This window comes from Sturnira hondurensis, unplaced genomic scaffold, assembly GCF_014824575.4.
Source record: "Sturnira hondurensis isolate 20B ecotype Veracruz unplaced genomic scaffold, ASM1482457v3 Scaffold0010128, whole genome shotgun sequence".
Lineage (NCBI taxonomy): Eukaryota > Metazoa > Chordata > Mammalia > Chiroptera > Phyllostomidae > Sturnira > Sturnira hondurensis.
The window spans coordinates 40,107,061-40,251,239 of record NW_028082759.1 but is presented as its reverse complement, the minus strand read 5'-3'; the positions used below and the strand labels follow the sequence as shown (position 1 = coordinate 40,251,239).

At 41.3% G+C, this 144,179-nt stretch overlaps 1 protein-coding gene across 1 annotated transcript; it reads left to right on the top strand.

Moving 5' to 3' along the window:
* Positions 1 to 25,742: 25,742 nt before the first annotated feature.
* CDH17 (cadherin 17) lies at positions 25,743 to 112,040 on the top strand. Its single transcript, XM_037058738.1, has 18 exons — positions 25,743 to 25,899; positions 61,218 to 61,289; positions 68,468 to 68,566; positions 73,479 to 73,613; positions 74,463 to 74,601; positions 77,787 to 77,945; positions 78,051 to 78,250; positions 80,551 to 80,682; positions 80,997 to 81,147; positions 83,527 to 83,742; positions 87,205 to 87,281; positions 89,134 to 89,325; positions 97,897 to 98,141; positions 101,409 to 101,539; positions 103,721 to 103,960; positions 105,759 to 105,875; positions 105,995 to 106,108; positions 111,138 to 112,040. Exons 2-18 carry the CDS (start codon positions 61,242 to 61,244, stop codon positions 111,233 to 111,235), a joined length of 2,493 nt encoding a protein of 830 aa, XP_036914633.1. The 5' UTR covers positions 25,743 to 25,899; positions 61,218 to 61,241; the 3' UTR covers positions 111,236 to 112,040.
* Positions 112,041 to 144,179: the final 32,139 nt, after the last annotated feature.

The window sequence follows — 144,179 nt, the reverse complement described above, 5'->3', positions numbered from 1 at the left end:
GGCTCATGGTGATTGTCATGTGTGAATTATCTGAGTCACAGCCAAGACTCTTGTCCATAAGTATGGCAGTAGCTCATTGTTAAGGATATAGTTAAATGAATATTTGTTAAGTGAATACGGGGTGTGGGATGGTGAGTGAATTCAAAAAGGACAGCGAGAGAAACTGCAATAGAGAGGTTTATCATTCATGGGTGCTGGAGAAAGTACAGCACACACTTTGAGAGACCACATGGGGAGGTCAAGGCAAGGTGCAGAGACAGAGGCAGGACCTGGGGCACATGCCTTTATTAGGGTCCTGGGTGGAGTGCTTTGGGGTTTTTTGGCTAAGACAGGATTTGTCAATTCAAACCAAAAAGAGCAGTGGTTTTGGTAAACTGTGAGAGGGTGTTATCTAAGGGGCAGGATGGTAAGCGGGCTGGGAAAGACTGTTGTGCACAAAGGCTGCTGGGGAAATTATATTAGGAACTTCTATTTGCTTGTGAGACTCCATGGGCTGTTAACCCAAGGCATGCTCTTGCATTAGGGGGCTAATGTCAGTTTAAGGCCCCCAGCTGGTCATTTGGCCAAACAAAATGGATGGAGTGGCTTAGCCAAACTCTCGACAATAATGTTAGTTGGTTATTCTTGGTCCCACAGCAGCACATGCAAACCAATTCACTCCAAAAGATGACAAATTTGGAGCTTCTGAGGACCTGGAATACCAGGCCTCTTTCTCCTTTTTTTGCACAGAGAAATTGAGACCCCAGGTTTTGCTCAGGGTGACTTAGTGATCCAGTTGAGTTGGAACCCAGGCCTCCAGGTCCCAGTTCAATGAATTTCCGAGAGAGCACATGCTATGCACCTGTGCCCACCACAGGAGTCAGGCAGCTGCCTGTCTTCCCGGCTCTGAGAGGAGCTCTATCACCCTGCCTGGGCCTTGCTTCTTCCTGAGGCCATTCTCCAGACTTGGCCATTCTCAGAACACTATCAAAACTTCCTTGTCTTGGGCTCAGGCTTCTGCCAGGTGAGAGAATTGTGGAAGAGGTGTTGATAACTGCAATTATCTTAACATGCAGAGAACACTGGGCTTGGAGTTCAAAGCCTTAGATACTAGTCCTGCCTTTGTTAATCGCTAGTGAACTTTAAAGTCCTCACATATAAAATAAGAAAACTGATGTCAACCCCACAGTGTGTTTAAGATGACAGGATGAGACAAGTAAGTGCTTGGTCATCTCTAAAGAGTATTCAAGTCTCTACAGGGTTATTAATGGGCTATGCATGTATGAGGGGGTATTAATAATCCCACATGATGTATATGGGATTGTTGGATCACAGGGAGGTTCTATTTTGAATATTTTGGGGTAGCTTCCAGACTGTATGGCCACTGTGGCCACACTAGTGGCCACTGGTGTGGCCACACCAGTTTGCATTCCTACCAACAGTGTACAGTGTTCCCTTTTCTCTATATCCTTGCCAACACTTGCTATTTCCCATCTTTTTTTAATTTGTCTATTACAGATGACATTCAATATTATTTACATTAGTTTCAGGTGTGCAGCATAGTATTAGACATTTATGTAATTTATGAAGTGACGCCCTGATAATTCTAGTACCCATCTGACACCATACATAGTTATTACAATATCACTGACTACGTTCCCTATGCTGTACTTTACATCCTTGTAACTATTTTGTAACTACCAATTAGTACTTCTTAATCCCTTCCCTTTTTTCGGACAGCCTCCCAAGTCCCTTCTCATCTGACAACCATCAGTTTATTCTCTGAATCTATGAATCTGTTTATGTTTTCTTTGTAGTTTTTTTCAGTTCCTTTTATTTTTTATTTATTTATTTTTTAAAAAATATATTTTATTGATTATACCATTACAGTTGTTCTATTCCCCCCTTCATTCTCCTCCACCTGCACACTCCCTCCCTCACCATTCTCCCCCCTTAGTTTATAACCATGTGTCTCAAGTTCTTTAGATTCTATATTTCCCATACTATTCTTGCCCTCCCCCCTATTTTCTACCTACCTTCTATGCTATTTTCTGTGCCTTCTCCCTTCTCCTCCTCCCACTCCCCTGTTGCTAACCCTTCATGTGTTCTTCATTTCTATGGTTCCACTCCTGATCTAGCTGTCCTCTTGGTTTGCTTTTGTTTTAGGTGTGGTTGTTAATAACTGTGAGTTTGCTGTCCTTTCACTGCTAATATTTTTCATCTTCTTTTTCTTATATAAGTCCCTTTAGCATTTCATACAATAAGGGCTTGGTGATGATGAACTCCTTGAACTTGACCTTATCTGAGAAGCAATTCATCTGTCCTTCCATTCTAAATGAAAGTTTTGCTGGATAAAGCAATCTTGACTGTAGGTCTTTGGATTTCATGACTTGGAATACTTCTTTCCAGCCCCTTCTTGCCTGGAAGGTCTCTTTTGAGAAATCCGCTGTCTGATGGGTACTCCTTTGTAGGTGACTGTCCCCTTATCTCTTGCTGCTTCTAGAATTCTCTCCTTCATTTTAACCTTAGCTAATTTAATTATGATGTGCCTTGGTGTGTTCCTTCTTGGGTCCAACTTGTTTGGCACTCTCTGAGCTTCCTGGATTTCCTGGAAGTCTATTTCCTTTGCCAGACTGGGGAAGTTCTCCTTTATTATTTGTTCAAATATGTTTTCCACTTGTGGCTGTTTCTTTCCCCCTTCTGGTACCCCTATAATCCGGATGTTGGAACATTTAAAGATGTCCTGGAAGTTCCTAAGCCTCTCCTCATTTTTTTGCATTCTTATTTTTTCATTCCTTTCTGGTTGGATGTTTTGTTCTTCTGGTCCATTCCATTGATTTGAGTCCCAGTTTCCTTTCCATCGTTATTGGTTTCCTGGACATCTCCCTTCATTTCAATTAGTTTAGCCTTCATAGGTTCCTCTAATTTGTGACTATAATCAATAGTCACAAATTATGTGACTGTTCTTTGAGCATCCTGATAAACAGTGTCTTGAATTGTGCTTCTGAGAGGCTGGCAATTTCTCGGTCGCTGAGAGTTATGGGCTCTGGGACTTTGAGTTCTTCTTACGCCATCTTTTGGGCTGTTTGTGCCTGTTACATAGCAGGATCCGAGCCCTGGGTGTTCACTAGAGCAGGGCAACTAAGTCGCTGGGTTGTGACGTTGTATGTGGGGGCGGGGTCAAAGAGGAACAATGGCGTCCCGTCTGCCATCAGCCGCCAGCCGCCTGCCGCAGCTGCCACTGTCACCGGGCCCACGCGTTTCGTCCCACTGCATGCCAGTGTGCCACTGCTGTCAGCCCTCGCCCCCTGGGGCCTGCGTGGTCCGTCTCGCTGTGCGCGAATGTGTGACCGCAGTCAGTCTGCCCCACACCCTGACTGGGTCCGGGCCACTTGTGCGCCTAGGTCATGGGATCTGTCCTGCCCGACCCTGCTCCGCTCGATGCTGACTCTGCCCCTCTTACCGTCCAGTTGAACGGTTAGTGGTTGTCGGACTTCCGTATAATTCAATTTTCTGTCCTTTGGCTGTGTCTTTGTTCTCCAACCCTTTGTTGTATTCAAACTTGGTTGTGGGAGAAGGCACAGTGTTTCCACCTATCCCTCCATCTTGGCGGAAGTCTCCTGTTGTTTTTAGATTGTATGCGCAAGTTAAATTTTATGGTATTTGTCTATCTCTGACTTATTTCACTTAGCATAAAATACTCTGGGTCCATTAAATTGTGGCAAATGGTAAGATTACATTCTTTTTTATGGCTGAGTAATATTCTATTGTAAATATGTGCCACAGCTTTCTCATCCAATTTCCTATTGAGTACTCTATTGAGCACTATTGAGTACTCAACATATTCTATTGAGTGTATATTGTTTCCATATCTTGGCTATTGTAAATAATGTTGCAATGAACACAGGGGTGTGTATGCCTCTTCTAATTTGTGTTTTTGATTTCTTCAGGTAAATACACAGAAGTAGAATTGCTGGGTCATAAAATAGCTCTGTTTTAATTTTTTGAGGAACCTCCATACTTTTTTCCAAAGTGACTGCATCACTTTGCAATCTATCCAGACATGGAGGTTTCTTTTTCGCCAAATCCTCACCAACAGGTGTTGTTTGTTGAGTCACTGATGACAGTCATTCTGACAGGTGTGAAATGGGTCTCCTAATGGTTTTAATTTGCATCTGTCTGATGGTTAGTGACATTAAGCATGTTTTCACATGTCTGTTTGCCATCTGTATGGCCTCTTTGGAGAAATGTCTATTCAGATCTCTGCCCACTTTTCAATTGGATTCTTTGTTTTATTGGTGTTGAGTTGCATGGGTTCTTTATAAATTTTGGTTATTAACCTCTTATTGGATGTATCATCGGAAAATATCTTCTTCCATTTAGTAGGCTGTCTTTTCATTTTGTTAATGGTTTCCTTTGTGCACAAAAACTTTTACTTTGATAAAACTTCGCTTATTTGTTCTTCTGTTTCCATTGCCTAAGGAGATAGAAAAAAATATTACTAAGAGAAACATCATGAAGTTTACTGCCTATGTTTTCTTTTAGAAATTTTATGGTTTGGGGTCTTATATTTAAGTGTTTAATTCATTCTGAGTTTATTCTTGTATACAATGTAAGGTGATCTAGTTTTGTTTTTCACATGTATCTGTCTAGTTTTCCCAACACCATTTATTGAACAATCTTTACCCCATTGTATATTCTTGCCTCCTGTGTAATAGATTAATTGCTCATATAGGCTTGAGTTTATTTTTGTCCTCTATTCTGTTTTATGGATCTATGTGCCTGTTCTTATGCTTAACTATGCTGTTTTAATTACTATAATGTTGTAGTATAGGTTGCTATCAGGTAGCTTTGTTTTTCTTAAGATTGTTGTTGTCTTTTTATTTTAATGCTGTTTTCTTTAGCTGCACAGAAGCTTTTTATTTTCATGAGATCCCATTTGTTTGTTCTTTCCTTTATATTTCTTGCTCTAGGGGACATATCATTAAAAATGTTGCTGCGTGAAATATCTGAGATTTTCCTGCCAATGTTCTCCTCTAGGACTTTAATGATGTCACAGCTTATAATTAAGTCTTTTATCCACCTTGAATTTATTTTGGTGTATGGTGTAAGTTGGTGCTTGAGTTTCATTTTTTTGCATGTAGCTGTCCAGTTCTCCCAACACCATTTGTTGAAGAGGCTATCTTTACCCCATTTTAATTTTATGTTACTGCCCCCTTTGTCAAATATTAATTGACTGTAGAGAGTTGGGTTTACTTCTAGGTTCTCTATTCTGTTCCATTGGTCATTCCACTGCCAGGATTGTATCCTAAGAACCCTAAAACACCAATCCCAAAGAACATATGCACCCCAATGTTCATAGCAGCACAATTTACAATAGCCAAGAGTTGGAAGCAACCTAGGTGCCCGTCAGTAAATGAATGGATCAAAAAACTATGGTACATATACACAATGGAATTTTATGCTGCAGAAAGAAAGAAGGAGCTCCTACCTTTTGCAACATCATCAATGGAACTGGGAAGCATTATGCTGAGTGAAATAAGTCAGGTGTTAAAGGACAAAATGATCTCACCTTTAACAGGAAGCTAAACAACAAAACAAACAAGCAAGCAAAATATAACCAAAGACACTGAAATAGAGAACAGGCTGACAGTGACCAGAGGGGAGAGGGGAGGGAATTTCAGGGGAAATAGGGGAGGGATTTAGAGGAACATATATAAAGGATACATGGACAACAACTGAGAAGGGTGGAAATGGGAGGGAGGGGGGAGCATGGGGGTGGGATGGGATGTGAGTAATATACAGAAAACTGTACTTGAAAAATAATTAAATAAAAAAATTGGGGAAAAAAAGATTGTTGTGACTATTTGGAGTTTTTCATGGTTCCATATAAATTTTAGGATTATTTTCTCTAGTTCTGTAAATAAAAGTGCCATTGGTATTTTGATAGGATTACACCGAATCTATATGTTGTTTTGGATAGTATGAACATTTTAATGATGCTAATTCTTCCTATCCTTGATCATAGTGTATGCTATTATTCATTTATTTGTATTTTTTCAATTTTTATCTTCAATGTCTTATGATTTTCAGAGTACAGGTATTTTACCTCCTTTGTTAAATTTATTCCTAGGTATTTTTTTGATGCAATTGGAAAAGTGGGATTGTTTTCTTGATTTCTCTTTCTGAGAGTTTGTTATTTCTGTATAAAAATGCAACTAATTTCTAAATATTAAATTTGTATCCTGTTACTTTGCTGCATTCATTTGTTAGTACTAATAGGTTTTTTGGTGCTTCCTTAGCTTTATGCCATCTTCAAATAATGACAGTTTTACTTCTTTCCAATTTATATGCCTTTTATTTATTTTTCTTGTCTAATTGCTGTGGCTGGGACTTCCTATTTACTATGTTGAATGACAGTGGTAAAAATGGACAACCTTGTCTTGTTTCTGATCTAAAAAAATGCTTTCAGCCTTTCCCCATTAGGTATGATGTTAGCTGTGGGTTTGTCACATATGGCCTTTATTATGTTGAGGTATGTTCCCTCTATTTCCACTTTGCTGAGAGTTTTTGTCATAAATGGACATTGGATTTTGTCAAATGCTTTTTCTGTATGTACTGAAATAATTAAATGATTTTATCCTTTATTTTGTTTACATGGTGTATTACATTAATTTATTTGCAGATATTGAACCAAACTTGAATCCCCAGAGTAAATGCCACTTGATAATGGTGTATGATGTTTTTAATGTATAGCTGAATTTGGTTTGTTAGTATTTTGTTGAGGGTTTTTGCATCTACATTCATCAGAGATACTGGCCCATAATTTTCTTTTTCTTTGTGTAACGTATGTGTCTGGTTCTGGAATTAGGGGATTGCTGGCCTTGTGAAATGCATTTAAGAGCCTTCCCTCCTCTTGAATTTTTTGGAATAGTTGGAGAAAGATAAGCATTAATTCTTCTTTGAATGTTTGTTAAAATTCAACTGTGAAGCCATCTGATCCTGAACTATTGTTACCTGGGAGTTTTTTTTAAAAAAATTACTATTACTATATATTTTGTTAGTAGTAATTTTTCTGTTGGGATTTTGTGTTTCCCTTTGATCCAGACTTTATGCTTGGTGTGGTGCTCTCAGTTTGGCTTCCTAAATCTCTTAGCATCCACTCTTGCCAAACCCAAACTGAAGTTCTCTTGCCTATGGGTGGCATGGTGGAAGCCTGTGATAGCCCTGGAGAAGCCCCATCCCCTTCCCAGGCTCTGGGACTACAACCACATTTGGCATCGAGTCATTCCCATTTCTTATCTCAGTGCATCAACGCCCCCATCTCCTTCTCCTCTGGTATTTAGTGATCCAGCACCAACACCTGGGGTAAGGGCAGAGCAGACCAGTCATCAAACTTCAGTTTCATGGGGAAGAGGGGTTGAAGAACCGAGGGCCCTGTCCCCAGAGGTTCTGATTCAGCAGCAGAGTGGTGTCCAGAACAAGCTTCCTGGGGGTGTGACACTGTCAGTTCTGGCTATGCTCAAAGCCAGGTGAGTATAGCCTGAGACAAAGGCCTGATAAGGCTCCCTGGGGTAGAAAGAGCTCAGTCTTTTGAAAAGCTAGCCTCTCAGCTTCTGAAAATGGACAGTGTTTTTCTAAAGTAGCAACAACATAGAACATATGTGGTTCAATTTTCATATCTTGATTAAATTTGTCACGACTCACCATGCAGAGCTGTGTTTTAGAGTCCCTTTGAACAGGAAGGACAGAGTTTGGCCATTGTGGCCTGGCAGGTATTGCCATGATTTTGGCCAGGTGCCTGGTGTGTTAACTCTTGGTACCTGAAGGCTTCTGGCTTGAAATGGTTGGGAGCAGAAAGACATGGGGACTGGGCAAGGGCCTGTGTTCGTGGGGACGGCTTATCTTCCTTAGGGTGTAGTTATAAATCTGTCATTGATTTGAGGGTCTTTTGTGACTTTCAAAATGAGTGTTTTTTCATTTTCTGTTGCCAGCTGCCCTCTCTTCCTGCTTCTCCAAATTCCATGCAGGCAACCGTATTTCTTATCATTTCAAATCCTAGTGCCTGAGAAATGAATGGCTGCCCGCCAGGACCATAGCAAACCCATCGACTCCAGGCAAGGTGGAATGACCACTGTTGAACTTGGCAGGCTGATCTGGGGCTCTCTGAATACTGGTTTGGGGAGGGCTCTGACTAGCCTTGGGTCAGACTTTGGGACGGAATGACCCGTGTGCTGAAGGCCACAAGCTGGGACACTGAGAATGAATGGGCTGTGGTGATGCTCCTGTTACTGATGATGTTTTCTAGAATGAAGCAGGAGGCAAGAAACTGGAGACCAGGGACCAGCCTCTCCTCTTCCACAAATGTCACCACTACGCTTCAGGATTGTTTCCTGTGCACACTGCAGAGGGTTGGGCTCAAACTATTAATTCAAAAATAAACATTCACCGAGCTTTGGTTATGTAGCAGGGTCAATGGGAGAGGGATGTGATGTTAAATAAAGCATATGCATGACCTTGTGAAGATGATTTCCAAGGTTGCTTGCCACTCACACATTCTGTGAGGCTGTAAAATGAGGCCTGACTTACAGCAGCTTCTGACCACTGTGCTTTCTTTCGCATGAGTTACTCCTACTGCACTGCGAGAGATGTTGTCCTTCCCACTGTGTGGGGGCCTGCTGTTGGATTGAAGGCCCAAGGTTGGGCCTTCATGTGGAAATATGGCAGACTTCCAAGTCCCAGAGACATCCTAGGTCCCTTAGACCCAGGGCCCCCAATAGGAGTCAGTTTAAAGGCAGGAGCCTCCTGTTATTTTCAAGAAGAGATGCTGCTGACTGGCTGGCGTGGCTGCTCTGGAGGTTGAGGCCCTGCCTTTCCCCTGTGCCTGCTGCTCTCCTGGGCTCCTTCCTGCCACAGACCCCACAAAGGCCTTTCTTCCTAACGCCTGTCTGTGCTGCTCCCTTTACTCAGCACTTGGAGGCTCTGAGAACAATTAACCTCTTGACTAGGAAATGCTCCCACCTCAGGGATTCTGTTTAGCCTCATGCCACGTGGGAAGGCTGAAAATGGTGGGGTGTGTCCCTGCCACGCAGATGGGGAGTGTCGGTCTAAAGGTGATAGAACTAGCTCTCCTAACTAACCACTGACAGAGGAAGTTGAGCCTGAAGCCCAACCTTAGTTCCAGAGAGCAGGGTGCAGAGCTGGCCCAGCAACATGGGGTAAGCATTACTCACACCTGCAGTTTGTTTTAGGCACTTTATCTACAACAACCCCATGAAGCAGGCAGTAGGATCTCTATTGTACAAATGAGGACAGGTTAGGTAACTAGCTCAAAGCCACTAACCTTCTGGATCCCTCCAGTGTGTCCACTGACCCTTCTTCCCTTACTCTCACTCTGTGATTTTCCAGACTTGTAAAGTTCAAAGTCAGGTTAACAGTTCACTGGATGTGAGTGAAGCTCAGATGGTTCTTCATGGTGAGTGGCTGGTAATTGGGGCCATAATTGCCCTTGGAAAGTTGACCCTCCAGGCCCTGGGTTTTAATTATCTTGCAAGCAGCCATGAAAAGCTTAGACTCAGCTGTTAGCAACAGGAAGTGTGTGGGATGTGCAGAGGCCCTGAAGGGACCTTTTAAGGTAGTCAACAGCTGGGAAACAGTTACAGGCAGAGTAAGCAGAGCAGCCCCGACATACATCTACAAGCTGTGGGACCCCAGAAGAGGTAGCTTTGACAGTTGGTGAGGTCACCTTCGGGTGACAGAGGCTCATGGATGAAGGTCACGGCCTCCATGGAGATGGGCGTAAGGCATATGTCTGTGAGTCACCGTGGGAGAGACTGGTGGGCATGCTCCCAACCCAGGAACCTGAACCAAGCTGTCTCTGTAACCACCCTTCCATAAAATACGTGATCAGTTATGATAAAAGCTTCTCACAAATGGGAAGCTCCAAACTGGGTTTGCAATTAGCATGAAGTGAAGGTGCTTCACATTCAGCTCATTGTTATCTGGCCTGCCTGATCTCCTAAGGCAAATCTCTGCTCCAGCTATAAGGATTAAACTCTCTGCCAGGGCCAGAGGGAACTGAAGCTCAGGATCCTTCCACTGGACACTGTATCCGTGAGGGCTGCAAGCCAAGCAGATGGGAAAATAATGAGCTTAATTGCCCTCCTTGTATGCCCTGGAGACCTGGGAAGGTAAAATCAAGCTTAGCCTATTCTTTTGGCATTTGAAAGAAAAATCAGGTGGCACTGTTTGTTTTTTTCCTCAAGGGAGCATACTTTTTAAGGAGGAAATTTCCAGTGTACACAGATGATGTGGACCCTGCATGGGTGGAGAGAGAGAGGCTGAGGATTTGGCTCCCCTGGGTTCTTGTGGACTGGGCTCCCCTGTGACCTCTGGCCTTAACAAATCATGTCTTGATTTTCCCATCTGGCACACACAGAGGAACATGCTGGAGTGTGTGAAGCTTGCTTTGAGCTTCCCAGCCAAGTATAGGCTCTGGGGAGAGAGGCACCACATCTTGGGGTGGGATTTGATCACTGGAGCAGTTCTGGGCTGGTCCTGGCTCCTGATTTGAGTGCCCAGTCCCATCAGATGGGGGAGGGCAGGGAGGCCACAGGAACGATATGGCACTGGCTCTCGTTGAGAACAGGTGTACGGGGTGGGGGAAGTCAAGGGGACTGGTCACTGGAGTGAACAATCACTGGGTGGTTGGTTGGGATGGCAGTTAGATGGGATGGGAGGATTCGAATCTGGGGACTTGCAGTCACTCTATTCAGCCTTCAAATAAGGACAGGATTCAGTGAAATGCCACCGCCCAGGAGGCCTGAGACCTTGGAGTTCTGGCCACCTAATCAGATTCACTCAGCTGGAGTCAGACAAATCCAGTTCTACCTCTTCCCTGTTGAGTCATCTTGAGGCGGATATTGAACCTTTAGATTAGAATGGTTTCTCATTTATAATATGAGGGTAATAAATATCTCACTGTTAGGGCTGACGTGAGGATCAAGTGAAATAATGCCAGCATGTCAGGGCTCCGCTGCAGGTGTCTTCCTGAGCCCTCCAGCCTGATGGAATCACCTTTTCTTTTCAATTCCTGATGAACCCATCCGAGATCTATTACATACATTGTGGCTTGTCCCCTTTCCCCTCCTTTATAGCTCTCTGAATTTTGTGGGGGAATCTTTTTCTTCCTGATAATCTCTCATTCTGATTTCTTGCCTCTGCAGAATTTTTAAGTTTTCTCTTTGTTTTTTTCTTAATCCCCACGGAGGACATACTAATTAATTTTAGAGAGGGGAAGGGAGAGAGAGGGAGAGAAACATCTGTGTGAGAGGGAAACATCGATCAGTTGCCTCACATGTGCGGCACCCTGACCGGGCTACTGAACCTATAATGGAAGCATGTGCCCTGAGCAGGAATCAAACTTGCGGCATTTTAGTTTGTGGGATGATGTTCCAACCAACTGAGTCATACCGGCCAGGGTTCAAATCCCCTCTTCATCTCTCCTGCTATGACTGCCCTCACTGTCCCCCAGCCCCTTTATTCACTAGGAAAAAAATCATTGACCAAGGTGGTTGCATTTCTTGGAGATGTGGGCCTAGTTGGGGTGGTTCAAGAGGGTTTAAGGCATGGACCAGACAACAACCTAGAACTTAGTGTTTGGTGTTACCCTTCTAATGTCTCTCAGTCATTCCATAGGCCGCCTCACTAGTCATTTGTATCAGTTAGGTATTGCTACATAACAAGTCATCCCAAATCTAGTGGTCACAATTCTGTTCATTAACAATGGAGGATCAGCTATGCAGTTCTTCCGGTTTCAGCTGGACTCTCACAGGGATCTTCAGTGAGCTGTGGGTCAGTTTGCCGATCTTGGCTGAACTCTCACATGTCTGGGGGCTTGCTGGGAAGCATAAGCTCTATTTTGTGTGTTCTTTCATCTCACAGGAGATTAGTGCAGGCTTGTTCACATGGCCAGTGCCTGGAAGTATGCAGGGCACAAACCTCTGAAAATCAAGGCTAATCTGAAAAACAATGCAAAGGCAGTCAGTCCTGAACCAAGGCAGCTGTGTGCTAGTGGTAAATTATTGCTGACGAGAGGTAACCTTGATAGTCCAATTTTCTGAGACCTAGGCCTAGAACTGGCACTCTGTCACTTCTACTACGTTCTGTTGGTGAAAGCAAGTCACAGGGTTAGCCCAAATTCAAGAGGAGGGGAAAGGATCCTCCTCCGGAAGAGAGGAGCTGCAAAGCTATTTTGCAACGGGTGTGCACACAGAGACGAGTGAAGTAGTGTGTTCGTGTTTGTAACCTACTATATATACCGTCTTTTCCCCGCAGGGTCTTGCCTGGTGTCCTGTTGTTGGGTCTTTAATCTCTTCTCCTGGACTGTCTATATCGATTTCCAGATAGTTTCTCCCTATTCTAGCTAACCCCCAGCTCCAGCTCTTCTTCCTATTGGAGAAGTTTCCAAATTCTCCCAACTTTATTATGCAGAATGTTTATTTTTCTTTTTTGACATTTTTTTTCTTTCAAATCATGTTTACACCAAAAACGGTACTAAGTGTGTTGATCAAAGTAAACCAGTGGTTCTCAGCCTGCTGGGCATCAGAGTCACCTGCAAAGCTTACTGACGTCTGAGACACAGCCCCAGGTCTGGGGTAGGTTTTAGATATTAACATCTCAAAAAAACCCTCCTTAGGTGGTTTTAATATGTAGCTAGAATTGAAAAGCCACTGAACTAAATAAAAGCATCATGTCTCTCTGAGAAGAATTTCACCCCTTCCTTAAAATACAGCTATCTTAGAAGCTAATGTTTTAATTTCATGAGCAAATTTCTTCTTCATATTACGTTTGTAATATGTCCAGTGCATTGCAGGTACTCATGATGTGTAAACTATCATCCTGGTGCTGTCCGTGGGCGATGTGGCGGTAAGGAACGTGGACTCGGAAGTCAGACCAACTCACCTTTCTCTGTCTTAATTTTCTTATCTGTAACATGAAGATAAATAAAACTTTTATGACATGAGTATCTGCCTATGTCACAGGCTTAGTGTGAAGAGTAAATGTCTTAATCGTACTTAGACACAAAGTAACTGCAGTCAACGGTGAGTGGTATGTAATTCCTGTTTTATTCATTCAGCAGCACTTAGTTTACCAGGCTCTCCCTCAGTTTGCCTTAAAACATGTGGCGACAACGGAGATAGAAAGGCGGGAGTGCAGTTCCACAGGAGCACACGCTAAGGCAGGAAGAATGCCGAAGAGACATTCCTGCTGCTGGGGAGAGGCCGCAGCTCCGCCAACTCCAGATTATTAGAAGCATTAAGAAAATTCTCTGGCAAACTTGGGTATCTTTTTTCTTTTCCAAATTGAGTTTTCTTCAGCCCAAACATCATTTTAATGGAGGCAGCCTCAGACTTGTGCAATTACTTGAGTAGCGCATAATTGGCACGTAGCTCTGTTCAGATGTCCTGGAGATAATAGATGCGAGAAGGATGCAAAAATCTGGCAAGATCCTGAGTTGGGTCCAAGTGCCAGTCTAGGGTGGGGGCAGACAGCACACTGAGTTGGGGTGGATGAGAGAGAGGACATCTTGGAATCATAGAGTCAAAGTCAACAAGACCCTTTGATACCTAGACTCACATACAAGGAAACCTTTAAGAGGTTATGATGTCACACAGTTAAGTGAAGAGTTAGGCCAGAGCACAGCCATGACACCACAAGGACTTTTTAAGGCATTGGAATGACATTTTTAAAAACTTTGTAAAATTTCTATTTCCCTCAAAACACATTGCTCACCTATCGGCAGATGCTGAATAAAATGATCTCAATGGTGTACGAGTTTAGGAAGATGCTGAATGAAAAAATAGATATCCTTTACAAAAAATAAAAACCAGAAAATCCAAATTTGAGATGTTAAACTAGAGCTCAATTTAAGGTTTTAATTTCTGAAAAAATGGAATCATTCTTGAAAGAAGCTAAAACTTAACATGACCCAAAAGAAGAAACAACGTAGTATAAATGGGAATGAGCAATGTGATACCATATTTTAAACAACCAATTTGGGTTAAAACTTGGGCATCTCAGCAAAAGTCACATATATGGGGAATTCCGGAGGTAAGACATGGCCAAGATCTCATTTGGTGAAAAACAGCATTGAAAGGATAAAATACAGCAGTTCCCCTTTATCCACAGTTTTGCTTTCCATAGTTTTGGTTACTTATGGCCAACTGCAGTCTGAAAATATATTAGATGGAAAATTCCAGAAATAAACGATTCATAAATTTCAAATTGTGCACTCTCCTGAGTAGCATGATGAAATCACGTGGCATCCCACCCCATTCTGCCTGGGATGTGAATCATCCCTTTGGCCAGTGTATGCACACTCTGCAGGGCTCCCTGCGTGCTAGTCACGTAGTAGCCCTCTCGGGTATCAGACGGGCTGTTGCAATAGTGTAGTGCTTGTGCTCGGGTGATCCTTGTTTTACTTAACAATGGTCCCAAAGTACAAAAACAGTGATGCTGGCAATCTGGATACACCAAAGAGAAGCTGTAAAGTGCTTCCTCTAAGTGAAAAGGTGAGTACAGTACAGGAAGATATTTTGAGAGAAAACATTTACATAACTTTTATTATAGTATATTATCATTATTCTATTTTATTGCTAGTTATAGTTAATCTCCTAATGTGTCTAATTGATTCTTTATTTTAGGTATGCGTGTATGGGAAAAGAACACAGTATCCATCGGGCTCAGTACTACCTGCAGTTTTGGGTGTCCCTGCAGGTCTTGGAATCCCTGCCCTGTGGCTAAGGGGGAAGTATAGCAAGTATACAATTTTATTATTGTCTCTAGTATAATGTGTATGATATTATGAAAAATATCATGGGGGAATAAAAAATGATGAATTTCAACAGCCCAAATAAGCCTCATAAGCATTAAGAACTTATAAAATTAGAATGCAGTCTAGTAGAGTGGTTAAGTTTTTAGACTTGAGAGTCAAACTTCCTAGTTTTAAATTCTGGTAGAACCACTTTACTAGGTGTTCTGCTTTGTGCAAATGTACTTATTTCCTTATCTAGAAAATAGCAATAGTGCTATTATGTATATATCTCATTGTGCCATTTGGGGATCTGAATGAGTCAGTACATTGGGTTGGCCAAAAAGTTCATTTGGTTTTTCCTGTCAGATGGCTCTAGTAGTGCTCAGTTGTCTTTAACTTCATTCTAAACAATTTTGTTAGATTGTGTTGTGACAGCTGTCATATCAGCATGCATTTAAAAAAACTTATCAAAATTGGTGAATTTTTCTGTAGCCATTTTAATATTGAAGATGGAAGATATACATGACTTTTTTGGCATATTATGCTTTATTATTTCAAGAAATAAAGAAAGGTAAAAATGTAACTGAAACACACAAAAAAGATTCATGCAGGGTATGGAGAAGGTGCTGTGACTGATCAAATCTGTCAAAAGGGGTTTGTGAAGTTTCATGCTAGAGATTTCTCTCTAGACAATGCTCCATGGTCCAGTGACCAGTTGAAGTTGACAGCGATTAAACCAAGACTTTGATTGAGAACAATTAATGTTATAACACATGGGAGATAGCTGACATACTCAAAATATCCAAATTAATAAAGTTATTGGTGAAAATGACAAAATGTATCTTTTATTTTATGGAAAAAACTAAGTGGACTTCTTGGCCACCCCAATATTATTATCTTCTTCCCAGTGCAGGACTATTTTATTAGGCATCCTCTTCTGGACACTGCCCTATTGCTAGCAGTGTGCTTTTTGAATTAAGACGACCACTTTTCCGGTTTCTGGTCATTATCTTTGCATTGGACTCCCAAGGTTACCTCTCGTCAGCAATAATTTACCACTAGCACACAGCTGCCTTGGTTTAGGACTGACTGCCTTTGCATTGTTTTTCAGATTAGCCTTGGTTTTCAGAGGTTTGGCTAATGTGCAAACAGTGGGCCACTGTTTGCAGCAAGAGGCACTGCAGAGGGGAAGACAGATGCTCCTGTGTGAAGACAGAAGGTGGCCGTGCCGGATCCAGCTTGCTCTGGACGTGCCTCTTGGGTCATGCCCCATGGGCTGGTTTGTGATTTTCATGTCTGCATCTGGCATGTCGTGGCTCTGCCAGTCTGGAGATTAGGCACCAGACAAAAGCAGGACTAAGGTTGTCTGGGGGGCATGGGGAAAAGAAAGAGGTAGGTTGCTCTTGCAGCCCAAATACCAACAGAAACTTGAAAAGCAAACAGCACAAGTGATTCTATCATAACCCCTGTGTTATGTTTTTCCAGTTCAGTGTTTCCTCCCCAGGACACCAAGCCATAAATAAGGGTGGTCCGGAGCAAGAGCCAAAAGACATGGTTTCCTAAGGGGAATGCTGGTGTGGGTCTCCCAAGGTGCTAGAAGGGGCCAGTTACAGATCAAAAAGTAGCCTGGCTGTTGGCTCCTTGCCTCTCAGTGGCTCTTTGGAACAGCTCTGCCACAAGCTACATCCAACCGTCAGTCACAGTTGGGGGCTGGCAGAGATAAGATACAAGGTCATCTGCTCGGGCGAGAGCCCTGCGGGGGGGTGGGGGGGGGTCTCAGTAAAAATCCCTGACAAGTGATGATTGTTAAGAGGGTGTGGTGGGTTGTGACGGAAAAGCACCACTGAGTCTCTTTAGAAGAGGAGGCATGGTTTGCAGTCAACAGGCTTGGGTATATATTGGCATGAGTACTTTTCCTCATGATTCCCCTAACTAGAGATTATATCATGCAACAGCATGTAATACTACACACTTACCATCACAGGTTCCTTCTGGTAGAGAAGAAAGCATTTTTCCGATTTTTTCCCCCTTACCTCCGGGGCAGCATGAAAAGAAATCACAAGTGATATGGACTCTGAGGAACTGTGATCAAATTTAGATTCTTCTATCTACTAGCTGATATGTGCTAGGGCAAGTCACTTAACTGAAAGAGAGATTAAACTAAGGGAGAGAGATTGTGATGGTTAGTTTTATTTGTTAACTTGGCTGGGCCAGGGAGCCCAGATATGTGCTCAAACATTGTTCTGGATATTTCTGTAAGGCTGTTTTTAGACACACTTAACATTTAAATTGTGTAAAGCAGATCGACCTCCCTAATGTGGGTGGGCCTCATCCAGTCACTGAAGGCCTGCATAGAACAAAAGATTGCTCTCCCCTGAGGGAAAATAAATTCTGTCAGCAGGTGGCCTTGGACTTGAACTGCAACATCGTCTCTTCCTGGTTCTTCAGTCTGCTGGCCCACCCTGCAGATTTTGGACTTGCATGCCTCCGTGATTGCATAAGCCAATTCCTTAAAAGACATCTCTTTTCATATAGATACACATACTATTGGTTTTGCTTCTCTGGGGAACCCCAACTGACCCCGTGATGGAGAGACAATGAGATCATCAGTATTCTTTGCTTCCTTATGTCAGCTGAGAGATTTCACTTGACAACAGTGCTCAGTCACATTTTCTACTTTAGAAATAGTCTTTTTTCTTGTGATGGCTTTTCATTTATTTGCTTACTTAGGATGAATTAAAAGGATAAAACAGGGAATAGCATGGTGATTATTAGATTGCACTATGTTCATGTGAATCTTGAACTAAGACCAAAGGCCCACACCCACTCATAAAGACAAAATAGAAGACAACACAAGCCAGTTTCCACCAATATGATTCTATTATAAAGACCTGCAAGGCAAGGATCATGCTGTTAGTAATTATAATAGGATAATAGTAACAATAGCTGCCATTTTGAGTTTTAAACAATTATTGGGCATATACAGGGTTTTACCTATATTATTTCCTTCAGGTTTAGGAGCCCTTCCCAATGTGTTAGGTAATCGCTGTAGGCTCCCACGCTGTAGTGTTAAATTTCTCCCTAGAAATGACCTACTTTGAAAGGGCTGTCTCCACATAATTTCAACCACATTCTTTCTGGTTCAGTTTTAAAAAGCTTGTCTTCTCCAAAACCTTCATGTGATGGAATAAATATGTATATGACAGAGGTCCTATTTATCGGGATTCAATGGCAGCAAAGCCAGTAAGGTAGGGAATGTATTATTCTGGTTAATCAAATACTCTGTTTATATAGATTTCTTATAACCATATGCAGCTGAGCCATTGCCAGATAAATTTAATTCAATAAGACGTATTTAACACTCTGCCTCTCTGGAATATAATTGCATTTTGATGAGTCATAAGCCTCTTTCAGATATCTCAGTGCCCTCAGGTCATCTTTACAGTCATCAATTCTCATTGGAATGGATCACTACTTTCTAATCAATAGGATGCTAAATAAATGAGCTTTTCTTACATTACTTGCCACAAGGGGAATAGGGGTTGCATTTGTCTCTAAAAATATTCTCAATGTATTTCAAAGTGATGTAAGGCTGATAGCTTTGAGCATGGCGGGGTAGGTTGTTGGAGGGGAATTGAGCAATAAAGGAAAAGGACTCATGGACACAGACAACAGCGTGGTGATTGTTGAGGGGAGGGGTGGTGGGTGGAGGTGGAAGAGGGTATAATGGGGGCTAAATGGTGATGGAAAAATACAATAGAAAATGAAGTATTAAAAAATTAAGAGTAATGTAAAGTGATGGGGAAAAAAGGATCTGTGTAATACATTCCCTCCTTACGAATTACCCACCAGCACCTGCCAGGCTTTGAGTGCTGTTGTTGCCCTGGATTTGCTGCCACAGAACCGAGTGAAGCGTGAATTACCTCTGGCCTCCCTTGCCTTCAGTGACAAGGTCTTCATTCTTCCCCGGATAGTGCTGTTGCCCTTATTTCAGGGGTTAGGATTTTCACTCGGGAAATGCTCTGTGTATCACCCCTGCAGTAACATCGGCTGCTGGTGTCCACGAAGTGCTGCCCAGTGGCCTGCCAAGCCAAGACAGTGGAGAAAGGATTTCGCACTTCCCTAGTTAGAGGGCAAACTAAGACGTTCACCACCTATGCGGCCCTGAGAAAATTGCTCCACCTCTCTGAACCTCCTTTTTCTTTTCTGTAAAAGTGTAGTGTTAACGCCTCTCTCATGGGGGGAGAGGTTGTGAAGATTCAGTGAGGTAATTAATGTAAAATGCTTACTACATGGTTTGGAATGAGAATGCACAAATGGCAATTAGTATAATTGCTTATAGTCCCACCGTCAGCTCAGATTTCCCTGGTCATTAGAAATTTAGAACCTCAAATCAAGCTGTGAAAGGCCAAAGACATGCCCACAGTACCTGCAAATTCCTGAGGCCTCTGCTCAAGCAGACAGTAGGATCCTTTCCCTCCACAGGCCCCCTTTCTCCTGGGTCGTGGGCTCTTGTGTCTGCACGGGTGTTTTTGTTTCACTCGGTGCCCAGGTGGCCACAAATCCCAGCTCAGCCGTTACATTATTTAGATGCTGGCAAAGACGAGTTCTTATATTTCACTATGAATATTTGAATACCTTGACCTCCAAATTCACCTTCTATTCAGGAGTCTTCATTTGAATTTTCTGAAAGCCCAAATCCAGAAGGTGAAATAAGAGGACTCAGCCCATGATGTCCTGGTAGAGTAGTCTCTTCTCAGGCAGCTTTCTAAATCCAACATGCTCCCTAATGTTTTAAAGAAGTAAATGCTTTGATTGTTTAAACCACTGATTTTCAACTGATGGACCTCAGCACACTGATGCGCTGCAAGAATTTTTAATACATGCAGTACCCGACTATTTGGTTAGAGGCACTACCTCTTTTCCCTGAGATTGTCAAATAAAAAAATGACAACAGCCAACACAACAATAGCCATCTGGTGTGAATGAATCTGAACGACAGCTTTTATTTTTTCAGATCGGCAAACAGTGAAATGTATTTTTTGGTTTGCTGCAGAATTTCAGTCATTGGTTTCTGTGTGCCATGAGATGAAAAAGGGTGAAAATCGCTGGATGAAACAAAGATGCACCACTCAGCCATCATTGACCCAGATCCTCTGCTCAAAAACAGGAGCAGAAAGGTGGGGGAAGCTGGGATGTATGTGTGTGTGTGTGTGTGTGTGTGTGTGTGACTTGAATTTTCTCATGCTAACATTTTGTAATAGAAAATTTCAAACACAAATAAAAGTGAAGAGACCCAGGTGATGACCCTCATGTACTCTCACCAAGCTTTGGCCATGAGGTTCGATTGATTCAGGTACATTTTTAAAAAAAATTTATTTATCTTTAGAGGGGAAGGAAGGAGGGAGAGAAACATCAATGTATGGTTGCCTTTTGTGCATCCCCTGCTGGGAGTTGGCCTGCAGGGAACTGGCCTGCAACCCAGGCATGTGCCCTGACTGGGAATTGTCAGGTACATTTTTTTAATCAAGAATTCTTTGTTGGTGGTATTGCACAGAATGAATAACTGTCTATTTGTTGTAGTTCATCACCTTGGTCTAGATCCATTATTTCAGTAGAGGTTTGAAAATGTTAACATTCTTTTTTAAAAAGATTTTTATTTATTTATCTTTAGAGGGGAAGGGGAGGGAAGGGAAGGAGAGAGGAAGAGAAATATCAATGTATGGTTGCCTCTTGTGTGTCCCTTGCTGGGAACTGGCCGGCAACCCAGGCATGTGCCCTGACTAGGAATTGAAACACGACCCTCTGGTTCACAGGCCTGTGCTCAACCCACTGAGCTACACCAGCCAGGGCAATGTTAACATTCTAATTCTAACATTCCTTCATTTATTAGCTGGGAGATTTCTACAAAGAGAAAGCTTCTGCCGTGAGCAGCACGTGCCCAATCTCATTTTGGCTGTGCTTCCCTGTGCCATAGGCTGCCCCTGGCCCAAATGGATTCTTTGGAAGCAAATCCAAGACAGAAAACCACTTCATTTATAATTATTTCTATTTGTATCTCTAAGTGGGAAATCCTCTTTGAAAACAGAAACCACATAACCATGATCACACCTTAAAAAAAAGGAACATTGGAATTTCTCTGATTGTATCATCTTTTCCTTTTTTAAAGAATTGTTTGTTTTAATCAGATTAAAATAAGTTCCAAACATTCTCTTAAACATCCTTTAATCAATAGGCTTCTTCTGTCTTTTTTTTAATGAACACATGAGAGAGTCTTTTGTGTTGCAGTTTCTGACATTTTGTTTTTTGCAACTCTGAGCCATAGTTGTATCTGCACCCTGTTATTCTGACAGCGTTTTCTGTCAAGTAGTGGCTACACCTGTACCCTAAAATTGGAGGTGCGATTGATTCAAGCACATTTTTTTAACCAAGAATTCTTTGTAAGTGGTATTGCACAGAATGAATAGCTGTTTATTTGTTGTAGTTCATCACCTTGGTCTAGAGCCATTATTTTAGTAGGGGTTTCAAAATAGTAACATTCTAATTCTAACATTCCTTCATTTATTAGCTGGGAGATTTCTATAAGAGAAAGTTTTCCTTAAAAACTATGTGGTTCCTGGCTGGTGTAGCTCAGCGGATTGAGCACAGGCTGCAAACCAAAGGGTTGCCAGTTCAATTCCCAGTCAGGGTGCATGCCTGGGTTGAGGGCCAAGTTGCCAGTGGGGGCCATGTGAGAGGCAACCACATATTGATATTTCTCTCTCTTCCCCTCTCTAAAAATAAATAAATAAACAAAATCTTTAAAAAGAAACAACCCTATTTGGTTACCCTGAAACAGAGTTTGTATAGCAAGGGCAGATTAAATCCTTGATTCTTGCCTTATCTTTACATGCTTTTCAGAATAATGAATCTATCCCCTAGTATCCTCCAAAGGTGATCAATAAATTTTTGTTGTTGAGTATAATTATGACCTCATGGATTTTTAAACATATTTGATACATTTCAATTCATTGCAGTCATTTTTCTTATTAGTTCTCAAAATTTTCTGTCTTTTGCTAGTGAGAGCATCTTCCTCTTGGCTTCTGAATCCTTTGATATAACCCTGGTGATGTAAGTTCCTTGCTGCCTGGTGTGATAAATGTTCTAGGCACATGTTATCCATTTCCTGTGCCAGAACTAGAATCAGCAATTTCTCCAACTAGACTTAGTTCCTTTTGTGAAAAATGATATTTAAAGATTACAAGGTGGCTTTAGGGCTGCCTATTGCTTAAGAGTTGTTTCTGGGCTGTTTCAGTGGATGGACTGATAAATATGTAGGAGAAAATATATCATGAGTTTCTGCTAATATTTTGAATTTGAACTTAGTGTTGCAGGTTTTTCAAATCTAACTTCTTTGATTTTGAATTTGTATATCTTCTTGATTCCAGACAATTACTTTTTGTTTTATTATTTCTTGGTTGTTGAAATATTCTATCATTCTAATTATCAATCTACTGTTTGCTTCCTTTTTTAACAATAGCTAGTGCTACAATAAATAACCTTATATATACATTTTGGGTCATTTTTCCAGAGTATCTATGGTATATACTCTTAGAAGTCAGGTTCCTAAAACAAAGGGGAAACATAATTTTGCTAATATTGCCACATTTCCATCCATGGGATTGTATCACTTTTTGTTCCCAGCAGGAATGTGCGAGAATAATTATTTCCTCATGGCCTCTTCAACAGGATGTGTAGTTTGGGTTTTGTTAATCTGGCAGGTAAGGAACAATTTTTAACTTACGTTTTTCATATTTATAGTGAGATAAAGTGTTTTATTTTCATATCTTTTAGGTCCATTTGCATTTCTTTTCTATGAACTGTTTATACTTCTTGTCCATTTGTGTCCTTTAATTATTTGCTCTTTTTGTTTCTATTTTAAGAAGCTTATACACATTAAATATATCACTCTTGTTTCTGTTATATGTTGCCTTTATTTTTTCTAGTCTATCAATTGTTTTTACTTTGCCCCCAGCAAAGTTGACCAGAGAGCCGCTTCCAGACAAGACCACCATGTTTTTCTCCCTAAAAAGCCAACGCAGATGCTCTGAGGGAAGGGGGTCGTGTGTGCAAGTGGAACATAGACAAAACCAGGTTGGGCATGAGCTGATAATTGTGGAAGCTGGGTGATGGTACATGAGGGCCATTACATGATTCTACTTCTTGTTTGTGTTTGAAAAATTTTCTATTGCAAAATGTTGAAATGAGAAAATTCAAGTTTCATACACAACCTGAAGCATTTGGTATCCGACTATAGATAGTCTTTGCACCTTCTACAACTATTCTTGAATCAAATTAATTACCAGCAGAAAGCTATGGACTGACCATGTTAACTTAAACCCCTGTAGAAAAGTCTTGACTAAGTGAGATTTCATCAATGATGGATGTAAAAAATGTCCTATAGGGAATGTTCTGCCATCCTCTGTAAAATCATTGCAGAGAGACTGTCTCTTACATTGTGAGATCCACCCTCTTAGAATCAGAGGTTGGACCTGATTCGGGTACAATACTTTTCAACAAAAACCCTGTAGAAGTAGTACTGCATTCTTTCATCAGCGGGCATATTGTGACCAGTGTCTATTTGTGATGTGACCTCCATTGATGACCTTTGCCCAGACTCATTTCAGTGAGGGTTTGCAAAATGTTAATATTTATTTTCTTTTAATTTAATCTTCACTGTATTTTTTCCACTACCATTTAGTCCCCTTAGATCCCCCAACCACCCCCCCTGCCGTCCACACACCGTTGTCCACGTCCATGAGTCCTTTTTCCTTTTTGCTCAGTCCCTCTACCCCTTTCCCTGTCCCAGCTGGTAATATTTGAATTTTACCATTCTCACTTCATTTACTTACCGAAAACCTTTTTTCGGAGAAACTTTCTTGTGACCCTAGTGCACCTCCACACAGCTCTGCAGACATAAGTTAAAATTAGAAAATGCTAAGAGGAGCAACCCCCAGGTGTCTTCCTCAAGCTCGAAAGAGCCCACTGAGCCCAGGAAGCTTCTGAAATGGAGAGCCCTGCATTTGGACAGAGACGTCGAGTGAATTTATATGACTGTGTCTGGAGGGTATATAGGAGCATATGAAAAGTAGAGCTCATTTAACATTGCCTACCTGAACAGTAGAGAGCATGCCCAAAGCAATGTTTTCAGTTTTGGCATAAATTCTCAGAGCTTTGTAAAAACTGTTGTAAAACAGAGTTGGTTGTATATTAAGGCCTCTTTGGTTGGTGGCAGTAAAGCTACCACTCTCTCTTATCAGAGAAAGGGTGCGGCTCTGGTGTCCAGGGAAGGAGCTGTGACTAGGACATCCCTATAAACCAGGAGCTGTGTACACAGTGGCAAAGATCTTGAGTCAGCATACCTGTGTTCAAATGCTGGCTCTGTAATCCACCAACTTTGTGACCTTGAGCTAGATCTTTGACTTCTCTGGGCCTCAGTTCCTCAACTTTAAACGGGGGTTGGAGATTGTTACCTACCTTTCGGACTTGTGCACATGAGAGGTAACAGAAGCCAAGGACTTTCCCCAGGGCCTGGCACGAAATACACATTCACTAAGTAGAGATCATCAGGGTGACTGTGGAATTATCTGAGAAAATAGGCAAGGGTTGGGGCCTGTCCCTAAATTTAGTAGATGAGCACTTCAGGTGGCAGAATAACTTCTGGAGCAATTAGATAGGCTATATCTGAAAAATGTGCAAGGTTTCTGCTCGGGAGAGTTGCAGGCTCCACAAAATAGGAAGACATAGCTACAGGGCTACAAAGTCAGGGCAACTATCTAGTCAGCTACCAATAGAAATCAGACTACCAGAAGTTATTTGATGAGAAATGATGTGTTCCAATCGTGTTCACTATGATGTCGATGACTTATCTCAAGCTTTCTCACTGATGTTCCCTGTATTTTAGCTTTTTAAATAGAAATTTATACAAGGATTGGAGCTTAAGTTTCTGTGGCTTTCTTTGTGTTTGGTTTGGTGTGTAAATGATACCAGGTTTTAATTTTAGTTTTCTAGTAACCTTGTTAATGACATGAAATAGGGTGCCCAGCTTCCTCATTGCTTAGGTTTGGGACACATGAGTCCAACTGCTGTTTGTTTTTGGTCTGAATGTGGCTGGGAGGCACATAGGAAAATGCTCTTAAGGCAGGTAGAGTTGAAAGGCTCTTTGGAAAAAGTGATTAATGGGAAATGTTGTGATCTCCAGTTTCCACCTTCAGTTTAATATCTTGGTACCATTTTTTTGACAGAGTTCAGAGCTCCCTAACAAAGATTCCTATTTTATCTGTTTTTTTACTCCTTGATTAGGCTATTGCAATCATGAGCACAGAGTAGGGTGTGTAATACTGAAGGTCTAGTCAAAGATTTCCAAATCTATGTTGGTGAGACACAGGAAAGTCAAAGAAAAGCACTGTCCCAATTTTCCAGTCTCCAAAGTCTGTGGTTTTGAACACTCTGCCTTAAAGAACAGTACGTGATTTACTAGGGATCTGAGTGAAGATGGGAGAAGTGACTGGGCTCCCTGGTAATTCTCCCTACATTCCTTTGCTTCATGACCAAAAAAGAAAAGAACCAAAGAGCTCTATATTTCAAAGAGAGAAGAAAATTAATGTTCAAGGTTCAAGGTCCCTATAGACCAATGCATGTTAAATTCCAGAGCAAATGTCAACAATTCAGCATTGATGGAATGGGAATCACATAATACCCCAGCAATAGACAAAATGCTCCATCATGGAGACGGTCCATTTTAGAAAGTCCATTGAGTCAGGAACAATTCAGTTACTGCTGGGGGCAAGGTGCACTTGGTGTTGTTTGCAACACTTTGAATAAGATTGGTCGATAGTGTCAGCTTGTCTGAGCTGAGCTACAGTAAAGCTAACCACTTCCTCCTCATGAGCTCTGAGTTGTACTACAAAACAGCTAACCACTTCCCCATTAACTCCTCCAGACCAGCTGAAAGAGAGTGACTGGATCTTTGTCAGCCAAGGGATACTACTGCTGATAACGAAGAAGGTTGGGGGAAATCTAAGAGGGTATCAGCTGGAGAGGAGATTTGTCCCCAGGACCAAGTGGTTGGTGTTTTCTGTTCATAGAAATGATCCCTGGGCAGGTTTATCGGTGGGGACAGGATTCCCAGTGATGGAATTGTCAGAAAAAGTGGAATGGGAGGGACAGCTGGGGGGGATGTTATTGGGGTGGAAGTACTGATGTTGGGGCTGTGGATTTGTGAGCTGATCAGTCTGCGTATGGGACTCGAGCTGGCCCTGGCTGATCGCTGCTCCTCGTGGGTAAGTAGAATGGCGCCGGAGAAGGGATTGGAATGCCCCTACGGGAACTCAGCTGAGGGGAGCTGTGAAGTGCTTTGCTTTAAAAAAAAAATCGGGCGTAGATTCGAACCTTGACGGATCTATTTTTACTCTCTTTTTTCCTCAGTTTCCTTGTTTGTAGGATAATATTAATAACACCTACACCCCCGGGTTATAGTGAAGATTAAATGAGATACTATGGGGAGTGCCTGGCAAAGGGTTGACTTTAACCTGGAGGTTCTCAACCTCAGCTGTTGGCCACGAGGAGAAGTTTAAAAACGTTGTCAGGTTTCACCGAAGACCAATCAAATCATAATCCCTTTGATTCATGCAGCCGGGATTGAGAGCTCTGATACTCCAAATTGATTATTTGTAGTCAGAAACTCAGGGGATTGAAAAGAGTAGTGGATTTTTGTTAACTTTTAGTCGAGTCCTGTGTTTTTAACTGCTATTGGTTTTCTTTTATAAAGTGGTAATTCGAAGAAGGTAAACCTGCCTGTCGTGTAAATTTATCTGCATATAATCCTGGTTCTAGGCAATTCCCCTGGTTTAACTCATGTTCAGGGAGTGGAATTGGGAAGATCAGGAAGTAACCCTAACCCTCCCCCAAACAAAAAACCCAAAAGAGTCCCTCTGGGATCTGCCTTTCTGAGACACTGGTCAGTCAAATTAGGTTCAAACCAAGGGCAGGCGAGGTAAATGGGGCCCCACTGATTTAACTAAGGTTGCTCTGCTGGGCCTGCTCCAGGCCCGGTTACAGGGAGGGTGGTGGCGTGTAAGCATTCACTGGGAAGCTGGGCCTTCCTTCGCCCTCCTCAGCACCGTGGGCTCCGCTGAGGACAGGTGCAGGCAGTGAAATTGAGTGAATCACATATGTGAAATTTCAGTTTCTGTGTTTTGTCGTGTAGCAAGGGGGGAAATTTGGGCTGAAGATAACAGGACTTTTCCAGAAATTCTCCTAGATTGTTACTGGGACTAGGCTTAATGTTATCCGGAGTGGAAGGACCTAAGGAAGCACAGTTTGGCTCCCATCTCTCAGGTGATTAGGCTTCGTCATGTAGAAAAATAGTCTTCTTTTTGGAAGAGGCAGTGGGCTGAAAGTTCATCTAGTGTTGAACTTCCTGAGCTGAGATTCACATACCATGACATCTATGCATTTAAAGTGAATTAGTTTTTTTAGTATAATCACAGTTATGCAACAATCACTGCAAACAATTGTAGAACATTTATTTCATCACCCCCAAAAGAAACCCCATATTCTTCAGCTACCACCCACAAACCACATTCCTTGACCATAGGCAGTCATTAATCTACTTCCTGTCTCTGTGAACTTGCCTATTCTCGATGTTTCATATGAATAGAATCATATAGTATTTGGTCTTTTCCGTGTGGCTTTTACCTTGCTCCGTGTTTTTGGTGTTTGTGTTATAGCATGTACCAGCACTTCATTCTTTTTTGTGGCTGATGATTATTATATTGTACAGATATAATACATTGCATTTTATTCATTCATCATTTGATGAACATTTAGGTTGTTTTCATTTTTGTCTCATGAATAATGCTGCCATGAACATTCATGTACTAGTTTTTGTGTAGAAATATGTTTTCATGTCTCTTGGGTGTAAACTTGGAAGTAAAATTGCTGGGTCAAATAGTAACTAATTTCCTCAGGTTTTGAGGACATTTTCAGACTGTTTTCCAAAGTGGCTGAACCATTGTACATTCACATCAGAAGTGTATAAGGATTCTGATTCCTCTATATCTTTTCAGATACTTGTTATTATCCTTTTATTAAGGCTACCCTAGTGGGTGTATCTTAATAGGTGCGAAGTCTTACCTTAATGTGATTTTGATTTGCATTTTGCTTATGCCTAATGATGTATCTTTTTTATGTGTTTGTTAGTTATTTGTATACTTGATTTTAAAAATGTCTGTTCAGATCATTTGTCCATTTTTCACTGGGATTTGTCTATTTATCATGGAACTGTAGGATTTCTTTATATATTCTAGATACAATTCTCTTCTCAGATATGTGATTTGCAATATCTGTGTGTTGTCTTTTCATCTTCTTTTTTATCCTGACAGCATAAAAACTCATTTTATTTTATTTTTTAGTTACAGTTAGTATTTAATATTATTTTACATTAGTTTCAGGTATACAGTGCAGTAGACACTTATGTAACTCTTAAAGTGACTCCCCTGATAATTCAAGCACCCATCTTGCATGCATAGTTATTATAATATTCCCTATGCTGGACTTCTGGCCAAGATGGAGGCGTAGGTAGGCACACTGTGCCTCCTCACACAACCAAGAGAAGGACAACAACAGACTCTAAAACAAAAATCAACCAGAACTGACAGAAAATCAACCTGTATGGAAGTCCAACAACCAAGGAGTTAAAGAAGACACATTCATCCAGACTGGTAGGAGGGGCAGAGACAGGCAGCTGGGCAGAGAGGATTCAGGGCAAAGCAGCGGCTGGTGGACCCAGCAAGGTGGCAGACTGTGGTGGGGTGTGGCACCCAAGGTGGCTGGTGGAGTGGGCGATACCACATTCACACACAGATAAACAACTGGGGAGTGGGACAGACTGTGCAGCCCAGGGCCCCAGCATGGGGAAATAAAGCCTCAAACCACAGATTGAAAACACTGGTGGGGGTTGAGGCAGCAGTGGGAGAGACTCCCAGCCTCACAGGAGAGTTCATTGGAGAGACCCACAGGGTTCCAGGACACACACAAACCCACTCACATGGGAATCAGCACCAGAAGGGCCCAGTTTGCTTGTGGGAAGTGGGGGAAGTGACTGAAATCCGGCAGAAGGTGGAGCAAGTGTGATTGTTCCCTCTCTGACCTCTTACCCCCACACAGCATCACAACTCAGCGACGTGGGTTACCCCACCTCGGTGAACACCTAAGGCTCCGCCCCTTACTATATAACAGGTGTACTGTGAAAAAAATGGCCCAAATAAAAGAACACATCAAAACTCCAGAAAAAATACAAATAAGCGATGAAGAGATAGCCAATTTATCAGATGCACAGTTCAAAACACTGATAATCAGGATGCTCACAGAATTGGTTGAATTTGGTCACAAAGTAGATGAAAAAATGAAGGCTATGCTAAGTGAAATAAAGGAAAATGTATGGGGAACCAATAGTGATGGGAAGGAAACTGGGACTCAAATCAAGGGAGTGGACCAGAAGGAAGAAATAAACAACCAACCAGAACGGAGTGAAGAAACGAGAATTCAAAAAAATGAGGAAAGGCTTAGGAACCTCCAGGACATCTTGAAACATTCCAACATCTGAATTATAGGGGTGCCAGAGGAGAAGAGGAAGAGCAACAAGTGGAAAAGTTATCTGAACAAGTAATAAAGGAGAACTTTCCCAATCTGGCAAAGGAAATAGGCTTCCAGGAAGTCCAGGAAGCTCAGAGAGTCCCAAAGAAGTTGGACCTGAGGAGAAACACACCAAGGCACATCATAATTACATTAGCCAAGATTAACATGAAGGAGAGAATCCTAGAAGCAGCAAGAGATAAGGGGACAGTTACCTACAAAGGAGTTCCCATCAGACTGTCGGCTCATTTCTCAAAAGAGACCTTATAGGCAAGAAGGGGCTGGAAAGAAGTATTCCAAGTCATGAAAGGTAAGGACCTACATCCAAGATTGCTCTATCCAGCAAAGCTTTCATTTAGAATGGAAGGGCAGATAAAGTGCTTTTCAGATAAACTCAAGTTAAAGGAGTTCATCATCACGAAGCCCTTATTTTATGAAATGTTAAAGGGACTTATCTAAGAAAAAGAATATAAAAAATATGAACAGTAAAATGACAGCAAACTCACAATCACTAACAACCACAGTTAAAACAAAAACAAAAGCAAACAACTAGAACAGGAACAGAACCACAGAAATGGAGATCACATGGAGGGTTAGCAAGAAGGGAGTGGGAAGGGGAGAAAGGGGAAAAAGGTACAGGGAATAAGAAGCATAGACGGTATAGGTAGAAAATAGGGAGAGGGCAGGGATAATATAGAGAATGTAGAAGCTGAAGAACTTATATGTATGACCCATGGACATGAACTAAAGAGGGGGAAAGTGGGTGGGAGGGGGTGTCCAGGGTGGAGGGGAGTGAAGGGAGGAAAATGGGACAACTATAACAGCATAATTAATAAAATATGCTTAAAAAGTATTCTCTATGCTATACTTTGCATCCCCATGAACCTTGTAATTACCAATTAGTACTTCTTAATCCTTTCCTGTTTCTCACCTAGCCCTCAACTTCCCTCCCATCTGGCAACTATCAGTTTCTGTATTGATGAATCAGTTTGTGTTTTGTTTGTTTATTTTGTCCTTTATATTCTATATATAAGTGAAATCATGTAGTATTTGTCTTTCTCTGACTTATTTCATTTAGCATAATGCTCTTTAGGTTTATCCATGTTGTTGCAAGTGATAAGATTTCATTCTTTTTACGGCTGAGTCATATTCCAATGTATATATGTACCACATCTTCTTTATCCACTTGTCTATTGATGATTACTTAGCTTGCTTCTATATCTTGTCTATTGTAAATAACATATAAGTGTATATATCTTTTTGATTTATGGATTTTTTCAAATGTATACCCAAAAGTGAAATTTCTGGGTCATAATGTAGTTTCATTTTTAATTTTTTGAGAACCTCCATACTGTTTACCATAGTGGCTGCACCAATTTATAATTCTACCAGTAATGCATGAGGGTCCCTTATTCTCTGCATCCTCACCAATACTAGTTGTTTATTGCTTTATTGATGATAGCCATTCTAGCAGGTGTGAGGTGATGTCTTTGTGTGGTTTTAATTTGCATTTACCTGATAATTAGTGATGTTGAGCATCTTTTTTATATGTCTGTTGGCCACCTGTATGTCCTCTTTGAAGAAGTGTCTATTCAGGTTCTCTGCCCATTTTTAAATTGGATTGTTTGTGTTTTTTGTGTTGAGTCGTATAAGTTCTTTATAACTTTTGGTTATTAATTCCTAATTAGATGTATCATTGGTGAATATCTTCTCCCATCCAGTATTTTCATTTTATTGATGGTATGGATAGTTTTGTTGTACAAAAACTTTTTAGTTTTATATAGTCCAATTTGTTTGTTTTTTCTTTTGTTTCCCTTGCCCAAGGAGACATATTGAAAAAAATATTACTAAGGGAAATGTCAGAGAGTTTACTGCCTGTTTTGTTCTAGGACTTTTATGGTTTTGAGTCTTATATTTAAGTCATTAATTCATTTTGAGTTTATTCTTGTATATGGTGAAAAAAGGTAGTCTAGTTACTTTTTTCTTTGCATGTATCTGTCCAGTTTTCCCAACAACATTTGTTAAATACACAGTCTTTATCCCATTGTGTGTTCTTACCTCATTTGTCATATGTTAATAGGCCATATCAGCATGGGTTTATTTCTTGGCTCTCTATTGTGTTCCACTGATTTATGTGTCTGTTTTAATGACAATACCATGCTTTTTTGATTACTATAGTGTTGTAGTATAGTTTGATATCAGGTACTGTGACACCTCCAAATTTTTTTTCCCTTAAAATTGCCTTGGCTATTTGGGGTCTTTTGTGGTTCAATATAAACTTTAGGATTTTTTTGTTCTAGTTCTGTAAAATATTTCATTGGTATTTTGATAGGTATTTCATTGAATCTGTAGGTTGCTTTAGGAAGTATGGAAAGTTAGGTATGTTAATTGTTTCTATCCATGAGCACAGTATATACTTCCATTTATTTGTATCTTCTTCAATTTCTTTCTTCAGTGTCTTATAATTTTATAAGTCTTTTACCTTCTTGGTTAAATTTATTCCTAGGTTTGTTTGTTTGTTTATTTTGGATGCCATTGGAAATGGGATTGTTTTCTTAGTTTCTATTTCTGATACTTCAGTATTGTTGTATCAAAATGCAACCAATTTCTTAATACTAATTTTGTATCCTAAATTCATTTATTAGTGCTAGCAGATTGTGATGGATTCTTTAGGGTTTTCTCTCTATAGTATCATGTCATCTGAATATAATGACCATTTTACTTCTTCCTTTCCAATTTACATGACTTTTATTTCTTTTTCTTGCCTGATTGCTGTGGCTAGGACTTCCAATACTATGTAGAATAAAAATGGCAAAAGTGGCCAACCTTGTTTAGTTTCTGAACTAAAGAAAAATGCTTTTAGCTTTTTCTCATTGAATATGTTAGCTGTGAGTTTGTCATATATGTCCTTTATATTTCTGAGGTTTGTTTTCTCTATTCCCACTTTGCTGAGGGTTTTTATCATAAATAGATGCTGGATTTTGTGAAATATTTTTCTGCACCTCTTGATATGGTTTTTATTCTTTATTTTGCTTATGAGGTATATCACATTAATTGATTTGTAAATATTGTAACAAACTTGCATTTCAGGAATAAATGCTACTTGATCATGGGTTATGATCTTTTTAATGTATTGCACAAAAGTTCTTAATTTTAATGAAGTCCAGTTTGCTTTTTGTCTATTGTTGTTATTTTGAGGTTATAGCTAAGCAACCATTGCCAAGTCCACCATCACATAATTTTACTCTTTTTTTTTTCTGAGGGTTTTATAGTTTTAGCTCTTACATTGAAATCTTTGATCCATTTTGAGTTAATTTTTATGAATGCTATGCAATAGGAGTCTAATTTCATTCTTTTGCACATAAATATTCAGTTGTTTCATCACTATTTTTTGAAAAAACTAATTTTTTTGTCAGGAAATACTTCTTAATGACAACATTTTCAAGCCAATCCCAATGTTTTCGTGTCTACTGACAGACTTGAAAACAGAAGGAAGATTGATGTTTTCTGAATTCCTAGTGTTAAGTATCAGATGTCCTAGGCAAGGAGCGGGAATCCCAGCATATGCATTGCTAGTCTTCTATTTGTACCCATGACAGGAATTACTAACCAATCACAGCACACTCTCTGGCTAAGCCTTGATGACTGCCAGGGCTTACATGGAGTAGTGGTATCCCAGGACAATCAATTTGGGAGGAATTAAGACATTATGGTTAATTCTGGGTGTGTTAATTTTGTTGACCAGGTGGGACATGTAGGTGGACCTATGGCAATAGGTGGTTGGATATAATAGACTGGAGCCCAAACTGAGGGAGAGACCTGGACTAGAGAGAGAAACTTGAGACTCTGGCCTACAGATTGGAGCAGGTCCAGCCTTTCTAGAGTGGATGACAAGGCATCTGATGAGCTTGCACATGTGACTAGGAGGGGACTGGCAGAGACGTGGAAATAAAACCAGGAGAGGTTATTGGCAAGGAGATCAAGGGTAGAGGAAGGCCCTAGGAGACCTACTGATAGTGTTCAAGGTCATGAGAGGTCTGGTAAAGTTCAGACTGGAGAGTGTCTCTGATTATCATGACCAGGGTGTTGTTCACCCTGGTGGGTGTAGCTTTAGTGGGATAGTGGAGGTGGAAGCCAATGATGATGCAATGGTCTGAGCAGTACACTGAATACAAGCAAAGACTCATGTTGATGAAATCTGGTAAGAGGGGCAGGGCTAGGTCTCAGAAAATGAACAAAATTTTTGTAATTTCTTGGAATTTAAGGGAAATCTGAGGTCAAATCAGAAGTTCAGCAGGCTGTGCGAAAAATATCTGAGGGAAATCAGCCTGTTTGTGCCTGCCATTTCCAGTGTGCATCCAAACACAGTGTGCGTGTACAGCACCACACCAACTACTGCATTGTCTGAGACATTCCTGCAGACCTGAGCCCCACATATTGGGGTAAAAGTAAACTCAAGTACAGGTTTTCTAAAGAATAGTTACTGGTAGATATCAGAATCCCTAAGTTAGTGTTTCCTACAGAAGGGTCCATGTGACCATCTCGTTCAGGAACCCAGATTGCTTTAAAAATGTTGATTCCTGGGATGCATCCCAGACCTACTGAGCCAGGATCTCATGGTGTAAAGCCCAGGTTTAATAAACTCTCCTGGTTTAGAAAGCTCTGGAAGGCTTTTGTGTAATATATGGCTGATGATGTGGATATTTACCAAGCATTTCATTCATAGGATTCTCTGGCAGTTTCATTACATGGATAACTAGAGCCAGCTTAAGGATCTTGCCTACTGGGCAGTTGCTTGGAGCAACCATTTATAAATAGAGTTAAAATATTCCTGAAATAGGTAAGTGTAAACTGGGTCCACTTTTGTTTAAATAGATAGTAGAGGGAGAACACCTTTATTAAACTCTAAATATCTTTTTTGAATATTTTTAGGTGGCTGTCAGGTAAGATTTTGCAACAGCATTTTGTATGGTTCTAGAAGTTTATTTTGTTCCCTAAGTCTTAAATCATTGAACAATCCTTTAAAGAATTCTGGTTTGGAAAATTACCCCCAAGTCCCCCAAAATATCAGCAACATGAAAACAAACCTCACACAAAACCAGAGACAAGTACAAGAGCTACATAAAGATAGGAGGTGTTTTGCTTGAATTTATCAGAAAATAGACCTTGCTCTGGACACTGAAAGTAATTAGGAAAAAATCTGCTTCAGCCTAAAGTGCTCACTAACATGAAATTAGTTTCACTGCATGCCACTAAATAAATATGAAATGAAAGATGGAAAATATTGATTTGAGGAGGTGCAAGATCACTCACCTGTTTGGGTTCCTATCAGCCTTTGCTGCACCTGAATATAACTCTGACTATTCAGAGTTAACGAATCGAATACCTGTAACTGAAAAAGATTCAGTTCTAAAAAGTATTTATTGAGCACCAATAGAAGACATAGTTTCTGCCAGTATTAACAAGATCAAGATAAATATTAAATGTTATTAAAAACACCACACACTTCTGTTAGGTGAAGTTTGAGTGTTGATAGACTCATGATAGATGTTCTAAAATACATGATACGTAGCACACAGATAAATATGCAAATACATAGAAATGAGAAGTTTAGCATTCGTGGATTCTAATATTTACTTTGAGTTTTAAAGAATAAAAATGTTAGAAATGTAACATACTTTGAATTTTAAGAATAATTTCACATTTTCATAAAGCTTTTTCTTTCCTGGGAGACTATCCAAAGTTTATTTTTCACTAACTAACATTGCCCATAAATTAAACATTACTTATAGATTTTTCTGGGGCTAATGTTGGAAGAATGGTTAAAACATTACTCATACAAAAATGCTAAAATGTCTTTAACACCACGAAGCTGTTAGTCAGAAATATTTTCCCAAATCCTTTCAATTGTTCACTTGTTCCCATAATATACATGATTTCTCTCTTTTGCTCAAATAAAAGAAACCAGTAATTTTTGTCAATTAAATTTCCTTACTATTCCTATGATTACTGAGTCGGTATTAAACTATAGAACTACCATTACAATGGATCCTTCAAATGCAGTGCATGCTCTTAATCTTTGGATTTAATCTGGAAGAATATATGCATAATGAAACACAGCTCTCAGAAGCCTGCTAACTTGTCCTAGACAGCACGGGAAAATCCTTCGTTATTTAAAGATATGATCATCTGCCAACTTCTCTGATGGCTGGCTTTGGCCTTTTTAGAGTTAATCCATCTGATTCTCTAACTTGAAAGTTCATTTTAGGAACTTGGCCATCTCCCATCTGGAATGGGCTCACTCAGAGGGATCTATTCCTATGGGCTTTTCATTACTTACATGGAGGTGGAAGGGAAATAATTGGGCAGATTCTATAGTTGTGATTGGTGAATTGGGCTTTGAATCAGACAGACCAGGGGCAGAGCCCTGATTCTGTAATCACAGGCTGTATGACTTGGACAGAGCAAGGCACACATCTTTGTGCCTCTGTTTTCTATCTGTAATGTGGACTCTACCTCATGAGCATGTTGTAGAGGTTAAATGAAAAAAAAGACACTTTTAAACCAGTTTTCCAATATGCCATAAACATAGTTGTATAATATTGCTGAAAACAATGCCTAAAAGTGATACATATATACACTTAAAAACTTTATTGATTAAAAAGCACTTTTAACATACACATTAAAAATTTTCCAGACAAGAAGCAAACTCATATTAGAGCAGGGGTGTCAAATGCATTTTCACTGGGGGCCACATCAGCCTCACAATTGTCTTCAAAGGGCTGAATGTAATTTTAAACTGTATAAATGTAACTGCTCCTTAACAGTTAAGCAAGAGCTTGGCACTGCCACTGGGTAGAAACAAAGTGCCAGGCCGGATAAAGCAAGGTGGGGGGCTGGATTCTGCTCGTGGGCCTTGTGGTTGCCACCCGTGTTTTAGAGCAATGCCATGAAATGCTTGTCAGTGATTCCAGAATGTGAAGTACATAGGTGGTAGCTATTTGATTTTGTAGAACAAGATCATTTTATTCAGCAAATGGGAAGACAGAGGTGTTAAGAATCTGAGAACTGCTTAGCCTTACTGACTTTATTTCCCTAAACATAGTTGTGTTGGCAGTAACACACAGGAGTAAAGATTCTTTCTGGATCTGCTGGTCCACCAAGTGTGTTGACTGCTGCCATGAGACTAAATGGTTTCACTCTCCAGACCCCCAAGATAAATGAAGCTCAGAGCAACCAGGAAGTCTTCTCAGGGACCTGGGGAGGAGGAAGCCTGTCTAGACAGGGAGCTGGGCTCTTGTGCGTTCGTTGTGCTTGATACTTACCCACAGACAAACGGAAAACATTCAATAGCTGAGGAGAAACCCAGAAATAAATATCAGAAGGTCAACAGAAACACTGACAAAGAGTAACACATTTGATACAAAAACAACATTGATTCTCATCTTCAGTGTGGATTTTCAAAGTGACTGAGGGGTACGAATCAGAAATCAGTCTAAAAGAGGCCCTGACTTAAGAAATCTGGAGCTAATAGCTTTTATTGCTTAATCGGAAATCTCATTGTGAGTGGGGAAAAATAACTTGCTCCTAGGTAAATCCATTCTCAGAATTGTGAGAAGAAGGCTATTAGTACACGCAGAGCCAGGGAAAAGTCCTGAGACTGAAAGTCTGTCCCTGTGAGCAGACTGTCCCTGAGCAGAAGGCTGGGAAAGACTGAAGAAAGACGCTGTCCAGTGTGGTAATTCATAGAGTTTATAAAGGGAAACTTACATAGAAGGCATGTCTTGGGTGGTTGCAAGATGGAATGGATCCCTGCACAGCTTGGCAGGTGCCCAAAGAGTTATGTGAAGTAAAGTTGGGGATAGTCTTGGGTGCTAGTACATCGATGTTACCAGGATCGGGATATTACGTGATTGACCAGGTCAGGACAACAACCTATGCTGCAAACCAGCGCGTAGCAGGAGGCAAGAGATGAGAGCTGATTTGTGTCAGAATGAGTATCAGGTGTAATCAGGTGGTCTCTAAGGTGGGGTTGCTGCTGAGAGCAACTTCTGTTCTGGTCTGAGACCAGCTTGCAGGACAGACTATGGTCATGTCATAGAACAGTTTCTCCTCCAGAAAGGACTTGGTTTGAGTTTTAGGTGAAGGTTACTTCTGACTGCTTCTTGCAGACTTTGAAGGGAACCCTAGGATCTCAGCAGCAGCTGCAGACTGTGTCTTTGGTGGTGCCTTCTGAGTCATTTACTATGTCTCCTGTGGCTGATTATCAGTGAAGTGTGTCATTGCTCAGACATGGCATCCTGTGCTCTATATTTGAAAGAAAATCTACACAAATATTAGTCCATTGAGTTTTCTGTGCTAACACTGCTAAGGACTGGGGTGGTGCTGCAGAATATGGATGAAACTCTCTCTGAGATCATGGAACTCATACTCCAAAGATAGTTGAATAAACAGAAAGTTTTTACACTTTAACTTCTCCTTGTCTTCTAATTTTCTTATCTACACTCAAAAATTCAGAAACCTGTTTTGAGATGTATTAGTTGTGAATGAACTTCTTCTGGTACAAATCCATTTCTTTCCTGGAGTGAATGTAATAATGCCTTTTATGACATCTGATGGTTCCTGAAAATCAATAAAACCAGTCAATGATTAATGTTTGACCGAAGGTGAAGGGAGAGGCTTCTGGAGCAGAGCAGTGCAGACAGAGTGTCCTCTGGGGAGATACTTAAGTCCCAGCAAGAGTCTCAGCAGCTGAATGGAAGAAAATAATTTTTAACAAACAGTTTGTTATTTACGCACGAAAGGTAAGTGTTGATATGTCTTTACTATGTCAATAATGTATTTCTTCGAGAATGAAAAAAAATAGATGGTGGAAGGAGGTACTTAAGAAGTCTCTAGACAGCCCTGTCTGGTGTGGCTCAGATGGTTGGAGTGTTGTCCCATACACCAAAAGTTTGCATGTTTGACCCCTGGTAAAGGCACGGACCTAGGTTGCAAGTTCTGCCTTCATTTGGGGAGGTATGGAAGACAACCGATTGATGTTTCCCTTTCACATCAATGTTTCTTTCTTTCACTCTCTTCCTTACTCTCTCTGTCCAATCAATAAATATATTCTTGATTGAGGATTTAAAAAATCTCTGGCAAATTTATTTCTTGAGGGGTGCTATGTAGTATTGCTGGGAAGGAAAGTTTACTCCTGGTGTAACAAGTTTTGCTCACGGAGCATAATTTATAAATATATATATAAATATACATATAATATGCTAAATATATATATATATATAAATATATATATAATATATATTAAATATATATATATATATTTAAATTGTTGTTCAAATACAGTTGTCTCCATATCTCCCCACCACCCTCCCCTGCCCCCAATGACCTTCTTTTCATTCATCTATCTGTCATAAATTCATTTGATGAAGTGGCTTCGGTTGAATCAAACTTGATAGTGGAATTGAGGAAAGGTTGAGCTTTTGGATGTTTAAATGAGTATTACTCCCATACTTTGTGATTAAATATGAAAACATCTAGCCTTAAGATATTCTGGCTCATGTAGCCTACAAATCAGGGATGGCATCTCATTCTGACAGTGCCTTCTCTCAGATGTGGTCTTCAAAAACTGAGCATTCTAAGTATTCCTCAGAGAATGAGACTCAATTTAGATAGAATTCTTATGACTGTCTGGGATACAGTGGGGGAGGAGAAATGCATGAGAGAAAAGAAGCCTTTCTTAAAAGTAGTAGAATGAGAATTTAAAAAACAGAGCAAGAAGCCTGCTTTCACAGGGAAAGCGAGAACTGATGTGTGTGTATGTCAGCTGATGTGGATGTGCTATCTGCTAGTGAATGATTGTTTTGAGATTTCAAGTCACATACAGCATATCGGTGCCTTCAAAAGTTCAGTCCCCATGCTGTTTCAATTTTTTCTTTATTACAATCGGTTGACTTTCTAGGGACAAATGCCCTCTGTGATGGGGAATATGAAGTAAGAGATTGGAAGGACAATGCATTCTCTGATTCCTGCTTGTCTTTACTTTTCTTCAAAAACTTGGATGCAAGTGAGAAATAGTTTGAAAGAAGAAAGTACATGTTTAGATGAAAAGGGAAATAGATGAATTCAGCTGCCATCAGGAAATAAAAGTGAGTCTTCTACTGAGCAAGGGTTTATCATGGTTTACAAGTTATAGTTTATGAGTCGTCAGGGTTGGGCAGTGGGTTAGGCCAGTTTTATCATTTGCCAGCCACCAGGTACTGAGCAGATTGCTAGAACTCTCTGAACCTTAATTTTCTCATCTATAAAATGGAAATACTTGCCAAACCACATAGTTGTGAGAGTAAATTAGATAAGCATGTAGAAAACTCGGTGTTGTGAGCTTTCCTTTCCATGAGAAAGTTCAAGTAGGTGACTCAGTCAAAGTGAGAAGTTGCTATTTTATTCTCTAAGGGGGAAAATCCTTAACAGTGCTGCAATAATGGTATCTTTCATTGTGCAAGACAGCAACTAATTCTATGGTAAGAAAAGGGGTTCCAACAGTATAGGAGAGTGATAAAACAACTGGGATTTACTTTTTCTATGAGGCATTTAAAAGCCCCTCTGATGTTCTATATTAAGTCTTTTGGTGAGGTGGCATATGGCATCCTTTGAATCTTGCCGACATGACCCCTGGGAAAAGTCATTGTTGTTCAAGGTAAAGGTTGCATTTCCGGTACCTCCTCCCTTTTTTTTCTTTTTTTCCAAAGGGCAAAATATATTCTGGCAGTGACTCAACTTCCTGTTCCACTGTCAGAGGAACTCTCTGGGAAAGAGAGTGAGCCCATACTTTTCTCTCATGTCGAGAGATGACTCTGTGAAAGAAGGCTGAGCATCACCACGCTCCTTTCTCCAAAGGCCCACGAGTAAGTGCTGTTGTGGGCGGTAGTCTATGTGGGTAGAAACATATAGATTTATACTGGCATACAATTTCATTTGTTTAGAAATCCCTGGTGTCAAATTTGGAGTGGGGTTAGTTGTTCTATAGCCTATTTATTGAACAAACAAGGAAAGAGGTATTGAAGTTTGTTAGCAGAATATCTACCTATGTTACTTGTGAGAACAAACAGGAATGTTTACTTAGATACAAGAAATATCAATAAAAGAAGTTAGTCACTCAGTGGTTTAGATATTAATTACAGTAAAGTTGATTTTTCATTTAAGCATATGTAACAGACCAAGCTATACTTAATTGTTATGTATACGGCACAGAGAAAGCTTAATTTCTCTTAAAACATTCTGTAAAACCGACATAGTGAATTTTCTTATTCATGATATTCTGAGTCAATAATTTCCTTCTGTATTTTAATTGTTTTAAAACATTAGGACCTGTACTTATTGGTTAGAAAGTGATGCGGACTCCAGTCTGCAGGGTCTATGTGCTCTGGATGCGACGAACAAATTCACACAGGCGGCAGAAGTCCTGCAGAGGAAAAGAGATGGCACAGCCAGTCTCTCAGAGAGAGAGAGCGCCTCAACCCTTTCCTGGACAGGCTTTTATTGCTTTCCAGTAGCATTACATTAAAGAAGGTTCTCCTTCATTATATTTAGGTTTATTTCAAGTGATTACTTCTTACAGCTAACAAGGAAAAATGTTTCAAATGCAAGGGGATGATAAAAGTGATTGATCTGGTTACATTCCGTCCTTGGGACAGTTTAGCACAGATTTTAGGGAGTTGCTTCAGAGATATACATTAAACATCTGCAGTTTCAACTCCGGGTGAGGGAGTTTTAGCGAAAGCAAGTCTCATAGCAGCCTACATACAATGCAGGCCTGATTGCCATGGGAAAGCCGATGGCTTGTGTGCTGCCTCGCATTGATCAGTGTTCTGATTCAGTGCTGGGCTACATTCGCCATTGCCATGCTGATCAGTTCCCTACAAGAAAACAAAGAGAGATCAAAATGGTAGATTTGTGCCCTTAAAGAATGTTTAAACTAGCCCTGACTGCTGTAGTTTAGTTTGTTGGGCATCACACCAAAAAGCGAAAGGTCACTGGTTTAATTCCTGGTCAGGGCACAAACCTGGGTTGTGGGCCTGGTCCTTATCAGGGTGCACATGCAAGGGGCAACCTATCTATGTCTCTCTCACACATTGATATTTCTCTCTGTCCCTTTCCATTTCTCTAAGAATAAATAAATAAAATCTTTAAAAAAAAAGAATGTTTAAACTAAAGATGAACACATCTTACTCACACGGAGGGTTCTGTGGCTGGTCTTGGCAGTCAGATCTTCCTCACTGAGCGTGGTTTCCTGCCCTGTGGGAGACAATGGGACCTACTTTAAATAATTGCTGCAGTATTTAAATGAAATAAGTTGTCCAGAGTCCTTAACATAGTAAACACTCACAAAATACTAGCTATTTTTTGAAGTTTTAATGATAAAAAGTTAACTCATGAGTGAGTTTTGTATGGTATCTCTTATTAAACTAGAATTAAATTTATTTTTCCTGTATTCTCTTGTTCATCCAAGCTGTCAGTTATGGTTTAATTACCGAGATCAGAAAGTTAACCTGCCATGCTTGAGCATGATTGCACGTTTTTGTCATTAGAATCTTGTCCCAGGGTCACCTTATTAAGGAACTAGTACTACAAAAATTTTTTTTAATTGTTTGTAATCTTATTTACTTATTTAACTATTATTTTAAATTATATTTTATTGATAATACTATTAATTTGGCCAAATTTTTCCCCCTTTCCCTCCTCCACCCAGCACCCCCCCCCCCTCAGGCAATCCCCACACCATTGTTCATATTCACAGGTCATGGGTATATGTTCTTTGGCTACTCCATTTCATACATTGTCCTTTACATCCCCAGGGCTATTCTATGACTACCTATTTGTATTTCTTTTTTTAAAAATATATTTTATTGATTATACCATTACAGTTGTTCTATTCCCCCCTTCATTCCCCTCCACCCTGCACACCCCCTCCCCCACCATTCTCCCCCCCTTAGTTTATAACCACGTGTCTCAAGTTCTTTGGATTCTATATTTCCCCCACTATTCTCACCCTCCCCACTACCTATTTTCTACCTACCATCTATGCTATTTTCTGTGCCTTCTCCCCCCTTCTCCCCCTCCCACTCCCCTGTTGCTAACCCTCCATGTGTTCTTCATTTCTATGGTTCCACTCCTGATCTAGCTGTCCTCTTGGTTTGCTTTTGTTTTAGGTGTGGTTGTTAATAACTGTGTGTTTGCTGTCCTTTCACTGTTCATATTTTTCATCTTCTTTTTCTTATATAAGTCCCTTTAGCATTTCATATAATAAGGGCTTGGTGATGATGAACTCCTTGAACTTGACCTTATCTGAGAAGCACTTTATCTGTCCTTCCATTCTAAATGAAAGTTTTGCTGGATAAAGCAATCTTGGCTGTAGGTCTTTGGATTTCATGACTTGGAATACTTCTTTCCAGCCCCTTCTTGCCTGTAAGGTCTCTTTTGAGAAATCAGCTGACAGTCTGATGGGTACTCCTTTGTAGGTGACTGTCCCCTTATCCCTTGCTGCTTCTAGGATTCTCTCCTTCATTTTAGTCTTGGCTAATGTAATTATGATGTGCCTTGGTGTGTTCCTTCTTGGGTCCAACTTGTTTGGCACTCTCTGAGCTTCCTGGATTTCCTGGAAGTCTATTTCCTTTGCCAGACTGGGGAAGTTCTCCTTTATTATTTGTTCAAATAAGTTTTCCACTTGTGGCTGTTTCTTTCCCCCTTCTGGTACCCCTATAATCTGGATGTTGGAACGTTTAAAGATGTCCTGGAAGTTCCTAAGCCTCTCCTCATTTTTTTGAATTCTCATTTCTTCATTCCTTTCTGGTGGGATGTTTTGTTCTTCCTTCTGGACCATTCCATTGATTTGAGTCCCAGTTTCCTTTCCATCACTATTGGTTTCCTGGACATCTCCCTTCATTTCAATTAGTTTAGCCTTCATATGTTCCTCTAATTTGTGACTATGTTCCTCTAATTTGTGACTATAATCTACCAGTTCTGTGAGCATCCTGTTAAACAGTGTCTTGAATTGTGCTTCTGAGAGGCTGGCAATTTCTTGGTCGCTTAGAGTTATTGGCTCTGGGACTTTAAGTTCTTCTTGCACCATCTTTTGGGCTGTTTGTGCCTGTTCCATAGCAGGATCAGAGCCCTAAAGTGTTCACTAGAGCAGGGCAACTAAGTCGCTGGGTTGTGACGCTGTATGTGGGGGTGGGGTCAAAGAGGGACTATGGCGTCTTCTCTGCTGCCTGCCGCCGAGGCCCTCACCGGTGCCGCAGTTGCTGCCGTCACCAGGCCCACACGTTTCGTCCCACTGCATGCGAGTGTGCCACCGCTGTCAGCCCTCGCCCCCTGAGGCCTGTGTGGTCCGTCTCACTGTGCGCGAACGTGCGACTGCGGTCAGTCTGCCCCGCACCCCAACTGGTTCCAGGCTGACTGTGCGCCTGGGTCAGGGGACCTGTCCTGCCTGACCCTGCTTGCTGCTGGCTCCGCCCCTCTTATGGTCCCCATTGAATGGTTAGATGTAGTCGGACTTCCGTATAATTCAATTTTCTGTCCTTTGGTTGTGTCTTTGTTTCTCCAAACCTTCGTTGTATTCAAACTTGGTTGTGGGAGAAGGCACAGTGTTTCTACCTATGCCTCCATCTTGGCTGAAGTCCCCTATTTGTATTTCTTAATCCCCTCACCTCTTCATCCATTCCCCCACACTCATGTCCCATCTTGCAACCATCAAAATACTTTCCATATCCATGATTCTGTCCTGTTTTTCTTTTTTTTTCTGTCCTGTTTTTCTTGTTCATTTTTTAGATTCAATTGTTGATAGATATATATTGATTAAGATTTTACTATTCATAATTTTGATCTTATTCTTTTTCATAAGTCCCTTCAACATTTCATATAATAAGGGTTTGGTGAGGATGAACTCCTTCAGGTTTTTGGGGTTTTTTTTGGTCTGGGAAGCTTTTTATCTGCCCTTTGATTCTAAATGATAGCTTTGCCGGGTAGAGCAGTCTTTGCTGTAAGTCCCTGCTTTTCATGACTTTGAATATTTCTTGCCAATTCCTTCTAGCCTGCAGTTGCTTTTGGGAAATTGGCTGACAATCTTATGGGAACTCCCCTGTAGCTAACTAACTGCTTCTCTTGCTGCTTTTAAGATTCTCTCTTCATCTTTAACCTTTAACCTCTCTTCATCTTTAATTATGATGGGTCTTGGAGTGGGCCTCTTTGCATCCATCTTGTTTGGGATTCTCTGTGCTTCCTGAACTTGCATGTCTGTTTCCTTCACCCAATCAGGGAAGTTTTCTTTCATTAGTTTTTCAAATAGATTTCCAATTTCTTGCACTTTCTCTTCTCCTTCTGGCACCCCTATGTTGGAATGCTGGAGGTTGTCCCCAAGGCTCCTTACAGTATTCTCATTTTTTAATTTTTTTTATTTCTTCTTGTTGTTCCGATTGGTTATGTTTTGCTTCCTTATGTTCCAAATCATTGATTTGATTCTTGGCTTCATCCACTCTACTGTTGTTTTCCTGTAAATTGTTCTTTATTTTACTTAGTGTATCCTCTGTTTCTGACTGGCTCTTTTTTATGCTGTTGAGGTCCTCACTAAATTCCTTGAGCATTCTTATAACCAGTGTTTTGAATTCTGCATCTGATAGATCACTTATATTCACCTTATTTAATTATTTTTATGGAGTTTGATCTGTTCTTTCATTTGGACCATATTTATTTGGCTCCTCACTTTAGCAGCCTCTCTGTATTTGTTTCAAGGTAGAACTGCTATCACTCCCTGTCTTGGTAGCATGGTCTGATGTAGTAGGTGCCCTGTAGGGTCCAGTGGCACAGCCTTTCTACCACCCAAGCTGGGTGCATGAGACATGCTTTTCCTGTGGGCTAAGTATACCCTTCTCTTGCAGTTGAGACTTGATTGCTGTTGGTAGGTCAATAGGAGGGATTTATCCAGACTAGTTAGCTTCAAGGACGGACTGTGACTACTGACCACTAACCTTCGTCATCTGTGGAGGGTCAGCTGTGCAGGGGAAGGGTGATGGTGTTCTGATATGGCCTGTGGCTGTCTACTGCATGTGCACACTCTGGATTTCCTGCGTAATACAGGCCAAGATCAGTCCCCTCCTGTGTTCTGTGCAGGGCCATGCTGCCTGAGCTAAAAAGCAATCTGAGATGGCTGCTACTTCTACTGGGCTTAGAGATTCCCAGGCGAAGCCATGCTGTGAATCTGGGTTGGCTCCTGCTAGTGCTGAGCATGGGGCTCCTTAGCGAGAGGTACAGGGGCTGGGAGCTCACTGAGGCTGGTTGTTTCTTGCTTGAAAGGATTTAGGAAGTTGTGAAACATGAGCCAAGACCAGCCATTTATATGGAAATGTTACTGTTAACAGCTTGGGTGGGCCCATAAGTTGGGTGGGCTGAGTCTCAGGAGATCTGTAGGGTAGGGCAACAGTGTTAGTCAGGTTGATGGAGTCTCAGATATGGCACCTATCTTTCAGTTCTGTGGCTCTGTGTGTGTGGGGGGGAGGTCAGAAAAGGGACAATGGTCTCTGTCCACCTTTCTGTCTGGGAGAAAGCTGTCCCCCAGCTCTCACCTTGATGCCAAACACTTCAGTTCCTCCCTGTATGGTACTGGTGCCTTTCAAGCTACTACCTCAGTGCTAGAGCTCAGAGGGAGTGAGTCTGAGAACATCCATGTGCAGTTCTTTAAGAGGAACTGCTTGGGATTCCAGCAGCTTCTTCCACCAACTCAATCCCCACTGGTTTTTGCAGCCAGAAGTTGTGGGGACTTATCTTCCTGGCACTGGAAACTTGGGCTGGAGGGTCTGGTGTTGGACTGGGACTCCTTGCTCCTGAGATATCCCTTCTGAATTTTTATCCACCACATGTGGATGTGGGGTCAGCTTGTTCTGAATCTCCACCTTTCCTATCAGTATGGTTGGATGTGGTTTCTTTCTCTTTTTTTTTTGAAGATTTTATTTATTTATTTTTAGAGAGAGGGGAAGGGAAGGAGAAAGAGGGGGGAGAGAAACATCAGTGTGTGGTTGCCTTTTGCATGGCCCCTACTGAGGACCTGGCCTGCAACCCAGGCATGTGCTCTGACTGGGAATTGGACCAGTGACCCTTAGATTTGCAGGCCAGCACTCAATCTACTGAGCCACACCAGCCAGGGCTGGATGTGTTTTCTTTAATTCCATAGTTGTCAGACTTCCCTTCAACTCAATTTCTGATAGTTCTGAGTGATGGTTGTTCTATAGTTTAGTTGTAATTTTGATGTGGTTGTACATGGAGGTGAGCTTTGTGTACCTGTGAGGCTATTTTGACTAGAAGCCTCTTATTTATTTATCTTAATTAAATTTATTGAGCGACATTGGTTTATAGGGTCATGCACATTTCAGGTATACATCTATGATGCATCATCTGTATATTGCTTTGTGTGCCCACCACTCAAAGTCAAATCGTCTTCCATCAACATTTGTTTTGTTGCCTCCCTTTACCCTTTACTAACTCTCCACCCCCTTCCCACTGGTAACCTCCATGCTGTTGTCTGTGTCTATGAGTTTCAGTTTTACATCCTACATATCAGTGAAATCACATGGTTCCAACTTTTACTGACTGACTGATTTTGCTTAGCATGAGATTCTCAAGATCCATCCACATTGTTGCAAACGCAGTATTTCATCTTTTCTTATGGCTGAGTAGTATTCCATTGTATATATATAGCACATTTTTTCTTTATATTTTAGTGTTTAAACTCAATGGGATGGGATCTAATTTGGACTTACCTTATACTGAATTTCTGAAGCCAAAATATGTGACTTTGTTATCTTGAAAAAATGTTCATCTGTACGCTTTATAATACACAAAGAAATGTTGTCTAATACATGAAGAAACACTTTGTCAAAAATAATTAAGCCACCTTTTATGAGAAACAGCAATTCCTACCCTCCTCTCTAGTTCAGGGAAGCACTTGTGATGTTTTGATAGACAGAAAAGTAAGTCCTTTGCCAGCCTCCCTTCTAGGGTTTCTGAGGCACAAGCCTGCTCACTGTGTGGAATTCAATGCTGACATCCTTACTGCCAACCTGCTTAGGCTGTTAGGGAAGCACCGGGACAAGAATGGCCATCTGTTGTACCTAGGCAGGTGCTTTCCTTCCCTTTGACTTAGACAGGACGACCCTTCCATTCAGGGCTTGGGTATCCTGCATGAGTTTGAGGAGAGGGCCTTTCACTCCACCTGCCTCTTCCCTTGCTCCTTCTGGGGGAGTGCTGTGTGGAACAAAAATGCCAGGAATAAATGTTCCTTACAACTCATTATTCTTTTATTTGATAATAATAATTATGCCAGTGATTTGCATTTATTTATTTTTTAATCCTCACCCAAGGGTGTGATTATTGATTTGAGAGAGAGAAAAGGAGAGGAGGGAGGGAGGGGGAGAGAGAGAGAGAGAGAGAGAGAGAGATCAGCGTAAGGGAGAAATATCAATTAGTTGTCTCCCATAGGTGCCCCAACGGGGGATCAAAACCACAACCCAGATACGTGCCGGACTGGAGTTCGAACCTGTACCCTTTTGGTGTATGGGACAATGCTATGACCAACTGAGCCACCTGACCAGAGCTAGCGATTTGTATTTAAATCGATCATATAAATTTAAAACATTTTAAGTCCTGTAGGGGAGCCATCTATATCTTCCCATGAGCCCATTTACCTAACCATGAATCTATCCATAAAATTATTTCATCAAGTAATCATCCCCACTTTTACATATTTGTAAATCCAGATTTTCATATACTGAAAAATTGGCATATCTAGATTGTAAAGTTTAGTGAGAGAAAAGTGCTCACATTTATGTGTGTGCATGTGTGCATGCAGGGTGGGGGGATATCTACCCCTCCTTTTCTTTGTTCCTTCCTCCCTCCTAATCAGCCTGAAGTGCAAGGCAAGCAGCCCTGATCTTATGCCTGCCTGTTCCTAGCTTATTAATGGCCACTGTAATTTGGTCCCTAATTTGTTAAGAGTGCCAATTGGTCTGATCCCTTTTGAGTTTTCTAAACCTTCAATGATATCATTGGTGTCAGAGATTTGTGCGTGAGATCAGAAGCATGGTTGTCTGAACATGACTTGGTGAGCAAAGGTGTGAGTGAGCTTCTAATCTGACCTTTATTCATATCTGGCCTTGCTTTATAATTTATGCTGCTCTTAGCAATATACAATGCAAAGGTGAAATATACAATGGCACACAGAATAGTTGGTGGTGTTTTGTCCTGGTGGTGTGATGAATTCCAGTCACGTCCTTTCCTGCCCACATCACCCATGGTATTTGAAAACAAATTTGGCTGTCCTCTACTTCTTCACTTTGTTTGTTCTTTGGAAATGCATGGTTCCACTTTAGGACAGGATGAATTGATTTAATTCCAAGTCGTTAGCAGATTTTTTAAACAAAAAAGATGAGCAGTAACTGACTCCATTTAAAGTTTCCCTATAACTTAGCTTTTTGTAAGTGGGGAAGAAAAAAAATGATGCTTGTGCCTTGAGTTACTTGTAAGTTTTGAGATCTAGGACATAGGAATTCCCTGCCCTTTCTCAGACAAACGGGAAAATGACAGGACTATCTAAAAATGCCTCTTGGGAGCGTTGGAGCCTAGCAGAAGGATCAATCAACCTTCGAGTAGACCCCCTGGGATGCTGGGGCGCTGCATGTGTAACAGCTGAATAAAGCTCCATTGAGACTACCTCTATCCTGTAATGGCAGCTCCTTTTTCAGTGAAAACTAGAGTTTCTTGATGTATTAGTTTGCTAGGGCTACTGTAACGAAATACCACAGATGAAATGGCTTGAACAACAGAAGTGTATTTTCTCAGGGCTGATCTGGGGGCTGGAAGTCAAAACTGAAGGTGTGACATCATCTTCACTCTATGCCTGTTTCTGTATCCAAATTTTTCTTTCTTATGAAGACACCAGTCATATTGGATTAGGGCCCACCCTGATGCCCTAATTTTAATTTTATCACCTCTGCAAAGACCCTATCTCCAAATACAATCATATTCTGAGGTACTTGGGAGTTAGAATTTCAACATACGAATTTTTTGAGGGGTGAGGAGAAGGGACACTATTCAACCCAAACACTTGGCTTGATTTTTTAAAAAATGGGAGACTGCTGAGGTGAAGGTCAGAAGGGAAGTGAGGAGAGATGGTACAATGCAGAAACTCATGTTCTAAAGGAACTAAACCTCCTGGGTGCTGGACCTCTGAGGAGGGAGAGTCATGTCAGCATCTGCATAGGAAGAACAGCCATTGAATGAAAAACAATAACTTTTTTAATTTTTGGAAAGACATGTAACAAATGAAGTTATACCAGATGGTAACATGAAGGATGTTTGTGCCTTCAGAAGGAGAATAATGTATAAATAAATACATTATTAATAAATACATGCTTTTTTATAAATAAAAGCATAGGTGTGGAGTTAGCCAGGCAAGGTGATCTTGGGCAAGGCAAAATTCTTTTGACCCTCACCTTTTGATTTTCTATCTCTAAGAGGTAAATTTAATAGTGCTTGCTTCATAGTGTTCTTATGAGAAATCAATAAGACAATTCATATAGAAGTCTCAGGTACGTGGCAAATGGCCTTCAGTAAAAGTCAGCTGCCTTTGTGTTGGTATCCTGCCTGAACACAGATTTAGGGTGTGGAGGCCTCTCTGTGTTTTGTGGGCCGTGGTGAGTTAAGCGAAAGCATCAGCCTTGAGCAGCAAGACCAGCAGCCTTGATCCCATGTTTGTAGTGGTCCATGGTTAAAATAAGTGGTGGTGGGTCTTCAAAACTCTTTTTCATCTTGTTTTTTTTTTCTTCAAAACTGTTGACCTGTGTTGCTAAGGCTGTGCTTGGCCACTCAGATAGTTGCCATAGAAACTGAATTTAGTCTTTCCATCTGAGGGAAACCCTGACAAGTAGCAAAAACTCCAAGCACATGATTGGATCGACTATTTCAAGTAGTTGAGATAAAATGTCACTGAATTATCTTAAAAGCTCCTCCAGTCATTTTCCAAGTAGTGTTCTTGAGGAGTTCTATCAAGTGTCTATGGTATGGTGTGTGTGCGTTCAGCATCCTTATGACCCAGGATGCGAAACTGATTAGTGGAATTACGTTCATGCAAGAGGAAATGCAGTCAAGACCTGTTTGCGAGGCCAAATTCCTCTTCTGGTGTAATCCTGGCATTAATGTAGTTAGCCGTGGTATGTTGCTGTGAAGGCTGCTTTTGAGTATTCTCGTTACTGGGGCCATGGAAGGCTGGGGATTGAACAAGGAGATGCCTGTAGACAATGTTTAAGGCTTTGACTAAGTGAACTTGGGTGGAAAGCGAATTTTATTTGACAAACATTGTTAGAAATGTTAATTCACTGAATCCCATAACACTCAAAGGTAGATACTATTATTATTATGTTTAATCCTTACCTGAGAATATGCTCATCGATTTTAGAGAGAGGGGAAGGGAGGAAGAGAGAGAGGGAGAGAAACATTGACATGCAAGAGGGACATTGATCAGTTGCCTCTCGTACATGCCTGTACGGGGCCCCAAACTGCAACCCACGCATGTGCCCTGACTGGGATGAAACCCAAGATGCTTGAGTTTATGGGACAACACTCCAAGTAACTGAGCCACACTGACCAGGGCTAGATACTGCTATTGTCCATGCTTTACAGATGAATAGACATGAGTCCGTGGAGGAGCCAGGATCCTAATCAGCCAGTCTAAAGCCAGGGGTTTGCATCCCTAACAATTACATCATTGTGCAGGACATTTGTCTGCAAATGAGTCATGGCACCTGAGGCACCAGGGCAGAGAAAAATGACTTCTCTTTTTCACTGAAAACACTTTTGTGAGGGATAAGACAATGTAAATGACAAAATAAAGGATATGAACATTGCTAGTCTTACTTCCTAGATTCCTCCAACACATCCCAACCAGTGGCCTGTCTAAGCATCTGACTAAAATAAGGAATTTATTTAATTTTTATTTGCTTTTCTATTATTCAGTTTATATGTATTTTGAAGATTAAAAGTGCTAAAAAGAAAATTAGTTCAAGGAGAAGTGATATATGTTAACCAGTTCTTAACCTGTTTACCAAGAAGATATTTGTTAGTGTATTTAAAAATAAACCAGCCCCTTTGTCAACAATTAAACATTCATTTCTTTGCATCAAAACAAGACTTTACATCTCAAATTAGTTTTCTTTAACACTTTATGTTTATTCCGAAATCTATCCTTGTATAAGCTGGACAAATTAATTGGGTATCAATGTTAGGCAATCGCAAATGTTACAAAAAGCTTCTATACTATTCCAGATCCTGCATTATGAACTCTCAAAATAAGGACAGTGTCATTCTCCACAGAGCTTGGGCTGAAATCCTCCTTCATGAACTAACCCCTGATATCCAGCCAGAAGTATCTTCTTCTCCAAGGCTCTCCTGCCTACATCTTATTTTTCATTGTTTGTTTGCATGTCTGTGTTAATGTTTCTACTGGAAAACAAAATCCTTCAAGGCAAAGGCTTGATTTTTAAAATTGTTATTTCTTAACCTCTTGGGGCTCTTCACAGTACGCCTTGCATATTTTAGGCCCTCACCAGATGTTTGTTAAATTCTTTTAACACTGTCCTTATTTTGCGAGTTCATAATGCAGGATCTGGAATAGTATAGAAGCTTTTTGTAACAATTCAGTGCTTTTAAAATAAATGAATACTTTGGACCCAGATGCTGAGATATGAGAAGTAGAAGTAGAGGTGAAGACAGATACTCTTGACCTAACTTCATGAAGCAAGTATCAATTGTCCACTGACTCTAGGTTGGGCCTTGTGCCAGGTGGGGAGAACCACACCGAGGCAGGGAAGCTCAGGGTGCAAAGTCCACCTGGGTACGTGGCCTCTTGGGTGTGGGAAGGGAGTGGGAGATAAGCCTGGTCAGTTGGGGCCAGCATTGGAAAAATCTTATACTGAGGAGTTTGAAGAGAAAGATGTCCAAATGTGTTGTTGTTGTCTATATTTTTACTTTCTTAAGCAAATATCAGTGATTGCTGATCATGTTCTCTTGCTAATATAAAAAAATAGTTAGACTTAAGAAGAGCAGCTCATTCCATCACTTATGTTTTAAATTGCAATATGCTAGAACCGGGGACTATTATTTGTTCCTATGTTTTTAAACCACATAAGCAGTCCGAAGCAGTAGAAATGTGTCTCTTTTGTGTTTAACATAAAAGCCAATTCTACAGTGATGTTTGGACACATTGCAGAATTAATTCTGAGGCAAAAGGTAATTTATAAACATTCAAGAAATTTGTCCAGAAGGGTTTTAGTCTAGGCTCTTCCTTAAAACAACTGTGGAATCATGGGGCAAACTACTTAATTTCCATAGCATGTATAAACAATAGGTACATTTTACGTATCTCTGCCTCGCTATGCCTACATGCACTTCTCTGCAAGTATCACACTACAGAGGGGGTAGCAGAAGGAGTCAAAAGAGCTGCTGAACTTTGGAATCAGTTGGATCTGATTGGAAGCATGTGGTGTCACTTCCTAGGTATCCTTAGGTGTCATGTCCTTAGGTGAATTGCTTAACTTAGAAACTCAATGGCCTTATATGTAAAATAAGAATAACAATTTCTAACTCCTGTTGCCTGTGAAAGCTCATGAAAGCATGCATTTATTATTGAGTAGTTGCTGTGTATTTTCCATGGGAGGAAACTCAGGCACAGAGATATAAATTGTACACCCATGGCCACACAGCTAATGAAAGGCAGAGCTCTCTGACTCCGAGTCCCTCTTCTGTACCAATGTTATTAGGTTTGCAAAGGACCTTCCATAAACCTACCACACAGATGGTGCTCAGTAAGTGGTCATTTCTCTCCTTAACTCCCAGAGCACTTGGGAGGCAAAATGCGATAGTACTCCTACTTTTTAAAAGTTTGAATATAAGCTATCCAAATATAAGGCATATACAAGTTTCAGGGTCTAAATTTTTAGAGTGGTTAGAATTTTAATAACCATTTTTCTATGCCGAGTATATTAGTGATATGTCCAATGTAGAAAAACTTAAAAAAAAAAACACACAAGAAAAGTGACTCAAGATCATCCAAAATCCTTAAAGGTAATAAAGCGATTAAAATGTGAGTTCAATGGTTTTTAAAAAATTGAGATAAATTAGTATGTAACATTATATTAGTTTCAGGTATACAACATAATAATTCTATATTTTTATACATGACACAGTGATCACTACAGTAAGTCTGGTTAGCGTCTGTCCCCATACAATGGGGACAGATGCCCCTTCACTCATTTTGCCTACCTCCACACCCCCATCCCACCCTACAACCACCAGTCTGGTCTCTGTATCTGGAAGTTTTGTTTCATTTTATTTTGTGTGTTTCTTTTATTTATTAGTTTCCACATATAAATGAAATCATGTAGTATTTGTCTTTCTCTGAATTATTTCATTTTGCATAATGCCTTCAAGATCCATTCATATCTCCACAAATTTCAAAATTTCCTCCTTTTTTATGGCTGAGCAGTAGTCCATTCTCTGTGTGTTTTGTGTGTGTGTGTGTATCTGTGTATGTTAGTTTCTCTATCTAATCATCCATCTATGGACACTTTGGTTGTATTCATATCTTGGCTATCTTGAACAATGCTTCAATAAACATAGGCATGTATATATGTTTTCAAATTAGTTTTTAAAAAATAAATACCCAGAAGTGGAAAAGCTGGATAATATGGCGGTTCTATCTTTATTTTTTGAGGAACGTCCATGCTGTTTTTCATAGTGGCTGCACCGATTTCCATTTCCACCAGCATTATTTGTGTTCCCTTTCTCCACATCCTCAACAACACTTGTTGTTTTGAATCTTTTTCAACAGTAGCCAAGCTAGCAGGTGTTGAGTGACTATCTCATTGTGCGTTTGATTTGTATTTTCCCTGAAAATTAGTGATGTCGAATATCTTTTCATGGGTCTGCTGCCATCTGTATGTCTTCTTTGAAAAAATGTCTCTTCAGGTCCTCTGCCTATTTTTAATTGGATTGTTTAGGGTTTTTCCTCCCTTCCTCCCTCCCTTCCTTCCTTCCTTCCTTCCTTTTTTGCTATTGAGTTCTTTGATATTTTGAATATTAACCCATTGTTAGACATAAGATTGCAAATATTTTTCCCATTCTGTAGCTTTCCTTTTCATTTTGATGAAACAGAAGTTAAGGTGACGTAGTCCCCCTAGTTTACTTTTGCTTTTGTTGCCCTTGCTTTTAGAGTCAGATCCACACATTCAACATCAACATTGGTGTGAAGGGGCTTACTGTGTATGTTTTTTTTCTAGTTTTATCACTTCAGGTCTTACATTCAAGTCTCTAATCCATTATGAGTTAATTTTTGTGCATGGCATCAGATAATGGTATAATTTCATTCTTTTGCAAAGTTTTCTCAACATTTATTGAAGAGACTGTCCCTTGCCCTTTGTATATTTTTGGCTCCAATGTCATTAACTAATTTACCATATATTTATAGGTTTATTTCTCTCTAATTTATTTGTTCATCTATGTCTTGGTATTCATGTCAATACCATTTTTTGGGGATTACTATAGCTTTGTAATATAGTGTGATACTGCCAACTACGTTCTCCTTTCCCAAGAATGCTTTGGCTAGTTGGGGTCTTTTGTAGTTTTATATAAATTTTAGTATTATTTGTTCTAGTTCTGTGAATAATGCCACTGGAATTTTAATAGGGATTGCATTGAATTTTTAGATTGCTTTGGGTAGCATGGAAACTTAACAATTTTAATTCTTCCTGACCAGGACTACAGGATATCTTTCTATTTATTTGTCTTCTCCAACTTCTTTTATTAATATCTAATACTTTTCAGTGTACAGGTCTTTCACCATCTTTGTTAAATTTATAGGTATTTTATTTTTTGATGCAGTTATAAATGGGGTTGCTTTTTAAATTTATTTTTGATAGTTTGTTATTAGTGTGTAGAAACAGAACAGATTTCTGTATATCAATTTTGTATCCTGCAACTTTACTGAATTTATTTGTTAGTTCTAACAGGTTTGTGGGGGGACTTTTTTGGTGGAGTCAAGGATTTTCTACATATAGTATCTTGTAATCTGCAAATGGTGATGGTTTTACTCCTTCCTTTCCATTACGATGCCTTTTATTTTTTTTTCTTGCCTAATTTCTGTGGCTAGGACTTCCAATGCTATGTTGAATCAAAGTGGTTCGAATGTACAGCCTTGTCTTGTTCCTGATCTTAGAGGAAAAGCTTTAAGCTTTTCACCATTGAGCATGATGTTAGTTATGAGTTTGTCATATATGGTCTTTATTATGTTGAGGCATGTTCCCTTTATAACATTGTTGAGAGTTTTATTATAAACGGATATTGAATTTTGTCAAATGCTTTTTCTGCATCTATTGAGAAAATCATATAATTGTTATCTTTCATTGTATTAATGTGGTATGTCATGTTGACTGATTTATTTATTTTTTCAATTTTATTTTTTTATTTTTTATTTTTTATTTTTTAAAGATTTTATTTATTTATTTATCTTTGGAGGGGAAGGAGAGAGGGAGAGAAACATCAATGTATGGTTGCCTTTTGTGCATCCCCTGCTGGTAGTTAGCCTGCAAGGAACCGGCCTGCAACCCAGGCATGTGCCCTGACTGGGAATCGAACTGCGATCGTCTGGTTCACAGGCCCGCGCTCAATCCACTGAGCTACGCCAGCCAGGGCCTATTTTTTCAATTTTAAATTTAATTATTTATTTAGTTGTATTTAGATTCTTGCTTTTGGTATTATTAAGAAATTTGAGGAGGTGGGGAGCACGGGGTGGGGCAGGGCAGGGAATATAAAACAGAAAACTGTACTTGAATAAGAATTAAATAAAAAAAGAAATTTGAGCATTTATTTTTGAACAAATTATAGTACTAGAAATAATTTTAAACTATTAATTTTTATTTATTTTCTTTTTAATATATTTTATTGATTATGCCATTACAGTTGTCCTATTTCCCCCTTCATTCCCCTCCCCCACCCTCCCCCCTTTAGTTTATGTCCATGTGTCACAAGTTCTTTAGATTCTATATTTCCCATAGAAATATAGAATTCTATATTCCTGCCCTCCCCCCTGTCTATTTTCTACCTACCGTCTATGCTACTTATTTTCTGTACCTTCTCCCCGCTTCTCCTCCTTCCACTCCCCTGTTGCTAACCCTCCATGTGATCTCCATTTCTGTGGCTCTGCTCCTGATCTAGCTGTTCTCTTAGTTTGCTTTTGTTTTAGGTGTGGTTGTTAAGAACTGTGTGTTTGCTGTCCTTTCACTGTTCATATTTTTCATCTTCTTTTTCTTATATAAGTCCCTTTAGCATTTCATATAATAAGGGCTTGGTAATGATGAACTCCTTGAACTTGCCCTTATCTGAGAAGAACTTTATCTGTCCTTCCATTCTAAATGAAAGTTTTGCTGGGTAGAGCAATTTTGGCTGTAGGTCTTTGGATTTCATGACTTGGAATACTTCTTTCCAGCCCCTTCTTGCCTGTAAGGTCTCTTTTGAGAAATCCGCTGACAGTCTGATGGGTACTCCTTTGTAGGTGACTGTCCCCTTATCCCTTGCTGCTTCTAGGATTCTCTCCTTCATTTTAGTCTTGGCTAATGTAATTATGATGTGCCTTGGTGTGTTCCTTCTTGGGTCCAACTTCTTTGGCACTCTCTGAGCTTCCTGGATTTCCTGGAAGTCTATTTCCTTTGCCAGACTGGGGAAGTTCTCCTTTATTATTTGTTCAAATAAGTTTTCCACTCGTGGCTGTTTCTTTCCCCCTTCTGGTACCCCTATAATCCGGATGTTGGAACGTTTAAAGATGTCCTGGAGGTTCCTAAGCCTCTCCTCATTTTTTAAAATTTTTGTTTCTTCATTCTTTTCTGTTTGGACATTTTTTCCTACCTTCTGGTCCACTCCCTTAATTTGAGTCCCAGTTTCCTTTCCATCACTACTGGTTTCCTGTGCATTTCCCTTCATTTCAATTAGTTTAGCCTTCACATGTTCTTCTAATTTGTGACTATAATCAACCAGTTCTGTGAGCATCCTGATCACCAGTGTTTTGAACTGTGCATCTGATAGGTTGGCTATCTCTTTGCCAGTTAGAAGTATTGGCTCTGGGACTTTGAGCTGTTCTTCTTGAGCCATAATGTTTTGGTCTGTTTGTGCCTGTTACGTATGAGGGGCGGAGCCCTAGGTGTTCACCAGTGCGGGACAACCCAGGTCTCTGGGTTGTGACGCTGTATATGGGGGCGGGGTCAGAGAGGGACAATGGCGCTTGTTCCATGCTCTCTCTTGGATGATTTTGGTCCCCTCTGCTGCTTCCTGCCAGCAAACGGGGACCCCTGGTGCCGGCTCCTGGGTGTGTGGGCCTGTGCACCCTCCAGGACCCTGTGGGTCTCTCCAACAAACTTTCTGTGAGCCTGGGAGCTTCTCCTGGCACCTTGAGCCTGAAAGTTTTTCCAATTGGTGCTTTTAGGCTTTAGTTCCTAGTGCTGGGGCCCTGGTTTGTGCAGTCTGCCTTACTGCTGGTTTTTTTTGCCTGGTTTATTTGTACACTAATGTGTGACTGTGGTCAGCCAGCCTCCTTGTGCCCCCACTGGGTCTACCTGTTGCCACCCAACACCTGGGATCTGCCAACTGCCACCTGCATGCCTGAACCACTTTTTCCTGCAAGACCCCGCTCTGCCAGCCACTGACTCCACCCCTCTTACTGATCTGGATGAATGGTTTGTTGTTGTCAGACTTCCATACAGTTCAATTTTCTGTGTTTTGGTTGTGTTATGTTACTAAAACTTTGTTGTCTTTAAACTTGGTTGTTCGAGGAGGCACAGTGTTTCCACCTATGCCTCCATCTTGGCCAGAAGTTCATGCTGACTGATTTAAAAATGTTGAACCGTTTTTGAATCCCTGCAATATAATCCTACTCAATCATGCTGTATAATCCTTTTAATATACTGTTGAATTTGGTTTGCTAATATTTTGTTAAGGGTTTTTGTATCTATGTTCATTTTTTGTGATGTCTTTGCCTGGATTTTGTACCAGAGTATTGCTGACCTTATACAATGAATTTGTAAGCATTGCTTCCTCTTCAATTTTTTGAAAGAGTTTGGAAAGGATAGGTATTAAATTTTCTCTGAATATTTGGTAGAATTCACCAGCAAAGATTTCTGGTCCTGGACTTTTGTATCTTGCGAGGCTTTTGATTACTGATTCAGCATCCTTATTAGTAATTGGTCTACTTAGATTTCCCACTTCTTCCTGATTCAGTCTTGAAAAATGGAATATTTCTTGGAATTCTCCATTTTTTTCTAAGTTGTTCAATTTATTGGCATATAATCATATTTTCTCTTATGATCCTTATATGCCAGTATCCTCAACAAAAAACTGTTTCATTTCTGATTTTATTTATATATTGAACATTCTTTCTTGCTTTTTAGTGAGTCTAGCTAAAAGTGTTGTCAATTTCATTTATTTTTTTGAAGAATAGTTGCATTGATCTTTTCTATTGTTTTTAGTTTCTATTATATTTTTTCTCTGATCTTTCCTTCCTTCTACCATCCTTGAACTTCATTGGTTCTTCTTTGTCTAATTGATTTAGGTGTAAAGTGAGATCATTTATTTAAGATTTTTTCTTGTTTCTTGAGGTAGGCCTGTATCACTGCAAACTTCCCTTCATAGAACCGCTTTTTCTGCATCCCATTAGTTTTGGAATGTTGTTTTTCTGTTTTCATTTTTTTCAAGGTGTATTTTGATTTCTCCTTTAATTTATTTATTGTCCTTTTGGTGGTTCAGTATCATGTTGTTTAATCTCCACACATTTGTGATTTTTTCAGTTTTCTTCCTGTAATTGGTTTCTAGTTTTGTATCATTGTGCTCAGAAAAGCTGCTTGATATTATTTCGATCTTCTTAAATTTATTGAAACTTGTTTTGTGGCTTAACATGTGATTTATTTTGGAGACTGTTCCATATGAAGTTGAGGAGAGTGTATTCTGCTGCTTTTAGATGGGATGTTTTGTATATTTCTATCAAGTTCATATGGTTTAATGTGTCATTTTAGGTTACTGTTTCCTTGATTTTCAGTCTGAATGATTTATCCATTGATGTAAGTCTCATACTATTGCATTGATGTCAACTTCTCCCTTTAAGTCTGTTAATATTTGCTTTACATATTAAGGTACTTTTATGTTGGGTGCACAAACATTTACAAATGTTATATCCTCATCAAATTGACTCATCATTATGTAATGTCCTTTTTTGTGTGTTTTATTACAGTCTTTGTTTTAGAGTCTATTTTTTCTGAGATAACTATAGCTACTCCAGCTTTCTTTCATTATCATTTGTATGGAATATCTATTTCCATGCCTTCACTTACAGTCTGTGTATGCTCCTAGGTCTGAAATGAGTCTCTTATCGGGAGCATACGGATGAGTCCCACTGTTTTTATTTATTCATCTGCTCTACATCTTTTGATTGCAGAGTTTACTTCACCTTCATTTATTTATTGACAGTTATGTCCTATTGCCATTTTGTTGTTTTTCTGGGTTTTTTTTTGTAGCTCTCTTTTTCTTTTCTTGCTTTCCTCCTGTGGCCTGATGAATTTCTGTAGTGCTATATTAATATTTACCTTTCACTATCTTTTGTGTATCTACTTAGGTTTTTGCTTTGTGGTTACCACGAGGTTCACAGATAGTAGTGTATATACAGCAGTCTATTTTAAGTTGATAGAGACTTAGGTTTGAACGCATGTTTCAAACTAAATTTATCAGCCCCCCATTTTAAAAAAAATTTATTTTAATTGTTGTTCAAGTACAGTTTTCTGTCTTTTACTCCCAGCCCAGGTTTGTTTTTAATGTCATTTTTTACATCTTTTATTTTGTGTGTACATCTTAACTAATTATTGACTCTAGACAAATCTCTTCCTGGGAGATACTGGTGAGCTATAGAAAAGTAAGGGAGAGAACAAAGATGATGTCCTCCAGCCTACATACCCTGAGAACACTTCCGTGACCTCTGGATGTGTGGTATACTTGAAGCCTACCCTTTAGGCTGAAGCTGCAGGACAAGCAAATAGGTCTTTTTTTCACAGGAATACAGAGAATGTGTTTCAGTCTGCTGTTTTGGGAGCCGGGGGTGGTAAACTGCCAATAACTGTTTTTCTAATTGTTTCAGATGTGTGGGGCTCAGAAATACAATCCTATCTGGTGACCAGGGCCAGGCACTCAAGAGGCATCCCCTGTGTGGATTGCCTGCCCCTGGACCGATCTCATATACTTGTAGCTTTGAATCTGAACCACTTTACATTTTAGTATCTAGTTACACTGGCATTCGCAAAAACATAGCTTTTCCAACCATATGACGAGTGGAAATTGAATGATTGCCTATCATTTAAGATCCTTAAATAAACATTGTAAGAAAGTGGAGTGGTTAAAGAAATGGAAGAAGCGTGAGCTTGATCAGGGATGTTGACTTGTGCACTACTCTGAATGACGAAGTATTGTGAAGCTTCTGGAAGACCGGGTTATTCAATATAAAGGCAGGACTGTTAGAGATCCCATTCTACAACTGGGTATCATCCAATGATCTTTTCTGGTTAGAAAGACATGATTTTAACAGACTGGTAACTAATCACTTTTATCTCTGGTTTATTCACAGGAGACTGAATAAAAGAAAACCGCGATGGCACAAGTCCATCTGCACTGCTTGTGTCTCCTCACACTGTATTTGGTAAGAGAAGAGATTGTTCCTATTTACAAAAATATTTTCTGCCATCCTTTTACTGCATACCAAGAGATCAATAGTTATCACTTTTTTAAAAAGTCTATCAACATTAAAATATATACAAAGGACACACAGTTTGACCCAACGTGAGGTTTTTGATGAAATTACTATAAGTCATGTGTCTGTACTTTCTCTTCAGCTCTTAAAAGCCAATAGTGCATGGTCAAGGTTTTAAACAAATCTCTCCACCCAGGTTCAAACCTCCATGTATAACTCAGGGAATCCAAAAATAAAGACATACCAATACATGTATTAGTATAAGTCCTTTAATTGTGACTTTTTTCTTACTATGGCCATGAAAAATTACCACTGAAGCACACATGAAAGCATTTTTTTCTATTTTCAACCTTGTTCTGCGTGTGCGTGTAAAAATACACACACATATATATTTATGTATATATTTCTATTTATTTATTTTGAATTTGTCTAGCTAAATTTATCTTTAGCCATTTGTTGAACTAATCCTAATGATTGACAAGCTTCTAGAAGTTGGAGCTGGATGAACCCTGGAGAAATATAATCTTTGACCTTGGGTAGATAGGTGCCATCCTGATTTTACTGATGAGATGCAAGCATGTCATATACTTGCTATTTGTTGTATTATGGAGCAAGATTATGGGGACGGCTTTGTTTTCTCTTTAGAAAAACACTTCCAGATACCTCAAATCATGTATGCTTTTCTTCTGTGACACACACACACAAAACATGTCAAATTTCAAGTTCTAGAGAGATTCCTAGAGCCCACGGAGTTCAAAATTTTTACAGAGTGAAATAGAACTGAACTGGTGAAACCATCAGAGCCATCCTCTCCTGGTTGGAGGTGAAGGAGTGGATAACCTGTTGTCAAAACTTTATGAGCAATCTGGTTCCTCAAAGACCAGAGGCTCAATACTTGTTTCTAGGACTGCCTCAAGTCTGGGTCAAACATCCCCACTTGACTTCTGTCCTCTTCCTACTCTCTTAAACGTCCTTTGCTCTCTCTAGTATCATAGGGTTGTGGTGAAGTCATATCTAGGTTTAAACTTGGCACTGTAACTTGCCAGTGATAGGAACTTGGGTGAGTTACCTAAGTATTAAACCTTAGTTTTTTCCCTCGGAAATGAGTCTGATAAGAGTACTTGACTCATAGAATGTTGTGACAGTTCAAGGAGTTAATGCATTTTTAAAGTCCTCATATTAGTGACTTGTACAGTCTATGTACTTAATAAACATTAGCTATTATCATTATTATAGTGTTTTATAAGTGTATTTTATTGATTATTCTATTACGGTTGTCCCAATTTTTCCTCTTTGCCCTCCTGTGTCCAGTACCCCCTTCCCTCTAGCAATACCCCCCTTGGATCATGTCCATGGGTCATGCATATAAGTTCTTTGGCTTCTCCATTTCCCATACTATTCTTGACATCCCCCTGTCTATTTTGTACCTACCAATTATGCTTCTTAATCCCTGTACCTTTTCCTCTATTCTCCCCCTTTCCCCTGCCCACTGATAACCCTTCAAATGATCTCCATTTTTGTGATTCTGCTTCTGTTCTGGTTGTTTGCCTAAATTGTTTTTATTTCTGTTTGTATTGTGTTTTGATTCAATTGTTGATAGTTGTGAGTTTGTTGTCATTTTATTGTTCATAGTTTTGATCTTCCTCTTAAATAAGTCCCTTTAACGTTTCATATAATAAGGTCTTGTGATGATGAACTCCTTTAACTTTACCTGGTCTGGGAAGCACTTTATCTGCCTTCCAATTCTAAATAATAGCTTTCCTGGATAGAATGATCTTGGTTGTATGTCCTTGCTTTTTATCACTTTGAATACTTTTTGCCAGTCCCTTCTTGCCTGCAAAGTTTCTTTTGAGAAATCTGCCGATAGTTTTATGGAAACTCCTTTGTAGGTAACTCTCTGCTGTTAAGATTCTCTCTTTACACTTTGGCATTTTAATTATGATGTGCCTTGGTGTGGTCCTCTTTGGGTCCAACTTGTTTGGGACTTTGTGCTTCCTGGACTTGTATATCTATTTCCTTCACAAAATTAGTGAAGTTTTCTTACATTATTTTTTCAAATAAGTTTTCCATTTCTTGCTCTTCCTCTTCTCCTTCTGGCATCCCTATGATTCAGATGTTGACACATTTGGAGATATCCTAGAGTCGTCTTGTACTCTCCGTGTTTCTTCCAATTCTTGTTTTCTCATTCTGTTCTGGTTGATTGTTTATTTCTTCCTTGTATTCCAAACTGTAGACATGAACCCTGACTTCCCTCCCCTCACTGTTGGTTCCCTATAGATTTTTCTCTATTTCACTTAGGGTAGCCTTCATTTCTTTCTTTATGCTTTTGCCATATACAGTGAGTTCTCTGAGCATCCTTGTCACCAGTGGTTTGAACTCTGCATCTGATAGGCTGGCTATCTCCATTTGGTTCTTTTTCTGGAGTTTTGTTCTATTCTTTCACTTGTGCCATATTTCTTTGTCTCCTTGATTTGGCAGCCTCCTCATGTTTGTTTCTGTGTATTAGGTAGAGTTGCTTTGATTCCCTGTCTTAGTGCACCTCTTATGTTGTGTGGGGTAGAACTTTAGGTGTTTGCTAGGTCAGGGCAACCCTCTTACCACTGTGTGTGTGTGGTGGGGGGTTAGAGAGGGGACAGTGCTGCTGCCTGGCTGCTAGAGACATGCTTGGCATTCACCCTGTTCCAGCCACTTTCCCCCCTTCCTGTATGCTACTGGCACTCCTCTCACTGCCGCCCCTATGGTGATACACAGAGAAAGTGGGTTTGCGTGTGTTCTAGGACTGTGTGGGCCATTTAAATGGACTCTCTTGAGAGACCCACAGTTTCTTCCACTGCTCCAATCCTTACTGGGTTTTACAGCCAGAAATTATGAGGTTTTATTTTCCTAGCACTTGAGCCCTGGGCTGCGTAGTCTAGCCTGGGGCTGAGATTGCTTGCTCCCAAGGTATCCCTCCCATTTTTTATCCACCACACATGAATGTGAGACCACCCATTCTGCTGGCCATTGCCACTGCTGCCTTGATACCATGGCCACACTGTGTCCTCTCTGGCCCCACTCCCCATTTCTGGACCGCCTACACCCTGGTTGAATATGGCTTCTTTAAATCCTTGGTTGTCACACATCCACACAGTTTGATTTTCTGGCAGTTCTGGGTGGTTTATTGTTTTAGGTTAGTTGTGATCTTTTCATGGTTGTACAAGAAGGTGGAGTATGTCTATCTAAGCTTCCATCTTGCATCTTGACTGGAAGTCCTTCAGGATTTTAAATATTCAGTGTCTACAATCATACGGACCCTGACCTCCATGAGGAAGGGACTGTGTTTTAGTCATCTTTGTAGCCTCAGCACATAGCACAGTGCCAGGAATAAGGTAAATTAAATATATAATTATGGTCTTATATTAGGAAACAACAATAAAATCTAAGACAGAGAGATGATTCTAACACAATAATTTGATTTAGTGGGCTTATCCCCTTTTTATATAAGAAGGGGACATATATTTTTCTTCCTGGAGAAAAGTTGAAAATAAGCTTTTCTTCTCTGTACTCTCAGTCCAGTAGGATATCTGCCCACAGTAAGAAATACTGCCTAAATACTGATGACAGCAAGAGTATTGCCCAGGAGACAGCCACAAGCACAGCTGTCTGTGGTTGAAGGAAGAAACTATTATCTGTGTGGTGGACTTTTAGGGGCCTTGAAATCCCTGTTTCCACTCACCTTTACTCCTAGAACCTTTCCTATGAGGAATGGAAGTTTAGTTGAAGCTTCTTGCCTTTCTTCAGCAGAGATAGTCATTTAAAACGGTTTCCAGTCACATACCTTATACTGCAAAGGGCTCTCTTATTATTTTCTGAGAGCTGGTTTTTCCTAAGGAGGTTAGAAACACTGCATGAATATGCAGCAAGGGCACTGAAGAGAGAACAAGTAAGTGATTCAGGGTTTGGGAGGGGCACTGAACAGGGAGGGAGTCAGGGAAATCAGGGAGAAGCCACTTATTTTAGTTTTGCCTGGGACTATGCTTCTTCCAGAGGAATAATAATTTGGCATTAATGCTACGTAATCAGTGCAGAGAACTCTTGCTGAAAAGTGCAATGAGGGTGGCAACCAGGCAGGCAGATGTCCTTTGATGGCCTGGAAGGCAGTGTAGCTACGTTGTTCAGAGATGGGGCTTGGTGGTCCAACAGGGCTGGCTCTATCCCACTGTAGCTATATCAGTGTCCCTGCTGTGGGACTTCTCTGGAGATAATTTCCTGATACTGTTGAGGACTAGAAGAAATGATGTGTATGGAGGGTCTAGTCCCATAGCTGCCACACAGAAACACTAAAAAATGTCAGTTTCATTCTCGTCCTTTTGTTTCACCTTTTTGTACAAGATAGTGGATGTTATTCTCTCCGAGTCCTTTTGTTCTTTCACATATTTCCACCACATTGTGCTTCTCAGTTCTGGCAGTATGGCCTGATGACTCATGGTGTGTACATGGATTTGAAATTTTTATAGCCCAAATAGCTTTGTTAATGGGCAGGAAGAAGGAGTGGTTGCCCTGCTATACGAACCCGACTTTGAACCTTGCACTGAGATGTATCCTGCTTTACTGATAGGTGAGCCAGCTGATCCACATTGGAACAATGCAGGCTGGTTTGTGAAGTCTATCTCACTAATACCGTTTTCCTCTGGATACTGTCACTGGTGTTATCAACTAAAAAGCTGACCACTTGCTGATGTGACTGGAATACTGATGAAGGCAGTTTTCTCTTAAGCAGAAGCCCCACAGAAATCACTGCCCTGGTCTTGGAACAACGATGGTGGCACCTGTCTATTTGAACCCAGTTTCTGTGTCCCACCTCCCAGAGGAGCTACTGGAGCTAAAGAAGATGTAGGAAAGGAGTGGAAAGTGAGGAAGAGACCCCCGAGGATGATATACTTAAAAAGGAAGAGATGAGCTGAAAGTCTATAGAATTATTGTGTTGGTACAGAATACTTTTAGCTATAAGTAACAGGAAGTTTGGCTTTAGAAGTCTTCGGTAAATGGAGGTTTATTTTCCTCAGATAACAAGAAACCTAAAGTGGCAGTCAAGGGCAGGTATAGCACTTCTGTGATATTATTAGAGACTTGTGCTTCTTTATCTCTGTTCCATCCTTCTCTGATCTGGTTTATCCCTTTATGCTTTCATGATGTCTATCACATCTACAGATACAGGTGGTCCACTGTCTAAGCAACAATACCAGGGAGGTGTATAGGGCAATACCAGCTATGTCTGTCTTTTTTTCCATTGGGAAAATAATAGCTTGACCAGAAGCTCCCAGCAGACTTTCCCTTTTGATTCATGAACGAGAAATAGTTCACTTGACCACTCTTCTAGCTGCAAGGGAGTCTGGGAAAGAGAACACTCGACTTCCTAAGGGAGAGAGATTGATGCCTGGAAACAGCTAATCCAAGAGTCTGCTACAATGCTGGAAGAGAGGACACCAAATTCCAAATCCCTTTGCATTCTTCTATGTTATTTTTCCTTTACCAGACAAGCAGTATCAACTTAAGATTCAACGAACCAAGAGATTTTGTGTGAGATCATTTTCCCCATTACTCTATTGCTAATTTTGGGGGGGGGGGTCATTCCCAGAATTTCCATGGCAAGATTATACTTGCTTTCCCAAAAGACTGGAAGACACATTCTTTCCCATTTTCACCCACTTCTTACATTTTTGGTTTTACTTGTCTAGCTCACAAACCATTGACTTGCCACATGCTTTGGATCCTAACCTATTCCACCCCTGGTTTCCAGCATGAGTAGGTAGGAAGAACCACTCAGGAAGGAGGGGAAACCAGCATTAGGTATGGAGGCTAAATCCCTCCTCCCAGAAGATGCACCTCCATGGGTGGGTTTTGGGCTGGCTGACACTTCCTGCATGCCACCTGCTCTATTCTGCCTGGTGTTTCCTTTCAAAAGTGCAGTCACCCCAGGAGCAAAGGGATGACAGGGGCATGTGCTGAATGCTCCCCATTCTCCCTGGTTGGAAATGGTGAGAGCCATATTCTTCCACATACCAGGGATGCAGCTGGCTTCCTGCCAGGCTGTCTCTGCTTTGCTCCCTGTGGTGTATAGTGGGCTTATAGTGGCTGAGAAGGCCAGTTTAAGTCACAGTTTAATTCTGCTTTCTGCCACTACCTGGCAAATTACTTAACCTTTCTGTGTCTGAGTCTCATCACCTCTAAAATGGAGCTAACAATAACAATTTACCTCCCTATGGTTGCTGTCAGGATTAACTAACTGTGTTTAGGACAGAGCTCAACACACACTAACTCACCCACTGTTCTGGCCACCACTTACTGCTCTCCCAGCCTGGATTTTGGCACCTGTTTGGAGCTGCTTGTCTTTCAAGTTCAGGGTCTTTGGATTTTAGAACTATTGTGGGGCTCGAAGAAAACATTTGTGCTTTTATTGTTTTCTAAATGAGTATAGATTGCGAATCAAATGTTAAAACAGTAAGGTTTTCTCAAAGTTACAGTTCAAATTCAGATCCAATTTAACTAAAATTTACTGTGTTACTATGTGCCAAGCAAGCATTGAACTAAACACATCTGTGTATTCTTTTTTTTCCCTGACAAATTTTGTTGTGCCTGGGGAGACTGTGAACTCTAGAGTGCTGTGAATCTTCCATGAATTTCCTTATAAATGAATAGACGTAAAGGGAGATGTTTTAAGAAGCTGGTGTAAAAAACATCTAGAATTTAAAAGGCAGAGTGGCACTGTGGGAAGATCATGAACCTTCGTTCAGGTAGATCCATGTATAGCTGCTATGTCAACCACTTACAAATTTTACTTTGCAAGTAGCTAAACCTCTCTGAACCTCATATGTAACATGGAATTACTATTCTCCCTAGAATGACACCGCTTGAATGGTATGGTTCCATGAGAAAAGGAATTCAAGGCTCATTGCAAGTCATTTTGACAGTGTAAAGCCACAACAAATATTAGACCTCTTTCTGCCTGTTTTAACTAGATGTTACATTGTTTTCTTCCAGGTTAAAGTTTTATGTTTCATTTATTACTTCTGAAAGCCATAATAAAATTATCAAGTGATATATTCATAATAGACGGTGATGCTAATTTTCTTTTTCTCTTTTAACAGAGAATTGGCTATGGCCAGGATGGGAGGTTTAGTGGACCCCTGAAACCCATGACATTTTCTATTTTTGAAGGCCAAGAACACAGTCAAATCATATTCCAGGTAATGACTACTTTTGATCACCGTCAGCTTGATTTCTCATGCTCTCTTAGTGGACTTTTACTCTTATCACTCTGCAGCAGGACGTAAAATACAGGCTTGACAGACCTCATTATCAAGAATAATTTCAGAAGCTAAGTTAATCAGGGAGATGGGTAGCCTCGTTATTGTAAAGTGTTGTACCTGGCATCCACATTCGGATTTCCTCCACTCTGTCTGGGGTGAGTTGTCCCATCCTGGGAGAAAGGATCTTGGTGCCTGTAGGCTCTGCCTCCCCTTCAAGGATTGGAAGAGAACCAGTTTTGGGAGTGGGATGGCCATCTGAGTATCAGGCTTAGTGGTCATGGCTGAAAGTTTCTTGTGTGTGTGTGTGTGTGTGTGTGTGTGTGTGTGTTGGGGTGGAGAAGCAGGAGATGAAGGGGATTTCCTTCCTGAGATCACAGGAAGGAAAGATCACAGGATCTTTGTGGTAGAAGGGACCTCAGAGACCTTTGATACCAAATGGTTGTTTCACATATAGGGAAACTAAGGCTTACATAAGTTAATGGCAGAGCTGAGACTAGAAAACAGTTAACTTCTAGTCAGCATGTATACTCTCTCTGTCTTTGTACTGTGGAGATAATGCAGCAAACCCTGCTTTGGTAAGATGTTCCTTTGAACTCTTTGTTACAGCGTTGGGGAAGAGTTGTAGATGTCTTCATTCAGCATCACTTGAAATATTGGGTTGGCCATAAAGTCTGTTTTGTTTTTCCTGTGAAGTAAAAGATGCATTTTTTTCATTAATAACTTTATTGATTTGGATATTTTGAGTATGTCAGCTATCGCCCACTATTGGCTTCTAATGGGGAGAGGCCAGGGGTGCTGCTAAACATCTTCCAGTGCAAAGGCAGCTCCACAGTGAAAAACTCCTTGGCTGAAATGTCAGTAGTACCAAGAAACTTCACAAACTACTTTTGACACATTCAATCTGTCATAGCACCTTTTCCATATACTGCATAAATCTTTTTTTTTGTACTTCGGTTGCATTTTCACCTTTCTTGAAATAGTAAAACATAATATACTAAAAATGTTGCATTTTCTTCCATCTTCAATATTAGAATGGCTACATAAAAATTTACCAATTTTGAATATTTTTTAAAGATTAAAAAAATTTATTTTTAGAGAGAGGTGAAGAGAAGGAGAAAGAGGGAAAGAAACATCGATGTGTGGGTGCCTCTCATGCACTCCCTACTGAGGACCTGGCTCACAACCCAGGCATTTACCCTGACTGGGAATCAAACCAGTGATTCTTTGGTTTGCAGGCCCATGCTCAATCCACTGAGCTACACCAGCCAGGGCCCAATTTTGAATTTTTTAAAATGCATGCTGATATGACAGCTGTCACAATACAACCCAACAAAATATTTTTGAATGAAGTTAAAGACAACTAACCACTGCTAGAGCCATTGTACAGAAAAAAAAAACATAATAGACTTTTTGGTCATCCCAGTATTTTTGCCTGGAGTTAGGGTGGCACCAAGCAAGCTCAGTGCTCCATGAGGCTGATTCTTGGGTTATTAACATATCCTCCATTAAAAAAAAAGAAGAAGAAACAGGTAGCTACAAACTTTTTTCACTAAAGATTTTCAACTAGCTCCAGCTTAGTACTCTCAGGGGCTTCCAGATCATAAGACACTATGATACAAATCTGAGATAGGTCATTTTTTTCTTTTCTCTTTGTATTGATGTATAGCTCACATACCATAAGATCCATCCTTTTCAAATGTACTACTCAAGGAGAAAGAGAGGGAGAAAAACATGACTGTGTGGTTGCCTCTCGTGTACCCCTTAGTGGGGACCTGGCCCACAACCAAGACATGTGCCCCGACTGAGAATGGAACCAGCAACTCTTTGGCTCAGAGGCCTGTTCTCAATCCACTGAGCTATACCAGCCAGGGCCGAACTCAATCATTTCCGTGAGCATCATGATTACTAGTGTTTTGAACTCTGTATCTGATAGGTTATCTATTTCTTCATCACTTAGTTCTTTTCCTGGGGTTTTGATCTGTTCTTTCATTGGGGCCATATTTCTTAGTCTCACAAGTGTTATGTTGTATGGGGCGGAGCCTTTGGTATTTGCCAGGGTGGGGCAACCCTCTTCACTGCATTGTGGTGTTGTCTGTTGGGGATGGTTCAGAGAGGGAACAATGCCACTTGCTTGGCTCTCACTCTACTTTCTGTCACTTCCCCTGCTTCCCACAAGTGGATTGTGCCCTTTCAGGTACTTATTCACAGGTGTGTGAGTGTGTACATTTTAGGACACTGTGGGTCTCTCCCATGGTCTCTCCTGCGAGACTGGGAGTTTCTCCCATCACCACACCCCCCACAGATTTTTCCAGCCAGAGGTTTCGCGTCATTAGTTTCTTGTGCTGAAACCCCGTGTTTTGCAGTTTGTCTTGCTCCCCAGTTGTTCCTCCTGGCTTATCCACACATGAATGTGAGACTGCCTGGTCCATTAGCTTCCACCTCCCATATATGGTCCACCATATTGTTCCTCCACTTGGCTGCCCACCTCCACCCCTCCTACTGGTCTGGATAAATGTTTCTTTTAAGTCCTTGGTTGTCAGACTTCCACGCAGTTTGATTTTCTGGCAGTTCTGGTTGTTTTCTGTTTTAAATTGGTTGTTATCCTTCTTTTGGTTGTACGAGGAAGCAAATGTTTCTACCTATGCCTCTATCTGGCTGGAAAACCTATATTGAAGATTTTCAATGTGCCTGAGGCACATCCTATTCCCTGGCTTTACCTTTAAATTTTTTGGACAGCTTTTTGTTTGTATCAACTGTTATTACTGCCTGAGGCAGCTGCAATATTAAACAATTGCTGCTGATTACTTTCAGCAAATTCCCCAAGAGAAAAAATTGTTTGTAGTGAGTAGTTCTGAGTTAGGCAGTGGGGGAAGAAGGTCCTGTAAGTGTTTCCAGAAAACTTTGAGATAGGCCAGACAATACCAGCTGTCTGAGGATGGGGAATTTGGGATACTACAAATCCCTTTGCCCCCTCCGGGCATTGTGGTTGTAAGACTGTTAGTTTTCAAGGCTCCTGCATACCTTGAGAAAGGGCAATGAAATTAGAACAACTCAAAATAACCACAAAGCTTAGTTCTTACTAGTAGTAATTTTCTTAATCAATTTTTTGGATTTTACAAGCATTTGGTTCTGATATTTATATTTCTTGCCAGTGTTTTACTGCTTTTATGAGGGGAAAGTTTTTTTGCAGATCCTTACTTCACATTTCCCACTGATACACAGGTCTTTCACTTAAAATGCAAAATAGTAACACTTATATTTATTACAGAAACAACATAATATTAATAAGAAAATAATTGCACAAAAAATTCTCTTCTCCCACAGTCCTACCCACTTAACCACATCAACTGTTTTAAAGTTCCATTTCTTGCCCACTGACATGAATACTTTTGGTACTGTTATAATCATAGTCTAGATTTATTTTTGTATTCCCCTTTTGTTACTTTACATCATATCATTGTTTCTTATGGTCCTTCATAATTTGTAGAATAAATAATTTAATGATTAAAATTCTATCAAATTTATGTACTATAATAATTTTATCATCTTTCTTTTTCACCATTTATGCATTGTCAACTTTATTGGTGTTATAAATAAGTCTACTTATACTAAAACAGTATAGTTTACTGTTTAAAAATATTTCCTTAGTATAATTTGTTTAGTTGTTTTTGCTATCATGGGCTACAAACACTTTATTTTATGCCTCAAGTTATTTCCAGAAAGATTGTGCTAATTTACATTTCCACCAACAATATATGTTTCTTTGCATCTTTTATAACATCATGAAACATAGGCTGTTATTGATTTTTTAATTTGTTAATAAAAATATGTGAAATGTACTAACAATTATTATTGAAGTTGAACAGCTTTTATATCTGCAATATTTTCTGGAAATATTCTATTCTTATGGTCTTAAAAGTGCTGTAGCTTTTCCATAATATTGTGATAACTATGTATGGTGCCAGGTGGGTACTGGAAATATTAGGGGGCACACTTTGTAAAGTGTATAAACAAAGGGCACACTTTGTTTAACCACTAGGCTGTATACCTGAAACCAATACAAAATAATACTGAATACAACTGAACAGTAAAAATTTAAAAAGCTCTGAAATTTAAAACAGTATTATAGCTTTGTCTATAGTTGCCATTTTCTTCACTTCTGAAAAGTAATTAAGGAGATTATCATATAGAATATTGTGAAATTACAATCACTTTTAAATTGTTTCCCTTAATATTAAAATATTTCTTTTTAAAAAATATTTTTGTTTATTTATTTTTAGAGAGAGGGGAAGGGAAGGAGAAAGAGTGGGAGAGAAACATCAGTGTGTGGTTGCCTCTCATGTGTCCCCCACTGGGGGACTCAGCCTGCAACCCAGGCATGTCCCCTGACTGGGAATCGAACCGGCAACCTTTTGCTATACAGGCCCATGCTCAATCCACTGAGCTACACCAGCCAGGGCTTAAAATATTTCTTAATCATTGTCACAATGTTTAGAAGTAATAAATGACATCTTTTTTCATAGCCATAAAGCTACCCTTTAAATATTTCTTAGAAGTTAGTAAGTAATGTTATAGCCTTCATATATTCCCAGAAAAATCTCATCTAGCTTGTTATGATTTAAACCATTAACTTTTGTCAATATATTAAAGTATGTCATATATTGTTCCTTGAAGGAAAAGTATTTTGAGCGTTAGTTAATGTTCAAGCAAACTTTTAGACTGTATCACTTTAAAAGCTCATAACTTCTTAATTAGTGATTGTGCAAATGAAAATGAAATTGGTGACTTTCTACAGATTGTACAACATTGTTTTTTCTTACAACCTCGTCTAACTTTTGCTTTTCCGTAGTTTAAGGCCCAAACTCCTGCTTTGACTTTCAAACTAACTGGGGAGACAGACGGAATATTTCAGATACAACCAGATGGACTTCTGTATCATACCAAAGCTCTGGACAGGGAAACGAGAGCTGTGCACAAGCTTCAGGTGAGTTGAGACCAGAAAAAGTCACCTACCAACCTTTCTGATCATCCTTTGTCCTGGAAGCATCACTGGCACTTTCACCCTGTGCACAAAAGCCTATTAGGTCCCTCCTGACATTAAAGGCATGCTTTGCAAACCTAATTTGTCCATTTTTAATCAAGTACATAGGGGTATGACAAACGTCTCCTCTTCCTTAGGCTTTTTGATCACAGCAACCCAGATTACATTGTCAAGGCCCTCAAATAGCATTACTTATTTAAGTATGGCATGTTCAGGCACCTGGATCAAAACCAAGGCAACACTTCTTTGGTATCTGCCTGTGTCTGCCTGTGGGCTCTGGATCCACACAGGAGGCAGCAGCAGTGCTGGGATGGAACTTCTTTGGCCCTTGCAAGAAGCAGAAGTAACCAATCGTCAGTTTTCATGTTTTTTATTTGAATATGCAGGCATGATAGACAGATAATTGTGGAGAAAAAAGAGCAAGCCAAAAGCTTTCTGTCTGGTAACTTCTGTTGGACCTGCAGGTCAACCATTAAAATGCTTCTGTAAGACGACATGAAACTTCTGTAGTCTCAAGTTCGAAGTGTTCTTGTTTCACTGACTCTAGCTTTAAGAAAAGAATTGTGTCCAGTATCCATCATACCCCATCACTGGAAAAACAGTCATGATAGTTCAGGTTTAATGAAGAGAGCCCCTATTCTAGCAGCTCCCAATTTGGGCTTTTATGGGTATGTTTCTCCCCTAACTTACCAGGTAGTGGTTCTTCGAACTCTGATTTCCCACAAATGACTGTTGTTGTGCGGTATGAAGTCCAAATTCACCTAGGCAGTTTCTTTTCCCTTTCTGCATCAGGTCTCAGCCGTGGATGCTAATGGAGTTCCAGTGGAGGGCCCAGTTCCCATCACAATAGAAGTGAAGGATATCAATGACAATCCACCCACGTTTCTCCAGTCAAAATATGAAGGCTCAGTAAGACAGAATTCTCGCCCAGGTAACAGGCAGGAGCCTGGAAGCATTTATAGAAAGACAGAAGGGTATGAGGCAGAAGGGGCTGATTTGTGTTCCTAACAGCTGCAGCTATCATTCATTAAGCACCCTATGTTATTTAAATTTCACAGTGTTTAAATACTCTGGGAGTTGTTGTATTATTCCTATTGCTCTAGAGCATGGCTTCTCAACCTTGTCTTCATTGAGATGTTGGGCTTGATATTTATTTATTTATTTATCTATCTATTTATTTGGGTCAGGTACTGTTACATGCATTGTAGGAGGTTTAGCAGACGCCAGACGCCACTAGACGTCTGTTGCTACTCACCAGACGCCAGTAGCAACACCTACTCCTAAGTTGCAACAACAAAGATGTCTTCAGACATTGCCAAGTGTTCCTAGGGTGGGGTTGGGGGACATCACCCCTGATGATCTCCACTAGTCTAGGGTGAGCTTTAGAGCTCTATACATTGTAAAACACTCTGGGAAGGTGAGCTCACTTTCCCACATCCTCCCAGGAATCTCACATTACATGGTCACTATTGGCTCCCATTTCTTTCTTTTTTTTTAAAATATATTTTATTGATTATACCATTACAGTTGTTCTATTCCCCCCCTTCATTCCCCTCCACCCGCACCCTCCCTCCCCCACCTTTCTCCCCCCCCTTAGTTTTATAACCACGTGTCTCAAGTTCTTTAGATTCTATATTTCCCCCACTATTCTTGCCCTCCCCCTATCTATTTTCTACCTACTGTCTATGCTATTTTCTGTACCTTCTCCCCCATTCTCCTCCTCCCTCTCCCCTGTTGCTAACCCTCCATGTGTTCTTCATTTCTATGGTTCCACTCCTGATCTAGCTGTCCTCTTGGTTTGCTTTTGTTTTAGGCGTGGTTGTTAAGAACTGTGTGTTTGCTGTCCTTTCACTGTTCATATTTTTCATCTTCTTTTTCTTAGATAANTCCTTTATTTTAATCTTGACTAATGTAATTCTGATGTGCCTTGGTGTGTTCCTTCTTGGGTCCAACTTCTTTGGGACTCTCTGAGCTTCCTGGATTTCCTGGAAGTCTATTTCCTTTGCCAGACTGGGGAAGTTCTCCTTTATTATTTGTTCAAATAAGTTTTCCACTTGTGGCTGTTCCTCTTCCTCTTCTGGTACCCCTATAATTCATATGTTGGAACGTTTAAAGATGTCCTGGAGGTTCCTAAGCCTCTCCTCATTTTTTTGAATTCTCATTTCTTCATTCCTTTCTGGTTGGATGTTTTGTTCTTCCTTCTGGTGCATTCCATTGATTTCTGGCTCCCATATCTTGTTCTTCTCTTACTTCTAATCCTAGCTATGACTTATGCATTTGCTACATTCCTGCCCTTTACTTCCACAAAAGCGTCTCACCAAAGCATGGGTATATGCCACAGGCTTTGCTAAAGATTTGAGCAGTTGAAGGAGTATTACATTATAACAGTGCACAAAATAAACATGAATATTAGACTTAAGACTCTTGGCCATTTCCATCAACTCACTGTCAGTTTCCCTCTACTACTGAATCTTATCTTTCATTCTTTAATGCCCACTTTCAATAACTCAGGAAAAGTATTCCTTCTACTTTACTATGTAGAGCAATTTCACTGTCACTGTTCCTGAAATTTCATACCAAAGATTCTCTAACAAGCTCTGCTAACCAAGAATTTTCCATGTCTTCCCCTTTCTCTCTTCATCAGTGAAATCTTCTAGAGGAGTTGTTCTCAAACCTTTTGGTCTCAGGGCTCTCGTCTTTCCCTAACAGACAAAATAGAGACAGACTCATAGATAAAGAGCAGGTTGACAGCTATGGGTGGAGGTAAGGGTTAGGGGGTGGAGGGATTGAGCAAAAAGGAAAAAGGACTCACAGACATGGACAATGATGTGATGATTGCAGGGTGGGGAAGGAGGTGTAAGGGGGATAAATTTAATGGGAAAAATACAATAAAAATTAAGTAAAAAATAAAATACAGCCAGGGGCTAAATTTAAAAAAAGTATTAAGGACTCCAAAGAACTTCTGGGTCTGTCCAGTGGTATTATGTGGGTTACATCCAGAGGGGTGCTGATGAATGTGTAATAGCTGCCTCTCTGGGGGAAAAGCCCTGCTAGTAGCATTTTCTAGCTTTGGTGAAAAACATTCCCACTGTGGCCTATTTCAAGTTACCCATGGTGTTAATGATTGGCTCACCACACTTCTGGAGGTTCAACAATTGGCTCTCGCAAAATGGCTCCAGTGTACCATTGGTTATATCTACCAATACTTATCCTATTAGAAAATACAGCTGAGAGGCTTCAAATATTTATTAATTTAGAATAATAAGCATTTTAATAAAGTCTATAATTTTAAGGACAAAAAGAATTATTAGGAATAATGGCATTGTGCCCTGGCTGGTGTAGCTCAGTGGATTGAGCACGGACCTGCGAACCAAATGACTGCGGTTCAATTCCCATTTGGGGCACATACCTGGGTGGCAGGCCAGTTCCCAGCAGGGGACTCATGAGAGGCAACCATACATTGATATTTCTCTCCCTCTCTCCTTCCCCTCTAATGATAAATAAATAAAATCTTTAAAAAATAATGGCATTGTTTTAATATTTGCAAATCTCTTTACTGTCTGAAGTAATTGAAAACCATTGGATTCTCCTGTCTGTTTCTGTACTTGTGTTGCTGTTTCGGTTGAAGCATATGAAGAAAAATTTGCCTCACACAGATATGTAGTTGGAAAAGGGAGGAACATTGTTATCACATTTTCAGATAACTATGGTTATTCTTTGATACTATACCTAAACTACAGCAAGTGGTAGTTTCTTAAAGGCTGGTTACAATATGGAATCCAGAACCACATCAATGCCCCTTGCCCCGCCTTATTTTGGTACTCCTTTACACCGAAATCCATTGAACTAATGCTTTGAGTGGATTTTTTTTACATGTGTATGAGTTTAGACTCAACTGACCCTAAAATCAGTCTCAGAGATCCCTAGAAGTCCCTGGTCCATACTTTGAGAAACCCCATCCTAGGGGAAGGAAGCAGAATAAAGATTTATTTCCCTACTGATACGAATTATGGCATCTTCCCCATTCTACCTCTGGCTCTTAGAAGGCCAAAGTGGCTATGGTTGATTTGAGTTTCAATTAACGTCTTTTTTTTCTGGGTATGTTTTGTTAAATAGGAAAGCCTTTTATGTATGTCAATGCTACAGACCTGGATGATCCAGCCACTCCCAACGGCCAACTTACTTATCAGATTGTCATGCAGCTTCCCAAGGTCAATGAGGTCATGTACTTTCAGATAAACAACAAAACAGGGGGAATATCACTTACCCGTGAAGGTAAGTCAGGTGATGCCCTCATAGGACCAACTGAGTCAAAAAAGGGACCTAGATCTGTGTCAGCTTCAGAGACATTTCCTTTTCTGTTCTTCTCACTTTCCATAGGATCTCAGGAATTGGATCCCATTAAGAATCCTTCCTATAATCTGGTGGTCTCAGCGAAGGACATGGGAGACCAGATTGGAAATTCCTTCAGTGACAGTGTACCTGTCATTATTACGGTGAAGGAGAATATTTGGAAAAGACCACAACCTGTTGAGATTGTAGAAAACTCGACGGATCCTCACCCCATCAAAATCACTCAGGTAGTGCCTAAGGAATGCCCAAAGCCCACTAGATAAATGGCCTCACTTTGTAGGAGCTCACCCTCATGGTCTTCACAGATATGTTTATTGTATACATCTTTACACAGCACAATTATAAAGCAAACTAAATCAACAAAGTCTCTGGCTCCAAGTCTCTGGAGTTTACCATCATGGGTAAACTCTGGGCTTCACCAAATTGTGTGTGTGTGTGTGTGTGTGTGTGTGTGTGTATCTTTAAAAAAAGAGAACTTTGTGCAAGATTCAAGATTCCTTAGACACAATTGCTGTTTGCTGTTCCCTGTCAGTAGTATGGAACATGGCTGCACTAGAGTGGGTTGCATATGGTGTACACATCATATACACGTATTCTTATTCTTGTGGGAGGAATCCCTTTCCAGAAGACTCATCTCATCATAGGCTGAGGGACATAGACAGAACTGGCCAAGAGTAAGAGTTGAGTAGATAATGTTCACCTTTGGAGACCACCCTCCCCTGCGTGCCTCTGCTTTCCATTCACAAGCTCCCCCTTCCCACCTCTGTGGCTGGTGCTCTCACCTCCTCCCTTAGCTCCTGTAAATACACTTTAAGCTCCACCCAGATCTAGAAGATCAGAAGATTCCTTGACATGAAAGCTAGTGAGAGAACATTGGATTTGGAAGCAGGTGACCAAAACCATGTCCTTGCTCCTTTACTTTAATAATTGATCATAGAATAAGTCATTTAACTATTCTGTACCCCAACCCCTCAATAGTAAAATGGAGATTATAACACCTCTAAGGATTGTTGTGGAGATTAGCTAAGAGGCCTTGTCTGTGAAAGCAGATAATGGGTATTCATGTTATGATTAAGTCCCAGTCTGTGGTTCCTCTAAGATAATTTGTAAATAACACCATTGGTATTAAGGGACCCTGAAATAGTCCATGCCGTATCTATTGTATAACCTAAAATAATTTTTATCTTTTGAATGTTGAATTAATGAACTTCACCATTAGGGGAAAAAAAGAATAAAAGCAACAGTTATTCTGCTTTGCCAGCTGAGAAGTTGTGTCAGGACTCACTACCATGACAAGTGGGGATCTGGGGCCTTTACTGCAGTCTTCCTGTTTATTATTTAGGTCATCCCCATAAGGATCTGTAAATGCTAAAAAGAAAGAATATGCTTGCTTGCTCTTGGGCCGGTCAAAGAAAAGAAATTCTGGGGTGCCACCTCCAATACCCAGGCCTGGGGAAAATGGTTTGGGTGTCTGGAAACACAGGAAGAGGGGCGGAGGAGGACAGCTCGGGAAGGGAGAACTCAGACTGAGTTTTTAGGGCAGAAGGTGCACTCACTCCGACCCAGGAACATGGTTTTTGGCTTGGATGGAGGGTAGTGCTTAAATAACTAGTGTGGGGCAGTGGTGCTTCCTTGACACCCTTCCCAGGCTGGTCTGAGAGAATAGTTCAGTGCGGCAATTTCAAATGGCAGTAGGACCTTAAGCGATTTGGGCAAGTCACTTAAATTTTTTGTGTCCTAGCTTCCTCATTAGTAGAATGGGGTTATGGTAGTATCTACATCATAGGGCTTTTGAGCATTTAATGAGATAGTGGATAAAAGTGTTTAGAATTGGGTATGGCATGTGGTGAACCCTCAATAAGTGTTAGTATTAGAATATTAGAGAGACCAAACTCTTAGTCTGTAGAAAGTAGAGTGGACTTAGTATTGACTTGATTTATTTTGCCCTGTTGTTTACAGAACAACACAAGGAGTTGGCAATTATTCTTAATCCCTGAAGTCTTTAAGACTAAATATTTAGGGAAGGAATGTGCTCTATTTGTGTATCATTCATCTTGCTGAAATACTAGTACAGAGAAGAGTTTAAAGTGTCTTCTTTGCTCTTCTCTTCATTGGTGAGTTTTCGAAGCTCATCATGTATCATGGCTTAGTCCTCAGACAATGGCAGCTACAAAGTAGACTTTGTTACTTATATTGATGTTTTATAGATATGAAGCTTCCCCAGTCAGACTTCCAAAATAGTGACCACACAAACTCTTTAGAGGGTTCACGCACACAAAAAATTGCTTTAGAGAAGAAAAACATCTCATACGTGCTTTTTTTGGAGCAACATAACTTAGTAAAACAGGGGGGAAAGGCTTACTTTACGTTAAAAGTGAAAAAATGTAATTCAATAGTTATAAAAAACCACAGACATATAAACAAGGTCGTCAGAAGCTTCAAACTGAGAACCAGAAAATTGTCGATTCCTTCTCCAGTTCTCTGGGTGCAGATGTCTCTCTCCTTATGACTCACGTTGGCCCTGCAGGTGCGGTGGAATGAGCCAGGTGCACACTACTCCTTAGTTGAAAAGGAGAAGCGGCCAAGATTCCCATTTTCGATTGACCAGGAAGGAGATATTTATGTAACTCAGCCCTTGGACAGAGAAGAAAAGGATTCGGTGAGTAAAACTGGGAGGAGTTTCACAGGGGACAAGACCAACTCCTGTGCTCATAGAGAGCTGAGAGCAAAAAAGATTTTACTGAAAAACAGTAACAGAAATCCCAAAACAGGATTCTGACCCCAGTACACTATTGCTCTCAAATATATGATAATATCCCCACAAATTTGACCCATTTTATTTTTTTCTCACTTCCCAGTTCTAAGTAAATTGAAAAATAAGGGGGTACATGAAGTAAAATTAAAACAGTCATTTTCTCTGCCTTTTCAAGGCAGCAATGGAGTCGTGTCTTAACTCTGATCTTCCTGTCGTAGTATGTTTTCTATGCAGTTGCAAAGGATGAGCTTGGGAAACCACTTGCATTACCACTGGAAATTTCTGTGAAAGTTAAAGACATTAATGATAATCCACCTACGTGTCCACCCACAGCAACTGTATTTGAGGTCCAGGAGAATGAGGGAATAGGTAAGAAAGGAGAGCTATTTGAAGCTATGTAACCATCTTTCTTATAATTCTGTAATCCATTTCTCCTCCCTGGCTTGTAACAAGTGGACAGGTAAATCTGATCAGTGATCAGTTGTTCCCGTCTAGGAAACAACTGTCCCATCTAGGACAGTATAGAGGTTGAGTGCTCCTTGAGACTTGCACAGGTACAGTATGCTGGCTCAGTTACTACCTGGGTAGTGTCCTTAAATTGAAGCTTTTGTGACTACCAACGCCACTACCACCATTCCTTGTCCCTGCTTGTTCCTGGCCTTTGTCACTTGGAGACATGGCACTCCTTTCACTTCTGACTTATCCACAACATACTATACTCACACTGAGTAGCACCTGCTACTGGAATTTCCCTGGCCACTTATGTCAACAGCCTCATAGTTCCTCTGACAGGAAGGATTTACTGTGCAATGGGAGAAGCACAGTGCCCTGTGTGTTATGCTCTTGTTTTGGCGAAAAGTCCAAAGCAGGGCAGCTCCAACACCAAAGGGTCGCAGAATTTAGTGAGACGCTCTTTCATCCCAGCACACAGATTCTTTTTTTTTTTTTTTGACAAGTGCAGATGCATGTCACAAAAGTGACTTGGTTGTGATAGAGTCAGAAATAGCAGCTGCTACTGTACCAAATATGTATTTGCTCTATGGCTCATAGTGCTCCCTTCGTAGGCCCATCAATGACCATGTCCACATGGGCCCAGCTCCATTATAGACAGCCACAGGAAGTTTCTCCCCCACATGAAAATCCTCCAAGTTTCCATATAAGTCAGTAGATGCTAATCGATATAGGAGAGAGGGTAAAGCCTAGCTCCATGAATGGGATATTTTCAAGTTTGAGTCCTGTGGTGGAGTTGCGGCTGCATGCAGAGAAGCCCTTAATTCCCGTTTCATAAAGCAAGAAGATCCAGAACCTATCAGACCTCATACAGAGCTGGGACCTCCCTGGGCTGACACACTCGCAAGAATAAATACAGAGGACTATAAACTGTGGGAGGCAGAGAGGGTGCACGCCTGCCCTTTGCCCCTGTTATCTCTGGGGTGGAGTCAGCCTCCGCAATTGTTCCGAAAAGTGGCCGAGAAGTGACCCGCAGTGGGCCTTTCTTTAGTTGCACCATTTGCCTTGCACATTAGCATCCAAGGGTGGTTGTAACAAAGTACCGCAAAGTCAGTAGCTTAAAACCACAGAAACTTGTTCTCTCACAGTTGTGGAGGCCCAAGTCTGAAATCAGAGTGCCGGCCGGGGGAGCATTCTTCCGTGCCTCTTCTGGCTTCGGGTGGCTCTTGCCTTTCCTGGCCTGCCTGGGGCGGCATGACTCCAGTCACTGTCTCCTTCGCACGGCCCCCTCCTCCGTGTGTGTGCATCTTTGTGTCTTCTTATAAAAACACTAATCTCTAGTTTCAAGGCCCACTCTAAATCCATGATAATTTTATCTCAAGACCCTTAACCATTTATATCTGCAAAGATCCTCTTTCCAAATACGGTCACATCTGTGTTCTGAGTGAGCCTGAATTTTTGTGGGACATTATTTGGTATGGGCTGAATTGTGACCCTCTCCCCCAGATTCATATGGTAAAATCCTAATGTCCAGTAACTCAGAAGCTGACTATTATTTCAAGGTAGGGTCTTTAAAGAAATAAAGTTAAAATGATGTCTTTTAGTGTGCATCTTAATCTAATATGAATTAATGTTGGTATTCCTAAGTCTTGGGATGTAAGTCCCACAGGTTCTGGCTAAAACAGGACATCAAAGAGGAGAAAAAATATAAATATATTTTAGTATCACTTATACATATATACATGTATATATATAACATTTAGTATTTTACCAAGCTAGACCATAAGCCTCCCAAACTGCAGGGGTGTTGTTTTGTACCTCTTTTACCCTACATGAGTAGGATAGACATTCTATAGAACACAACACTCTGACTTCATCACTGATATGTTCTTCCAAGAAGAGAAAATCAGGACACAGACATGTAGAGGAATGGCCATGTGAAGACACATGGGTCCGACAGCTAAGTACAAGCCAAGGAGAGAGGTCTCAGAAGAAACCAGCCTTGCTGACACATTGATCTCAGACATCTGGCTTCCAGAAACTGTGAGAGAGTAAATTGCTGTTGTTAAAGCTGCCCAGTCTGTGGTAGTTTGCAAGGGCGACCATATCAAGCTAATATACTACTGAACCCACTATACCATGGAGAGGGTGAGAAGAACCAAAATAAATCTAAAAACTTTAGTCAACTGTTCAAAGTTATTTCAGAGCTTTCTAGGAACCTGGGTATCCAGTGGCACCATTTTACATACATTAAATAGAGCCTGCAGTAGATAAATTTCTTTCTTTCCTTCTTCACAGTTAGCGATATTGGGACTCTGACTGCCCACGACATGGATGAAGCAAACACTGTTAACAGCGTTTTACAGTACAGAATTGTCGATCAAATCCCTAAGTATCCCAAAGATGGGCTCTTCCTGGTCCAGACCTACACAGGGGTGTTCCAGTTAGCCAAGCAGTCCTTGAAGAAGCAAGACTCCTCTCACTACAACCTGACAGTAGAGGTGTCTGATAAAGGTCAGTGTCACAGTCACTGTCAAGGGTGAAAGTACGTGTTTTCCTTATGATGTGTTAGGCTGTCCTAATGCCTGGGCATATTACAGAAGGATGCTTCCTCTGTGAACCACACATGCACCACAGAGGCAGCTGGTCCAAAGTGGCAGCTTGGGCAGCATTATTATATTGGTAAAGGGGATTAAAAGTACAAGGATTTTATTAGGGGAAATGCCTATGAGAAAAAAATGGAGAGAGATACAGAGAAAGCTGGGAGAGCCATTAGACTATAATACAAGCCTGACCCCAGAGAGAAGTAGACAGGGAAGGCAGGCTGATGGGAGTATCACAGACTACTGAGCAGTCCAAGAAAAGTTTGGCAAGGTCATTGAGGAGTCCAAAATTGGATGCTGAAGGAGTCCATGATACTCGAGAATGGGCCTACCTTAGCGTGCCTGCCTCCTGTAGTCACTGGCTGGGGCAGCCAAGGGAAGCACGGCCTCAGTGCAACTGTGGCGATGGGTTTCAGAGTGCAGCAGTGTGACCGTCATCACTGAATGTCCCTGTTGTTGGCAAGGTGTGTTGTCATGGCCACCATAATCATAAACAAAAAAATGGCATTTCCCAATTCTTCCTTTCGGACTCAAAGGATTCTACCATATGAAAGTGGAGGAAAAATGCATCTTCTGGGGAGCTCTGCCTTCTCCTATTAGCACCTGGTCAGCCATTCAACAATATCAGAAGACATTCTTCCCTATTCCTTGTACAATGTCAAAGCCAGTGGTTATTTTTGTTGAGTCACAAGAACCTTTGAGAATCTGATGAGATCTATGCATTCTCAGAAAAAAATGCGCTCATTCTCAAGCAAAAGTGGACAGACACAGAAAATAGACATATTCAGAGATAGGCTTATTTCAAGGGCATACACACTCCTAGGTTAAGAGTCGTTCTTTGAGTTAACACTGAATCTTGGATTAACAAATAGCTCAGTAAGTGTTATGCTAGGAGTGCCAGCAGGCACGGACTATGTAGGTATGCGGAAGAAATGGCACCATTTCACTCTGTGCTTCACGTGTTTTTTCCTTTATACAGATGTTGATATACTGAAGAAAACTGGGGTTTAACAGGCCCCCAGTATAGAATGTTTGAAAGTAATCTGGAAAATATTGGGGGGAGTGTCTAGTATTTGTATAGCATTATGTTAAGAGATGCAGCAAAAGTGATCATGAATATAATAAATCTGGATAAATTAACAATCTCACACGAATAGCCACCCATTCTTAAAGCAAATAGTTAATGAGCATTTACCTCATCTGAGGCACCTTTAAGGGATTGGATAGCTCTGTGAATAAGACTCATTGTCTGTTCTGAAGGAGTCCTCATGACAGAGGAGCTGGACATGTGAATAAATAAATTGCAAGAAACATGTACAAGGTTGTGTGGGAAGGAAATGAGTCATTCAGTGGAGGGAGAGAAAGAATAGGCTTTCTGGAAGAGGTAAAAGAAATCCCATGTACAAATCAAGGGGCCTTGAAGCAATTTAAGGCTATAAGGGGGTGAAGTGGAAATCAGATAACGTATTGTCTAGGTACATGAGTACATCTGCAGAAAATTTGGGCCAGATAAGAAAACATATTTAGACATACGTATATATGTGTGTGTTGGTAGAATTAAACAGAGAAAATTAGAGACGAGGCTGTAATGGTTTTACATAACACCAGGGAGTGCTTGTTACCCTGGAGACCCCTGCTAGTCCCAATGAGGTTGGTGCAAAGCAGGCAGCCAGTGTGTGCAGGACCTGGGACCCGCCCCCCAATCTTTGGCCATCTCGTTGTCTACAAATATTCTGGGGACTAGCCCCCGCTCTAATCATCATTCATTTATTTACACCTCACTTATAATGATCTTACATGCCCAGGGCCCTGAGTGGGAGCTCTGGAGTACGTACGACTGCCTGAGTTTATTCCTTAGGGTCCCAGCAGGAAATAGAGGCACCCCCTCAAAAGGAGTAACCACAAGAGTTTAAAGGAGGAATTATTTCTAAGGGTTGTGGGCAACCAACAGGCAGTGCAAAGCACCTTACAGTCGTGAAGGGTTGAGGGAGGGGAGCATTCCTGGAAGAGGCAAGCCCTGTGCCTGGGACTATGCACAAGGCTGTGGCAACAGGGGCCCCACCAGACCTTTCACCCCTGCCCTTCCTCCTACTTCCTGCTGGTGCTCCTATTGGCAGAGCCTAACTGCTCCCCAAAGGGCCAGACACCCACTGATGCAGTCCATAGGGTGGGCCTCCCAGACACAGAGCAGGGAGATGGCTGGGAAGCACATGGAGAGGATAAAGGGATTTAAAATCTGACTTTGAATTCTGGCTCCATCACTTAGTTGGGTTACCTAACTTCTCTATCCCTTGGCTTCCTCATTTGTGAGTTAAATGAGAATGATAACAGTACCTACATCATGAAGTTAGTATGAAGATAAAATGAGTAGTGAAGGTAAAGCACTCAAATAGTGCTTGGTGCCTGGGGAGTGCTAACAATTTGCATTATGTCAAGAACCTCAGTTTTTTTTGTTATGCAAATTTTACACCTAAACTGACCCAAAAACCTGGAGTGACACAATCGAGCTCTCACACATCTGATAAGTGGCAGAGGCAGAATTTGAACAGTGGGATTCCAGACTCTTAATGTTTATGTGATACAATAAGTCATGGTTATCACAGTAGAATGATGCTGACCCCAACAAAGAACCTATCATGTTGTTTCTTATTCTCGGCATTTCCCGGGGCACCCCATTCCTACCCACTTTCCATGCTCATCTTGGACTCAGGCTGAGACTGCTGTGTCTGACTAGGTCTTTGAACTAGCAAACCCATCCTTCAAGGCCAGCGTCATCTCCCCAGGGTTCCATGAGCCCCCTCTGCCCCTTTCTCATCTCCAGCAAGGGGGTCAGTCAGGCCTGTTGAAGGGGACTGACTGTACCACTTCCTCCCCTACCTGGAGGAAAGGGAGCAGGCACCATAACCCTCCCCACCACGGGGAGCAGAGGAGACGTAGGACAGTAAGTGCTGGGATATTCAGAGAAGGAAAGAGCCGGCTGGGGTGCTCGGGAAAACTTTCTGGAAGGGTAGTTTTGCTCTGGGCTTTGAAGGCTGCGTAACTTTCACTAGGTAGTAAAAAGAGGCTGCTTCACATGAAATGAACAGTCTTGCTCAGGAACAAACTTTACCCTGGACGGGGCAGGTGGAGGGCAGTGGAAAGCCCGAGGGAACTTCTTCCAGGACTCTCTGCAGCCTCCGGGTGGTGACCAGCTTGTGGGTGCAGGTGGGGAGCAGAGTCCTGTTTCTGCATGCACTGCATGTCAGCGCCAAAACCGTGGCTACGGCTGTCCCTACGGCGGCCACTTCACTTGCCAGTGTTTTCCTCACAGGTTTAGGATTTTAAGGCGTGATCTTTCCGTGAGAAATGTTTGTGATATGACTTTGATTTTCAGATTTCAAGACCCTCTGTCATGTGCAAATCAACGTCATCGATATCAATGATGAGATCCCCATCTTTGAAAAATCAGATGTGAGTAGTTGTCACCTGTTGTCTTTTTCTTTTCTTTGTTCACATTCCTTGATCCCGGCTTCTGGAATAAAGACACAGGCAGACAGTAGTTAGGGGAAATGCCAGACTTCACAGGTAGCCTTAGTGAATATGTTGGTGACACACTCAGACACCTTTTTGAGTGAAATTCTTGAGGGAATAACAACATTCACTGTTATGGTATCTGGGAACGTCTGTCTATGAACTTCTGCCAATGGCTCACTTATCCCAAGGGCTACTTCAAAGCTGCCACCACAGTTTTTATTGAATTGAAAGGAGTTTAATTGCTGCTCGCAGTTTGTCATCATGTATTTTGTGTGTAGTAGCACAAAAAATGGATTAAAGCTAGGTCTCAAACAAGCATTTCTAGTAAAAAGTTTAATATTTGCAATATTTGAGTAAGAGAAAAGGAGAAGAAAAAAACCTCATCTCTGGCTCAAGCCAAAGAAATATGTGCTCTAGACATTTGCAAGAATTAGGAACATTGGGCAGAAAAAGCAGGAGAAACAGGATCAGTTGAGGACATCAAGGAAACTGTTTACTTATTGTCAAAGTGGACTTCAAACTCGGGGGTGGTTTTATCATTGCTCCCCTTAAAAGGCTGTGTCCGTTTCTTTATTCTGGAGCAGAGAGAAGCCCATTTGACTAGTTTGTTTGAAGTCAGTTATGAGGCAGCCCAGAGCCCTGTGATGATGTTCATAAATCAAAATAGGGACAGGGCTGTGACAAAGAAGGGGAATTAGTTCATGAGAGGGTTCAGGGCAGTGAGGGGTGCGACTGGACATGCGTTGTGTGTGTATCAGGCCATGAGGCAAAGCAAGCGGGAGATAGAACCATGTGCTCTTCAGCCTCTGTGTTCCCTTCCTTGTATTGGGAGTTTCTTGTATTACCTGTAAATAGTGGTTTTAAATTGAAGGTGAGAATCCAGCTTTGGGAGTTTCAGAGCTTGGAAATGCAAACCAGGCTCTGGAGGATGAGTTGGCCGCTTCATTGCTGTGTCCTCCTCCTGGACCCTGGCTATTTCTGTCTTTAAAATGGTGATGCCCAGAGAGATGATCGGAGGGATTTTCAGTGGAGGCGGCGAGGCAGTCTAGGCCAGTGACTGAGAGCCCGGGCTTTGGAGTTAGACTAACATGGGTGTGAATCCCAATTCTGTGTGGTCTTGGGTGAGTTTTACCTCTGCATTCCTTTGCTCCTCTGTCAAATGGAGATGATGATAGAGCTACTTAGGAGGGCTTGTGTGCCAGGCACTAGGGGTTTTACATGCATTATCTCACAATCGTCATATCAAACATGAAGTAGTTCTGTTATTATTATCTCCGTTAGACAGAAGATGAAACTGAGACTTAAAGAGGTTTGGTAATTTGCTTCAAGTCACCCTGGTAATGAGTGGCAAGCATAGGATTCATACCAAGGTTGTTTGACTCCAAAGTTCAGGCTCTTAACCGCTACTCCTTTGTTGATCATGCACTAATTAAAATAATGTATGTAAAGTACCTGTCACCTTAGAATAACTCAATATATAGTATTTATTGATATTATCACTATTTCAGTTATGAAATAGGTTGAATGTTGGAGGGAGAATCTGTTTTAGAGTCCTATCAGCAGCTCTTTGAGATGTTGTGTTTCTTGGTATAATGGTTATCAGTCTGTGAGTATGACTGATGTCAAAGTCAATGGCAACATATTTATCAGTAGGAAAAGTGTGCTTGGTGAGTATTGGTGCAAAGTATGACTTGCGTCTATTCTGAAGCTAAACAGACAAGTCAGCCCTTTGGCAATTCTTTGTGACGATGCATGTTCTCACTGTTTCCTTCCCTGGTTTCCTTCTTAGTACGGAAACCTAACTCTTTCCGAAGACACAGCCACTGGTACCACCATCCTAACCATCCAGGCCACGGATGCGGATGAGCCTTTTACTGGGAGTTCTAAAATCCTGTATCGAATTACACAAGGAGATGATGAGGGGTGCCTGGGGGTTGACACAGATCCCCAGACCAACGCTGGATATGTCATAATTAAAAAGGTAAGTGGCCCTTTAATAGAATTTTTGTGGTTTTTTAATGTTTTTTTCATGGACTTCAAGGACCCGTAAGCAGAGGTGATGTATTAGCAGCGACCTCTCTGGTATGGCAATGGACTCCTGGAGTACTCGGTCACTCCTGTCCTCCTGAAAGACAGCAGGCCAGGCATTCTGGGCCTGCCCTTTACCGTATAAAATACGTAAAACCAGGATAAATGATTTTTAGTATATGTATTTATGTTCCATGTAATATTTGGGTCACACTTATGTAACCAATGCAGGTCCAGCCACCTGAAGCTTCGAAAGCCAATACTTGAGAGGCAGGTGCTGATGTAAAGGAAAGAGGTTTATTCAGATGCCAACCACCTGGAAGATGGGGGCCTCATGTCTCAAATCCCATCTTCTTGGGAAGATGGGCGACTCTTGTCTCAACATCCATTTCCCATCTCAGTGCAGGCAGAGGTTTCATAAGGAGGGAGAGGGAAAGAAGAACAAAGACATCAAGGGGAGGGGCTTGAAAAGTTCTCTACACGCAGATGAGCACAGTCCATTCCAATAAAGCAGGTGATGGCCCAGTGCGCAACACCCTGGTTTCACATCCTCCTGACTCCACGTTTAAAAATCAGCCAATCTACCAGAGCTGGGATGCCTGAAGGTCAGAGCCTGTATCTTTTGAAGTTAGTTCCTAGGATTCTTAGACAAGCATGCTGTTTATCTACAAGCCGCATATTAGTCAGAGCCAGCATTTATGGAAACAATCTCAAAAGAATGGTGGGTTATAACTCCCCACTGTTATACTTATACTAAAAAATTCTTTGTTTTTTATCTAAAATCCAAATTTAATGAGGTATTTTGTATTTTTATTTGCTAAATCTGGGTGGGGGGTGTGTGCCAAGGGCTTTCCTTCTCCCGTTGCAAATGTAGGGTGTTAGACTGGAGGAACCCTATGAGCCATTTAGGCTGTAGGCTTTTTATTCTAGAGTGCCAGCCATAGGTACTTCTTTCAAAATGACTAGAAACTGGTAGCTGTCCTTTCAGGGTTTAAAAGACAAGTTTATCATTTTATCTTTCTTCTCTGCCCACCCCTTACTTTCATCTTTTATGGTATTGCTAAGCCCACTGGCTCTTACTTTGTCTCTCCCTCTGTAAGGAGTAGGCAGACTGGAGCCAAAGTCTTCCTTGCATACCACAGTATCTCCTTCCTTGTACAGGACCTTACCATTCCTCCCCTTCCACTCCCCACTGTGTACATCTAAATCTTGACCCTTTTCTCTGTAGCTGCCTCATTTATGCTTTACACAGGGGTGTCTCTGGATCCCACTGGAAGAAGAATTGTCTTGGGCCATGCATTAAATACTTTGTGACACATAATCTCAAAAAAACCCTCATGTTTTAAGTAGCTTTATGATTTTGTGTTGGGCCACATTCATTGCCATCCTGGGCTGCATGCGGCTCACGGGCTGCAGGTTGGGCACCCCCACTTTAGAGCATTAAATGGTTTACCAGATGCGTCAATAGGAAGCAGCACTCAGGGTCATCCAATGTATTTAGAATTAAAGGGGGTCAGAGTTACAGCAAAGGAGAGTCTGCAAGTAGAGCTGAATGCTGAAAGTTTGCAGTGTAGTGGGTTGGAGGCTGCAAAAAAAGAAAAGGCTCCTGAGGAAGGGTTTTGTTTTATCTTCACCCAAGGACCTTTTTTTTTTTTTTGCCTTTAGAGAGAGAGGAAGAGAGGGAGGCAGGGAGAGGGACAGAAAAGCAGAGGCAGAGACAGAGAGAAAGAAACACTGAGTGAGAGAGAAACATCCATTGGTTGCCTTCTCATATGTGCCCTGACCAGGGATCAAACCTTCTGATTAGCAGGATGACAGTCCAACCAACTGAGCCAAACTGGCCAGGGCTTGAGAAAAGTTTTGAACCAGAATGAAAAAAAACTGAAGTAAAGACAAAAAAGACTCATTTCACAGAAATGGGTAGAAGCAACCCCCGGGGCCGTGTCAGAATTCTGATCCCGTTATTACCTCTAACCACAGGCCTCACTGGGATTTAGCAGGAGGTTTGTGTGTGAGCCAACTCAAACCGTTAGCATTCTCTGTCAGAAGGTTAATAAACCTTGATTGACTAAATAACTGAATTCTTTCAATGGTTACAATTGTTAACAAGCAGTCACAAAAACACAATCCTGCACTTTAGGCTAGTGAAGTCCTGCTCTCTGTCCCGCGGGTACTGTGATTCCAGTGTTCTGGGAAGGGTGCCCCGAGACAGGAAGGGCCTCCTGGGACTCTGGAGGGTATGAGCTGCCGGACTAGCCAGATACTTACACCCTTGGTCAGGTGGTGACTGAGAGATACACTCTGTGAACCCAACTGCATGTCTTGAATACCCTAAAATCACAAAGTCTCTTTGGAAGACCACTTTACCGATGAACAAACTCTCGGGTGCTGCTGGAGATGGAGCTAACTCAGGACCTGTAGTGTGCATATCTGATTAGGACCTTCACATGCAAAGCAACAGCCGCCCCTGAGGTTTGGATTCGGGTACACAAACTGTCCCTAGGATAAATGTACTTACTATGATAAACATATGTATTTATATTGGGTTTTTTGGGGGGTGTTTTAAATAAACTGCCTATTCATTTAGCTACCGGGGGACTACCATTGAGTCTGAACCAGCATGTTAATCATTTTAAGTTTTTAAACTACACTTTTTAAAATTGTGTAAAAAACATAATGTAAAATCTGCCTGCCTAAATTTTAGAGTGTGCAGTACAATATTGCTAACTCTCTGTACCTTGTCGTGCACCAGGTCTCTAGAAGTCTTTTATCTTGCATAAATAAAACTCTGTCCCTTCGAACAAGCACCTCCCCATTTCCCTCTGTCTACAGCTCCTGGCAGCTACCATTCTGCTTTCCTTTTCCATATATTTGGCTGTTCTAGGCACCTCATACAAAGGAAGCATCCAATATTTGTTCTCTGACTGGCTTTTTTCTTTTTTTTAAGTTTTCATTTATTTAACCTTTATGTATTTTTTTTCCATTACTATTTAGTCCCCTTACATTCTCTCCACCTATCAATCTCTACACTGTTGTCTATGACTGACTGACTTATTTTACTTACTATAATGTCTTCAAGGTTTTTCCATTTATGACAGGACTTCTTTTTTCGTTTTTTAAGGCTGCATAATTTTCTATTGTATGTGTATATCACATTTTATTTATCTGTATGTCTGTCAGTGGACATTTTGGCCGTTGTGAATAATGCAGCAACAAACATGATAGTGCAGATTCCTGTTCTCATTTCTTTAGGGTGCATATCTGGAAGTGGGATTGCTGGATCACAGAGGAGTTCTAGTTTTAATTCTTGGGGGGACGTCACACTGGTTTCCATAGCTGTTGTAATATTTCACATTCCCACCAACAGTGTATAAGGGTTCCAGTTTCTCATATTCTCATCAGCACTTGGGGTTTTTTTCTTTTTTAAAAAAATTTTTGCAATGGACATCCTAACAGGTGGTTTTAACTTGCATTTCCTTGATGATTAGTGCTGTTGAACATTTTTTAATGTATCGTTTGCTAGTATATCTTCTTTGGAAAAATGTCTATTGAAGTCCTTTGCCCATTTTTAAATCAGGATATTTGTTTTTGCTGTTAAATTGTAGGGGTTTCTTCTGAGTTTTGCATATTAGCCCCTTATCAGATATATGGTTTATAAATATTTTTCCCAGTCTGTAGGTTGTCTTTTCACACTGCTGATTCTTTCTTTCATTGTGCTTTTAGTTTGATAATGGTCTCACTGTTATGTTTTTTGCTTTTGTTGCCTTTGCTTTTGGTATCATATCCAGAAACTATGTGTCTTAATCACACGTCTACCAGCAACTCTTCATCTAAATGATAAATATGCTAATTGGAGGTAAAATCTACTGAAAAACCCACACCTCAACTGTAACTCATTTTGCTTTATGAAGCACTTCTGCGTATGCTGTCCTTTACTTTTCACACTGATTACGAGAGAAGCAGAAGTAAATCTCAAGGGCAGATGAGGTTCAGGTCCACAGCAAGATACAGTCAGTCAGGTCCCCCAGTGATGGCACAGCCGAGATCTTGACCCCGAACTTCTGGCTTGTCTTAGGAAATGATTTCTGTGGAGGCTGGGTATTGTCCTTACTTGTTCTGTGACCATAACCACATGACAGAATCTCTCAGGCCTCAGTTTTCTGCTCTGTAAAAATGGGTAAAATGGTTACACCTTCTTCATAAGGATATTGGAGGATTAAATGTGAAAATACATGTATTGCTCTAAACACAGCACCAGTGGATAGTAAACTTAAATGTTCATCATTATCTTAATTCTAATTAATTAGAACTAGAGCAGAAGCCAGGATTCTACCTGTGGAGAGGTGTGCTTTCCCCTCTTGCCAAGGGGATCAAACTTGCCTAATCCAGAAGTCAGATGGTACCCGCTGGGGACTGCTGACTCAGGCTCTCCCAGATCTCAGTAAAGGACCTGGAAATCAGTGGTTTTAAAAAGACTCCTGCAAAAGGAAAGAGAAAATACTTTTGTTTTTCTCTTTTACTCTCATACGACTCCCACACTACACTTCACTTCTGACACGCACTGGGTAGGCTTTCCGCGCATCAAGCAATTCTCTAACACCAGTGATGCACTGTGATTCAGCTCAGTTCCGATATTCTCTATGTGCACATAGCATGGACCCCGGAGGTTAAGGGCTCAGTTCCACAAGACTGCCCCTCCTTTAGAAGCCGATTGCAAATCCCAGGTTGTCATCTTTACTTCTGACCGGCTGGTTATAAATTGGAGGTTCTTATGACTCCCTCCTCAGGTTCCATCATTTGCTAGAATAGAACTCAGAAACTCTAACGTTGACCATTTCCCTATGTTAAAGGTTATGATAAAGGATACAGGTGAACAGCCAGACAAAGAGATACAAAGGACAAGGTCTGCAGTGGTCCTGAGAGCAGGAGCTTCTCTCTCTCTTGGAGTGCACCGCTCTCCCAGCACATGCATGTGTTCACCAACCCACAGGCTCTCCAAGCCCTACACTGGGGGGGGGGGGGGTTTATGGAGGCTTCATCATGTAGACAGGATTGATTATTAACTCAGTCTATAGCTTCTCTTCACTTCCCTGGAGGGGATGGTGGGATGGGGCTGAAAGTTCCAAGCTTCTAATCCTGGCTTGGTCTTTCTGGTGACCAGCCCTGTCTAGAAGCTCAAGAGTTGCCTCATTAGAACAAAAGACATTCCTACTACTCAGGGAATCCCAAGGAATTTAGGACCTCAGTCTCAGGAACTGAGGTCAAAGACCAAATATTAGAACAAAAGATGCTCTTAGTGTTCTTATCACTGAGGAAATTGCAAGGGTTTTAGGAGCTTCTGTACCAAGGACTAGGGGCAGATACCAATATATGTGTTTTCTATCATTTCACATGCCTCAAGAGATGCTTAGGATTAGAAATGCTGTCCTACTCAACATTGACTGCCACCGAATGCTCTGGCCTGGAGTGTGGTAGGTAGATCATGATACTCCTGAGGCCAAGTGAGTGTCGGGAGCAGGAAGACTGTTTCTTTGAGGCTTTCCAGCTCATCAACAACTTTGCCTGGACTCCCTTTCTTAGAATATGGGGTTTGTTTTAGCTTTGGGGTTTTTTTAATGCAAATTTTGCCAGTTCTCCATTATAAATGGTTGTTTTGACTTCTCAGTACATGGCCTATTTTTTAAGCAGCCCAGTGTCATCTGGAAAACGAATGCATATACTTTTTTCTCATCACCGATCATTGGTAAAAATGTTAAATATCCCCCACTGCAACTTTTACCTCTGCCTTCAGGCTGAATCTAAATCACTAGGTTTGACCTTTCAAGTAATTGTGTGCAGAAGAAGAACTGCGGCATGAGCATATTTTTTTAGCTTATTTGTTGACTGTGTCTCCCAGACAGGACCTGAGGCCGCCCCAAGAGGCCTGATGGGTCTCTTGACTTGGCTCTGAAGGCACATCCCTATGTTATGAAAGATGATACACATGGTTTGACAAGTCTTTTCCTTGATTAAGCTCTGTTGCTTATCATGAGCTAATTTAGTGTCTTTCAGTTCTAGTTTTTTCCCTGGGAGATCTGGCTCAGGGTTTTATCCTGGAATGAAAGCTAAGCAGACTGATCCATGGCTGGCTGCTCCTTTTTTCATTTGTTCTTCCCTTTAATGAGTGTTTAAGGGGAGCTGACCCCTTTCCTAACTGATCTTCCTGTCTGGGTCTGGGTCACCTCAAAGCTGTCACATGGCTGCTCCCAGAGTTATCTTTCTAAAACACTAACTTGACCTTGTCAGTCTGGTGCTTAACACCCCTCTCTGCTCAAGTATAAAGTCTCAGCTCTTCAGCTTGATGTATGTGGTCTTCCCATCACCTCTTTCTACTCTCAGCCTCACATGTTCTGTTCTGGTAACACAGGCTACTTCTCAGTTGTAGATATACTGTCTCTCTTTATCCCTCACCTCCGGGGGCCACAGTGACAGGGTGGGAAAGCCACAGGGAAGAGACTTGGACCTGTGTGGTGGCGAGGAGGAGGTGTGCCCCCTCTGACTGAGCACATAGGTAACCATGCTGCCTGCCTGAGCCTGGGCGTGGCTGGACCAGCGAGGAACAAAGCACCTGGCCTTTCTCTTCATCATGGGCTTCTAGGGGCTGCTGCCTTTCGGTTCCATCTGCCAGCTTTCTCAGTTTGATGCCTCTGCCTTCATCCTTGAGATGAGGAATGGGTCTCTGGAAGCTCTAGTTCCCCATGCCCCCACCCCTACCCTGAGGTGCGGAGCCCTATCAGACCATGTGGTAGTGATCAAGAGGTCACTGTGGGGCCACACCCTGCAGACACTGGGCGCTTACCTCTGTGAACAAGCTCTCTCTTTTTACATCTCAGCTGGCTTACAACATTATATATGCTTTATATTTATATTCTGTCAACTGCTTCTTACTTTCCATCTCAAATGACTTTGTATCTTCATATACAATTCTTTCTCTTCCATATGAACAATCTTTCTATTGAACTAGAAATTGGGTTTTGATGTTGTGTGTGCATGTGAGTGTGTGTGTGTGTGTGCGCGCGCGCGCATAGGAGAGAGGGGTCTCTGGAAGGCAAAGATCTTCCCTGGACTCTTTTCCTCTGGAGCCCTCCAGGGCTCAGGAAGGACCAACACCTTCTCATCTGTATGTTTCCTGGCTGATATGGGTACTGAGTGCCAAGGAAGATATGAAAAGTAGTGATGAATACAACCCAATTCCTCCCCTCAGAGAGCTTATGGTCAGTGAGAATCTAAACCAGATCATGAACCAACTAGAACCCTGAGACAGGTACTGTGAGATAGCAGAGGGTGTGGACCTTGTCTATTTGGGGATGGAGGCTGAGGGTCAGGGAAGCTGATCTTGATAGACAACATTGAGCCAACTTCTGACTCGAGGAAAATTTTTTTCAGATGTTAAGGAAGGGTGGGCTGAGCTAATGTCATCATGTGTTGAACACTCCACAAGTTTTTCTCTTCACAAATGGGTATTACCATTTCTGTGTAACCAATGCTATAGATACAAACTAAAGTTAAAGGATTGACAGCTCTCTAAGAGGTCCTAGGTCCTCCAGGCATGGAAGAGTGAATAAAATAGTGCAGGTTCTATAATCTATAATGTACATTTTGGGCTTTGCTTTGGTTCCTTCATCTTTTTCAGGTTCTTGGTACCACTGAGACTGACAAATCAATGTATTGTCTCCCTAGAAAAAAGTTCACATATGCACATAATATTTAGATTTTGGCTTCTAGGGGTTTTCCTCACAGAATTGTGGACTCTGTGCCTTGAGGGAATCCTTAAAAGTCCCACAGAGCCAATTGCTTAAATGGCATTTAAGTCATTTCCATGCTAGCCTGTCACATGTTGTTTAAGCCCATTCTTGAAGAACTTCCAGAGTTGAGAACCTATTGTTTTGGAAGCAACTCTTTCTTTCTTGGGTAGTCCTAACTCTTACATTCTTCCTCATATTAAAATGAAATTGGTTTCTTGATTTTTCTTTTCTGGCCCTGTCTGGAATGACCTGGAACAAGAGCAGGTCAACTATGTGTTCAATCCTCTCTTCTGATCTCTCTCACCCTCCCTGAGATTAAGGACTTTTATTTTGGGGTTTGGATTCTGAGGTTCCTGGAAAATCATTCTCCATATAATATGGAAATATCTATCTAAGCATTTCCCATACTGTCTTCTGGGAATTTGCTTGAGCGAATCAGTAAGTTTCTGCTGAATGAATGAATGAACTGTCCCAGGGTAAAATAAATCTGAGGAGTGCACACTGATTGGCTCTCCTAGGAGAGCCTTAGTGCATATCAGCACATTGAAAGCACTGGTAAATCCTGTAGCACGGACTTTCTTGTAGCTCTGTTATCATTCGGAGCAGTAGGTGTTTGCTGGCACTGAACTGAGATGTGCTGCTCTGCAAGATTTTTTACAGGAGAATAGGGCATGGGTATTTTAAGGGAGCTAGTCATCTTTAAATTAATTTTCTGTTGTTTATTTGTTTGCCCTATACAGCCTCTTGATTTTGAAACAGCAGCCATTCATAACATTGTGTTCCAAGCGGAGAATCCTGAGCCCCTGGTGTCTGGTGTACAGTACAATGCCAGCTCTTTTGCCACACTCACTCTTTTTGTGACTGATGTGAATGAAGCACCTGAATTTTCCCAATTTGTATTCCAAGCAAAAGTCAGTGAAGATGTGACTAAAGGCACGAAAGTGGGCAACGTGACTGCCAAGGATCCGGAAGGTCTGGATGTAAGGTAGAGAGCAGGGCTGGGCAATCCGAGCTGTGCCGTGACCAAGGACACAGGGAGAGAAGAAGGGCTGGGAGGGGCAGAGGAGCGGGCCTAACTCCAAGGTTCTCTCCTAAAGGAGCAGCCAGCGATTTGAAGCCGTATCCAATGCACATGGTGAACTTGACCTTGGTTCCTGAAGGGGTCAGTTCCCGGGGAGAAGTGGGAGGGAAAAACAGTCTCAGGCAAGTGGGAAGGATGTCAAGTCCCATCTGGCCACTCGCTGTAGTCCCACTGTGTGGGAGTGACTTTGCCTGTAAGTGCCCCCATCTGCCACAGATGAAAGTAAAACTACCAAGACATGATCCACTTGGGGAGGAGAGGGGGCCAGTCTCTCAGAGGAGAAAGGCCAAGAGCCCTTTTCTCAATGGCTTTTATTGGGTTGTGATGCACAGGAATACAGGCAGCAAGGATCAAACAGTAAATAACATTTCAAAGAAATCTGAGGGCTTAGTCTGAGTCAGTGTCTGTCAGGAAAGGGGGTTGCAGAAACTTTGGGCAACATACTCATTTTCTGCTCGGACCCTTAACATATGAATGAAAACACTCTTAGCAAAGCAGGCTTCACAGGACTTTTAGGAATTCTTTCTTATGCCCAATTACCCCAATCCCACTCTAGCCATCAAGAGGCTGCACCGCCTCCCCATCACAGGTTTGCAGGCTTAAGTGGATTAGAGCTAGGAAGCACCTCTCCCAGAGGACATGGGGAGTTGGGCTATGTCAGAGTAGCCAGGGGGCGAGGTCCATCACTCCCTCTTTGTCGCAGCCCCTGAGTCCTTCCATGATGGCCTCCCAAGTGATCGTGTCTGGCTTAGCTTGCCGCTCCTCTGAGGACTTGTACCCATCTCGGACTAACCAACCATGCATTGGGGGCAGGGGAGTAAGCAGAGGCAGCGTTTGCTACCAGATACAAGCTTTGTCTCCTTGTGGCTCGCATCCTGGAGGTTGCTCACTCATCCTTAGCCATGGGAGGTATTTACAACTCCTGAAACCAGGCAGAGCGGTTCCCAACACCACTGAGAACTGGTAAGTTCAGGAGATGGAAATCTAAAGACAGGGCAGCCCAAACCCAGGTCCTGTGTCTGAACTAGTCCCAGAGGCTCGGGGTTGGGGAAGGGTTCCAGCCCAGCCCCTAAAGCAGACTGGAGGTCTAGATAGAGAGGATGAAGCAAAAGCCCAACTGGAAAGACTCAGCCACCTGCCAAGTTGAAGGAATCTTCTGGTTGTAGAGTGTATGGGTTCCTTTGCCCTCTGGAGGGCAGATATGGGGCAACAAGATTCATTCTATAGCATACCCCTGTGGGGGCCAGTGCTCAGGGTGAGGGGGCTAAACAAATGTATACATCTTTCCATCTTATCAATTCTTAATCATTTTTTCAGTGTAATAGGATTCACACAGATTTGCCTTAAAAATGTACAGTGATAATTGATTTGCCCAAGAAATATGTGTGTGTGTGTGTGTGTGTGTGTGTGTACCTGCATCTGTCTCTACAACCTCTCTAACCTCTGTAAGGTTGCATAGTTAATGAGCATATGGACAGGAGTTGAGCCCAGATCTTTTCCTTCTATTGTATAATAGTGCCACTGTCTAAGATATGACAAATATTTCAGCATGATGTAAACCAATGCATGTGGTTATGGTGATAATTCCTTAAGTTTCTTTAAACATTCGTGGGAAGTCTTGCCTCCCGAAGAGCTGCAATTTAGGCACTTGGAATCAATTCTAAGACCTTTTTCTGACTGTCAAAAGGTAAAGTTATCACCAGTGGTTTTACTCTTCTAGTTTACCCCTTCTGTAGTTTTGTAAAGAGGGAAAGGCCAGTGAGGGGCTATGCTATTTGATTTAGTAGAGATACACTCCATACATACGGCTCACAAATTCTGATGGGGGGCATATGTTTGTAATTTTACAGCCATTTATTTTTTAACATATGCTTCTGACTCCTTCATGAGAATGCTATAAAAATTACTAGTTTTTCCCTGGCCAGGAAGCTTAGTCAGTTAGAGTATCATCCTGATACACCAAGGTTGTGGGTTTGATCCCAGGTCAGGCACATACAAGAATGAACCAATGAGTGCATAAATAAGTGTAAATGACTGGAACAACGATTGGAACAACAATTGATGTTTCTCTCTCTTTCTCTCCTTTCCTCTCTCTCTCTCAAAATCTATTTTAAAATTATTTTTAGAAAAACCAGTACTCATGGGCATGGACAACAGTGTGGTGATTGCCGAGGGGTGGGGAGTGAAGGGAGGTGGAGGAGGGTAAGGGCAGGGATAAATGGCGATGAGCAGAGACTTGACTTGGGGTGGTGAACACACAATACAGTGTACAGATGATGTGTTGCAGAAGTGTATACTTGAAATCTGTATGATTTTGTTGACCAGTGTCATTCCAATAAATTCAATAAAACGGAAAAAAATTTAAAAATCATTAGTCAAAAACAAGTGAATAAAAGTTTGTTTGAGTTTATGAGTGGGAAAACAAATTCGCTTAACAAAATTTCTCAGCTAGATCAAGGAAAAGATACAGCTATTCCTCGGTCTTTCTGCGTGAGCTTGTGCAGTCTCTTCTGCTTAAGGCTGCCTCCTTTTCCTTACCTTAGTTAATATCTACTTCTTCGGAAAGACTGCTCTGAGTCCCATGAACCTCTCTGGGATTCCACTGGGCCCCTCCTGTTGTCTTTGCCACATTTTATTGGAATTATCTATCTCTGTGTCTGTCTCCTCTATGGGCCTAAGAACCCCTTTTTCTAATCTCCTGTCTTGGTCCACCACCTGGTATTTGCTAAGCACTCAACAGATGTTTGTTGAATGAGTGTTCACCCAGCCACCAGCAGCCTCTGAGTATCCACGCCTTCACACAATGCCTCCACCACTGGGAGTTCAAGTTTTCTTAGAAGGGTGGTTTGCTAATCAGTTTTAATAGGTACTTCCAGATTGTTTTCATTGGAATTCTTTGATGGACAGAAAGGTTAAACATTTCCCTCCCCACAGTTTGTGACTATACCTTTTCAAATAAAACAAGCACAGCTACCACTTGGTAAAGATGATCAAATCCTTGTTTTGAAGATAGGTGGTATACAAATAAAAGCATTAATAATGATCTTTTAAATATGCCATGAATATTATGCAAGGGATAGTGTTGACATAATAGCATAGTTATGCATAAATTACCTTCATGTTTTGCATAAAGTAATGTGGGCTTTCTTTTGCTCTTCTCACCTTATGAAGTTATTCACTGAGAGGCGACAGGAGAGGTTGGCTCAAAATTGACCCTGTCACTGGCGAGATCTTTAGTGCGGCTGCACTGGACAGAGAAGCTGAAAGTCTGTATCGGGTAAAAGTGGTGGCAACTGAAGTAGGTGAGCAAAAATAAAAAGTAATAAGTTGTTAGGGGATACATCAATAGAAATAGGAGGGAGAGAAAGTGGGTGGAGAAGTTCACAGGGTCAGATTGTCAGACTATCTTATAGTGGAAGGACAAGAAGGGTACCAAAGTGGAGGGAACTACTTCCTGATTTTGTTCAAGAGAATTACCTGTGCCCTGAGCACCTTCAGGGTTGTCCCTAGAGTCTGGCTAGGGTTCGTGGATGCTGCTCACTCTGGTTCCCTGAAGGGGCTACAGCTCTAGGGAGGTCCCCTTGTGCCTGCTGAACTGCCCAGCTTCTCCAAAGTGGTTGGGGGTTTCTCCTGAAATGGGGTCAAACTACTGTCTAGCTGACCTATGTACTGTTAATTCCTCCTTTAGCCTTAAATCTCAACAGCTCAGAACTCATCCTTTTTGAAACAAAAGGCTTTATGTGATGTTCTCACTTTGATATATGCCAGAATCACCTGAGGAGCTTGCTCAGTACATACTCTGGGAGTTCACCTACTGATTTTCATCCAGTCTGTTTGGGTGGCCCAGGGTATCTGTGTTTTGATGAAGTGAGGTGAACTTTGGAAAACACTTATTATTTAAATAAGACAATGATGTTTATCTTTATGTAACCTTTTCATCCCCCTTAATTTGACTGTGGGTGATACATTTCACCCACTGGTTCTAAATGTGGAGTTCCAGAGAATTAAAAAAATTAAAATGAAAATAAACTCGCAGAAGTTGTATCCTTACCAGTGACAAGACTGGTAATTAAAGTATGGAGCTTCTTTGCATTTAAATGGAACTTTTCAACTTTGAGTCAGAATTCTGTTCGTACCAAAAAATGAGAATTGAACAAATTATGACTAAATACATACAGTGTTAGACCAAAATATAGACTTTCAAAATGTGTGCCCCAGGGTTAGGAGCTGGAATGGGGAGCATTTCAGTAGGTAGGAATCACAAAAATGTTACCCACATGTGAAAGATGAATGAAAACAAAGTACCAGGGTCAGATGAAACCAATGGAGGTAGAAACACAGAAGCGTGTGCCAAGTTTTGAAGGCACGTGTGTGAGTGGACCGGCCACACCAAGGCAGGCCAGTCACTGGGTCTCTCTTGCTTGTTTCTAGTTAGCACGTTCCACTGTCACATTGTACACATTTAGGTACATTCTTGATTTAACAGCTTTAACAGCTCCCAGTTAATCAGGAGGAGCTTCTGGCTGGGCCTTCATGCTGTGCGTTCCACTATGACACACTGTGGGGGGTCAAACGTCACTTCCCATGCTTTCTGAAGACCATTCACATTTAGCAAATTTATGAATGAAAACCAGGGTTCAAAACCCTGCTCCATTTTGCAGTTGTCCGCCCTGAAATGGTGCAAATAGGTGAAACGACCTCAAGAGCACAGTGGCTTTTCCTCCTTTGATTAAGTGTGGTTAGGGGCATGGAAGACAGTTAAAAAGAAAAAACAGAAAACAGAGTTCACTGCAGTTGAAGCGGGTTGGAGCCAGGAATTGTAGAAACGGTATCTGTGATTGAGGTCAGGGAGAATGGGAACAGTGTTTCTGCGTTGTACTGACAGCCCCATTTAAGCACTTGGTGTAATGACTTACTCCTCATACAACGCTATGGGGTAGGTACTTTTATTGACCATATTTTACAGATGAGGAAACCAAGGCACTGAACAGTTAAGTAGCTTGCTTATGTTCACATAGTTACCAACTATTCAGGCTACCGAGTCCAAATTTTTCACCACTCTTGTGTAGCCCTTCACTATTTTCTAAGAGCATTACTGGTGGAATCCTCACAAAACCACGTGTATTAAGCTGAAGATGTGAGGCTTAGAGAACCTAACAAACATGCCTAAGTCAGGGTTGAGGAGCAATTGAAGGTACGGGCTCTAATGGCAGAGCTTCTGGGTTGAAAACTTCTCTTTGTGTATGACCTTGGGCAAGTCACAGAACTTCTCAGAGCCAGCACATAAATCTTAGGCATTATTATTATTAAGACTATTTAACCAGGCAATGAAAACAGGTCTGATTCTAAAAGTTTGTTACCTTTCTACGGCCTCAATATACCCGACTACTTGAATTGTAATTTTAAAAAAAGAAAGACAACATTCTTTCTTACTAAGAGGACATGAGAGAGCTGATGCCTGTTTCCATCACTCCATCCCGTAGGTGGATCCTCCTTGAGCGGCATGGCGGATTTCCACCTAACCCTCACGGATGTGAACGACAACCCCCCTCGGCTGGCGAAGGAGTACACAGGCCTGTACTTCTGCCATCCCCTCAGGGAACCCGGCAGTCTCATGTTTGAGGCTACAGATGATGATCAATGGTCCTTTCGGGGTCCACAGTTCACATTTTCCCTTGGCAGTGAAAGCTTCCAGAAAGACTGGGAGGTTTCCAAAGTCAATGGTGAGTTGTCCAAAGTACATTGAGTAAAACACGGCTGGTTGCTGCAATTAGTTTTTATTTGCCTTGATGTGCTTGCAGCACTCAGCACAGTCTCTTTCTCCCATGCTCCAGGAAGGAACGTCATGCTTTGGGAACAGGCACAGGGTTGCTCTTGCATCCTATAACATTGCAGACCTCATCATCAGTTCTCTCTCTTTTTTTATATTCCATAAATTTTCAGTGACACCAATCAATGTTGGATCTTAAACCAGTCTTCTGTTCCTGGGATAAAGTCTACTTGGTTGTGAAATATTATCACTTTTTAATATTGTTGGATTGGATTTGATAAAATTTTAAGAATTTTTACATCTATATTCATGAGACATATTAATCTACATTTTTCTCTTTTTTGTAGTGTTTTTGTGTGGCTTTGATGTCAGAGTGCTGCTAACCTCATAGAATGAGTGGAAATGTGTCCTGTTCAGTTATCTGGAAGAGTTTGTGAAGTTTTTTATTTCTTCCTTAAAGTTTGAAGCCATGTGGGCCTGCAGATTTCTTTGTAGGAAGTTTCATCAATAAATACTTCTTAATAGATATAGGGCTATTCAAATTATAGAATTCTTCTTGGTTGAGCTGGTAGTTTATATCTTTCATATAATTTTCTATTTGATTTGATTTGTCTAATTTATTGGCACATGTTATTTATAATATTATTTGATTATCCTCTTAATATCTGCAGACTATGTAGTGATATCACCTCATTCTGATGCTGGAAAATAATGTCTCTTCTTTTTTTTCTTGATCAGTCTGGTGAGAGATTATTAATTTTATTGATACTCTCAAAGAACCAGCTTTAGATTTCATTGCTTTTATTTTTTATTTTGTTTTATTTTATATTTTATTGATCAGACACATATTATTTCCTTTCTTTTTCTTATGCTATATTTAATTTGTTCTTGTTCTATTTTCATTTTGGTGGAAGCTGAGATAATTAATTTGAGAACTTTTTTCTGTTAATGTAGGCATTTGTGCTATAAATTTATCTATTTAAATTTATTTAAATGTATCTCTTTTACTGCATTCCACAAAGTTAGATGTATAACTAACTTTGTATAACTGAACTTTTCATTCAGTTCAAAATACCTCATATTTTTCTTTAGATTTCTTCTGTGACCTATGACTTATTTAGAAGTATATTATTTACTTTCCAAATACCTATATATTTTTAACTTAATTCTATAGTGACCATAGGACATTTGACTGAAATACTTTTCAGTTTATTGAAACTTTTTTCTTTCAGTACTTTAAAGATATTTCTCCACTATGTCCTGGATTGCAGTTTTTGTTTCTTTGAATGTAATGCTTCTTTTTTTTTTCCTGGATGCTTTTTAAGATTTTTCTCTAAATTACTAGCTTTAAGCAATTTGATTATTATGCTTTGTCATGGTTCTGATTTTCTTTTCCCTGCAATTTGCTGATCTTCTTAGATTGAGGATTTAGTTTTTATTAACTTTGGAAAAAATAGCAATTATTTGTTTAATGGCAACTTTATAAAACATCACTACTTGGAATAATGATAGCTGACTATATTTAGTATTTGTTTCTACAGAAAAGTCATGAATTGAGGACTTGAAAAATGCTTTAGCCCTTTTTGACATTATGGTAGGTACAGGGAGAGTGGTGATACTTCAATCGTTTAACTCATATCTAACCGGTTCCCAGTCACCCTTAGTATGTGACATGGAGATGAGATTTATTGCTGCTGATCCAGGGTCTGAAGTTGTGTTCCTTGTCATTTATTTTACCCCTGTCGTGACAGGAACTCATGCCAGACTCTCCACCAAGCACACAAGCTTCGAGGAGAGAGTGTATAACATCCCAATCCGCATCAGTGATGGTGGCCGGCCACCCTTGGAAAGCACGGTCTCTTTACCAGGTCGGTATTTTGCTGCAGGCAATTTGGGGCATTGTCATGGGTAGTTTGAAAGAATTCTTGTCTTTGATTCCTCTGTTCACTTAAAAATATAAACTACCAAATATCATTCTGTTTTTCAGTTACTTTCTGCACGTGCACGGAAGGAAGTTGTTTCAAGCCCGCGGGTCACCAAGCGGGAATGCCTACTGTGGGCACGGCAGTTGGCATACTCCTGACCACGTTTTTGGTCATTGGTGAGTGGAATATCTCAGATTCCAGGATTTCTGTCCTGGTCTTCAGAAACATTAGCTCACCTAAGGGTCCATCTAAATGGGCTGCTGTGGTGGCTTCTCCAATGGCAACCTAGACAAGAGCCAAGAACATGGATTACCAGTAAACTATATCAGACTTTCCTGGTTGGAAGGTACTGTTTTAGTACCACCATCCACCTCTCATTGCCTTGTGGGTTACTTTGGGAAATATTATAACGTAAGAGGCTTGAAAACATAAATGGCTATATTTAAAAGAAGGGCTGAGATTATTTCAAGTATTCTTAATCTTTCTCTCAACATCTGGTCTTTTCTGCCATGGTCCAATCTGTCACACTGGACTCTGATTCACAGCACTAAAGGGCAGCTCATTTCCTTACACCCTTCCATTCAAACTCCTCATTATTATGGCATAGAAGGGCCTTCATGACATGGCCATTACCCATCTTAACATGTACATGGTGACCATCATTTTTCCCTGAGGACATCTGATGCACACCTTTTATACCAGCTGAACTAGCATTTGAGGTCCCTCTCAGTTATCAAGATCCCCTCTACCTCTATTCCTTTTCTTATTGTAATTGACCTCCCTTCTTGAAAGGGTTTTTGAGGTTATGCACCAAACAGCTGTTTACTAATATGACCATTTAATCTCATAATTTTGCTACAAGTTAAAGATTGTGTGAGTTTGGTGATATAGAGAGATAGAAGTAATAGAATCTTATTATTTCATATTTCTTTGTCAAATAGGGTTGAGATTAATGCAAGATTCTTTTTTAAAATAACATAGAATAAAGGTTTATTAAAGTATAGTTGTCATACAATATTATGTGAATTTAAGGTGTATAATTTGGTTATTCAATAATTTTACACCTTAAAAGTGATCGCTGTAATAAATCCAGTAACCATGTGTCATCATGCAAAGTTATTACTAGTGACTATATTCCCTATGCTGTAGATTACATCCCTGTGACTTACTTATTTTATAACTGGGAAGTTGTACCTCTCATTCTTTACCTTTTTTTTGCCCCTTTACCCATGCTCCTATCCTCTGGCAACCAACAGTTTGTTCTCTATATCTGTAAGCCTGTTTCTGTTTTGTTTGTTCATTTGTTTTGTTCTTAGATTCCACGTATAAGTGAAGTCGTATAGTATGTGTTTATTGCCATTTTGTTAGTTGTTTTCTAGTTGTATTTGAAGTTCTTCTCTGTTCTTTTCTTTTTCTCATGCTTCCACCCCTTGTGATGTGATGAGTTTCTTTAGTGTTATTTTTAGATTTCTTTCTCTATTTTTTTGGTGTATCTATTATTAGGGGTTTGGTTTTTGGTTGCCACGAGAGTCATATATAACAGCCTACATATGTAACAGTCTATTTTAAGTAGATGATTGCTTAAGTTCATCATTCAATGCTTAAATGCATTCCAAAAGCATTACATTTCTACCCTCCCCCATTTTATGTTCTTACACTATATGTCTTTGTATATTTTTATCTCTTAACTAATTATTATTGATATAAATGATTTTACTACTTTTGGTTTTTAACCCTCATATTAGCTTTGTAAGTGGGTGATCAACTACTTTTACTACATGTTTGCTTTTGCCAGTGAAATTTTTCCTTTCATATATCTTCTCATATCTAGTGTTGGCTTTTTCCTTTTCTGCTCAAAGAAGTTTCTTTAATATTTATTGTAATGCTGGTTTTATGGGAGTTCCCCTGTATGTAACTATTTTTTCTCTTGCTACTTTTAAGATGTTTCTGTTTGTCTCTAACTTTTGAGATTTTAATTATGATGTATCTTAGCAGGGGTTTCTTTGGGTTCATTATGATTTTTTAAATATATTTTACTGGTTATGCCATTACAGTTGTCCCATTCCCCCCTTCACTCCTCTCCACCCTGCATGCCCCTCCTCCACCATTCCCCCCCCTTTGTTCATGTCCATGTGTCACAAGTTCTTTAGATTCTGTATTTCCCATAGTACTCCTGTCCTCTCCCTGTCTATTTTCTACCTACCGTCTATGCTACTTATTCTCTGTACCTTCTCCCCCTTCTCCTCCCACTCCCCTGTTGCTAACCCTCCATGTGATCTCCATTTCTATGGTTCTGCTCCCGATCTAGCTGTCCTCTTAGTTTGCTTTTGTTTTAGGTGTGGTTGTTAATGACTGTAAGTTTGCTGTCCTTTCACTGTTCATATTTTTTATCTTCTTTTTCTTAGATAAGTCCCTTTAACATGTCATATAATAAGGGCTTGGTGATGATGAACTCCTTGAATTTGACCTTATCCGAGAAGCACTTTATCTGACCTTCCATTCTAAATGAAAGCTTTGCTGGATAGAAAAGCTGTAGGTCTTTGGATTTCATGACTTGGAATACTTCTGTCCAGCCCCTTCTTGCCTGGAAGGTCTCTTTTGAGAAATCCACTGACAGTCTGATGGGAACTCCTTTGTAGGTGACTGTCCCCTTATCTCTTGCTGCTTCTAGGATTCTCTCCTTCATTTTAATCTGGGGCAATGTAATTATGATGTGCCTTGGTGTGTCCCTTCTTGGGTCCAACTTCTTTGGGACTCTCTGAGCTTCCTGGATTTCCTGGAAGTCTATTTCCTTTGCCAGACTGGGGAAGTTCTCCTTTATTATTTGTTCAAATAAGTTTTCCACTCGTGGCTGTTCCTCTTCCCCTTCTGGTACCCCTATAACTCAGATGTTGGAACGTTTAAAGATGTCCTGGAGGTTCCCAAACCTCTCCTCATTGTTTTTGAAATCTTGTTTCTTCCTTCTTTTCTGTTTTGTTTATTTCTTCCTTCTGGTCCACTCCCTTGATTTGAGTCCCAGTTTCCTTTCCATCACTATTGGTTTCCTGTACATTTCCCTTCATTTCACTTAGTGTAGCCTCCATATGTTCCTCTAATTTATGGCTAAAAATCAACCAATTCTGTGAGCATCCTTATCACTAGTGTTTTGAACTGTGCATCTGAAATGCTGGCTATTTCTTTGTCACTTAGAATTATAGGGTCTGGGACTTTGAGCTGTTCTTGAGTCATAATGTTTGGTCTGTTTGCACCTGTTATGTTTGAGGGGCGGGGCCTTAGGTGTTTGCCAGGGCCAGGTGACCCAGTCGCTGGGTTGTGACGCGGTCTGGCTGAGTGGTCTGTTGTTGTTGGACTTCCGAACAATTCAATTTTCACTGCTTTGGCTGTGTTTTTGTTTCTAAAACTTCGCTGTCTTTAAATTATTTGTGGGAGGGGGCACAGTGTTTCCACCTATGCCTCCATCTTGGCTGGAAGTCTCAGTTCATCATGTTTGGGACTCTCTGTGCTTTCTGTATTCAGATATATGTTTCCATTGCCAGGTTAATGAAGTTTTCAGCCATTATTTCTTTACATAAGTATTTTTTCCTTTCTCTTTTTCTTCTCCTTCTGGGACCTCTGTAATGCAAGTGTTAATAAACCTGATATTGTCTCAGAGATCTCTTATACTCGCCTGATATTTTTTTAATTCTTTTTCTTTTTGCTGTTTTGATTAGGTGATTTTCACTTCTCTGCCTTCCATATCACTTCTCTGTTCTTTTGCATCAGCTCATCTGCTGTTGATTCCCTCTAGTGTGTTTTTCATTTCAGTTATTGTATTCTTCAGTTCTGATTGGTTCTTTTTTATAGTTTCCATCTTTTTGTTGAAGTTCTCTCTGTGTTCATCCATACTTCTCCTGAGTTCAGTGAGCACCTTTACGATCTTTACTTTGAACTCTTTATCTGAGAGATTGCTTATCTCCATTTCATTGAGTTCTTTTCCTGTTTTTTTTGTTTGTTGTTGTTGTTTAGAATATATTCCTCAGTCTCCTTATTTTGCCTAAGTCTCTGTGTTTGTTCTACACATTAGGTAGATCAGCTGTGTCTTGCAGTGTTGAGAGTGCCCTTGTATAGAAGTTTTCCCATGGGGCCCAGTGGCACAATCCCTCCTGGCACCAGAGCCAGGGATTCCTGGGGTATCACACGTGGGCTGCATGCACCCTCCTGTTGTGGTTGTGACATTACTGTGTATGCATGCCATTGGTCAGGGCTAGCCACTGGCCTTGCTGGCCGCAAGGCCCAGACACAATTGTCATGAGTGCACTGGTATGTTGGAGAGACCCCTGGCTCCACTGGCTGTGACATTTAGCCACAACCACTGCTGATGCACTGGTGTGCCATGTGGCTGTGAGGCCCAGCCTCTATCCACTTTTTTGGGTGCATTGGTGTGGGTGGACTAGCCCACCAGATTGAAGAGACTCCAGGGCCACCAGAGGTGACCTACCAGGGTCCTTGCTTTAAATTTCTTGATGCATTTCTGAGCATCCAGTCTTTTCTGTCAAAACCCTCCTGTGAACTTACTGCTGAGTTAATTTTTTAAAAAATAACTCCCTTTTCCATATTGGTCTCTGACTTATAGTATACATTTAGTGCCAAATGCACAGTGTAATTTTGTAGAAGTTCAGAGATGGGAGAAATCTGAAATATTAGGTAGTCTACTCAAACTGGAACCATGAGGAAGGTGCCAAGAAAACATAATATTTGGTGTGAACACAGTGAAAATAGGCTTAGGTATGTGAACAGGTCTGAGAACAGCTTTCTGGTTGTTCTGATTAGACTATGTCTTTTACAGAAAGGGACAAAGGTCTGGAATCAATATTTATTGACTATGTGCAAAATTCGGGAATTCTGTCATAATTATGCACTTAGTTTTCAGAGGAATGCAGGCATTAAGTTCTATTTTCCTTGATAGAGACCAAGAAATAGCCACAGCTTAGAATGATTTGAGACTTGGTCCATACTTATGAGCAATAAGATAAGTGCTAAGCTTACTTGTCCAAGAAGGCCAAGGCCTAGAATCCCTTATTCACCAGGACAACGAGACTTTGTTGAACCACAAACAAAAATGGAATTGTATGAGTCATTTTTTTCCTACCATGGTGCTACTTTCTAAATGAATGTGACAGTACATTTCAAGATTCCATCTGTCTGACCCTGAGTTTTCTGTTTCAGGTATAATTTTAGCATTTGCATTTATCCCAAAGAAGAATAAAGGCAAAGACGATGTTGAAAGTGCTCAGGCATCTGAAGTCAATCCTCTGAGAACGTGAATTTGAAAAGGAATGTTGATGTTTGTGTACCAAGTGCTATTTCAGTAACACAACCATTTAATCCATAATTTTGCTTTTCATCCAACATGTGCACCATAATTTTTTATCGATATACCTTCTTGCCTTTTAATATTTTATTACTTTTAGTTATTTTGTGTGCAATAGACATTAGAGATAGTTTCCATTTTCCCATGATACCTTTCTCCTCTGCAAAAGTCTTAGCTATTTATGCCAAAACAAAATATATGTTTTTCCCCTTTAGGGAAAGATGCAATGATGAAATAATCTGTGCATTTTTTCTTCATCAAGGAGATTTATCAGTCACCCACCACAGAACTTCCTGAATTCCATTTATACTTTTCATCCACCCCATGTCTCACTCCTGGCTCCTTCAGTATTCCACAAATTTAGAAATATTTCTTGGAGAAAAGACAAAGTAAAGTATTATTAACAATTACAAGAGGACCCTTGCCCCTTAGTTTGAACAGAAACTTTGGTGCCATTTTAGCCTTTCTTAGTGCAGTGTGACTTATGCTGCTCTACATTTGAGGATTCTCCCCTCGGGAATGTCGCAAACCCACTGCAGGCCACATGGGGCCCTCCACAGAGACCAGCCACTGACAGGGTTTACACAATACCTACTACACTTACATACTTACATGCTGCGCATGTTTTCTTTATGTGTATATTAACGGAGTTTTGGTTATTGTATATTTAATGTGTTGTGGAAAAGGAGGAAGCGCGAGAGAAATAGTGACAAAAATCAAGATTAAATGTTGGCTGTGGCTGTTTTTGTTTTCCCGAATCTCTCTTGTTCTCCTTCCTTGTTCTTTGCATTTGTTGAGTAAAGGGCTGGATGACAATGGTTACCTATTATTTACCAAAATTGTCTTCCATGTGGAATTATCCCAAGAGGAGGGGTCTACAATGAAATAAAAATGCACTGATCACATGACCATGGATTGAAGGGTTTAGAGCATATACACTAGGGACCTTTTTAAAATTTAAATGAGAACCTTTGAGATTTGGAAGCATGTCTAGGCCCAGAGCTATTGTATGACTCCCAATTTGAGCCTTGAAAGCATTCAACATTACACAACCTCTCAGAATTTTCAAGAATTTTTTGAGCAGCACTCATATCTGAAAAGTTGCTCTTACAATGATGGCTGAAATCAGGCCACAGAGGTATATTTTTTATAAATAAAGCTCTTTATGGGATTTTATTACACTTTTTACATCAAAAAAAGTGAAACAAAAGAAAAATATTCAAATCGTTTTTAAGACTTTGGTATTGCTTTCTTTGATCCTGTGGCCCAAACACTCTTTTACCTTTATTTTTTTTTCCACATGAGGCCATGGGAAGTCTGATAATGGGTAAGATTCTCTCCTGTATCACCACACATCAAAAGACAAAACAAAAGAAAACAAAATCCAAGAGCACCAAAAGAAAACTTCCTTCACAAATTATACCCCAACCTAAGGAATAGCCTAACATCCTCAGCAGCTTTTACAGATATTTTGCTTGTGTGTTATTGACCAAGAATGACTGGGACCTGACATTTAGGTCACAGAAATTGCATTATCGCTTGCCCTGCTTATTTTCAAGAAGTCATATAATCACTGCTTAAAGACCGGCAGTCTCCAGGCAAGTCTGCTGAGGTGGGCTTGAGAGGTCTCTCCAGCCTCAATGTCATCTTCTCTGGACCAACCTGTATCACCTAATAAGAGGCTGATGATCACATAGAACCTTTTCATCTAAAGTCGCTGACTAGAATACATACTTCTTGTGCTATTTCTCCCTTGGGTGGGCTGGGCCCTCCCTCTCAACCTTCTTTCCCTCCCATGACCACATCCTACCCATTCTTCAGGTCTTAAAGACCAGTTTAAATGCTGCTCCCTCTAGGAAGCCTTCTCCAATTTCCTGCAGGAGACCAGCCCACTGTCTCATCTAAACTTTCACACTGTGGTGAGGAAAATAGTTTCAGGCTGGGATTCATTCTCTCTTCTGGTAGGAGCACTTCTATTTGCCACTGGGTGACATCTCTTTCACCCTGACTCGTCTACATAGCATGGGTAGAGCCAACCCCCTCTTTTTCTCCATTCCTCAGCTCACAAGATGAGAACTTTAACTCAGCGAGACCCACTTCTAGAACTTTAGTTACAACTTTAGGAAAAGAGGCCTCTTTACATTGCATTTACTAAACTAGTAAGAAGTCAGCTTAGATCAACCTAGTCACTGCAAGAGGTGAGCCTGTTGCAGAATGAGGACCACAAAGAGTCAAGATATCAGAGGAGAGATTTATAAGATGTGATTCTTACCTGAATTCAACTGTGTCTAGACTTTTCCATCCTGTGAGTCATCACATTCTTTTTTTATTTAAAGTTTAATGGATTTCTGTCCCTTACAACCCAAAGAGTACATTTTTGTGCCTTGCTTATAGCCCTTCTCAGGTTCTACAATTAGTGCCCATTTGATCTCCCCCGCTGGTCTGGGACTTCTCAGTATCTCCTCAGTGTTAGTTATGGTTAGAATGAGAGTTAGGGTTAAGGTTGAGTTTATGATAAAGTTTAGAGTTAAAGCTGGTTTTGAGAGTAGGCTTTAGGTTTAAATTAGGGTAACTCTAGGGTTAGTGCTAGGTTAAGAGTAAGGGATGGGATTAGGTCTAGGGTTAGCATTAGGTCTTGAGTTATGTTTAGGCTTAGGGTTTGAATTAGAGTTAGGTGTAGTGTTAGGGTTGGGGTTGAGATTACAATCAGAGTTACGATCAATGGTAGAGTTAGAGGTATGTTTGAGGTTTGGGTTTAAATTAGGGTTAGTGTAAGATCAGGAACAAGACAAGGTTGCCCACTATCACCACTTCTATTCAATATAGTATTAGAAGTTCTAGACACAGCGATTAGACAAGAAAAGGAAATAAAAGGCATTCAAATCAGAAAGGAGGAAACAAAACTGGTATTGTTTGCAGATGACATGATAGTGTACATGGAAAAGCCTATAGACTCTACCAAAAACTGCTCGAACTAATAAATGAATTTGGCAAAACAGCAAAGGCAAAATGAATTTGCCTTTGATATCCAGAAATTAAAGGCATTTTTGTATACCAACAATGAAACAGAAGAAGCAGAAATCAGGAAAAAAATCCCATTCGATATAGCAAAAACAAAAATAAAATATCTGGGAATAAATCTAACCAAGGAGGTAAGAGACCTGTACACAGAAAACTATACAACACTGAAGAAAGAAATCAAGGAAGACATGAACAAATGGAAACATATACCATGCTCATGGATTGGAAGAATTAACATCATCAAAATGTCCATACTACCCAAAGCAATTTACAGATTCAATGCAATACCTATTAAAGTTCCAATGTCATATTTCACAGACATAGAACAAACACTTCAAAAATTTACATGGAACCATAAAAGACCCCAAATAGCAGCCACAATTTTGAGAAAGAAGAACAAAGTAGGAGGGATCACAATACCTGATATTAAACTGTATTACAAGGCCACTGTAATCAAAACAGCCTGGTACTGGCATAAAAACAGGCACATAGACCAATGGAATAGAACAGAGAGCCCAGAAATAAACCCAACTCTCTACAGTCAATTAATATTCGACAAAGGGGGCAATAACATAAAATGGAGTAAAGACAGCCTTTTCAACAAATGGTGTTGGGAGAACTGGACAGCTACATGCAAAAAAATGAAACTTGAGCACCAACTTACACCATACACCAAAATAAATTCAAGGTGGATAAAAGACTTAAATATAAGCCGTGAAACCATTAAAGCCCTAGAGGAGAGCATTGGCAGGAAAATCTCAGATATTCCACGCAGCAATATTTTTACTGATACATCCCCTAGAGCAAGGGACATAAAGGAAAGATAAACAAATGGGATCTCATCAAAATTAAAAGCTGCATGGCCAAGGAAAACAGTATCAAGATTAAAAGAGAAGCAACTGTTTGGGAAAACCTATTTGCCAATGATGCTTCAGACAAAGGTTTAATCTCCAAAATAGACAAAGAACTCACTCGACTCCACTCAAAGAAGACGAGCAACCCTATTAAAAAAATGGGGAAAGGACTTGAACAGACATTTCTCCAAGGAGGACATACAGAGGATCCGGAGACACATGAAAAGATGCTCCATATCGCTAGCTATCAGAGAGATGCAAATTAAAACCACAATGAGATACCACTTTACACCAGTCAGAATGGCTATCATAAACAAAGAAACAAACAACAAGTGCTGGAGAGGTTGTGGGGAAAAGGGGACCCTAGTTCACTGTTGGTGGGATTGCAGACTGGTACAACCACTATGGAAAACAGTATGGAACTTTCTAAGAAAACTAAAAATGAACGTGCCTTTTGACCCAGCAATTCCACTATTAGGAGTATATCCTAAGAACCCTGAAACACCAATCCAAAAGAACCTATGCACCCCGATGTTCATAGCAGCACAATTTACAATAGCCAAGAATTGGAAGCAACCTAGATGCCCATCAGTAAATGACTGGATCAAAAAGCTATGGTACATTTACACAATGGAATTCTATGCTGCAGAAAGGAAGAAGGAGCTCCTACCTTTTGCAACGTCATGGATGGAACTGGAGAACATTATGTTGAGCGAAATAAGCCAGGTAGTGAAAGACAAATACCATATGATCTCACCTTTAACAGGAATTTAAACAACAAAACAAACAAGCAAGCAAAATATGACCAATGACACTCAAATATGGAACAGGCTGACAGGGTCCAGAGAGGAGAGGGGAGAGAATCATAGGGGAAAAGGGGAGGGACTCACATGAATAAGTATAAAGGACACATGGACGATAACTAAGGTGGGGGGAGGAAATGGGAGGGAGGTGGGGAGCACTGGGGGGGGGGCGCAGGGCAGGGAATATAAAACAGAAAACTGTACTTGAACAAGAATTAAATAAAAAAATAAATTAGGGTTAGTGTAAGGGATAGGTTGAAGGACAGGGTCAGGATGGGTTTTACATTTTGAGTTCAGATTATTTTTAGAGTTAGGGTTGGAGTTAGTTTAAGGTTAGGTTTAGGCTTGGGGACAAAAATGCATCCTTTCAGTGACACTATGACAACTTTTGGCAAGTAATGGCTCCCCCATCATTTTTGGAAAAATGAATAAAAGAAAAATCTCATTTATTTTGGCCAATTATGCTGTTGCCATTTAAGGGCCACCCATTTGATGAAACTGGTGCTGACTCATTCTTTCTGTTCCTTTACCATGTCCTCCAAGGTTTCTCAGACTCCCACTTCACCGCCTTCCTTTCCCCCCATTTCCCTACACACAAACCCTGGTGCCTCACTCAAACCTCCTCCCAGCTGTCTGAAGTGGCACCTGAGGCCTGTGCGTGACAAAGCCCCCAGAATTTCTGGAGGGTTAAAAAATAGCTGTGAGACTGAGAGGGGGTGTCAGGGGCAGGGTGGCCGGAGGAGGTGGGAACTCCTTGGAGAAGCCATGTGAAAAGTCTCAGTAGATCAGGAGTGGAGAGCGCCGGGTGTCAGTCCTGGCATGGCATAGATAACCCACGGGCGGGAAGCTGAGGCTGCCCCTGAGATATCTAATGCAAGAGGGGAACAACTTGTCTCAGTGCTATATGCATCATAGAAGCCTGTTAAACCCGGAACCTGAAGAGTTACCTCCAAAGATAAAATATCTTACGATTCAACTTGGAAAAACCATTTAAATTATTTTTAAGTACACAGTTCAGTGGCATTAAGTGCATTCACATTGCCAGGCAGCCATCACCACTATCCATTTCCAGAACTTTCTCAGCTTCCCAAATGAAACCCTCCCCAGTAAACATTAACTTCCCATTCCCTTCCTCCCCCAGCCCCTCTCTGGTAACCACAGTTTGAACTGCCTGTATGAATTTGACTACCCTAAACACCTCATGTAAATGGAATCTTACAATATTTGTCCATCTATCAGTGTTTTAAAATTGGTTTTAAAGTCGTGTCTGAGAGAGAAAAAGAGCAGCAATCCAGCCTGGAAGTTACCTCAGGAGGAGCCTATTTCAAGGCCAACGCTGTTTTTCATTTTGTCTGTACTCATGTGTGTCGCACACACTGTGTGCACTTAAATGTACATTTTGCACACATGTGAAGACATCTACACGATGTATACACAGTGCACGTGTGTTCCCCAAACAACACACACTAGCGCCGCCCCGACATTTCCCCTCAGATGCTGAACGACTGCTGTCCTCAGCGATGTGTGTTAGAAGCACCCTGCAGGGAGGTGGTTAAACATACTCATTCTAGGGTCCCATCCACAACTGAATTAGTGTCTCTAGGTCAAGTTCCCTAGCTTTAGAATTTTAAGAAATCCCTGCAAGTGATTCTAACGTACAATACAGCTAAGGACTCTTGTTCTGCACAATCCTGCAGGGCCAAGTGAGTACCAGGCCGCTGTGGAATATGATTTGTTTCAGGACGTGAATCAGCGTGCTCCTTCAGAGCAACGTCAGCTCCCCGTCCTCCCAACTGCCTGACCGTCCTTCACCCTAAACAGTCCTGCCCAGGCCCCTGCCCAGACGCACATACGGACCATGGCCCAGAGCTCAGAAAATGAGCAAGGGCCCACTGTCAGCAGCCACTGTGCTGCTCACACAGGTCCTCCAGTGAAGCTCAGCCTGGTGGGCCCAGACCCAGTCCACTCCGCCACCACGTTGGAACCTGTGAACTCCAACCATGAAGCAGAGAACAAAGCAGCTGGTTTCTCCTGCAGGGCAGCAGCCCCTCCTTGTAAGCCAGAGATGAGCAATGAGCAGCAATCCTTCACTTTTCATCACAAATGCATCTCTCAAAATTATTCTAAAAATACATGCTCGTGTAAAGCACAATTGCTGACTTGTGCTTGTACTTGGATAGTTGGCTATTTAAAAATATTACTGATAATGTAAAAAATAAGAAATATTTTTATAATACAATTACCTCACATTTTATTGTTTTTTCTTTTATATCCTAGCATGCTATACGTTCCATGTGACATTTCAAAATGATGTTCTTAGTCCGTGCTATATGTTAGTCATTTGTAAGCCCCCTGGGCCCTTCAGTCACAGAGGATGGCCTCCCGAGATGGTAGGTAATTCTAAAGGCTAAGGGGTTGCCCTGGAGTCCAGATCTAATAATGTCTACGTAGGCTCAAGCACCAGTCATACTTGAAGGCTCCCTGAGCTATTTGTCTCTAACTGTCATTGGTTTCTTTGGACCGAAGCTAAACCCTGCACTTTCTTCATGTGATCCTTGTCCTGGGAGAGCCTGCTGGGTGGGCAGTGAGGCAGGCGGGGCAGGTGAAGAAGGGGCAGCTATAGAAACAAGTGTTCATGTGACTGAGAGGCAGTATTCTCATTTTTTCCTTTGCAAGAGCTGAGCTGCTGTGCAAGTCCCAGATCTGGAAGGCTACATTTGGAAGGAGAAGGGGGTGTACACGTGAAAGGTGGGAATAAAAATAGCACTGTGTTTACCCAGCATTTTTTTTTCATTAACTCTCCCGAATTAACCACGGGACTGGGAGGAAACAATGTATTTTTGGTAACAGAAGTTACAATGGGGCCCCTTTGGCTTCTGACCAAGGAGAGATCCGAAGGCAGAATGTTCTGTGGCTGTGCTCAGGCACAACTGTGGTCAGGCCTGGCCTTGGTTGGTAGTGGGCGCAAAGAGCCAGGGAAGGCCTCCCCAAGTGGCCAGGTCCACTGTGGGGCAGGAAGGGACAGGCCCTGCCTGAGGTTCCCCACTTAGTCTGGCTTTCTGCTGTGGGATCGCAGACAGTCTTCCTGTGGCCTGTTATGGGAAAGGGATTTCCTTGAATTAGCAAGTGTAGCCTGGTGCCTGGCTCCCTGGAATTCTGGCACAGTGTGTGGCAAACTGGGCACTGGGGTGAGGGTCCCACCAGGTTGAAATTCTTCCCGGGCTGTCCCACAACCTCTCAGCTCAGCTGCTTTTCCTCAGCTGCTTTTCCTGCCTGGACAGCTGATGCTTGTCCAGGCAGGAAACAGGGAAGTGTTGTCTGGGTCCATGTGACCAATGGTGTGTTTTCTAGGATCCCCCAGGCAGTGGAGGCGAAAACAGAATTAGACAAGGAAGAGATTTATGGGAGGAAAGGCCTGTGAAAGATCCAGGCGAGCCCTGAGCCACAATGGAAGTTTGATAGCTGCTAAGCAGAGAAGGAAGGAAGGAGGATGGCTAGGAAGAGTCTCAGGCCATCGTCTAGCTCTGAGAAAGTCTGGGCCGAGCGGATGCCAGGCCCCAAAGCAAAGGTTGGTTGTTGGAGGAGCCCACGTTGGGCAGGAAACACCCAGGTGCGGAACCCCAGCTGCGCTCCGTCTCTGGCTGGGGCACCACCCACGAGGAGAGGGCGATCGGCTAGCTCCATTGGCAGGGTCTTGAGAAGTCAGATCTGAGCCGTGGCTGTCATAGTTTGCTCTTTGATGTTCTTGTCAGACGTTTATTGGGCCCCACCTTGGCCAGATTTTGAGTTGGCCACTGGGAACACAGATAACAGTATCTAATGATTCTAAAAGGTTTCCAATGTGTCAGGCAGTTTTCTAAATGCCTTACAATATATTGTCATTGAATCCTTGCAACAAGTGTATGAAGGAGATATAATTATTCATATGTCTCTTGCTCAGATCAGAAACTGCAATAGAGAGAGGGTGCATGTGTCACTTGCTGAAGGTCACATGCATCAAGTATTAAGGAGGGGGACATGCACACTGCTGCTGAGGGGATGGCGCCCAGCTGCACTTGTGGAGGTTCTCCAAATAGAGAAGGGGAGGGTGCAATTGGGATACTCTGAGTATCTTCAGGGCCATGAGTGGTAATGCTAATAGTAATAGACCAATAGATCATCATTTATTAAGGGCTCACCAAGCCCTGGGAACTGTGTTATGGTCTTTTCATGTGCCATTCCATTTACTACTCACAGAAACCCTACAAAAAAGCATTCTGTTTAGGCCTATTTTACGGGAAAGGAACCTGAAGCTCAGGAGGTGAACTGATCCACCCTGCAGTGAAAAGCGAGTGGATAATGAGCCAGGATAAGAATCTCCGCAGCCTGGCTCCCAACTTCCAGATTTGACCCACACTGCTAGACCACCTCTCAGAAGTGAATTATTTTGATAGCACTGTGTTATATAATAAAAATTTGCTAAGCGAGTAGAACTTATGTGCCGGGGTCCAGCCTCGGCAGGGTTGAGTCTCTGAAGGATGGATTGCACAGGCGACGAATGGTTAGACACCCAGGTGGATGCCAGCCTCTGTGGGTCTGACCGAACTCCCAGAGTTTGATTTAAGCTTCATTTTTATAGAGATTGATACATAACATTAAAGGAGCAGGTGCAAGGCATGAAGTTATGTTAAACAAAGGTTATTTTGACCAGGGGAGTCATTAGTCAGACAATTAGAGCTAGCTGTATGAATAGAGCTTTTGATGTCCTGCTTTTCTTATCTGTCTAATTCTATTCCTGTCCAAGATAGAGGAGGGGCTGGTACTCTGACAACTTTTAGATATTCAGGGGCTACCTCATAAGAGGGGACTTTGTTCTCTGGCCAAGAAACTATTTGGTACAACTTCATTGGAATTATGTGGATCATTGACCCTGAAATGCAGGTGTCTAGAAATCCCACCACCTATTAATTACAAAAACAAACATGCAAGGAGAGATAGACAGGAAGTCCAGCCACAGTTGCCTCTGCTGTGCAGATGCATCTCATCCATCCCAGCTGTGTCAAGGGACAGCTGCTGGTCGGCTCCCGACACTTGTGCATTCTCACATACAAAAAACGGTAAATATGTGAGATTATGGGTGTGGTCATTAACAGGATGGGGGAATCTTTTCACAATGGATATGTGAATCATCACATTGTACACGTTAAATATTTTACCATTGTATTTGTCAATCATACCTAAATGAAGCTGAAAAACGCCATTCTCCTCCACTGAGCTCTTCCCATTTCCTGGGAAAAGCGTGAATGAGGGCTAGACACTGTCAAACAGAAAAATTGACGGGAGACCTTTGGGAGTCTCAACTCAGAACCTGGAGGACTCCTGGGTGAGAGGTCCTGGAAGTGTCGGTGAGAGACGGGGACCTCTCAGCCGCTTCAACCCTGGTATATGCTGAAAGTTCACTCTGAGCAAAGGTGTGTGCTGGGCCTCCAGGAAACTATGGAAGGAAGCCCTGGGCTGAGCCCCAGATGTGGACTGAATGAAGTATAACATCAGGTCCCTTCGCAGCCCTGCCTGATCGGGCCCCTGTTTTCTCTGACCTCCTCTCCTGCCTCCTCTGCCTTGCTCACCATGCTTCAGTCACTTGGACCATCTGCCACGTCCATCCGTGAGGAGGCTGAACTCCTTCTACTTCCATTTCTTTACACGCCCATTTACCTGGTGCATCCTCCTGCCCCAGCCCCTTCTGTGTGACTGGCTTTTCCTCTTCCCTCTCAGTGTAAAGGCTGCCTCCTCCGAGATGTTCCGCCTGTTGCTTTCTCTGTCCCTCATGGCACCTGTTAACTTCCTTCCTAGCACTTTTCATGGTGCGTAATTACACTCTTTACTAGCTTGCATCTCTAGGGGCAGAGCCCTTCTCCACTGTTGGGTCCCCGCACTGTGTGTGGTGCCTAGAATGTTGTAGATACTCCATAGTCAAACAGACAAATGGCTTAGCTTAGAATCTAATTATGGAGCCAAGATGTGTATCTATGACACCGAAAATAGTCAGCTGCTGAACTACTCAAAGAATGAAGAGATCGATGTGTGTGAAAACTGTCAAGGAGACATAAGGGTTGAACAGGATGGGAAGAATTCGGGGACTTAGGGGTGATCGAGGAGGAAAAAGCAGCTGAGAGAGAAGAATCCAGTCAGTGGGAGGGGAACACATAGTTTTCTTTTCCTTGCAGGTCTGAAGCACCTTTGTTTTCAGTGTCTGGAGTCACCATAACTTTCTTTGCCTTCTGGGCTCGACTTCTGCATATTGGAACATCGGTGCAGGCCATGATGACCCGTTGTCCAGCCTTCTCTCCCCAGAGTACTTAGGTGGGCTTCTCTGGGGGACCAAACACAATATCTCATATGGCTCTTCAGCCTAGGAATTTGGATTTCTAGAGAAAACACTACGGATGCGGAACTCACTTTTGTTGTGTGTGACAGAGCAACTTCCTGTGTTCAGAAAGCACTGCAAATGGCCACATTGTAGAATCCCATCAAGTATTTTAGGACTAGAGATAGATCTCACCAATTATAGTCTCTTTAGTCAGTAGTTCCTGTTCCCCCCCCCCCCACAGAGATATAATAGAGTACATCATTCAAATCACCTACTTTTTTTTTAAAATCCTCACCTGAGGACATTCTTTTCATTGCTTTAGAGAGAGAGGAAGGGAGAGAAACATCGATTGGTTGACTCCATATGTGCCCAGACTGGGGATTGTACAGGCCTGGACTGTGGATTGAACCCACCACCCAGGCATGTGCCCTGACCAGGAATCAAACCCACGGCCTTTCAGTTACTGGACAACACTGCAAACCACTGCACATGCTACCTGGGGTCTGATTCACTTACCGTTTTATGTACTTGCACAAGTTTGGATTTCATGGATTTCCATACCATATACTTTGAAGGTCAAGTCTTATTACCATTTTATACATGTTCTGCCTACTGCTGTTCAATAGCCGTTTGTTTATCTTACTTGTCTGGAAGGATGTTTATTATCCTTGTTTCTCTATAGTGTTGAGTTTTGTTTTCATTATTTATTCATCTATTTGCTTCCTCCCATTTGACCCCATTAAGCACGAAGTCTGGGCTTCTTAAGGGCAAGAGGCCAAGCCTCGTTATCATTGTAACTCTGCCGCCAAAGAATCTTAAAAAAAAAAAGCTTCTTGGTAAATGTTGAATTAAATTTAAGAGTCCAAGACCTTCTAGAAGTTCAGTTCTTTGCTCTTTTTAGCACAGCAGGTTGCCTTAATTCAATTGAGCACAACCTTATTTTTGCCTGTTAACCATATAAACCAAAATCAGCACCCTCCTTGTCAGACTATTAGAGAGCAGATATCTCAATTTAGCCTTAATTGATCTGTGACTTAATTTGGAAAGCTGCTCCTTACCCAAGATTAGACATGATTTAACTAGAAGACTGAACAGTGAACTAAAATTAACTTTCTGTTGTAATGGAACAACAGTTATTTTAAAAATCTAAGCAAAACTCTTTGCCACAAATCTCAACCTTTTAGGAAGCTTCTAGCTATTTCAGAATTTGAAAGGAATATTAATCGGCATATTTTGGCCAAGGACAACACCATGCAATGAAGCTAGGAATGAAGTCATCTGGGTCTGTGTTTTCTGGAATTCTGCCTCGAATCGTTTTCTTCCTGACATTCTGCCCAGCTGAACATTTGTAATGTTGCATAGCCCTTTTATAAAATCATGTTTAGAATATAAAGGAAGCATGGAAGAATCCTGAGAGTGAGGGAAAGGAGAGGAAATGAGGAAGAAAGCATTTGCTGAGGGTGAGCAAGCCTTCAGCCTGACGGTGCACAGTGAAGCCTGCTCACGAATGAGAACCTTGGCCATAGGGTCACCTCGGTGTTTGACAGGATATTTGTTCCCCACGTTAGGATGCTCTAAACTTAGCTAAGGATCAGCTTTTCTGGATAAATGCATTGTGCACTTAATCCACAAATTACTATTAATTACGTTTTTTATTCCTAACGAGCAAGCAGGAAGTACCGGAACAACCACTGCAGCCTTTATTCATGCAGTTTTCTTTCTGTTAACCCTGCTCAACAGAATCCCGTCAGGTGTTCAGAAAGAATTTTATATGTTACCGATCGCCAGGTTCAGAAACTCTTCCACCCATTGATTAAGTTATTGTGTTTTCTTCCCAATTTTTTTTATTTAATTATTTTTCAAGTACAGTTTTCTGTCTATTACTCCCATCCCATCCCTAAGTTATTGTTTACATTAATATTTACCCTCCTTGGATTGTTCCTGTCTCTGATATTCTACTGCAACCAGAGCCTGATTATAAGATTACCTGGAAAACATTTTAAGGAGATGAAAGGCATGCAAACAGCTTTGTGAGGCCAGATCATCGGCGCTGCAGGCAGACTTGGGAAGAGTGAGCCAGAGAGAGACGAAGCATTTACAAACCATGTTAGGAGTTTTGACGCCCTGGAAAGAGCTCTGAAATGTTCCAATCATTAAATTACTCAAATGAAATTACTTTCAGATGTGCTGATTTGGGACCGACATTGCCATCTTTTTAAACTACATCGTGTGTTCCAAAGGCGAAGTGAAGGACAATGAAGCGGAAGGGTCAGCCCTTACCCCACCTGCTCTTGCGGGTCATTCAGATACAAGGAAAGTGGGGTCAGAAGGGACCCCAGTGTGTCTGCCCTCACAGTGTATGATGCGAATAGAGCACTGATTCAGAGGAATTTAACTCTTAAGTGGTTATGACAATTAGAGAGGTTAATGTGTTTGAAAGACTCCAATTATCAAAACTGACCTGGGAATAAGTAGATGATTCGTATGAAGTCAACCCGGTACTGATCCATTGAATGCTGTTGACAATTATTGATTTGGATCAGGTTTTGTCTGAATATATCAGTGGATCAAAATCAGAAAAGATGTGAGCAGAATTAGACTGTCCAAATAAAGTCAAACGACCTATCGGACAATAAAATATATAATTGTGGTTGATGGCTACATCACCAAAGAAATTTCCAAACAGTTTTTTTGTTGACTTGACTGAACAAATTGAATCAATTGTTTAGGAGTTTTATAAACATATTCTTCAAGATTCAGATGTAAAGTCACTGTGGGTTGGCTTACTCAACATCCATTTCCAATCATTTTCTTTCTTGCTTATTTTCTAAGCCTTCCTTGCAGCTAGGTGAGGTTGTTCGTATGTCACCATTCTGACAAATGTTATAAACAGATGTCTTCTAAGGTGGTAGGAGGTGGGGGACACCTCAATAAAAGGACAGCCATCTTGCAAATAAAATTTCAGGGAGAGTAGTTCTAACATCATTGAGCTATTGAATCAATAATAGCAATGATGGTCTCCTTCTGTTTTTCTTGTTGTTGCGTGAAAATATCCCTATTTATTTACACACTTAAAGTTGAGTTTTTGTTTACTTGCCACCAAAATATTATCTTTATCTTTATTTATTTATTTATTTATTTATTTTTAAAGATTTTATTTATTTATTTATCTTCAGAGGGGAAGGAGAGAGGGAGAGAAACATCAATGTATGGTTCCTTTCGTGTGTCCCCTGCTGGGAGTTGGCCTGCAGGGAACTGGCCTGCAACCCAGGCATGTGCCCTGGCTGGGAATCGAACCGCGATCCTCTGTTTTGCAGGCCCACGCTCAATCCACTGAACCAAAATATTATCTTAACAGAAGACTGAAACACCTTTATATACCCTCATAACCAAGGAAACAGCTAAAGCAAAAGGGGAGGCATCGATTTAGCTCGTCCCTTGACTGTTTAAAAACCTTAGAACCATCCCTTAGCACCAATGAACCTGTTTGGCATTAATAGGTTAATAATACTAACAGCAATAATATCTATCTAGTGAAAATAGTACTGAGAGAGAACTGATAAAGTTCAGAATCCCTTTGGGCTGCTGAAAAGAAGACAACATTCCAATACAGGTATTTTTACGCATCAGGGTGCTTAAATCTAGGCTATGATTCTCCATGTGACATAATAAAACTTTATCCAGCATCAGTTTAGCATGAATATTGTTGAAGAAAAGGAGCCGTATATTAACCTGACAAGGTCAGGGGAGGCCTGCACAGCGGCCTTACAAACTCAGAGACCTAAAGCAACCACATAGGCTGATCTGAAATTAAAAGTTTTAAAGTAAAAGTGGTTCCTGCGGGTAGTCATGTCATAAGGCAGTATTTTTCCCTAACAGAGGTCAGTCTTCACCTTAGCTAAACCTGTCTGTAGTCCCTTTGCATCTAGGATAACGCACCTGGTAAACCCACCTTTGCAATAACAAAAGCACAGTGGTCATCACTCCAGAACAGAGACCACAGATCCCCTCATTGTCATTATTATCATGTTAATTGCTGACTGTTAACTATCCTGTACCCACCTGCATACAAGTATGTGTCTATCATTTTACTCTTTATCCAATCCCAGGGATTCCTTCTACCCCGACCCTGTCCCCTACCCTTTGCTTTCTCCTGACTCCCTAACCTATCATCAATAACAATGGATTTCATGTTACCCCTTTAGGCCTTCTCTTTTTATTGTAATGTATAAAATAAGGTGCAAAGCTGGCATTTTCCGGAGCATCTCTCAATCCACTGAGATTTTACTCCATGGCAATTGTCAGTTTGGCTCAAATAAACTCACAAAAATTCTCTACAGATGTGAATGTTTCTTACACTGACAATATGAAGAGTTGTGAAATATTTTATAGTCACATACACTGAGGAGTAAACTCCTGAGAGGACCAGGGAAAGTAAATTAGGCACATTTAATGTTTCTCCAACAGAAGCCTGTGACAATACTTCACATGAAGGAATTTTTTGGCTCTGTGATTCACTTTGCAAAACCCAGGACTGTGTGGAGAGCTCACAGGATTTCACAAGAGAGCTAATTCCCAGCTAAAACCAGGCAAGCCCTCCAGGCTCCGTAAGCAAATGGAGCAAGACACAGTCACGCACCACTTCCCGTTGGAAAGGCAAGGCAGTGCGGATGGAATCCGCACAACTGGAGTGCCTTTCTTTCTTCAAATGTAGAGCTCTGTTCGCTCATTATTTTAACTCACTTTTTGTTTTGTTCTGGGTTTTCTTGCATAAAATGATGGCTCTGACATCACTCAGTTCCACCACTTATCATCTGTCTGCGTTGAGATTGGGAAAATAACTTGCATGAGCTATACATACCTCAATTTCCTCATTTAGAAAGTAAAGATAACAATAGCCTCTTGATGATGATGATGATAATAATAATAATAATAACAACAATAAACTACTGAGAGTTTACTGTATACAAAACACTATTTTAAGCACATTAAATTTATTCAATCTTCACAGCTCTATGATGTAGACTTTATTATAATAATGATTGCATTTTAAGATAAAGAAAAAGATGAAGAAATTGAAGAAAGTTTAGGAATCTTTTCTGAGGTTACACAGCTGGTACCAGAGGTTACATTGAGGGTCACCGTCAAGATTAAATGTGATGATTCATGTATGTAAAACCCTGCCTGGCACATAGATATGAGCCGTACTAAATGCCATTTGCTATTTCTACTCCACTTTCTGCCCATGATGTCACTTTAGGAACAACCGTAGATATCTATTAGGGGTCAGGAGTGGAGAAAGTAGTACAAATAAGAGCATTAAATCCTTCTATTGAAAACCAAATTACTAGGAGAGCAACTTGCAAGAGTAAGACAGTTACAGGCGTTGTTTTGAGGAAGCCTTTGAGGAGAGGCAGCCAGCACCAGCCAGATACAAAGGCTGTGCCACCAGGGAACTGACCTCAGGCTCAGGAGAGGAACAAACACTGAATTCTCACAATGGCCCGAGGGAGGTTACGAGAGAACGTAAAGGGGGCAATCCTGCCCTTTTCCCACTCCTTGTAAAAATAATCTACAGTGGTCTAATACTTCTGTTTTTCTCTTGCATAACTAAGGAGTCATTGGCTATCTTTTTGCCCTGTAGATAGCCCCACTCTATTAATATGAACTCTTAGGACATTTTTTCCATTCCCCAAATTATACTTAATGCTAATCCCACTCTTGACTTCATCTTGCGCCAAGATGGATTTTATTCATCTTTACTGGTATTGCCTCCAACCATATTTAAAACTTTTCACAGGGTTTCTTTTTCCTCAAAAAATGTTACCTGCAATCAAAAAGATTTATTCGTTAACTGAAATCTCATGGAAGTAATTTTATTTCTTTCCTTTTCACAACTCTCCAGCACAGCTTTCTGCTCTGATGTTTTTAAGAAGTGGGACCTTTGGGAACTGCCTTGTGATCTGTGAGGTCCCAGAGAAATGATTCCTTCCTTTCGTGGAGGCTTTCCTCCTCTGACCAACTTATCCCCCTACCCACACCCACAGCTCATCCTCTCCTTACTCTCCCTGAGTCTGCTCTTTCTCCCCTTTTCCATTGTCATCCATCTCTCCCTTTCCTGTGTCCCCCTTTCCCACAATCTCACTGACTTCCTGTCTCTCTCCTTCTTGCTAATACCTTTAGCTGTCTTCCTATATCCTTCCTGCAGCGCTCAATTATTTCCAACAAGTGGTATCCCTGGTAGTGCCAGCTTTGCCACTGCCCTGGTCCTACTACCCTCTAAAAATCCCTTATCTTGGCAACCTATGACCCCCTAGTTGTCAAAGTCAGTAACCTTTCCCTGGTTTTGTCCTCCTTAATCTCTGGGTAGCATACGGTGCTGCTGGCCCACTTAATTCTTCCTGAAATTCTTCTTCTTCTTCTTGTTCCTCTTCTTGCGAGAGGGGCTTTCTCTAGTCAGCTATCTTTGATTTCCCCAAATAAGATATGACTACCTCCTCCTTGCAATTGCATGTGCCTTTGTCATATCTGTCCTCAAAGATTTTAAATTCCTTGAGGGCAGTGACATTATTTTTGTAACTCTCCCCGCACATATACCACCTGGAGCTTATATAGTGCTTTTCTCAAAGCAGGTATTAACAAACATTGAGTACAGATAGAAACACGGTCTCAAAATGTCAGGATGCAGGCTGAGTGTGGCCAAAAGAGGAATTAAATTTGGCCTATTTAGTGATTAAAAAAGATTTGAGTTAAAAATCAGCATTTAAAAATTGGGATATTTCACGTAAAAAATTCAGATGTCTTGATCATTTTCTTTGACAAATCCAATTTAATATAATCTAGGTTTCTATTCTTATATGGAAACAGCAGAACCAAAACATCCACTGTCCCCTTGAGTAGGACATGTGTCCCCGTTTTCCACTTCACTCACTGACATTTCCTTTGGGGCCCCTCTAGGCACCTTTGTTTTGTGAACTCTGGATAAATGAGCCAAAATGATTGGATCAAGGAAAAATGGACTCTTCAGTTTGCCCAACAGCATTCCTGTAAACGTTGTCATCTGGCTACCTGTTAAGAACTTGAAGGGAAAGGAAAACTGGAAATATCTCTGAACTTCCTGTAACTAGCCTGGACCTAGGGAAAATGTTTCCTCCATGGGCCTTCTAAGAGTGTTTCTGCTAATACAGCACCCCAAACTCAATGCACACACACACACACACACACACACACACACACACACCAGTCAACTCTGGCTATGCGTATACGCATGGTTTAACTTTGGCTGCCTGCTGTCAATGTCTTCCCCTCCATACATACTCATTGCACCTTGGGGTCTATTCCCCTTCGTTCATAGGCCAGTGAGCTTTTGGCTGGTAGATGGTGGAGGAAGGGCGCCTTGGTGGGTACAGGAAGAACAGGAGGAAGAAGAGGTTAGAAGGGACGGAATGGTATCTATTCCCCAAAGTCTGGCCCTATGACAGGAGTGTGCCCTGTGGTGAAGAGGGAGAGCCCAAAGCTGACACTAGTAGAAGAACTTCTGCACCTCTCTTTCCCCAGAAGCTTGGAGGGCTTGGGAGTGGGAAAAATCATAGTCTTGGCTGGGGTGATGACCTTCTCATGATGGGCTTGCCACACTGAAGGCAATGTGGATAACAGGGAGCAGACAGAGAGACAGAGCAAGTGTGCACATTAACAAACTAGTTGTAGGCCACTTGTGAAGCACCTTCTGGGCACTCACAGGAGTAAATGGGGAATGCCTTGCTTGGATCCTACCATTACACAGATGGGAACTACCCCGAAATGAACCAGGCCCATCTCTGGAGTGGAAATGCACTTGGATTTCTTAGGGTTGCATTGGGGAAGCACAAAACTGTGATTCAATTAGAAGAAAGGGTTAACTAGATTATTGGCTTATTGTAAAAGGATACCACTCAGGAACAGCCTGGTGGAAGGAATGCGAAGGGGAAGGCATGGGGGAAGGAGCGTGGAGCCTCCATTTCCGTTAAGGACTCACCACCCTCCCAGCACCTCCATGTGTTAGGCAACCTGGAAACTCTTGGAACCTTATACTTTAGGGATTTTTATGGAGGTCATTTGCATAGGCTTAGTTGATGAATTCATTGGCCAGTAGTGATTAAACTCAACCTCAGCTCCCCCCCCCACCAGAAAGTGGGGGGTTGGGGCTGAAATTTCCACCCTCCAATCATATGGTTTATTCGCCTACCTACCAATCTCCCATTCTTAAGGGCTTTCCAGAAGTTACCTCCCAGTAACATAAGCTCAGGTATAGTTGAAAGAAACTTGTTATGAATAACGAAGTATGCCCCTTTAGCTTTTATCATTCTTATCACTCAGGAAATTGCCAGGGTTGGGAGCTACAATAGTCCCCCTGTTATCTCCAGTTTCCTTTCCACAGTTTCCATTACCCACAGTCAACTTCATTCCAAAACCGTTAAATGGGAATTTCCAGAAATAAACAATTCGCAAGTTTTAAATTGTGTGCCATTCTGAGTAGCGTGATAAAATGTCAGGCTAACCAGCTCTGTGCTGCCTGGGACTTGAATCATCCCTTTGTCCAGTGTGTCTGTGCTACAGATGCTTCCACCCATTAGTCACTTAGTAGCCATCTCAATTATTAGACTGATTTTTGTGGTGTCACAGAGCTTGTCTAACAGAGTGAAATGCTCTACCTCTGATTCCATCTTGTTCCAGCCCGCTTTGTTCCCATGGCCTTCAGTCTAATAGCTTTTGCATAGTCTCACATAGAGACATGCTAATTATTAGAGAAATTTTGCTTATGGCTTAAAGAGATAAGGGAAATATGCCATGTTGTTTATCAAAGATTTGCAGAAACCTCATGACTGGACACACAGCAACTAATGTGTGTGTGTGATCTTCTTCAGACCCCTGCTGACTCCCAGATGTCTGCAATGTCAATCACCTCTTGCCCCTCCTATTTCCCATTCCCTTGACATGAAAGAAGCCTGAACTCTGTACTTTCCTAAGATAGATACGAGGTACCACTAGGGCTTCAGTTGGCACCGTCTCAATCAGTAAATATTCCCTTACTCCAAACTCTGACATTTTGAGTTTTGGTCTTTTGAAGCACTGGGCACGCAGACTTTGGACTGGTAACAGTTGTGTTCCGGTAACCCTTATTGAACTTAACAATGGCCCCAAAGCACGAAAGTTGTGCTGCTGGCAATCTGGATATGCCAAAGAGAAGCCCTAAAAAGCTTCCCTGAAGTGGAAGGGTGTGTGTGTGCGTGTAGTATATTTAGGGTTCGGTACTACTCATGATTTCAGGCATCTGCTGGGGTCTTGGAACATATTCCCTATAGATAAGGAGGGACTGTTGTATATGCCAAGAATGGGGCAGAGACCAAACATGTATTTCTTATTATATATATCACAGTATCACAGGTAGTAAGTACATGATAAGTGATGCCCATTAGCATTACTGTTCTCTGTTTTCCTTCTCACATCAAACACTTTATCCTGGATCTAGCTTCCTCAGGACCCAGATGCGTGATCATAGAGACATTTTGAAAAGGTGGTAGTTTCTGGTATCAAACAGAAGCATTAGGACAAGACTTTTCAGCACAGGGGACAAAAAAACATCCTTTAAATCACAACAGAATTCTTCTTTGGAACAACATTGGCCACAGGTGTTCTTGAGACAGCCCTGCAGGCCTCTCCCCATGGTTGCTGTGTTCTGGCGCAGAGAGCCTGGCCCGGTCCGCAGGGCTGTTCTACAGCTGTAATAGCTCCGCCCAGCAACAGTGAGCTCTCTGTCCTCATCACCACCCCCAAAGCCCTCTCTTCTCTTTATTTGTAACTTTCTCCAGCAAATAAATCTCTTTTGGCAGAGTTAGACTGAAAGTGCAATAGGGATAATATTTTGAAAATATTAATCTGATACAGTTTTCATTCACTTATAGTGCTTGAGTCATAAGACTGAAAATTGGGCTTGTTACTCAGAGAAACGGGGCAGTTGCTTCTAAAAATAGCAATGATATCATTTTTCATAGCCCATGCTTGGATGTGGGTTTCCACATTGGGACATTCCAAAGCATAGATTGGGTTATTTTTTACAAGGCCATCTGGCTCAAATGCCTGCTCTTAAGAAGACACGTTCTTCATGTTTCCCAGTTGGGGGTAAAGGAAAACAGCATCACATAATAACTCCCTGGTGAGAGTCCTCTTCTTCACCCACACTAGATTCCTTCACCCTTTTCTCTGGTCTCATTGCTTTTGCTTTACTATTCTCCCCACCCGTCCTTGCTTTCTCTTTGACTACCATTTTCACCCTTCCTTTAAAATGCAACTCAAAATTTATATTTAGAGAAATGTGTGCCCCTCCATTTCCTCTCTCTGAGCTCTAGCCGAGGGTGTAGAATAATTGAGGAGTGTACTCAAGGCAGGGAACACTTGCTTTTAAGAGACTCTAAGAAGAGCCTACCCGCAGGGGAGTGCACTGAATAGTTTGGGGAGCAGCTATGTCAACTTGGAGCCACGTCAACTATTTTGTAGTTCTGCCGTGGCATATCCAGGACCCAGGAGAATCTGAGAAACTGATACCATAGCAGGGTCAAGATTGCTCAGGATTACTCCCTTGAGCAAATGCCCAAGGGATGTTCTAATTGGGAATCACAGCCATGCTTCAGAGAGGCCTTTAGTTGCCAAAAGATGTGATGGGGGGACCAACCTTGCTAGCATGTGCTACTGGATCTTAGCAAGTTGTGAGAGGCCAGGTATGATATGTGAGTTCTTCAGCCGCAGGCTTCCACCGCAAGGCCCAGAAGGGCAGGTTGTAACTAACTAGTTAAGGAACACTAACCAGGGGACCAGAGGAAGTAGAGAAGGTTAGTCCTGGGCCTCTGTTAGCATAGGTGGTGCTTTCATGAACATTAGGAGAAGGTGCATTTATGGGAAGAGGGAAAGCAAGAAGCAGCCCCTTAGGACAATCAGTTGAAAAGAGGTGCCACTTCCCCAGGCTCATGCAGTTTCAGCCAAGTTGGGGTTTGGCAAGCAAGGCCTGGGCTAGAATGAAAGCCACACTCCAACCACACTGCGGTGCCTTGTTCAAGACACAGACAAACCGCAGCAGCTAGACTCAGCCTTTTCTCTGTCACATCCCTCCCCCGACACCTTCTCAGTATTAGTATGAGTAGAGGCTAACTACAAGCATTTTGATTCCAGAGAGACCCAGACCCGTGAGTAAAGACACTGAGACCATCGAACCGCAGTGGAGCCAGCTCAGATGAGAAGAGCTGCCCAAGCAGTCACGAGTACTTGAGAATAAGAAATATCTGTTGTATGAATGCTCTAAATTTTGGGCTGGTCTGTTACATAACAAGAGCTAATGAATACTATTTAAAAATTATGGGGTTTTTATATGTGTGCAAACTCAAGTTATAGAGCAAGTTAAATGCATAGCTCCCTTCCACTGGTTATAATATTTTGTATGATCCTAAGAATCTGTTATCATAAAATAAAAAAGATCTTTCAAAGTGAGAGGTAGACAAGTGCTTGTTATCAGTAAGATTAACTATTTGGAACGCACTGGTTCAGGCAGAAACCCAAATGGTGCTCCGAGTAGGAGACAAAGACAGGGGGTGTTTGTGAGAATAGGAAGGGGAACAGTTACATCAGCAGAAGGAAGGCATTTGTATTGGTGCACATAACATAGTAAAGTTAGTTCTACACAATGTTTTAAATTTTCAGTCTAGTAGCCGTCAGTCCAGCAGTCATAGTAACAGATTTTTGTTGTTCTGGCAGACCGTTTTTTGGGACACGATGGTGTGAGGTCATCTTGCTCTGTTTTAACATTCAACATTTGAGACGTAAGACACACAAGCAGTTCCTCTGGCAAGACAGCTCTGTCTCCATTTTAAAGGGACTCCATTTATATTACTGTTTACACATCCGGTTAAAAGTGTGCAGACGAAAGCCACTTGTGCAGTTGGATTGCATAACAAGATACAAGGTGGATGGTTTCTTGAAATTATTCCTTTAAGCAATGCTCTGTGTTAAGAGAGAAAAACAAGTTCTCTGGGGGAAATAAACATCCACCCTTTAGTTGAAATGGACTGGCAGCAAGATGAGCCTCCCAGGTGCCTGGCTAGACTATTCAATTCTCTCAACACTTTTGAAGACCCTTACAGAGTCAGGATACCTTGGTGTGTTGCAATCGGGTGCAGGACAAACAGTAACTGATTACTATAAGCTTGTTACTAGGATACGCTTTTACTGCCAAAGGCTACCTTAAAAATTAAAGCTGTCTCCAGTTCTCGCAACAGAGCAGCTATGCTAACTCGCTTGTATCTAGGAGTGCTTTCAGGAGTTTGGGAGAAGTCTAGAGCTGCAGAGAATGCAACAGGTATTGCACGATGCTGCCCAGGAGCCATTTGTTTCATGTCACATGGGAAACAAAGATCAAGAACTTTGGTCACGTCTAATTGCGGTCCACCAGTCAACTGACCGGCCCGCCAACAACAAGGGGAGAAGCTTTGCCTTGGTGCTCCCGAGCATGTCCATCACTTCCTGCTAGGCTGGGTGCCAGGCCTATTTTTTGAAAATGTCCACTTTTACTGTAGATGGAGGACTTTAACTGTGTTGCTTTTTAGCAGAATATATAATGCAGCGAAGGAAGTTAACTGTATCTTGAATTCTATGCAGAGTCTCGATGTGTTTGCTCATACAATTGGTTCAGCTAAAAATACACCCTGGGTCATGCCTAGGTGGTGAGGAGAGAAGGTGATGGTGATGGATATTAATGACTTATCTGCCTTGAGGTGCTTAGTAGGCTTCTGTGGGGGAAACACCTTTACTTAGGACCTGGAATATCAGTGCCCTGACATAATTTATGAAATTAACCGAATTTGAAAAGTGTAAGTGACATGGGTAAAATGATTCAAATGATATTGAAGATGGAAGAATTCTGTACAAAAATCAAGAATTATTTTGCACTTCAGAAGAAGACATGGACCATTATCTGGTAGGCACATGGATCTGAAATGCTGACTCTGTGGATGAGAAAACCCCCAGAAATTGGTGATTACAGGAGACTATTAATAAACCTATGCACTGGCATAAAATGTTTAATTTGTACACCACTTGTTTTCTGTTCATAAGGATTTTTTATTGCATTGCTGGGATGCTTAGTGCCTTCAAAACTGACTGTTGTATTTGTCTGGTGTCATTTTCTATGATTATGCTACTTGCATGTACTACAAAGGCTATTAACTTAGCATACATTTATTAAGCATCTAGTATTTTTCAGCTCCTGTGCTGGGTGAGAAAGTAATTGTCATGTAATATAAGAAAGAGAGGTAAAAATTTCCTTGGAAGTAAAATGGTTTTATATTCATCTTATCTTAATTTTTCACAAACATGATCCTGTCAAGCCATTATTATTATTACATTTTATAGTTAAGAAAATTAATAACATTGTTGTCATTATTCCCATTATCATCTTTGTAATTCTTACCGAGCACTTCCTAAATGCTTAGGCTTGACATTTACTTACTCACTTACTGTTCACAGTAACTCTGAGGTCTACAGAGATTCCTTCATTCAACGTGGAGTTCCTATTGTTTCCTGGGTACTGGAGACACAAGGATGAATAAGAGGCAGTCCCTGCCTTCAGAGATAAGCTGCGTGCATAAGACATTGGAAGTCGAGGCAGAGCTGGCATTTAGATACAGAACTCTCTGGCTCCAGTACTTGTGTTCATCTCACTGTGCCTGACACACCTTACCAGGTGACACAGAGAGGAATTCAGCGGGGGACAAAACAGCTGGGACATGACCCCGGATCTCCCACACCAATCCAGTGTTCTTCCTCCCACACCCCTGCAGCCCTGGTCACCCCAACTTGTGCAAACCCCATTGGAAAGACTGATGGGGGTTGGGGTGTGTGCTCTCACCTGGTTCAGAGGCACCACCCCAAAACAGGCCACCCTTTCCAGAGCTGACTGAGGGCCCCCTGTCCACATCCTGTCCAGAGCTGACAAAGGGCCCCGACTCCATCCCTCATTCTTTGCTTCTCCTTCCTGGGCTGCTGGCAAGATGGCAGGGACTTAGTGTAGGCTTTCATTTCTTTGTGTCTCCTTGAGGTTTTGCTTCTCTGTTCTAGTTTCCAAAGTGCTGAGTGATATATCATCTTGTTTTTTTTTTTTTTTCTGGTCAGCTTACTGCAGAGCTGCTCACAGAATAACGTATTTTAAAAAGAAATTGCTTCAGCCGGAGCCTGCTTTTTAAGGTTGTCCTTGTTTGCTCTTAGAGCCATTAGCCTTGACCTCTGGGATTTGTCTCACCTAATGAAGGTTGCAGCAAATAGAATTCATGTCTAATTTTTTTACAGTTTTAGAAGGAAGTTTAGGATTGTTTAAAAACGAATTAAACCTATTTAGTTGAGCAAGCATTTTAGGGTCCACTGAAGTGTAACGATCGATATGCAATCTCCCGGGATGGAGGCTGAGGGACTGGCAGGGATGAATGGGGCAGCCTTTGCTCTCTGGGAGACTTTGATTTAATTGGAAAGGGAGATTGTTTAGTGTCGTGCTTGAGAGCAGGGGTTGGCAAACTTTTTCTGGAAAGATTCAGATAATTTAGGCTTCGTGAGCCAGAGTCTCTGTCACAACGACTCAGCTCTGCCTTTGCAGCCTGACAACAGCCACAGACAGCAATAAACAAATGGGCATGGCTATGTTCCAATAAAACTTTATTTACAAAAATAAGCAGTGGGCCAGATACAGCCCACTTATCGATAGTTGGCTAACTCCTGGTTTCGAACAAAGTCCCTGCCGTCAGACTGTCCGTTTTACAGCCTTGATCTGTGGGACTTGGGCCAATCAGCTGAACCCCTGCAACGCTAAGATTTCTTTTCTATGCATCAGGCTGGGAATAAAAGCTGCCTCATGGGATTGTTCTAAGATTGAATGAGGGGGGTCTTAGGGCAGTGCCTGCTCCTGGTGAGAACTCAGTACATGTTCATTATTACCACTAGGCCAGGAGCTCAGTCAGAAGCCTTTCTCTGGTGAGGACACATAGCAGTGATGACAGCTATAGAAGTGGAGGAAGGGGACCCTAAACCATAATGTATTTTAAACAAATTCTTTTTTGAAGTGAGGGACTTATACAAGGTTCTCTAAGGAAAGGGAGTAAGAAGGAGAGAGCCTCCTGAGGTGTTCTTTGACCTCCCCGTGCAAATATGGCTGGCTTTTGCTCTGATCTCATGTCCTGTTTAAACCTTTGTTTGGGTGTTTGGGGTCCCCCTGAGGAACTGATGGTCAGTGTTTGTCCTCCCTCCACTGGGAGGCCCTCCTTCTGGGATCCCAGGCCCTGAACGGGCTGGGCTCGTGTTAGGTGGTAGTAAGTGTTGTTTTATATGTTGTTCAGTGTTTAGAATTCGATAAAGGTAAAGAAATAGCTCTGCTGGAAGAGCCCCGAGTCTACAAAGCTGGTTTTGAGGACGTTTTAGAAGAACCCTCTAAAAATGCTCTAACATTTGCCTCCTTTCATTGTAGTTCCTAAGCTGGATCTTCACCAGTCTCTGAACGTGCGTGTCCTTTCTTTCTAAGGGTCAAGGAATGAAATGTGACTCTTACAGGTTGTTCTTCAAGGGCCAATAGACCCCTGATTATTAAATGAATAATCTTACGTATATGACAGTATAAAAACAAGTTAAAATGTCGAAGTCGGACCGTCTGAGCATGGCAGTTCTATGGTGGATGGAGGCTGTGCCGCCGGGCAGAGATAAACAAAGCAAGTGCAAGCTGGCAGCCGGTTGCCAGTCCACACTCAGCAGGCTTTCTCCAGTGCCTTCCTGGCACAGTTGGGAAGGGAAATGCCAAATGGGGACATGGCTGACGTCCACCTCAATTCTAACAGAGGCAGATCAATGCACCCTGGCATCTGGTCCATCTCTAATTTGAATTGCTTTTGAAAGCCCAGGGTAGGGAAAGCCAACAGACTCTGCAACACAATGTGCTACTGGCTTTGGCCAAATGTGCCTCAGCTGTGTGCCTCTCCACAGTGGTGAGTCATTCTACATGGGGGAGAAGGGTATGGGGGAAGGAGGCCTCTTTACAAAGAGTGCCGAGAGACCGGCACACGTGCCCCGTCCTGGTTCTTTGTGCAAACTGGGCATAGTTGCTCACTCCCCTCTAAGCCACAGACACAGGCGTGTAGCAGAAGGAAAGAATAGGGGCTGGAAGGCGAAGAACAAAACGAACAGATATCAGCTCGTGGGCAAGCATGACACGAGATGCTGATGCATGTGATCATGTTTCATTCCCACAAAAAGCCTGAGAGGCCTTCATGCCAGGGCACTTCTGGAAACCTAAGTGTGAAGGCAATTACAAAATCTCTTTTTTAAAAGATTTTATTTATTTATTTTTAGTGAGAGCGGAAGGGAGGGAGAAAGAGAGGGAGAGAAACATCAATGTGTGAAACATCAATCAGTTGCCTCACACATGCCCCAACCAGAGACTGAACCTGCAACCCAGGCACATGCCCTGACAGGGAATTGATCCGGCAGCCTTTCGCTGTGCAAACAATGCCCAACCAGTCAGAGCTCAAATCTTCGAATCAGTCTCTACAAGCCTCCCAGGTTTGTAGAACCAGAACCAGAGGTTCTGACACTGCCTCGTGCTGTCCCTAAGACCAGGCAGCATTCACTGCTGACTTTTCTCCAACTTGGCATTCTCTCTGTTTTTCCCCCACATTATCTTTGCACAGGCTGTACCCTGTATTGGGAACTCTCTTCTTCTGACTCCCCTCCTTCTAGCGTTTCATCTAGTTAACTCAATATTTCGGTGTCAGCTCATTTCCCCTCATCAGGAAAGCCTTACCTAACCCTGACATGTATGTCTAGTGTCTTAGTTACAAGTTGGATTTCTTCTCCCCAAACCTCTTACCTCAGTTTGTAATCACCTGCTTATTAGCGGTTAATGTAATGTACTGTTTTATCACTATCATTAGCACAGTTCCTGGCTCTGAAGCGGACCTTTTAAAATATAAATCCCATCTCCAGCCACACCAGCTGTGTGGCATAGACAAATACTACACCTCTCTAAGCTCAGTTTCTGCATCTGTAACATGAGGCTTCCAATGGCATCAGTATCACAGGGTGGGTGGGATAATTCAGCGAGTGAGTCCTCTCTGAGGGCCTTGTGCTGCTGCTGCTTCTGGCTGCTAACACTTGTTTGGATTTCTGCTTTTCACAGGTGTAGCCAGGACCTCAGCTCTAACTACTGCTGACTTCTTGTTTTGACCAACTGGCTTCACTGTCAGACTGTTTGATTTTTTACCTGGTATGTTTACGATTTTTCTCTTTGTCCCTTGACCTTAAAACCAACGTGGATTTCATGGGCTCCAGTCCAGATTGTGACCACCGCTCCAGAGGAACAGAAGGGAGGGGGACAGCGAGGGGAATGGGACAGACCCAGCTCTGATCTGAAGACAGCGCCACCTACAGGCTGGAAGTCAGTGAGGGGCGAGGAGCTGACGGGCAGATCCACACTGAGAGACTTCAGAAGTCGGCCCTGGGGCGGTTCATCCTGCTCCTCCCCGTCCCTCCCTGCCCTGAGCTACGTCTCCAGAAACAGCACAGAGGGGAATTATGGCGGTGGAATGCTTTCCATTCTAATCATTCTTCTCACATCACACCATGATTACATCTTTAATGATTCGATTTTAACTTATTTTAAATTAGTTTTCAATGATAAAAGCAATACGAATACCTGGTTTAAAAGTTCAAACTGATCAGAAGCATGGAATACAGCTCTCCTCTGACACGCGCCAGCATATTCCCAGTTCCTTCTGGAGGGTGCCCGCACTGCTGTGTGTCCTTTAAGAAAAGTGCTTGCCGGATAGGAAATGTGCGTAAAAATACGTCCTGTACATCCTTGCTCCCCAAATGATGTATTACACATATTGTTCCTATAAAGGCACCTCTTTTAATGAAACTGTGACTTTATTTATTTTTTTTTAAAGATGAACAGTAACCGTAGAAGAAACAAAGACGTTCAAAACACCACCTTCAACCCGCGCTGACTCTTCAAGCATTCCTGACGTAGGACTCATTCCTCCCAGGGTAATAAAGTTCTGCTCAGAAAATTCAGAACATTCACCATTTTAGAATCAAAGGAAAACTTTGGTCTTAAATGCATATTTAGTAGTTCTCGTGCAGAAGAGGTATCGACCAAGTGTTAGGTGTTCTTGTGGACACCTTTGCCACTATTAGCACAGAAGGGAAGTCTGCTTGAGAGGAGCTAGTCACCCCTGTGAGCCATCATGAGCCCTTGGATAGAGGCAGTAGCCGCATTTAGAGTTCTAGATTCATAATTGTGTGTTCATGTGTATTTCCTTTTGAGTGTTCTCTTCCAAGCCCCGAGGATTCAGTAGTGCCTGGGATGGAATACGTGATCAGTCTTTTTATTTTCAATGTTTTTAAAAAAACACACACACCACTTCCACATTTAAATATAAACAGGTAGCCAAGACTCACCAGACTTGCAAAAAGCTGTCATAGAATCCAAGAAATAGGAAACCCCCAAAACGAAGAGAATAACCAGGATGATGGTGGAAAGTCAGTTCCAAGACTTTCACATGGGCGTAGAAAGAACCCAGAGGAGATGGAGCAAAAGAACGGAGGATGCCCTGGCTGATGTGGCTCAGTGGATTGAGCACGGGCCTGCGAACCAGACGATTGAGGTTCAATTCCCAGTCAGGGCACATGCCTGGGTTGCAGGCCATTTCCCAGCAGGGGACCCACGAGAGGCAACCATACATTGATATTCTCTCCCTCCTTCCCTTCCCCTCTAAAGATAAATAAATAAAATCTTAAAAAAAAAAAAGAACAGAGGATGTCTCCAAGAAACAAGTGTAGTTCATAGGTTTCCTCATGTGTTTGACCATGTGGAGGGGATTTTACAGCATTGTATGTGAGTCTGCATATAAATTAATGATAAGTACATAAAAAATAAGGGAATAGAAAATAGCACAATCCCTAAATCCAGGAAAAACAAGAAGTTCTACAGGAAAGCAAATTAAACAAATAATGCTGGCATAGTCATAAAATATAAATAACAATAGTAATTTAACCAAAACTTAGGATATAAATATTCATGTAGTAAGGAAAAATTAAGATGGGAAAGAAGCATAATAAAGTTTATCTTCCAGAGCATAAAACCAATAAATAATGTCTATAAAATTGAAAGAAAAGAAAACAAGGATCTGTAAAAGCGTATTACTTAGACAGTAGGAAAAAAATAAAAATAAAATTACCATATGATCCAGGAACCTACTTCTGGGCACAAATGCAAAGAATTGCAGGCAGGATCTCTAAGAGATACTTGCACACTCAAGTTTATTGCAACATTGTTCACAATAGCCAAGAGGTGGGAGCAGTCCACGTGTTCATCAACAAATGAATGGCTAAAGAAAATGTAACATATATAAACACAATGTAATATTACATAGCCTTTAAAAAGGAAATCCTACCATTTGCATCAATATAGATGGACAAGTACTATATGATTCCACGCATATGAAATATCTAGTCAAACTCATAGAAACAGAAAGTAGGGGTGTATCCAAGATGATGGTATAAAAGGATGCTGAACTCGCCTCTTCCACAAACACAGTGCAATATACATCTGTATATAAAGCAATTACTCCTGAGGGACAACTGAGGGCTGTACTACTTCTGAACAATAAATGATAAAGACTGAAGAGAGAAGGCTGGGAAATGGCAGAAATTCTCCAGGATCTGTGGGAACTACCCGGGATCGTAGGTGCCAGTGATTGCCATTGTTTGTGTCCTCCTCCACCTCAACTGGGTTTGCAGGAGCTCTATTCAGATTTTCTGGTCTACCCATAAGATTGCCACAGCACGATCCCAGCAACATTGCCTGGAGCCCACTTTGGCTTTGAAAAGGAGAACAAGCAGATCAACAAGGTGTCACTAAAATGCTCTTGGCCTCCCTGCCCAGGGCTGCTCCGGCCTGGCAAGCCAGTGCCCCAGGAGCTGTAAGCCCTGTCTGGGTCCAACCAGCCTCCAGAACAACCTAGCACACAGAGCTTACACACAGGTTGCCTCTACACAAGACCACTTTCTGTGCAACAAATGAGAGAAAGACCACGTAAAGAAGGCTGGGGAGCTCTGGTGTGGCTTGCTTACTGGGAGCATAATTCTATAACTGAACTGTCATGGGTTTGATTCCCGGTCAGGGCATATACCTAGGTTGTGGATTCAATCCCTGGTCCAGGCACATACAGGAAGAAAACCAATCAATGCTGCTCTTTCGCATCAATGTTTCTCTCTCTCCCTTCCTCTCTCTCTTTCTATGTCTCTCTAAAAGCAATGAAAAAATATCTTTGGGTGAGAATTAAGAAGGAGGAGGAGGGAGAGGAGGAGGAGGCTAGAGCCTTCCCAGAACTGCAAAAATTTTCAGGGGACAGAGATGCCAGTGAACACCATTGTATATGTCCTCCTCCACTTTGATAGGATGGGAGCTTTATCTAGGTGCTTTTGGCCTACCTGCAAGGTTGCCTCAGCATGTTCCTGAAAACACAGGCCCATTTTGACAAAGGGAGCATGGAAGATCAATAGGACATTGTTACATTCATCTGGCCTTCCAACCTGGACTTGCTACAGCTCGGTAGGCCATTACCCTGGACACCGTAAGCACCTGCTTGGTTCCGACTGGCTTGCCAAAACCGTCTGGCACACACAGCCTACACAGAGATTGCTTCTGTACAAGGCCACTTTTTCAAGACTGGGAAAGATGGCTATTTTTTAAACTGTATTTAAAAATACAGTTTATTTATATTTAAAGAGAGAAAAAGGGAGGCAGAAAGAGAGAGAGAGAGACATCTCTTGGTTGCCTCCCACACATGCCCCAATTGGGGACTGAAACTGCAACCCAGGCATGTACCCTGACAGGGAATCGAACTGGCTACCTTTCGTTTTGCAGTACGACACCCAACCTACTGAGCCACACCAGTCAGAGCAAGATAGCTATTTTGCTTAATTCAAGTAAACAAATACAGTAAGTCAAGCAAAATAAAAAGAGAAAAATATCTCTCAAATAAAGGAACAATAAAAATCCCCAGAGGATTTAAAAAGCTAATGAAATGGAAACAATTAATGTTCCTGATAAAGAATGCAAAGAAATGGTCATGAGGATGCTCCCCGAACTTGAGAGTGGAATAGAGGAACTTAATGGAGAACTTAAAAAATAAGAAAGTATACTAAAGAACCAGGTGGAGCTGAAAAATGCACTAACAGAAATGTTTGGGTCTAAGACCTGAGAAGCACCATGAAAAGGAACTAAATTCAAATATAAACCCTATGAATATCTTCTCCTGTTCAGTAGGTTTTCTTTTCATTGTGTTGATAGTTTTCTTTCCTGAGCAAAAACTTTATACTTTAATGTAGCCCTGTTTGTTTGTTGTTGTGGCTGTGGTGGTTGTTGTTGCTGCTTCCCTTGCCAGAGGACATATATCAGAGAAAAATATTGCTAATAGAAATGTCAGAGATTTTACACCTATGTTTCCTTTTGGAGTTTTATAGTTTTGAGTTTTACATTTAAGTCTTTAATCCATTTGGATTTTATTCTTATATATGATAGGATAGCTTCATTTTTTTGCATGTGTTTGTCCAATTATCCCAACATCATTTATGGAATAGGCTGTCATTACCCCATTGTCTGTTCTTGCTTCCTTTGTCATACATTAATTGACTATATTTATTTCTGTGCTCTCTATTCTGTTCTATAGATCTATGTGTCTGTTTTTATTCAAGTACCATGCTGTTTTGATTATGATAGCCTTGTTGTATAGTTTGATATCAGGTAGA

Coding starts and splice junctions, on each gene's coding strand:
- CDH17 (XM_037058738.1), top strand. CDS start 61,242: ATGGCACAAGTCCATCTGCACTGCTTGTGTCTCCTCACACTGTATTTG. Junction 78,251..80,550: donor ACCCCATCAAAATCACTCAG/GTAGTGCCTAAG, acceptor TTGGCCCTGCAG/GTGCGGTGGAATGAGCCAGG. Junction 98,142..101,408: donor CCGGAAGGTCTGGATGTAAG/GTAGAGAGCAGG, acceptor CACCTTATGAAG/TTATTCACTGAGAGGCGACA.